This window comes from Rhinolophus sinicus, chromosome 18, assembly GCF_057876585.1.
Source record: "Rhinolophus sinicus isolate RSI-liver-muscle chromosome 18, RSI-T2T, whole genome shotgun sequence".
NCBI classification, from domain to species: domain Eukaryota; kingdom Metazoa; phylum Chordata; class Mammalia; order Chiroptera; family Rhinolophidae; genus Rhinolophus; species Rhinolophus sinicus.
In genome coordinates this window covers 91,578,326-91,722,504 of record NC_142518.1, presented here as the reverse complement: position 1 = coordinate 91,722,504, position 144,179 = coordinate 91,578,326, and the positions used below count along the sequence as shown (strand labels likewise).

Genomic DNA, 144,179 nt, shown 5'->3' with positions numbered 1-144,179 from the left:
TTTCAATGACTTAATCAGGGAGTCCTGGACCATTTGAGATCCCACTAAATAGAGCAAAACCTTGTCAAGAGCTCAATGACTCACCTTCGAGTTGTCCTGCCTGGGATCTCATCAGAACTTTGAATGCCTCCTTTTTTCCTCTGAGGGCAGTTTTACAGTCACCCCAAGGAGGGTTTGGTGGCTCGGGATTTAGGAAGTGGGGGTCTCGGTGGCACTCACAGAGTTGCATCTATCAAACTGTCATCAAGACCAGCCTGGCCCCATACTATTCTGGGTGTCTCAACTACCAAAATGTGCTCCCAGCACAACAAAACTTCACTGATTCTCCTCCTTGTGCAAGAAGGGCACTTCCTGCACCAGCTTTGATCCCCCAGAATGGCCCATGACCCTGGCTCTGCTCACCAACTCTACTGTCGTGGAGACTGCCAAAGACTTCACAGATGGAGATTTTGTGGTTAGGATGTTCTGTAGGTCAATCATTTGCTCCTTCCTTTTCTCCTTGGGGGCACCAGGCTGATTATCTGGGTTCATCTCCAACTTCTGCCCTTCTAAAGCAGTTCTGGGAAGCTCCTTATTTTGAAAGCATCCTTCTTTTCCCAGCTTTTCTAGCTCTTCCAGTATCTCTGCTCTCTCCGGCCTCTGCAGCAACAGGGGCTCCTCTTCTTCCCTGGCAGGTCCCACTCTCTGGACCGGCAGAACTGTCCTCGCTAAACTCACATTCTGCTTCCTGGACTGATGGTTTTCCTTGTTGAATTTCTGAGACAGGGCCCTCAATTCGGACAGCACCTCCTGGCTGCTAGAATCTGGAAGAAGAAATGACAGCTGTCAGAAAAGGAGGTTGGAAGTTGCCTTGTCAATGAACACTTATTGAGCCCTCTCAACAAGCATTCATTGGGTGCTAAGCACCGTGAAAAGCATTCCAATGAAGAGAAGACTCAATTCGCTGATCTCCTGGAAAGTTCACTAATCATTACCTGTCAAGCAGCAGGCAACGGAGTTGAGTAGTTAAAAGCAGCATGTTAGGAAGCAGATGTCCTGGGTCCTATTCCCAGCTTTGTCAACAATTCACTGTGGAACTGGAACTGTGGCTTAATTTCCCTGTAAACCTTGCTTAGGGAGCTGGCTCCAAGCTCCAAATTCTAAAAAGGCCTTTATACTGGGGGGGGGGGGGGGGGCAGGGGTGTTGAATATAACTTCATTGTAATTTATTATTTGTAATTTCTACTGTAATATCCTATTTGTAAAAACCACATCCAGCATTGTTCTCTTAAAACAGCATTTCATAATCTGTCGTGGCCGAGTCAAGTAGCTCACACTTTCCAGTCACCAGCAACATCTGAGCAGATACCACTAGTCTCTGAAAGCCCTGAGGGAAACGTGGCAGTGAGACACTTCTCAACTGTCCTCTGCATTGACTCAAGTTGCCTCCATTCCCAAGGTTATCCTGCTCTCTAGCTTTGGCTTCAAGCCATTGGGAAGAAGCTACTTGAGATCTGGCCTTTGGACATATGTATGTTTATTCCTCAAGAATCAAGTTTTCTTGCCCATTTTGTTTGGGGTCCATGACCTCCCACTATTTCCCCAAAGGTTTGGGAACCTTTTTTTTCTTGTTTTTACATTTATCATGCAAGGAAATCCAAATTCACCTTTCATTCCACAACCAACTGCTCTACACATTTAGCTAGATTACCAACTTTTGAGGGGGCTCAGGAGGATGCAGCTGGTGTCCTGTAGTTGTAGAGACTGCCTCACAATGTTGGTCTGCAGTGCTGCCCTCCAAAATCCTCTCAGAAGTGGCTGCTCATAACTATTAATCCCAGAACTCTGATGAAAACCCCAAGTAAAGGCTCTACAATACATTCTCAATGATAGCTCTTTTAAAGTTATTTTTTGCCAAGGAAAAAGATTATTGCTGTCATCTAAATGCATTATTCCTATAGGAAATACAATCAGATCTGAGACTGCACAGATAGCCAGGCGATTCTGAATGTAGGTAGTTCTCTAGCCCTGTCTTGTCCCTAGAACGGGAGCTCTCTGACCTGTCTCAAGGGCATTAACGTTAATGTAAAACCTCTTCAAGATAACAGGTAGAAAATATAAAATGCAAATTGAGTCTGAGCACAGGGTAACAATTCTAATTTACCATGTACCTTGTGGAGTCATTCATTCTTGTCCAGAAAGTCTCACCCCATATCACATATATCAACCAGCATTTATGAAGTGCTAAAAATGTCACTCCTACTTTACAAATAAAACAGAACACCGCAGCCTAATTTGAAGATGCTTTATAATGCCTTAGAAGATACCTATGTGCCTGTGCATGTGAATGGTTTTCAGATTTGCCATCCCGCCAGTGCACCTCTCTCTGGTTTGTGGGTACCAGTAATGTTAACTCTTGTCCTGACTCTAGGGATGGTGTAGTCCTGTCTTTCTGATGACTGTGAGCCCTCAAGAGCAGAAAGCATGTCAGAACATACAATGTACAGCCATGCATATGACCACTTATTAAATACCTTTGAAGAAAAACAGTAATTATGATCATCTATTTTCTCTTCAGGGACCCATGGCACTCTCTTGAAAGACTAGACCCTCATCACTCTGTGGCGTGTGTGGGTGGGCACAGCTTTCCTCTCAGTCAGTCTGTAGCACTTGCACCAAGCAGCTCTCCCTTCTGGTCTACTGTAACTTACCTTTTGTTTCTTGTCTGCCCACCGGCTCAGTGTCCTGGTTGAGCCCAGATATTTCCCTAAGTGATCGCCTTTCCTCAAATTCTTTCAACAAAATTTCTTCCTCTGCCCCTTTTTCTTCTCCCTCACTTTCAGAAGCCTCGTCGGCCACGGGCTCTGGAAGTTGTTTGGTGTCCTTCTGGATTTTGGCATCTTTTGTGTCACTGGAGTGATTCCTGACCATCCAGGGGTTTGGTCCATCTGCGGTCATCTGTGCTTCATTCACCGCATCAGGGACAAGGAGGTCACCCTCTTCCTCTGTACCACCCTCCTCTTCACTCCCAGAAGCCACCTGGAGTTTCTGCGTCAGTTCTTTGTTCCTGGCCAACTGTTCCTGCATAGCCTGGCGAGCCTGGAGGAAGGAGTCACAGTACGTATGCCCTGTCATTACTGACTACAATAAAAACCTTTCCCAGTCCATTTCTTAAAGCTGTCTCCTCTGAATTAAGTATTTCTTATTGGTGCCTACTGTTTAAACTGCCCATATACCACCATGGTAATAGCTATGGAATATAATGGAAGACAAATCCTTTGTCTTCAAGGAATCAACATGTGAAACATGATTTAAAAAAAAGCTCCTCTCCCTTTTAACTGGACTTGGCTTCAATACTCTTTCCCTCTCACCCCTCCTTTTCCACCTTGCTCTAGTCATTTTCCTCCCAGCCTTAGAGATTTTCTGACGCCTTTTTAGATTCCTGGTTTTCCATTTACCTTCATGGCTCTTACCCAACTGTTTCTTTCCCCCAATTCCATCTCTTTTCTCACCGATGATCTCTTACCTCCAGGTCATATTTGGCCATAATTGCCTTTGACTTTGCCCATTTCCCACTGTTCTGATGCTTAAGGCTCATTCGCTCCTGGAAAGAAAGGGCAGCGTGAGATCCTTATTGCTTTCTGGGGAAAGCTGGTTCAAGGGGTAGGGCAAGACACAGCCTTACCATCATTCTGTCTTTTTCGAGTTTTTCCAGTTCTTCCAGGGCTGCAGTAGGATTGACCTCCTGCAGCTTCTCAAACTCTTTTAAGGCTTTCTTGGCCTTTCCTTTCTTCAGAACTTTGTGATACCTATAAATGAGAGGGTTATGAGGGAAGAGATTTAGCAGGAGCACTGATGCCACACACACACACACACACACACACACACACGTGTCCCCACTCCCCAGGGGGTTTCCCTATGCAGGAGCCAGAATGGATGTCACAGAGCTAGCTGACTAGAGGGAATGAGACCAGAGCAAGCTGACAGGCCTCTCAGTCCCTGCAGCCCCCAGGGGCAGACCTCTGCAGAGCAAAGAGTCCCTCTGCTCCTACAGCACAAGGGAAGAATAGAACAAGTTCCAAAGAGGCAAAAAAGCAGGAAGAAAACCCTGCTGGCCCCAACAGCTGTAGAATTCAGAGTTCATTCTGCAGAATCACTCTAACATGCCTTGGAAAGGAGAGAAGGTAATTGAACAGTCCTTTTTAGCAAAACTAAGATGGAAAGCCAAAGCCAGAGGAAAAGGCACTACTGAAGCAAGCAAACCTGTATGAGATTGATGTGAAGGGAAAAAAGGCTAGTCATTCCTATTTGAGACCTCTTCCACATGACCCCAACTGCCACGTCAAAGGTTCTTTCCTAAGAACTTGTGATTAGCCACTTCACTTTCTTTTGTGGAACCCAAGGCCAGGTCACCAGGTTTACTTACTTTTTGCTTTTGATTTTCTTTTCTCTTCGAGCCCTGGCTTCATAGTAGGACTGCAGGGCCCGGGCCCTCTGAAGCTCTGCTCGGCGCATCTTAGCCTACAAAGAATGACATTTACAGTGACTCCTGGACTTGAGGGCAAATGCCTGGGTGTATGAAAGGGCCTATCACACTTACCTCTTCCAGGCTCATGGCTCTGAGAGAGGCCTTTTCCATGGGAGTCAGTAAAGGGTCTGTCACTGGTTGCTTGTTTTTATGGAGGAGGTTAAAAATTTCCTGCTCCAGGGGAGTTCTTGCCTTAAGGAGGTAACAGAACAGTCTGAATCTTAAGCCATGCTCCCACAGTCTCCCTCTTTTCAGCCCTATGACCGTGTATTTTGACACTATCACTGGAATCACTCACTGGATAGGATTGGCTGTTACAACAAGAGAAGGGGTTCCAAGTTTGCTGCCCAGCTGTGCAGATAAAGCCTTCTTTTATTCTGATTTAAAACAACTTCAGCAAGGGGATTCCGAGGCGACTCTCTGATATTACAGAGGGGATCACTCTGTGTTCAGTTTATCAATATATGTAAAACAGAATGCCATTCTCTTAAGAATCAAAGCAGGATCATAGCCCTTAAGGTAAATGCTGGCAGGATAGAGGAAGAGCAGTGCCAAATGTCAGTTTTGGTAGTCGCAAAACAAAATAAAGTGGTCCCTGTGTTATGTATACTGTATAGTTAGGAATCTCAGATTTATGTAAGCCTCCTTTTAAAAATATTTCTAGAGGAAAGGGGCGACTAGGTCTTAAGGTGAGCACAAAAAGACACGGCCTTTAAAAATATGACCTTCATGTAATTAGCCTGTTTCCTGACAGTTTAAATTTGACTCTAGTCATGTTTTAATTTGGGCTCCGATTCCTCAGTTTCCAGTTAACTTTGCAGGCTAGGTAGGGTCTATGTGTGTGAAACACATGGGCTGTGAATCAGTTACTTCACATGTCAACCAAAGACCTCATTTACTGCATGAGTGATATTGTGAGGATGGCTAAAATAGTCAGGCAGATCATGCTAAGATATGATCATGTTGATCATATCTTGTGTGGTAAAGTACAAAGGTAGCCCTAGGCAACAGAGCCTGTTTCAAACCTCATACACATTATATGTTGTTTTCTTCAACAGCCATATACATCATGGTCAGTATCAAACTTACAAATATCTGGACAAATGCATAAACACACATCATCATACATTACATGGTGCTATTGATTTAACCATAAACCTATTCTATTGAATAGTAAAGGTACATGTTCTTCCATTTTTAGTATTTGCAGTAGTGATCAGTCAAAGGCTACAGTGATTTATATTACAATGTTGTAATCTCCCTCCAATTCAATTCAATTTACAAACATTTATTGACTGTAGCTGCACTCCAGGTACTTGCGCAGTTGATTAAGATCATTCCTGTCTTCACAGAGCTCACAGCCTTTCAGAGGAAAAAGACATATGTACCACTAACAACATAATGGGTTAAATGTTAGTCCATAGAAGTAATTACAGAGAAAGGAACAATTAATTCTGATTAGGAGGTGGGTTAGGCTTGGGGAAGGAAGAGACTTGAGTTAAGCTTTGAGGTATAAATACAATTCTGTAAGGAGGGGGCCAGAGAGATGAATATAAGCAAAAACAGATATGTGGAAAGGAGAGGTGTGTAAGGGAACAATGTGTTGTCCAGTACAGCTAAAATGCTAGGTACTTCTGTCTTATCCTGTAAGTGGGGAGCCTTTTGAAGGATTTTAAGCAGGAGAGCAACAATTAGTTATGTTTCAGAAAGAAAATCCTGGTGCTTGTATAAGGGGATATATGTAAAGTGCCAAATGAGAGGTGAAAATGAGAAGAGGAACCAGGGATCTGAGAGTTATTACAGCGACAGAATTCACAAAGTAGCCTACTGTCTGGGCTGAGGAGAAGTGGCAGTTAACAGAAGGATAAATCAGATTGCGGAGGTTTCCAACCTAAGTGACTGGAGTATGAAGTGATGTTGAGTTACAGAATGAAGGTAGTGGTACAGGGTTTGGGAGTCTGGGGAAGGAAAACACCAGGCTTACTTTGTTTATAAAGTTTAAGGTACATTGGGGAGATACAGGTGAGGCCTGCTAATCATATGGAATCTGGGACTGGAATTCAGAAGAAGGGGTTGAGAGGGATCCGTAGCATATACAGCTGATAAAGTCAAAAGTCACAGAATTTACAGGGTAACAATAAAACAGACTAAGAAAAGTCAGATAGATAAAAATCAGCAGTATGTCACAGAAGTCAAAGGAGGAGTTTTTAACAATGTGTCAATAGTGTCACATTGGCTGAAGACAAGGGTTTGGGATGTGGCGACTGGGCAGCCCCTTTGAGAGAAGTTGCAGTAGGGCAGTAGGAAGGCGAAGGTGAGAGAACACAGATAGCAGTGGAGACCAGCTCTTCCCAAAGCATGTTCCTCATCAGCTAACAAGATTTACTTCATTTAAAAAAAGAGTTTTAAAAATTCAATTTATTTGATTTTCAATAACATCAATTTGTACACTGTGGGTTAGAGTCAGTTACTTTTTCATAGACTTTAAAAGGCTAGTGTGCATTGTGAATTGCCAATCTCCAGTGGGGGCAGGCAGCATTTTCTAGCATTGGGACCCCTCACCCCTTTGAGGGCATATTGAATAACTAAGGTTTTGAGGCGAACACTTTGGGAAATGCAAGTGTAGGCTGCTAGTGGAAGGAAGGAAAGACGGGGTGGGAAAAGTTACTGTACCATCATTTCTAGCACTTTGCAGTTTACAGATGCTTTTGTACACATTATCCCATTTAATTCTTCTCAGCTAGAGACCAGTGACATTTTAGGAAGCTGGACCAAAACTATACTGCAGACTTCGGATTCTTAACCTCCAGGAATACTAGTATATCTCTAGTCCTTGGTACTTTGCACTCTTAAATTGTAAGAAGAGAATTGCGAGCTGCTAGCCAGAAAAAATGCCCTGACCTTAGCATGTCCTTATTTCTCTGTGCCACACTGGCGTAATTTCTCCAAAAATGCATCTTAGCATGAATGGCCCAGTAGATTCAGTATACACCTTCTGGGCCACTCTGTCTTGCACAAGGAGTTCCTGGACAGTAGAAGTTGTGCCATTCTTACTTAGTGCAACCTTCTCCTCCACCATCTCACCTTTAATACCCAATTCAGCAGTTTCCTGTGATCTACAAGATTACGTCCTTTGGAAAAAGCAAGATGCAGGAGAGTGTGTAAAAGTACACTACTACTTTTCTGACAAGTAAGAGGTAAACACGGATATATCAGTAAAACCCTTAAGTTAATAATAATAATAATAATAATAAAAACTTATAGAAGTGGTTACTTCTGGGTGAATATGGGGGTAAAAATGAGCAGGTGGGGGACAGGGGTGTGGTCAGACTTTATACATCTTCTATACTTTTATTTTTGAATTCTACAAATTACATTACCTCTTAATTCTTCTCCTAAAGTCTCCCTTCCATCCTACAGCCACACTTTAAACCTGATCTCTTTTTCATGTGGAAAAGGGAGCATCCTAGAAAGAGAATGGCAGAGACAGAGCTCATCCCCACAATAAGCAACGACTTGCTCAAGTTCTAGCTATGGTGGCAAGCCATGTTTACTTGGATTACCTTTAATTACTTCAAGTCCCCAACACACAGGACATTTTTAGAAAGCAGAAGAAAGGCACAAAAAGGGCCATCTATTCACCATTTCGGCACTACTGTGTTTGCCTATTTTTCTATGTAAGACAGAACATCCCATTATAGACTCCATAACAAATGGTGTATTGGAAAAGAAAGGCTAGCTGTTCTGAAGCACTTGTTCATAGACTAAAAATAATAATAATAATAATAATAATAATAATAATAATACATTTTTAAAAAACAAGACTTTAGGGACTGACAAGGGATTACCAACTTTTAATTTTGCCAAGGGCATAACTACCATTCTACCCTCAACCCCATCCTTTGGTACCACCATCATTACATAAAAAGAAGAGCTATTTCAACACCATTGAAGTGAAAAGAATAAGCTCATACTAAAGAAGAGCTGGCAACCTTACACCCATCATATTTACAATTATCCTTTTGCTTCAGACGGATGAAAAATTTGCCAGAGATCAGTGTTTGGGAAACCCAGCTCTAAAATATCTTTTTTTAAATTTTCTGCAGCTCAGTCATAATGAATTACATGCTAAGATTCTGGTCATTATCAGCAATATGTTATATTTTAATGTGGTATTCCTTTAGAAGCAAACTTTGGATCTGTTGCTCATGTATCCTTACTAAGGCATCAGTGAACTGATTTTCCCCAGATCAGAATGTAGCTTTAAAAGCTTTTTAAAAACTGGGGTGTGAAAAAGAAAACATTATGTTCCTTTTCTACTGGCAATCGGATGTTTTAACACAAAAACACGGAAATAACCATGTATTGTATGCTACAAACCGATGAAGGGCGACCACAGAACCACTGTGAGTGGCTACTGCATGACTGACAATGAATCTTGCCACCCCCTTCTCTCCCTTTCTGACTGATAAACTACAATGACTGCAGCTGGAATTTCAATTTAACATGTCCAACCAAATCAGCTGCAGGCCTTGCAATCTCCAAATTGTGAAATCTCACCCCGCCCCCACCCCGAGGTGTGGTTTCCTCGTGCTGCACTTACCTTCCAGCCACTGAGCACATGTTCAATGGGAGCAAAGGCTGACTGCTCCTTCTTCAGGGGAAAAACCAGCTGCTCTGCTTGCCGGTTCTTCAGAACGATGGGATCCCATTTGGAGAGGGCCTGTGAGGTTTTATTGAACGCCACTTCTCTGTGGATCTGAACCAGGCAACGTACATAAAAGGAAAGAGCCATGAAAATTAGGCATCAAACTCAAAGGATTAGTGGGAAATTAGGAGGCAATGTTTCTTAGCCCAAGGAAGAATCAGAATGCTGGAGATTAGCTCTTGCTTACTTCTCAGGACTGTACTTTACACTAGATTAGTTTTCATCTTTTCCATGGTGAGGCAATCACAGCTTCCCTCCTCCCATTTTTCAGACTTCCCCCTTCCTTCTCTTCTTATCCAGTTTTTCCTTGTCAGTTCAATTTCTCCCCCTTAATGGACCACACTCTTTATAACTCACGCGCTCAACCTCTTCTTTGTTAAGGGGTAACTCCACAGTCTTCTTTGATTTGACTCTATTCAGTTGTTTTTTCACAGTGGCCAATGAGGATGAAGTTTTAACGGGCTCAAGCAGATCTGAAAGGACTAGCCTTTCTCCTGATCCTGTAGAAAGGCCAAACTTTCTGGTCAGAATGAGAAGTGAGTCAAAATCCCGGTATCACACAGGGAGATGCCTAAGTAGAAAATGCTGGCAGTCAGGCAAATGTGCAGGGAACCAGGAATAAATCTTTTACTTCGCTAGCTAGCCATAGTTACACCATCACTTTCCTACATTCTCACCTGTGCTGGAGGGTAGAAGAGAAAAGTTATTTATTTAAAAAAGTTACTTGCTTTTCTCTTGGTCTGCTTCCAATCTTGCTCGACTGTAACTCATTCTTCACATAGCAGGCAAAGTGATATTTTGAAAATGTAAATCATAGCATGTCATGATCCTGCTGAAAATCCTCCAGTGGCTCCCTATTACACTTGGAATTAGTCATATTGGTTCCAAGATCCCCTGTAGATACCACAATGTGAGGATGCTCAAGTCCCTTACGTAAAATGGTGTTATTATTTGCATGTAACCTATATTTGCATATAAGCTACAGAAGGGCAGCCTTACACATCACTTCATTTATGTGGATTCAGCATAGTGCTCAGTGTGTGGCAAATTCAAATTTTGATTTTTGGAACTTTCTGGGATTTTTTTTGATGTTGTAGAATATTTTTGATCTGTGGTTGGCTGAAGGCAAGGATGTGAATACCAACGATACGAAAGGCCGACTACATTGATCTAAAGGACATAGCATTGTAGGATCAGGACCCCATATGGGATCTTGATCTGTCTCTCCAACCTCGTGTCATCCCCACCTCCACTATGCTCTAGTCACAATGGCCTTCTTCCTGTTCTTCAAACATGCTGAGCCTGTTTCTTCCTTAGAGCCTTTGCACTAGCTGCCCCCTCGCCTGCGATGCTTTCTCCTGTTTACACAACTGACTTTTGTGTCATTCAGATCTCAGCTTAAATTTTGCCTCTTCAGAGACCTTTCATGACCAGCCAAATTAAAGCAGCCATTTAGTCACTTTACTGCACCATCCTGTTTTAATTCTCTTTGTCTCCCCCCACTAGAATGTAAACCCAATGAATTCAGTGTGTTATTCTTTACTGTAACCCAGTATCTAAACTGTTTCTGAAACTGACAGACAGTAGAAGCATAGTAGATACATAGAAGCTGATACTTAGTAGAAACTGAATAAGCTTGGAAGAATACATTGGTACTTGTTCTAGGAGGTTATGTCAGTGGTTACTAGAAGAGTATAACTCATTCAACCCGCCTAAGTTGTGAATATGTGAATATGATGAAAAAGATCTGGCATCTAGACTTGGTAATCAGATTAAAATCCCAACTCTGTCATTTACCAGGCCATGTATTCTCAATAGAGGTGATATCACTCTCCCACCCACAGGTGAAAATTGGTTTGGGCGGGAGTGAAAAAAAAATTTAGATATTACAAAGTTTTGTGTCCCCCAAAGCTCAACCCTATCCAACAATATCTCATTCCTTAGCATCTGATTTCCTGGTGGAGGGTGGGGGAGGAGAGGGACGAAGGGTGGCAATGAGGAAACAAAATGTCTAAAAAGGCTCCTCAGGGGAGCAATAAAGAGAAAAGGTTGAGAAACACTGAACTAGGAGGTGAAGTCCCTTGAGTAAGTAACTTGACTTCTTTGAGCTCCAGCTGGAGAGATTATTTGCCTGTCTGAACTCAAAGTGCTGTGAGAACTGAAATAAAAATGAAATCATGAACATGACTAAGCTAGGGAGAGGCAGCTGTCTTCACTCATGTCCCTCTATCCTAGAATTAGCTAATCAAGCTCCGTGGGAAACCTTGATCATGGCCTTCTAGGCTTTGTTCTAGAAATGGAAGAAACTCAAGGGCATTTGATTACCCTTCTTCACTCACTTACAGGTAAATATTCATGGTATGATCCATTAATCACATTAAAAACAGTTCCTGGGGTGGAGGTTGTAAAGTGACTGTTATACTTTGGGAACTCCACAAGCTATAACGCAGATAGCTTCCTTTGTTAACTTACCTTCAGAACTGACAGTAAACTCTGACACCTTCAGACTAGCCTCAGATCTCTCAGCCAATTTCCGCCTGAAATTTAGGCAAAACAGAATATAGTAGGAACGGACACATTTTGCTGGGGAACAAACACTTCCTTGTTCAAACAAGGCTTTGCTTTCATGTATTTCTCTTCAAGAGTCAGGTTTTGTCACAAAATAACCAGGAAATCTGTTCCTAACCTGGACTTGGTAGTTTAACCATCTCTTAATGTAGACTCAGCCCCTCAAAAACACAAGGCAATATAAGGTAGGCATAGTGGAAAAGGTATTGGACCTGGATTTGAATTCTGGGTAGGTACCGTCTATTCAATGCTTCAAGACTATAAGTGTGGATTAAGTAAGAATTCAAATGCACAAAGGTTTAACATAATAATAGCTAACAATTGCATAATCTTTACTATAAGCTGGACATTGGTTTAAGATCTCTACATTTATTAACTCATTTAAATGTCACAACAACCCTATGAGGTAGGTACTATTATTACTCTTATTTTCTAGTTGAAGAAATTGAGGTGCAGAAAGGACAAAATGTTTGCCCAGACAATCTGTTTCCAAAGTATGTACTTTTAATAATGATATAATAATAATAATAATGTGTGTTCATTGTCTTAGGCACTCAATAAATGTTAGTTGCAGATAAATCTCATGCAATCAGCTAGTTATAACTTGTCCATCTTGATGGGAATGTTACCTATTCTTTCCATCAAGGGAACTGATTGCTTCCAGAAGTTTTTGATGCTTTCGCTCTCCATCACTGTCTCCCTAGACACAAAAAGAAAAACCAGTGATGAGGGGCAGGAAAAGACATTGTGGAAATTGAAGCCCATGTAAAATTTCTCAAATCTTTTTGTCAGTGAAGAACTGGGGAATCAGATGAGGTCTGGTGTGCAGGTCTGAAAGGCCTGCTTCAAAAACCAAAGTCCCTCATTATAGAGCCTTAGTAACTGGGAGCTAATGCTATGCCTGTGTCTTAACTTGTTTTGGGAAGAAAAGTGGTATGGGAATAATGTTTCTGTATGGAAAATATAGTGTGATTTGACACAGAAACTTTTCCATAAGAAGGAAAAAAAACCAATCTAAGTATTTTTGTCAAGAGAATAAAGAGTTAGAATTCCTACAGCATCTGTTGGACATGCAGCTTAATTATGCATAGTTCAATTAGACACTTAAATAATTATCTACCGAAATCCAAATTTGGAAAACAGGGAAATCAAATAATGAGGACCACACGTTTTTGTCTGTATCTACTCAACTACACTTAGTCAACTTGAGGACAGTGGCTGTATCCTATACCGTCTTCAAACTCCCATAGCACTTAATACATCTTATACATGAAAGACTGAAACAACTGCCTATAATTTATTTGTGAGACCTGGACAAATATAAACAATTTTACCATCCCTTCCCTTTCCAGGAATGTGCTGTCTACCCTAATTTTGAGGCAGAAGGGAACTGGAGAAGGTAGTGTAGCAGTTGTCACCCACCTCATCTTCACTGGTGCTCAAGGGGGAGTCTTTTGGCAAATCCTCTAGTTCTTCCCGTTCACTTAAAGCCGGAAGGCTGTTAAAGGAGATAAAAGAGAAATATTATAACTTGAAGAAACTAAACAATCTCTAAAAAATAACTGCAGAAGTCAGGCATCACTTCCAAGAGGTAAGCAGTGGTTGGTGATACCCATACCCAACTGTATGAAAAAGGTATAATACTGTTCAGTGATTGGCACTGCATTTCCCACTGACCTCCAGGAGGCTGTAAAAATATCAGACCCTAGGTAAGGTGGCAGAAAGATGCTGTTCCTGGCCCTTGAGTCAAGGCAGTTTCACCGTTAATATTTTTAAGTAGCCTCCAGATGGAAGACACCTTTATAGGTGCAGCTTACTCAAAAGTGACATCTTGAGCACTTGTTCCCTGGAATGCGGAGGAAAGCAGGTGAGTAAGCCATGTTCCCTGTGGCTTGCTCGGAAAAGTAGGTGATTAACTAAGGAACACTGATACCCTGAAACATGTTATGGAGTCTATTACCTAACAGTACATATCAATCTTTGCAAGGCAAGCAGTACTAAACGAATTATATTTAGTTCCCTTATTGGGGTGGAAGGTAAAACATCTGAGAAAACATCGTGTATGACTCCAAAGGTTTCCAAGACAAGTGATTTTACAGCGCAGGCATTGCCTGCGCAGAGGGCTGAAACTCGCACGGCAGCGGCATAAAAAACGGAGTCACGTGACGAGGACAGTGCAACATATTAACTTAGCTGGAGAGCGAGAGGCCATAGGGATGAAGTCCCGACGCTGGGGTGCGGAGGGAGTGAATTAAATTATTACGTTGGTGCAGAAGTAATTGCGGTTTAAAAGGTTAAAAATTGCAAAAAACGCAGTTACTATTACACCAATCTAATAAAAGGGTTTTAAAGGATGAATCGCGGAAACAGTAACGAATGACGAGGTCTTGTGAGGGGCATAAGTGTCGTCTGTTAAAAAGCGGCTTCCGTGTCTCGAAATCCGGGGAACCTGGCCCCCAGAGACCCAGATCCCCCTACCCGCCTTTACCCCTCACCTCTCCGCAGCCGGAATCGCGCTCATCATCGCACTCATCTCAGCAGCCTGTCTCACATGGGCCAGGAGCGGAAGCCCAAAAGAAAGCAATTTCCGCGCCGGCCGCAAAGCAATTTCTGCTTCCGCCAATGATGCGCGACTAGTCGCGTCACTTCCGGCCCGCCCTAGGCGTGTGAGTAGCTGGAGACGCTTGGAGAAGGGCCTGCGGGAACCTGAGATCCTAGAGTTTAATGCTTGTCAGTGGGAGGAGCTTTACTTGCCCCACCCACCTCTCATGTAGCTCACGCCTGTGTGTGTCCTCTCGGACCCGTTTCCAAGCGGCCCAAGGTGGATGAGCTTAGAGCGAGGGTGCAGCGCTGTCCCCTCCTGATCCAAAAGAAAGGGCTCCATCGCCCGACCGTGTTGGACAGCGTCCTGTGAGCCCACCCCTGGCCAACTCGAGGCTTTAAGAACGCCAGTGTAGTACCAGCATTGTGCTAGGCCCCGGCGATTCCACTGTGAACAAAGCAAGTTTCCTCCTCTCTTGAGGAAAAATTCCCTTCAATCCTGTACCCCCTTGTCATTGCAGCCCTAGGTTCCTCCTTCCCTATGTAACAAAGTTTCACATAAGAATGGGCTGTGGGTAAATGGCATCAAATATATGGTGATGGAAGGAGAACTGACTCTGGGTAGTGAACACACAATGGGATTTATAGATAATGTAATACAGAATTGTACACCTGAAATCTGTGTAACTTTACTAACAATTGTCACCCCAATAAACTTTAATTACAAAAAAAAAAAAAAAGAATGGGCTGTCAGTGGCTGCAGCTTCCTCACCATCAACTTTTAAGAATTTTTTTTAAATTAAAGTTTATTGTGGTGACAATTGTCAGTAAAGTTACATAGATTTCAGGTGTACAATTCTGTATTACATCATCTATAAATCACATTGCACTGTTTGCAAAACTCTTTTGTTCTTTCAGTTCTTTCTCTTGTTCTTGTTTTCGATTTACATATACCACATATCAGTGAAATTATATGGTTCTCCACCTTTTCTGTCTGACTTATTTCGCTCAGCATTATACTCTCAAGATCCATCCATGTTGTCACAAATGTTCCTATATCATCTTTTCTTACCGCCGAATAGTATTCCACTGTGTATATATACCACAACTTCTTTATCCATTCATCTATCGAAGGACATTTTGGTTGTTTCCATGTCTTGGCCACCGTAAACAAAGCTGCAGTGAACATTGGAGCACACGTGTCTTTATGGATAAATGTTTTCAGATTTTTTGGGTAGATACCCAGGAGAGGGATTGCTGGGTCATATGGCAATTCTATCCGTAATTCTTTGAGGAACGTCCACACTGCCTTCCATAACGGCTGCACCAGTCTGCATTCCCACCAACAGTGTATGAGGGTTCCTTTTTCTCCACAGCCTCTCCAACATTTGTTACTATTTGTCTTGTTGATGATAGCCATTCTGACTGGGGTGAGGTGATATCTGATTGTGGTTTTCATTGGCATTTCTCTGATGATAAGTGATGTTGAGCATTTTTTCATATGTCTATTTGCCATTTGTATGTCCTCTTTGGAGAAATGTCTCTTCAAGTCCTCTGCCCATTTTTCAATTGGGTTGTTTGTTTTTTTGTTGTTGAGTTGCATGAGTTCCTTGTATATTCTGGATATTAGCCCCTTATCGGAGGCACTGTTTGCAAAAATCTTCTCCCATTCAGTTGGTGGCCTCTTTATTTTGTCAATGGTTTCTTTTGCTGTGCAGAAGCTTTTAAGTTTCATATAGTCCCTTTCGTTTATTTTAGCTTTTACTTCCATTGCCTTTGGAGTCAAATTCACAAAATGCTCTTTGAACCCAAGGTCCATAAGTTTAGTACCTATGTTTTCTTCTATGCAGTTTATTGTGTCAGGTCTTATGCTTAAGTCTTTGATCCATTTTGAATTAATTTTGGTGCATGGTGACAGATAGCAGTCCAGTTTCATTCTTTTGCACGTGGCTATCCAATTCTCCCATCACCGTTTATTGAAGAGGCTGTCTTTGCTCCATTGTATGTTTTTAGCTTCTTTGTCAAAAATTGTCTGTCCATATTTATGTGGGTTTATTTTTGGCTTATCAGTTCTATTCCATTGGTCTGTGTGTCTGTTTTTATGCCAATATTATGCTGTTTTGATTATTGTAGCCCTGTAGTACAAGCCAAAGTGAGGAAGTGTGATACCTCCATTATTGTTCTTTTTTCTTAAGATTGCTTTGGCTATTCGGGGTCTTTTGTGGTTCCAAACAAATCTGCTGATTTTTTTGTTCCATTTCTTTTAAAAATGACATTGGGATTTTGATGGGGATTGCATTGAATCTGTGTATTGCTTTGGGTAATATGGCCATTTTAACTGTGTTGATTCTTCCAATCCATGAACATGGAATGTCTTTCCATTTCTTTGTGTCTTCTTCAAATTCTTTCAAAAAAGTCTTATAATTTTCAGTATATAGGTCTTTCATATCCTTGGTTAAGTTTATTCCTAGGTATTCTTTTTGTTGCAAGGGCAAAAGGAATTGACTTTTAAATTTCTTTTTCTGATATTTCATTGTTAGTATATAGGAATGCAGTGAACTTTTGTACGTTGATTTTGTAGCCGGCAACTTTACTGTATTCGTTGATTGTTTCTAATAGCTTTTTGGTGGAGTGTTTAAGGTTTTTTATATATACTGTGTTTCCCCAAAAATAAGGCCTAGCCGGACAATCAGCTGTAATGTGCCTTTTGGAGCAAAAGACACATTAAGACCGGGCCTTTTATTAGTTTTTGCTCCAAAAGATGCATTAGAACTGATTGTCCGGCTAGGTCTTATTTTCGGTGAAGCATGGTAGCATCATGTCATCTGCAAAGAGTGATAATTTAACTTCTTCATTCCCAATTTGGATGCCTATTATTTCTTTCTCTTACCTGATCTCTCTGGCAAGGACTTCCAACACTATGTTGAAAAGCAGAGGTGATAGGGGACATCCCTGTCGTGTTCCTGAACGTACAGCAAAGGGCTTCAGTTTTTCACCATTAATTATGAGATTAGCAGAGGGCTTGTCATATGCGGCCTTTATTATGTTAAGGTGTTTTCCTTCTATACCTATTTTATTAGGTGTTTTAATCATAAATGAATATTGTATCTAGTCAAATGCTTTTTCTGCGTCTATTGATATAATCATATGATTTTTGTCCTTTATTTTGTTTATGTGATGTATCACTTTGATGGATTTGCATATGTTGAACCATCCTTGTGCCCCTGGGATGAACCCCACTTTGTCGTGATGTATAACCTCTTTAACGCTTGTTGCATTCGATTTGCTAGAATTTTGTTTAGGATTTCTTTTTTTTTTTTAAAGATTTTATTGGGGAAGGGGAACAGTGTGTATTTCCAGGACTTCATTGGGGAACAGTGTGTTTTTCCCAGGATCCATCAGCTCCAAGTCAAATTGTTATTCTTTAGTCTTAGTTGTGGAGGGTGCAGCTCAGCTCCAAGTCCAGTCACAGTTTTCAATCTAGTTGCGGTGGTGCAGCCCACCATCACATGTGGGAGTTGAACTGGAAACCTTGTTGTTAAGAGCACGCACTCCAACCAACTCAGCCATCCGGCCGCCCCTCAGCAGCTCAGCGGCAGGCAGCTCAGCTCAAGGTGCCCTGTTCAATCTCAGTTGCAGGGGGGCACAGCTCACTGGCCCATGTGGGAATCGAACCAGCATCCCTGTTGCTCAGAGCTTGCGCTCTAACCAACTGAGTGATCTGGCCGCCCCTGTTTAGGATTTTTGAATCTGTATTCATCAGAGATATTGGACTGTAATTTTCTTTTTTTGTGTTTTCCTTACCAGGTTTTGGTATCAGGGTAATGTTGGTCTCATAAAATGAGTGAGTTACGGAGTATTGCCTCTTCAGCAATTTTTTGGAAGAGTTTGAGCAGGATTGGTATTAGGTCATGTATTAGAAAATTCCCTCAGCTTCTGTATGTCTGGAAAGGTCTTTATTCCTCCTTCATATCTAAAGGATATCTTTGCTGGATATATTATTGTTGGCTCATGATTTCTCTCTTTCAATAGTTTGAATATTTGGTTCCACTCCCTCCTGGCTTGTAGAGTTTCTGAGGAAAAATATGATGATAGTCTAATGGGCTTTCCTTTGTAGGTTACCGTTTTCTTTTCCCTGGCTGCCTTGAGGATACTTTCTTTGTCGTTGATTTTAGACAGCTTCAATACAATGTACCTTGGAGAAGGCCTGTTGGGATTGAGGTAACTAGGTGTTCTATTTGCTTCTTGGATTCGAGGGTCCAGTTCTGTCCACAATTTGGGAAGTTCTCATCGACAATTTGTTTGAATATATTCTCTGTTCCCTTCTCTCTTTCTTCTCCTTCTGGTATGCCCATTATTCTTATATTGCTCTTTCTGATGGAGTCAGAAAGTTCTTGTAGAGTTCTTTCATTTCTTTTAACTCTCAGGTTTCTCTCATCTTCGATCTGTGTCATTTCCAGATTTCTATCTTCAATGTCACTGATGCTTTCCTCCATCTGGTCAACTCTACTACCTAAGTTGACTATTTCATTCTTCATTTCTTTTATTGAGTTCTTAATCTCCAGATATTCTATTTGGTTCTTTTTTAAAATTTCAGTCTCTTTGGTAAAATGTTCATTTTGTTCTTTGACTGTGTTTCTGAGTTAATTAAAGTGCCTGTCTGTGTTTTCTTACATCTCATTGAGTTTTTTCAGAACTGCAATCTTGGCTTCTGTGTCATTTAAGTCACATACTTCCATGTCTTTAAGTTCCTTTTCTGGAGACTTTTCATTTTCTTTCTGAGCTGTCTTGTTACCTCGGTTATTCATGACAATTAATGAATTATAATTTATCTTCCTAGGCATCTACAGGAATGGGTTCTGCAACAGGTTGATAGAAAGAGGTCTTTCTTTTGTTTTCCTGTAGATGTCGGTAGAATGTTTTATTTTCTCTCCGACTGCAGTCTTTTATTCTCTCTCACATGGTGGTGTTATATTTTCTCTGCACTCTGGCTTTTCACACAATGGGGGGATTCCCTGGAAGGTGGGCTTCTCCTCTGTGAACAGTTCACCTGGGTCACAGGGCACCACCTCTTTGGGGGGATGTGGAGAGCTACTGAAGTTTCAAAGCTCTTCCTTCACCAGTTTCAGAGCCTGTGTGTTTCAGTGCCTCTGTTTACTCCTGCAGGGATCCACCCAGAAAGGTGGGGACAGTGGCAGGGTTGGTTGTGAGAGGTGGCCCAGAGTAATGGCAGCGACCACCAGCACAGCCAGTCCTGCACCCAAGGCTCCCTCCCCTTTACCAGAACTAGTTGGGCTGTGAATCTGTGGCTGTGGACGACAGTTCTCAGAACTGCAAATATTCTGTTCTTTTGACCTGACAGTGCTACTGTTCTGCTTGTAGCATTGGGAGGGGGAGGGTGGGGTGAGCTCCGGGAAGGTGGGGAGGGGGCGGCTAGTCTCCGTGCCTATGCCTTCTGTTCTCTGCTTGGCAGTGAGGGCTTAAACTGCTGTTTCACCCTTCCTCCCTCAGTCTTTGCTCCGAGGTCTCTGATGTGAGTGTTGGGTTCAGTCGTGTTATATGTTGATCCCTCAGGTGGGACTGTGGGCCATAAGTGGAGCACTAGTAGTCTGAGTTCTTCCCTCTCTCCGGGCTGCGGTAATTCCAGAATGCAGCAAGCTCGGAGCTCTGAGCTCAGGTCTGCGTCCTGTGCCCACACAGCCTGCATCTCCGCACTTCTCACTTCTCTCCTACCCTGCTTGCCCAATTTGCCCACCTTTAGGTGATTTCAGTTGCACACCTCTTAGTCTTGCGTGTCTGTTGAGCAGCGAGTCCTTTGTGGAATTTTAGTTGTTCAGTTTGTTGTGAATTCCAGGGGCGATTTCAAGAGGCTCACCTCACGCAGCCATTTTTATGATATAATTAATGAACATGCTTATAACTAGTGTTTGGAACTCTGCATCTGAGAGAGATTGCTTATCTCCGTTTCACTTAGTTCTTTTCCTGGAGCTTTGTTCTCCTATTTGGGACATGTTTCTTTGTCTCCCACATTTGGCTGCCTCCCTGTGTTTGTTTTTATGTATCATGTAGGGCTCCTATGCCTCTGGTCTTAGTAGAGTGGCCTTATGTAGTAGGTGTGCTGTGGGGCTCAGTGGCACAGTCTTTCTTGTCACATGAGCCATGCGCTCCAGATGTGTCCCTTGTGTGTGTTGTGTGTGCCCTCCTCTTGTAGTTGAGCCTTGGTTGATAATTGCACAACACTGGGAGGAACTGACCCTTGGGGTCATTCTCTGTGAGGACTGGCCTTGACTACAGTGGAAGAATTGTTGTGCAGGAGCTGATCCAATGGAGCATGATCTGCCTTAGTAGGACTCTGATGCCTGCCCAATCCACCTCTTGGGTTTATTGTACTTGGTGGCAGCTGGGTGATGCTCAAGCTAATTTGAAGCGGGCCATGGGGGTCACCAGCCCTAGGAACACCTTGGAGGGGATCTGGTGTAGGTTTACTTCAGCTACTACCTGTGCCCCACCTGGGGTCACCCAGCGGGAGCCAGAAAGAAATCCGCAGATGGCTGCCACCTGTGCTGTGCCTGCAAGCACCTTGAGAGGCCAAACCACAAACAAGGCCAGCTGCCGCTAACGCTAGCTTAGGGTGCTCAGCCAGAGGTACAGGACACTCAAGCAGAGGTACAAGCAGCTCAAGCCAGATGCTGCTTGTTTGGGTTCCGTGAAACTTTGAGAGACCCTAGGAAAATCTGCAGCTTGAGCCAAGGCAGGAAGTCTACAGGAGAAAGCCACTGAAAGTGGCCTGGGTGTTCCCCAACGTTGGGCAGGGCCAGGTCTTGAATTGCCAGAGTGCGGTGAACAAACGGCAGAGACTTAGAAATGGTGGCTGTCTGTGTTTGCACGATGGGAAGGGGGAGGTCTCAACAAAGAAACAATGGCCTCCATGAGCTCCCCTGTCCAGGAGAAAGCCACTTCTCCAACTTTTCCCCTGAAGCCAAACAACCCAGTACTCCCCTTGTATGTCCCTGCCACCTTTCCAGCTGCTGCCCCAGTGCTGGAGCACCGAGTGAGAGATTCCATTGGTAAGTCTTTGTGCAGTACCTTTAAGAGGAGCACCTGGGAGTGCAGCTGCCCTTGGTCTCGCTCAGTCTCAGTCTCTGCTGGCTTTCACAATCAAAGTTTATGGGGACTTCTCTCCTGGGCACTGGAACCCTGGGCTGGGGTGGGGCTGGGATCTCTCACTCTTTTAGGGGATGGGGGACCCCCACAGCTGAAATAGCCCTCCCAATCTTTAATGGTCACACGCAAGTGTAGGACCAGCCCGTTTCACATCTCTGACCTTCCTACCAGTCTGGAGGTGGCTTCTTCTGCAAATCTTTAGTTGAAAGGCTTCAGTTCATCTTTATTTTAGGCACTTTTCAATATTGGTTGTTTTGTAGATTAGTTGTGATTTTGATGTGGTTGTGAGAGAAAGTAAACACCACGTTTACCTACTTTGGCCATCTTAGTTGTCTCTCAGATTGGTAACATCTTGCAGAACTCTAATATTACAACCAGAATATTATTATTGTACAGAAAAATCCCACCACCACAAGGATCAGTCATGTGGCCCTTTTGTAGAACACCCACCCTTCCTCCATCTTAACCCATGGCAAGCACTAATCTGTTCTCTGTTTCTATAATTTTGTCATACAGAACCTTACAGGATATAACTTCTTAGGATCGGGTTTTTTAACTGGAGATTCATTCAGATTATTGGGTATAGTCAACAGTTCCTTCTGTTTTTGTTTTGTAAATGTATAATTCAATGATTTTTAGTATATTCACACAGTTGTGCAACCACCACCACAATACATTTTAGAACAGTTTCATCACCCTCAAAACAAATTTTATACCCTTTAGCCATCACCTCCTGTGATATAATAGAAAATATATTGGTCTTTGTCCCTGGGTCCTGGCACAGAGCTCCCAACACCTTGGAATTTTCTGAGTGATAGGAGTGTTATTCACCATTTTAAGAAGTCCCTTTCAACAACACCTGTGTTTATGTTAGTGAAGTGACTTTTGGAAAGCTCCTAAGTAACCTAAGGGTGAGAGATGGTTAAAATAATGGTTGTTTAACCATTATTAATGGGTTGGAACTTGCAGCCCCCCCCACCTCTGGGAAGGGGAGGGGACTGGAGATTGAGTTAAGTCACCAATGACCAATGACTTAATCAATCATGCCTACGTAATGAAGTCTCTATAAAACCCCAAAAGGAGGGGTTTAGGAGAGCTTCAGGGTTGGTGAACACGTGGAGATCCTGGGAGAGTGGTGTGCCCTGAGAACATGGAAGCTCCACACCCTTTCCCCATACCTTTCAGTATGCATCTCTTCCATCTGTCTGTTTCTGAGTTACATCCTTCCTTAATAACTGGGTACTCTAGTAAGTAAACTGGTTTCCTGAATTCAGTGAGCCACTCTAGAAAATTAATTGAACCCAAGAAGGAGGTCATGGGAACCTCTGATTTATAGCCAGTTGGTCAGAAGCACAGGTGACAACTTGGACTTGCTATTGGTGTCTGAAGTGGGGGCAGTCTTATGGGACTGAGCCCTTAACCTGTGGGATCTGACATTATCTCCAGGTAGTCAGAATTGACTTAAATTTGTAGGACACCCAGTCAATGTCCGCTGAGAATTGGGAAATTGCTTGGTGTGTTAAACACATACTGGACCCTCTACCCCCACCCACAGAATGCTTCCCAGCTCTAGGTATCCACTAATTACTTTCTGTCTCTATAGATTTGTTTATTCTGGACATTTCATATGAATGGAATCATCCAATATGTAGTAGTTTGTGACTGGCTTCTTTCACTTAGTATAATTTTTCAAGGTTCATCCATGTTACAGCATGTATCAATACTTCCTTCATATTTCAGAGTAACATTCTGTTTTATAGATATACCACATTTGACTTATCTATTCATCAGTTGATGGATATTTAGATTGTTTCCACCTTTTGACTGTTATGATGTATTTTGATGATGTTATTTTTGATAGTATCTACATGATGAACAGATTTTTGTGTAAAGTTATGTTTTCATTTCTCTTGGGTATATACTACCTAGGAGTGAAACTCCTGGGTCACATCCTAATGAACTGCCAACCTGTTTTCTGGTGTGGCTGAACCATTTTACATTCTTACCAGCAATGTATGAGGCTTCCAGTTTTTCCACATCCTCGTCAAAACTTTGTTATTGTCTGTCTTTTTTATTACAGCTATTCTGGTGGGTGTGAATTCATATCTCAATGTAGTTTTGATTTGCATTTCCCTAATGACTAACTGTTTTGAGCATGTTTTCATGTGCTTATTGGTCACTTGCATATCTTCTTTGGAGAAGTCTATTCAGATACTTTGCCCAATTTTTAATTGGGTTGTTTTTTTTTATTATTGCATTGTAAAATTCTTTATATATTCTGGGTACAAGTTCCTTATCAGATATATGTCTTCAAATACTTTCTGCCATTCTGTGGGTTTTCTTTTCTTTTCTTTTCTTTTTTTTTAGATTTTGTTGGGGAAAGGGAACAGGACTTTATTGGGGAACAGTGTGTACTTCCAGGACTTTTTCCAAGTCAGGTTGTTGTCCCTTCAATCTTAGTTGTGGAGGGCACAGCTCAGCTCCAGGTCCAGTTGCTGTTGTTAGTTGCAGGGGGCGCAGCCGACCATCCCTTGCAGGAGTCGAACCAGCAACCTTGTGGTTGAGAGGATGTGCTTCAACCAACTGACCCACCTGGCACTGGCCCATGTGGGAATCAAACCGGCAGCCTTCGGCGTTAGAAGCACAGAGGTCCAACCACCTGAGCCACCAGGCCGGCCCCTCTTTTCATTTAAAAAAAAATTATTTATTTTAAGTGTGTTTTTCCAGGACCCATCAGCTCCAAGTCAAGTAGTTGTTTCAATCTAGTTGTGGAGCACGTAGCTCATGCCCATGTGGGGAGCGAACCGGCAATCCTAGTGTTATGAACATCGTGCTCTAACCAACTGAGCTAAGCTGCCGCCCCTCTTTTCATTTTTGGATGGTGCGCTTTGAAGCACAAGTTTTAAATTTTGATGTAATTTGTCTATTTTCTTTTCTTTTGTCGTTTGTGTTTTTGGTGTTGTAGTTAAGAAAACTTGCCTAACTCAAGGTCACAAAGATTTACTTTTCTGCTTTATTCTGAGAGTTTTATAATGCTTACATTTAGTTCTATGACCCATTTTGAGTTACATTTTTATATGCCATGAGATAGGGGTCCAAATACCTTCTTCTTCATGGGATGTCCAGTTGTCTCAGCACCATTTGTTGATTGTTTGTATTTTTTTGCATCTAATCACGAGATATATTGGTCTGTGGTATTCTTTTCTTGTAATGTCTTTGTCTGGTTTTGATATCAGGATAATAGCTACCTCATAAAATGAGTTGGGGAGGACTCCTTCCTCTTCGGTTTGTCTGGAAGAGATTGTATAGAATTGGAGTTTAGCTCTTCATTAAAACCATTTGAGTTTTCTTTGTGCGATGATTTTTAACTACAAATCAATTTTATTTAATAGGTATAGGTTTATACAGGTTATTTTTCTTTCTTGTGTGAGCTTTGGTAGTTTGTATCTTTAAGGGATTTGTCTATTTTATGTAAATTTTCATATTTACTAGCATGATGTTATCCATAAAAAGTTACTTATTCTTTTTAATATCTATAGATCTGTAAGGATGTAACTCTCTCATTGGTGATATTGTTATTTATGTCTTTTCTCCTTTTTTCCTGATAAGACTGACTAGAGTTTTATCAATTTTGTTGATTTGTATTTTATTTCCTTTCTTGTACTTGCTTTGAATTTAATTTGTTCTTATTTTCCTAGTTTCTTAAAGTTGAAGTGGAAGTCATTGATTGGAAATATTTCTTCTTTTCTAATATAGGCATTTAGTATTATAAATCCTCCTTTATGTACTGCTTTCTTAATATCTCACAAATTTTCATATACTGTTTTTTAATTTTCTTTCAGTTCAAAATCCTTTATAATTTTCTATTTAATTTCTTTTTTGATTGCATGGGTTCTTTAGCAATGTATTATTTGGTTTACAAATATTTTGGGATTTTCTAGAAATATTTCTGTTATTGACTTCTGATTTAATTCAATTGTGATTACAGAAAACACTTTTTATAACTTGAATCATTTACAATACATTGAGACTTGTTTCATGGCTCAGAATATGGTGTATATTGGTAAATATTCTATGTGTATTTGAAATATATGTGTATTCTGCTGTTATTGGTTGGAGTGTTCTATAAATGTCAATTTGGTTAAGTTGCTTGGATAGGTTGAATTGGTGTGGCCCTTAGTCATACAGCCACAGCAAATAAATCCCAAGGTCACAAAGACTTTTTTCCTATGTTTACTTCTAAAAGTTTATAGTTTTAGCTTTTACTTTAGCTCTGATCCATTTTGAGTTTATTTTTTGTGTACTGTGTGTGATACAGGTCTAAATTTATCTTTTTGCTTGTGGATATCCAATTGTCCTAATAACATTTGTTGAAAAGACTATCATTTCTACATCGAATTGCTATATAATAGCAATAAAAATGTGGAAATTAAATTAAGAAGACAATTCTGTTTACAGTAGCATCAAAAAATATATACTTTGAGGGCCGGCCCGATGGCTCAGGTGGTTGGAGCGCCATGCTCCTAACGCTGAGGTCGCTGGTTCAATTCCCACATGGGCCAGTGCACTAAGATTGTGTACAATGGCTACACAATTGTGAGCTACAGCTAAGATTGTGTACAATGGCTCTCCCTGGAACTGGGCTACCGTGTGCTGCCATGAGTGACTGGCAGCCAGCGTGAGCGGCCAGCAGCTGGCAAAGCTGCCGTGAGCGGCTGTGAGCGACCGACCAACGACCAACGACTGACTGCCTCAGCCTGGGGGAACACAAGGCTCATAATACCAGCATGGGCCAAGGGGCTGTATCCTACACAACTAGACTGAGAAACAATGGCTTGAACTGGAGTGTGGGGGGGAGGCGGAAGAAGGGAGGGAGAAAAAAATATACTTTGAAATAAATTAGCAAAAAAGTGTAAGACATACACAAAAACTATTAAAGCATTGCTAAGGGAAATTAAATATTTACATAAATGGAGAGAAATTCTATATCATGAATTGAAAGATTCAATATTGTTAAGATGGCAATTCTCACCAAATTGATCTATAAATTGAATGAAATTCCTATAAAAAATCCAGAAGGCTTTTTTTTTTTTTTTGCAGAAATTAATAAGCTGATCCTAAAATGTATATGGAAAGCAGAGAATCCAGGATAGCCAAAATAACTGTAAAAGAGTGAATGGAAGAATATTTTTTTAAAAATTACTATAAAATCACAGTTATCAAGACAGTGTGATACTGACGTAAAGATAGAAATATAGATCAGGGGTTGGCCCGGTGGCTCAGGTGGTTGGAGCTCCGTGCTCCTAATGCTGAAGGCTGCTGGTTTGATTCCCACACGGGCCAGTGAGCTCTCAACAACAAGGTTGCTGGTTCGACTCCTCGACTCCCAGCAATGGATGGTAGGCTCTGTCCCCTGCAACTAAGATTGAACACGGCACCTTAAGCTGCCACTGATCTCCCGGATGGCTCAATTGGTTGGAGTGTGGGCTCTCAGACCACAAGGTTGCCAGTTTGACTCCTGCAAGGGATGGTGGGCTGCACCCCCTGCAACTAACAACGGCAACTGGACCTGGAGCTGAGCTGCGCCCTCCACAACTAAGACTGAAAGGACAACAACTTGACTTGGAAAAAGTCCTGGAAGTACACACTGTTCCCCAATAAAGTCCTGTTCCCCTTCCCCAATAACATCTTTAAAAAAAGAAGAAGAAAAGAAATATAGATCAATAGAACTGAATAGAGAGTCCATAAATGAACCCTTACATTATGGTCAATTGATGTCTGACAATTTACAAAACCAAGAACCCTCACCCTATCCCACCCTCACCCCAGGGAAGTGAAGAGAGGCTTCCTCTGATGAGACCATGTTGGGTGTGAGTGTGATCAACTGACCCATCAGCACTGAAGTCACTCAGCTCCCTGGGCACTTGGCTCCTTGCCAGAGTCTCCCCTCCCCATAAGTGATTAACACATTGACCTGCCCTTATAGAGTGAGTCCCTGGAGAAGAATCCAGCCGTCGGTCCCTGTGAGCTATAGGGATCTGCTGGTGATGAAGCTCAGGGTGCCTTCTATATATTTTTTAAAAATTTAAAGTTTTTCTCCCATCAGTTTTACTTTTTTTTGTTTTATTAGTGTCAGGGGTGCAAAACAGTGTAATAGTTAGACATTTAAACCCCTCACAAAGTGATAACCTCCTCCCCCAATCTACTACCCCTCTGATATCATATATAGCTGTTACAATTCCATTGACTCTATTCCCTATGTTGTACTCCACATCCTGTGACTATATATATATATATATATATATATATATATATATATATATACACACACACACATATATACGAACATATATATATGTATATACATAAAATTATAGTTGACATTCATTATTATTCAGCTTCAGCTTCAGCTTCAGGTGTACACTGCAGTGGTCAGGCATATACACTGTCCATGAAGTGGACTCACTAATAAGACAAGTATTCAGGGTCCCCTCTTCATGGCAAACCAAGATACCCAAACATTAAATATTGTTTTGAAGCTAAATCTATTTATTGTTGCTTGCTTCACTGCTGTCACAATTTACCCAAACATAAAATGTTGTTTCAAAGGCAAGTCTCTTTGTTGTTGCTTGCTTTGTTGCTGTCACAATTTGTCCTCTGACCAAATGAGATGTAAGGGATCCCATATATGGAGACCTGTGGCTCGATGTTTAATACAAAAGGGGAGTGTGGAGGGGAAGGGGCACTTTAATCCCACCCCCCAAAAACACCTGAGGAAATTTTTCAGCTCATTTGAAATTACAAATCTCCAGGTCAATATACTTGGGCACACTTATGTGCTGCTGCCTACAGACATGCTAAGGGTCTCCTCTTTCAGGCCAAACTGTCACAAAACAAAAAATTTAGAAGCCAAAGCTCAAGCCACCATTACTCTCTTAGATGTGGGACCCTAACCCTTCTGAGGTTGATTGGGACACTCTAGAAAAGGAGGCCACAGCTCATAGCAGAGGCCATTGGGGACCACCAGGTGCTTATCAGGTAAACATCCAAAAGAAAAAAAAGGGGGGGTACAGTTTAGCTGCCTAGAAATACAGGTCATTCTAAAAGAAAAAAAAATGTTTCATGGGGACAGGGACAGTCCCAGAGACAGGTTGCCTAGAGGCACTGAGGTCCTTTTTTCTCTTCCTTTTTTCCCTCCTATCAGCCAGAGACAAAAATTAGACTGTGGCTTTGGCTTCAGGTGGCTACAAACTTAAAACAGAGGAAAAAGAAAAATGAAAAAGAAAAAGGAAAAAAAAAAAAGACTGCCATTTTAGGCAGCTACATGCCCAAGGGGAGGAGGGGGAGAGAAATTTAAACCTACGTACTGAGCAAATGCCAGGTCAAACAAAAATAACGTTAGTCCTAGATTACTTGTTGATTTTAATACAAACCCCTAAATACAGGGGGTGAAAACAAAGGTAAATAAATTATGTACACATATATAATATTTTAATATAAATATATAATAATAAATTGTGTGTATATACCGGGGGTGCCAAAAAATGTATACAATTGGACACTTTGGTCAACATTGCTCAAGCAGTAGTTCGCCGTAATCAGAAGTGTCTGGATGCTGATGGTAACCACTTTGAGCACCACTTGTAATTGCAGAAGTCAAACGTGACTTGTATTCATCTTTTGTTATCAGTATCTACTGAGTATTACAATTTTAATAGTTTTTTTCTTTCATAAAATGTGTATACATTATTTGGCACCCTCTGTATATAAAATGTATAACTAAATTAAAACAAAGTTCAATAATTTGATACAATTGGAAATCCAAAATTTATATACTGGAGAATTTATGTAACACAATGATGAAAAGAGTGCTCGTTGGCTTTTGTGCCTCTACAACCTTGGTTCTAAATTAATCTTAACATTTGCTAAAATATCTTGCCAATTGACAAGAACTTTATGGACTTAATCAAGATGGGGTTCAAATTACAGTTGTACCTGGGGAGCTATAAGGATCTGCTGGTGACTAAATTTAAACATTGTGTCCCCTATAATCTTAAGAAGGTAACTAAATATAAACTGAAATAAAAATGGGTATGCCTCACTTTAACTGTAGCCTTGCCTAAATTTCCAAAGTCACAACACCCATTGCCCTAAAATATTCCATATTGGACATAGATTCTCTGGCACAGGAAATGATAAATTAAAATTAAGGTAAGTCTTTGACACTTATAAATTGGCTTAATAAAATGGGGCCCCATGGACCCCCAGTTAAAATAGTTAACCTGGCCCAATATAAGTTAAAACAGGGAGATCGAGGATTAAAACCTATTATATAAAACCTAATTAATAAAGGGATGATGATCTCCACTGCTTCTCCATTGAGAGAGGGAGGGAGTAAGTGAGGGTGGGAGGGAATGAGGAAGGGAGGGAGGGAGGGAGAGAGGAAGAGAGAGAGAGAGAGAGAGAGAGAGAGAGAGAGAGAGAGAGAGAGAGAGAGAGAGAGAGAGAGAGAGAGAACAGATAATCCTTTCTTCATGATGAATTACTACTACCTTTATCATTTATGCTGTGGTCCCATCCATCAAGGCCCCCATACCAGATATCCAATATTATTAAAATTATTGATTCTGTTCAGTCAACAACTGGTGAATATATTGCTCTTAAAGATTTGGCTATCATTTTCTGTTCAGTGCCTATTTCAACAGTCCCTCAGCTGTAGCTTGCCTTTACCTCTGAAGGGACACAGTATACCTTCTCTAGGCTATCAGTGGGGCACCTCACCTCCTTTGCCATTACGCACAATCTTTACAGACAAGATCTTAATTCCAGGAGCACAGGTATGACATTACATGGATGACATCCTCCTCCAACAAGATTAATTAGACACACTTATTAAGGACACATAAATCCAACATCTTTTAGTCCTTCTTGGGTTCTAATGACAACATAGTCCTAATTTACAATTTTTTCCCCCAAATAAACATCATCAGGAACTCTTGTTAGTTCCCCAACCAAATTCCTTATTTTAGAGATTTTCACAACCTTTTTCATACTTCCCGGAGTCTCTGGACCACTTCTGCAGGCCGTATGTTGCCCAAAGACTTCTAGTGCAAAAAACTGCCCTCTTGGCCTTGTGCTATACACCATTAAAACAAACAAACAAACAAACAAACAAACAAACAAAAAATGATTGGCAACCTACAGGGATTTCTTAAGAATAGAGGCTCTTACAGACCCTGAGCCTGTGACTGTCTATACTCAGCTGCCCATTATGCTTTGAGTCATGGAAACAGCACTGCACAAATTTGGCATATAAGAGGCCTTCTTAAAACAAGATGCAACAAAACATGGGCACTCTGACTTATTTTTCTTGCAGGAAGAGTTGGGTTCCCCTGTCTTCAGTCCCTTGCCAGATACCAGGGTGCTAGAGGGAGTCATCCCTGCCCCAGACCCTTGGTTACTTGGGAAACTCCGTGGGATTAACTGAGTGAACAATGGGAGTTCATAGACTATGCGAATGGCACTGCTAAGTATCATACATGATGGAGCTCAGTGGAATGTTGTGGCTTTCCATTCCTTAGCCAGGATATCCGTAGCAAAGGAGAGGGCCCAAAAAACAACATACCTGGCTAACTTTCAGGCAGTCATCTTAGCAATGGATGTCCTAGCCAACAGATGGTACCATTTTCACATTTATTATAAACTGCTGACCATTGCCTAAAAATGGTCTTTCAGATTAAAGAACTGTAGGAATCTCTTGCCTTACAGATATCCCCAAAAGAAAATCATACATGTCTCTCTACATATTAAGGTCACAATATAAGGTCTTGCCAGGATACTCATTACCTTTGGAGAAATAAACATTAATAGTAACCAAGGCACACATTTAACTTCTCAAAATACACAATGTTGGGCTCTTGGAAAAGACACTCAACAGAACGTTCATGTCCCTAATAGATTCCAAATAGCCCATTTAACTAAGAGACATAATGGTCCCCTGAAACAATCCCTTTTCAAATGTCAATCTAAATAAACTACTAAGTGAGTGTCTATCTTGTCCCAGGACTTAACTTTTCTTTACACATTTTTTAACTTTTTAGTTATTTATTTTAATTAATTATTTTTCAGTTCCAATTGACATTCAATATTATTTTATATTAGTTTCACATGTACAGCATAGTGGCTAGACATTTATATAATTTATGCAGTGAGGCTCCTGACTAGTCTAGCACCCACCTGGCACTATACATAGTTGTTGCAACAATATTGACTATATTCTCTATGATGTACTTTATATCCCTGTGATTATTTTATAACCACCAATTGGTATTTCTTAATCCCTTCGCCTTTTTCATCCATCTCCCCAGCCCCTCTCCCTTCTGGCAACCATCAGTTTCTTTTTTGTATCTATGGGACTGTTTATGTTTTCTTTATTTGTTTATTTTGTTTTTTAGATTCCACATATAAGTGAGATCATATAGTACTTATCGTTCTTTGTCTGACTTATCACTTAGCATGATACCCTCTAGGTGCGTCCATGTTGTTACAAATGGTAAAATTCCGTTCTTTTTTAGGACTAAGTGATAGTCCATTGTATACATGTACCACCTCTTCTTTATCCAGTCATCTATTGATGGGCACTTGGGTTGAATCCATATTTTGGCTATTGTAAATAATGCTGCAATGAATATAGGCATGCATATACCTTTTCGAATTAATGTTTTGGATTTCTTCAGATAAATACCCAGAATTGGAATTGCTGGGTCATAAGGTAGTTCTATTTTTAATTTTTTGAGGAACCTCCAAAACATTTTCCATAGTGGCTGCACCAATTTGCAATCACACCAACAGTGTATGAGGGTTCCCCTTTCTCCACATCTTTGCCAACACTTGTTGTTTGTTCATTTATTGATCACAGCCATCATGACAGGTGTGAGGGGATAACTTATTGTGGTTTTAATTTGCATTTCTCTGATTATTAGTAACATTGAATGTCTTTTCATATGTCCATCTATTGGCCATCTGTGTGTCATCTTTGGAGAAATGTCTATTCAGGTACTCTGTCCGTTTTTCTAATTGGATTGTTTGTGGGGGTTTTTTGGTGTTGAGTTGTATGAATTTTTTAAAAATAAATTTTGGATATTAATCCCTTTATCAGATAAATCATTGGCAAATATCTTCTCCCAGTCAATAGGATGTCTTTTTGTTTTGTTGATGGCTTCTTTAGCTGTGCAAAAAATTTTTAGTTTGACGTAGTCCCACTTGTTTATTTTTTTCTTTTGTTTCCCTTGCCCGAGGAGAAATATCAGAAAAAATATCACTACGAGCAATGTCTGAGAGTTTACTGCCTATGTTTTCTTCAAAGAGTTTTATGGTTTCGGATCTTACATTTAAGTCTTTAATCCATTTTGAGTTTACATTTGTATATGGTGTAAGAAGGTGGTGCAGTTTCATTCTTTGTTCATGTATTTGTCCAGTTTTCCCAACACCATTTATTGAATAGACTGTCATTATTCTACTGTATGTTCTTGCCTCCTTTGTCATAGATTAAGTGACCATATAGACAAGGGTTTATTTCTGGGCTCTCTATTCTGTTCCATTGATTTATGTGTCTGTTTTTATGCCAATACCATGCTGTTTTGATTACTATAGCCTTATAGTATATTTTGATACCAGTAAGCATGATTTTTCCAATTTTGTTCTTTCTCAAGATTGCTGTGGCTATTCGAGATCTTTTGTGGTTCCATATAAATTTTAAGATTAATTGTTCTAGTTCTATAAAAAAAAGTCTTATGCATTTTGATAGACATTGCATTGAATCTATAGATTGCTTTGGGTAGTATGGACATTTTAATGATGTTAGCACTTCCTATCCATGAGCACAGTATGAGCTTCCATTTATTTGTATCTTCTTCAATTTCTTGTTCAATGTCTTATAGATTTCTGAGTACAGGTCTTTTGCCTCCTTGGTTACATTTATTCCTAGGTATTTTATTTTATTTTATGCCATTGTAAATGGGATTCTTTTCTTTATTTCTCTTTCTGACAGTTCATTATTGGTGCATAAAATGCAACCAATTTCTGAATATTAATTTTGTATCCTGCTACTTTACTGAATTCATTTATCAGTTCTAATAGTTTTTTCTTTCTTTCTTTCTTTCTTTCTTTCTTTCTTTCTTTCTTTCTTTCTTTCTTTCTTTTTTCAGAATCTTTGGTGTTCTCTCTATACAGTATCACGTCATCTGCAAATAATGACAGTTTTACTTCTTTTCCAATTTGGATGCCTTTTATTTCTTTTTTTTTTTTTTTTTGTCTGATTGCTGTGGCTAAGACTTCCTATACTATGTTGAATAAAAGTGGTAAAAGTGGGCATCCTTATCTTCTTCCTGATCTTAAGGAGAACACTTTAAGCTTTTTCCCCATTGAGTATGAGATTAGTTGAGGGTTTGTCATATATAGCCTTTATTATGTTGAGGTATGTTCCTTCTATTCCCACTTTGCTGAGTTTTTTTTTTTTTTAATCATAAATGGATGCTGAATTCTGTCAAATGCTTTTTTCTACATCTATTGATATAATCATATGATTTTTATCTTTCTTTATTTTTCATGGTGTATCATGTTAATTGACTTGTGGATATTGAACTAACCTTGCATGTCCCACCAGATCATGGTGTATGATCTTTTTAATGTATTTGGTTTGCTAATATTTTGTTGAGGATATATGCATCTATGTTCATCAGGGATATCGGCCTACAGTTTTCTTTTTCTTTTAAATATCTTTTTCTGGTTTTGGAATCAGGGTAATGGTAGCTTTATAAAGTGAGCTTTGGAGCTTTCCCTCCTGTTGAATTTTTTGGACTAGTTTGAGAAGGATAGGTGTTAATTCTTCTTTGAGTGTTTTGTAAAATTCACCTGTGAAGCCATGTAGTCCAGGAATTTTGATTTCTGGGAGTTTTTTTTTTTTTTATTACTGCTTCGATTTCTTCCATAGTAATTGTTTGGTTCATTTTGTCTGTTTCTTCTTGATTCAGTCTTGGAAGATTGTATGTTTCTAGAAATTTATCCATTTCTTCCAGATTGTCCAATTTGTTGGCATATAATTGTTCATAATGTTTTCTCATAATTCTTTGTATTTCTGTGGTGTCAGTTGTGACTTCTCATTTTTCATCTGTGAATTTGTTTATTTGGATCTTCTCTTTTTATTTCTTGATGAGTCTGGCTAAAGGTGCATCAATTTTGTTTAGCTTTTCAAAGAACCAGCTCTTGGTTTCATTGATCTTTTGTATTGTTTCTTTAGACTCAATTTCATTTATTTCCACTCTGATCTTTATTACTTTTTCCCTTCTACTCACTTTGGGCTTTATTTATTTTTTTTTTCTTGTTCCTTTAAGTGTAAGGTTAGATTGTTTACCTGAGATTTTTCTTGTTTTTTGTTTGTTTGTTGTTGTTGTGTTTTTTTTTTTTTAATGTAGGCCTGTATTGCTATGAATTTCTCTCTTAGGACTGCTTTTGCTGTGCCCCATAGATTTTGGGGTCATTATGTTTTCATTTTCATTTTTCTCAAGGTATTTTTTGATTTCTTCGTTGATCTCATTGTTGACCCATTCAGTAGCATGGTATTTAGCCTCCACATGTTTGTGTGTTTTTCAGTTTTTTTTCCTCCTTGTAATTGATTTCTAGTTTCATACCATTGTGGTCAGAGAATATACTTGATATGATTTAAATCTTCTTAAAGTTATTGAGACTTGTTTTGTGGCCTAACATGTGGTCTATTTTGGAAAATGTTCCCTGTGCACTTGAGAAGAATGTATATTCTGATGCTTTGGGGTGAAATGCTCTAAAAATATCAATTAAATCCATCTGCTCTAATGTGTCATTTAAGGGCACTGTTTCCTTGTTGATTTTCTATCTGGAAGATCTGTTGGTTTGTGTCAAAAAATTGCAGTGTTCAAGTCCCCTACTATGACTCTATGACTTTCAATCTTTCCCTTTGTATCCATCAATATTTGCTTTATATATTTAGATGCTCCTATTCTTTATAAACTTTTGGTCTTGCCCCATTCCTTAAGGGCTGGAGGCCCTTAAGGAATGGGGCAAGACCAAAAGATTGTGGGTGCATGTTTTCCTAGGACTTATTAAACCACAGATTTTCACATAGGCCAGACAGCTTGTCATCTAATATAGGACCCATTTGAACCTAAATTTCCACCAAAACCCCAAAACTTATCAAGTGCAGATGCACACAATTCTGGTGACTGTGGTCTTATCACCACTGCTCTGAATTTTTTCATTGGCTTACAATCAGAGACCCAACTCTCCAAGTAAACCGTCATTTCAGCCAAACATGACAAATACTAAGACCCACATCAACTTGAGTTGGTATCCCCTTAAAAAGATATCCCAAGTCCCACATTCTAGTTGACATTGCCCTAGCCCAGGGGCTTGCTGCTGGAGATAACATTGCCTCAGAAGACATCACCACAACTGAAGACCTCACCTTTGGAGATGACTTCACTCGCTCTGCCAGAGATGACTTCACCCCGGACTCTAAGACCTCCACCCAAACAATGCCCACAGACTTCGTCTCCTAAGGCACAAATTGGACACAGGACATTTGTGCTTTTTTTCCTTTTGTATTAGGGATCCAATTATATTTCCTCAGCTCACAATCTGCTTAGCCCATATTCCTGGTATACTCCTTGACCTCTGCTAAAATGTACACTCGTACACTCCCATGCCTAAGGGGAAATCTGGTACTATGATCTGTGTCATTCTAAAAATTAATGGAGATTATTGCTTTCCCCAGGAGACACTTGCCTTATATCAGTCAATACCTCACCCCCCTGGAGAGAGGACCACTCACTTGCCAGTGTCTTCTTCTACTAATCTCCTCCATGTTACTACTACAATCTTCCACCTTGTGTCTCCAACCATAACCATTGCAACCACTCCTTCTCTTTAATTCCACACAGATACCACTAATTTTTACATATACCTATCAGTTTATACCTTCCAAAAACATAACTGCCAGAACTGCCAACTTGACATGACTATGTTTCTTCTTTTTAAAAATTATTTATTTTTTTCAGCTACAGTTTGCATTCAATACTATTCTATATTATTTCAGGTGTATAGCATAGTGGTTAGATATTTATATAATTTATGCAGTGATCCACTTGACTAGGCTAGTACCCACCTGGCACTATACATAGTTTTTGCAACATTATTGACTATCTACTCTATGATGTACTTTACATCCCTGTGACTATTTTGTAAGTGCCAATTTGTATTTCTTAAAATCTTCACCTTTTTCACTTAGCCCCTGATCCCCCCCTCCTATCTGGCAACCATCAGTTCATTCTCTGTATCTATGAGTTTGTTTCTGTTTTGTTTGTTCATTTATTTTGTTTTTTAGATTCCACATATAAGGGAAATCATATGGTATTTATCTTTTTTTTCCCTTAAATTCCCCAGGTATTTAAGAGTGATTGGGCAACTCTTGGCCCTTTGCTTTTCTATATGCATTTTATTTTATTTATTTATTTTATTATTATTATCATCATTATTTATTTATTTATTTATTTATTTATTAAATTTATTGGGGTGACAATTGTTAGTAAAATTACATAGATTTCAGGTGTACAATTCTGCATTACATCATCTATAAATCCCATTGTGTGTTCATCACCCAGAGTCAGTTCTCCTTCCATCACCATATATTAGATCCCACTTACCATCATCTCCCACCCCCCAACCCCCACCCCCTTACCCTCTGGTAAACACTAAACTATTGTCTGTCTATGAGTTTCTGTTTCTCATTTGTTTGTCTTGTTCTTTTGTTGTTTTTGGTTTATATACCACATATCAGTGAAATCACATGTTTTTCTGTCTGACTTATTTCGCTCAGCATTACACTCTCAAGATCCATCCATGTTGTCACAAATGTTCCTATATCATCTTTTCTTACTGCCAAATAGTATTCCATTGTGTATATATACCACAACTTCTTTATCCATTCATCTATCGAAGGACATTTTGGTTGTTTCCATGTCTTGGCCACCGTAAACAAAGCTGCAATGAACATTGGAGCACACGTGTCTTTATCTCTAAATGTTTTCAGATTTTTTGGGTAGATACCCAGGAGAGGGATTGCTGGGTCATATGGCAATTCTATTCGTAATTTTTTGAGGAATATCCACTCTGCCTTCCATAAAGGCTGCACCAGTCTGCATTCCCACCAACAGTGTATGAGGGTTCCTTTTTCTCCACAGCCTCTCCAACACTTGTTACTATTTGTCTTGTTGATGATAGCCATTCTGACTGGGGTGAGGTGATATCTCATTGTGGTTTTGATTTGCATTTCTCTGATGATTAGTGATGTTGAGCATTTTTTCATATGTCTATTTGCCATTTGTATGTCCTCTTTGGAGAAATGTCTCTTCAAGTCCTCTGCCCATTTTTCAATTGGGTTGTTTGTTTTTTTGTTGTTGAGTTGCATGAGTTCCTTGTATATTCTGGATATTAGCCCCTTATCGGAGGCACTGTTTGCAAAAAACTTCTCCCATTCAGTTGGTGGCCTCTTTATTTAGTCGATGGTTTCTTTTGCTGTGCAGAAGCTTTTAAGTTTCATATAGTCCCATTCGCTTATTTTAGCTTTTACTTCCATTGCCTTTGGAGTCAAATTCATAAAATGGTCTTTGAACCCAAGGTCCATAAGTTTAGTACCTATGTTTTCTTCTATGCAGTTTATTGTGTCAGGTCTTATGCTTAAGTCTTTGATCCATTGTGAATTAACTTTGGTACATGGTGACAGATAGCAGTCCAGTTTCATTCTTTTGCACATGGCTTTCCAATTCTCCCAGCACCATTTATTGAAGAGGCTGTCTTTGCTCCATTGTATGTTTTTAGCTTCTTTGTCAAAAATTATCTGTCCATATTTATGTGGTTTTATTTCTGGGTTTTTCAATTCTATTCCATTGGTCTATGTGTCTGTTTTTCTGCCAATACCATGCTGTTTTGATTATTGTAGCCCTGTAGTACAAGCCAAAGTGAGGAAGTGTGATACCTCCATTATTGTTCTTTTTTCTTAAGATTGCTTTGGCTATTCGGGGTGTTTTGTGGTTCCAAACAAATCTGATGATTTTTTGTTCTATTTCTTTAAAATATGCCATTGGGATTTTGATGGGGATTGCATTGAATCTGTATATTGCTTTGGGTAATATGGCCATTTTAACTATGTTGATTCTTCCAATCCATGAGCACGGAATGTCTTTCCATTTCTTTGTGTCTTCTTCAATTTCTTTCAAAAGTGTCTTATAGTTTTCAGCATATAGGTCTTTCACGTCCTTGGTTAAGTTTATTCCCAGGTATTTTATCCTTTTTCCTGCAATTGCAAATGGAATTGTTTTTTGTATTTCTTTTTCTGAGATTTCGTTGTTAGTATATAGGAAAGCAATGGACTTTTGTACGTTGATTTTGTAGCCAGCAACTTTACTGTATTTGTTGATTGTTTCTAATAGCTTTTTGGTGGAGACTTTAGGGTTTTCTATATATAGCATCATGTCATTTGCAAAGAGTGATAATTTAACTTGTTCATTCCCAATTTGGATGACTTTTATTTCTTTCTCTTGCCTGATTGCTCTGGCAAGGACTTCCAACACTATGTTGAAAAGCAGAGGTGATAGGGGACATCCCTGTCGTGTTCCTGAACGTAGAGCAAAGGGCTTCAGTTTTTCATCATTAATTATGAGATTAGCAGAGGGCTTGTCATATATGGCCTTTATTATGTTTAGGTATTTTCCTTCTACACCTATTTTATTAAGTCTTTTAATCACAAATGGATATTGTATCTTGTCAAATGCTTTTTCTGCATCAATTGATATAATCATATGATTTTTGTCCTTTATTTTGTTTATGTGATGTATCACATTGATGGATTTGCCGATGTTGAACCATCCTTGTGCCCCGGGGATGAACCCCACTTGGTCGTGATGAATAATCTTTTTAATGCATTGTTGTATTCGATTTGCCAGAATTTTATTTAGGATTTTTGCATCGCTATTCATCAGAGATATTGGTCTGTTTTTTTGTTGTTGTTTGTTTTCTTTTTTCGTGCTTTCCTTGCCAGGTTTTGGTATCAGGGTAATGTTGGCCTCATAAAATGAGTTAGGGAGTACTGTCTCTTCTTCAATTTTTTGGAAGAGTTTGAGCAGGATTGGTATTAGATCCTCTTTGAAGGTTTGGTAGAATTCACTAGTGAAGCCATCTGGTCCCGGACTTTTGCTTTTGGGAAAGTTTTGGATGACTGAGTCAATTTCGTTACTGGTGATCGGTCTGTTTAGATTTTCCAGTTCTTCATGGTTCAGCCTTGGAAGGCTATATGTTTCTAAGAACTTGTCCATTTCTTCTAGGTTGTTGAATTTGGTGGCATATAGTCCTTCATAGTATTCTTGGAGGATCCTTTGTATTTCTGTGGTGTCCGTGATAACTTCCCCTTTTACATTTCTGATTTTGTTAATCAGTGTCTTCTCTCTTTTTATCTTAGTAAGTCTAGCCAAGGGTTTGTCAATTTTGTTAATCTTTTCAAAGAACCAGCTCTTTGTCACATTAATGTTTTTCTATTGTCTTTTTGTTCTCTATTTCATTTAGTTCTGCTCTAATTTTTATTATTTCCTTTCTTCTGCGGACCTTGGGTTTTACTTGTTCTTCTTTTTCTAGTTCTTTAAGGTGTAACATGAGGTTATTTATTTGGGAGTTTTCTTGTTTCTTCAGATAGGCCTGTAATGAGATACATTTCCCTCTTAAAACTGCTTTCGCTGCATCCCAGAAATTTTGGTAGGATGTATTTTCATTGTCATTTGTTTCTATGTATCTTTTGATCTCTCCTCTAACTTCTTCTTTGACCCAGTCCTTCTTTAAAAGTATGTTGTTTAATCTCCATGTATTTGTGTTTTTTCCCACTTTCTTTTTACAGTTGATATCCAATTTCAAAGCCTTGTGATCAGAGAATATGCATGGTATGATTTCAATCTTCTTAAATTTGTTGAGACTGATTTTATGTCCCAATATATGGTCTATCCTTGAGAATGTTCCATGTACACCAGAAAAGAATGTGTAGTCTGATGGTTTAGGATGAAGTGCTCTATAAATGTCAATTATGTCCATTTCATCTAATGTGTCATTTAGGGCTACTATTTCGTTATTTATTTTCTGTTTGGATGATCTATCCATAGCTGTCAACGATGTATTTAAGTCCCCTAGTATAATTGTGTTTTAGTCAATTTCTCCCTTTAGTTCTGTTGGTAGTTGCTTGGTGTATTTTGGTGCTCCCTGATTGGGGGCATAAATATTGATGACTGTTATGTCTTCTTGTTGTACAGTCCCCTTCACCATTATGAAATGTCCATCTTTGTCTCTTGTTATCTTTTTCACCTTGAAGTCTGTTTCATCTGATATCATTATGGCTACACCTGATTTTCTCTGGGTACCATTTGCTTGGAGTGTCAATTTCCACCCTTTCACTTTGAGTCTATGCTTGTCCTTGTAGCTGAGATGTGTCTGTCGGAGACAGCATATAGTTGGGTTTAGTTTTTTGATCCAATCTGCTACTCTGTGCCTTTTTATTGGTGAGTTCAGTCCATTTACATTTAGGGAGATTATTGATATGTGAGGATTTCCTGTCATTCTATCTTTAGTTTTCTGGTAAGGCTGTGTCTCCATTGTTTCTTTGCCTTTTCGTTGTTGTCTATTATTTCTGTGTGGTGGTATTCTATGATGTTTACCTCTGTTTCTTCTTTTATTACAGTATATATTTCAGTTCTGGATTTTTTTTGAGTGGTTACCCTTAAGTTTATGTAAAAGAAAGTTTGATAATTAGAGTATTCCATTTTCTTCAGTACGCTTACTTTCTCCATTCCCATATTCCAGTTCAGGCCTTTACTCTCTCCCTTTTTGAGTTTTGGTTGCCACAAATTGTCCCTGTTGATGGTGGTCGAATAGCCTCCTTTAGTATTTCTTGTAGTGCAGGTCGTGTGTTGGAAAATTCCCTCAGCTTCTGTATGTCTGGAAAGGTCTTTATTCCTCCTTCATATCTAAAGGATATCTTTGCTGGATATATTATTCTTGGCTCATGATTTCTCTCTTTCAGTAGTTTGAATATTTGGTTCCACTCCCTCCTGGCTTGTAGAGTTTCTGCTGAAAAATCTGATGATAATCTAATGGGGTTTCCTTTGTAAGTTACCGTCTTCTTTTCCCTGGCTGCCTTGAGGATTCTTTCTTTGTTGTTGATTTTAGACAGCTTCAATACAATGTGCCTTGGAGAAGGCCTGTTGGGATTGAGGTAACTAGGTGTTCTATTTGCTTCTTGGATTCGAGGGTCCAGTTCTGTCCACAAATTTGGGAAGTTCTCATCGACAATTTGTTTGAATATATTCTCTGTTCCCTTCTCTCTTTCTTCTCCTTGTGGTATGCCCATTATTCTTATATTGCTCTTTCTGATGGAGTCAGAAAGTTCTTGTAGAGTTCTTTCATTTCTTTTAAGTCTCAAGTCTCTTTCTTCTTCCATCTGTGTAATTTTCAGGTTTCTATCTTCGATGTCACTGACTCTTTCCTCCATCTGGTCAACTCTACTACCTAAGCTGGTTATTTCATTCTTAATTTCTTCTATTGAGTTCTTAATCTCCAGAAATTCTATTTGGTTCTTTTTTAAAATTTCAATCTCTTTCGTAAAATGCTCATGCTGTTCTTTGATTGTGTTTCTGAATTCATTTAACTGCCTATCTGTGTTTTCTTGCATCTTGTTGAGTTTTTTCAGAACTCCAATCTTGAATTCTCTGTCATTTAAGTCACATATTTCTGTGTCTTTAACTGCCTTTTCTGGAGATTTTTCACTTTCTTTCTGAACTATCTTGTTGCCTTGGTTATTCATGGCGATTCCTGGTTTACTATTTCTCTTCCTAGACATCTACAGGAGTGGCTTCTGCAACAGGTTGATAGGAAGCGGTCTTTCTTTTGTTTTCCAGTACTTGTTGGTAGAATGTTTTATTTTTTCTCCAACTGCAGATTATTTTTCTTCTCCCACACGGTAGTGCTATGTTTTCTCTGCACTATTCCAGTGTCTCACACAATGGGGGGATTCCCTGGGAGACGGGCTTCTCCTCTGTTAATAGTTCGTCTAGGTCACAGGGCGCAGTGTCCCAGTGGGTATGCGGAGAGCTTTTGATGTTCCAAAGCTCTTCCAGCTCCAGATTCAGAGCCCGTATGTTTCAGCAGTTCTATTTACTCCTGCAGGGATCCACCCAGATAGGTGGGGCCAGGGGCGGGGTGAGTTGTGAGAGGTGGCCCAGAGCAATGTGGCGACCACCACCACAGCCGGTCCTGCTTCCCCAGCTCCCTCCCCTTTGCCGGAACTAGTTGGGCTGCAAATTTGTGTCTGTGGTCCACAGTTCTCAGAACAGTAAATATTCTGTTCTTTTGCTCTGACACTGCTACTGTTCCGTTTCTAGCACAGGGCATGTGGGGGCGGGGCGAGCTCTGAGAGGGTAGGGAGTGGGAGGCTAGTCTCAGTGCCTATTGGGCTTCCGTTCTCTGCTCGGCAGTGAGGGCTTAAACCACCGTTTTCAACCTTCTTCCCTCAGTCTTTTCTCCGAGGTCTGTGCCGTGAGCATTGGGTTCAGCTGTGTTTTATGCTGCCCCCTCAGCCCTGTGGTCCATAATCAGAGCCCTAGCAGTCCGAGTTCTTTCCTGTCCCGCAGCTGCGGTAGTTCCGGGAAGCAGCGAGCTCGGAGCACTGAGCCGGGTCTGCGTCGCGCGCGCAGGACTCCGTCTCCGCACTTCTCCCTTCCCTCCTCCCTCCACTCGGGCGAATCCCACCTGTAGGTGATTTCGGTAGTGGGCCTCTTCGTCTTGCCTGTCTGCTGTGCAGGGAGTCCTTTGTGGAGTTTTTGTTGTTCAATTCGTTGTAAATTCCATGGGAGCTTTACAGAGGCTCACCTCATGCTGCCATTTTTCCGGAAAAAAAAATCTATTATTTATTTTTTATTGGGGAATATTGGGAAACAGTGTGTTTCCCCATGGCCCATCAGCTCCAAGTCATTGTCCTTTAATCTAGTTGTGGAGGGTGCAGCTCAGCTCCAAGTCCAGTGTCGTTTTCAATCTTAGTTGCAGGGGCCTCAGCCCACCATGCCATGTGGGAATTGAAATGGCAAGCTCATGCTCTAACCAACTGAGCCATCCGTCCGCCCCTCCGGAAGTTCAGTGGCAGCTTGTTGTCTTCAATCTAGTTGTGGAGGGCACAGCTCACTGGCCCATGTGGGAATCAAACCAGCAACCCTGTTGTTCAGAGCTCACACTCTAACCAACTGAGCCATCTGGCCGCTCTGGTGTTTATGTTTTACTGTCTAACTTATTTCACTTAACATAATACCCTCTAGGTCTATCTATGTTGTGCAGATGGCAAGATTTCATTCTTTTTTATGGCCAAGTAATATTCCATTGTATATATGTACAACTTCTTTATCTCTTTATTTATGGATGGACACTTAGGTTGCTTCCATATCTTGGCTATTGTAAAGAATGCTGCAATGAACACATGGCTACATATGTCTTTTCAAATTAGCCTTTTGGGTTTCTTTGGATAAATACCAGAAGTGGAATTGCTGGGTCCTTCTTTGTTTCTTGTTATAGCATAGCTTTTGTTTTAAAGTTTATTTCATCTGATATAACTTTTGCTACCCCAGATTTTTTTTCACTTCCATTTGCATGAAATACCTTTTTCCATCCCTTTACTTTCAGTTTATGTGTGTTTATCGATTTGAAGTGAGTCTCTTGTAGACAGCATATATATACAAGAGACTCACTTCAAATCGATAAACACACATAAACTGAAAGTAAAGGGATATATATATATATATATATATATATATATATATATATATATCTTATTTTCTTACCCATTCAGCTACTCTTTTGATTGGAGCATTTAATCCATTTACATTTAAAGTGATTATTGACAGATACATAGTTATTGCCATGTTAGTATTCATCTTTATGTTATTCCCCCCTTCTTCTTCTTAAAGAAGTCCTTTTAACATTTCTTTTTATTTTGTATTTTATTTATTTATATTTTTTTAAAGGAAGGCACAGCTCACAGTGGCCCATGTGGGGATCAAACCAGCAACCTTAGTGTTATTAGCACCACACTCTAACCAACTGAGCTAACTGTCCACCCAAAATTTCTTGGAATACCGATTTAGTGGTGATAAATTCTTTCAGCTTTTTTTTTTTGTCTGGGAAGATCTTCATCTCTCAATTTTAAAAGATAGCCTTGCTGAGTAGAATAGTCTTGGTTATAGATTCCTTGCTTTTCATCACTTTGAATATTTCATGCTAATCCTTTTTTTCCTGCAAAGTTTCTGTTGAGAAATCAGCTGTCAATCTTATGGGAGCTCCCCTGTGGGTAACTGGTTGCCATTCTCTTGCTGCGTTTAGAATTCTCTTTGTCTGTAACCTTTGTCATCTTAATTATTATGTGTCTTGGTGTGCGCCTGTTTGGGTTCATCTTGCTTGGGACTCTCTGCACTTCCTGGGCTTGTGTGTCTATTTCCTTTGCCAGGTTCAGAAAGTTTTCAGTCATTGTTTTTTAAAATAGGTTCTCAATTCCTTGCTTTCTCCCTTCTCCTTCTGGTACTCCTATGATGTGAATGTTGTTATGCTTAATATTGTCCCAGAGGTCTCTTAAACTATCCTCATTTTTCTTGATTCTTTTTTTCTCATTGTTGTTCTGATTGGGTGTTTTCTCCTACCTTGTCTTCCAAATTGCTGATTTGATCCTCTGTTTCATCTAGTCTGCTGGTGATTTCTTCTAGTGCATTATGCATTTCAGTTGTTGTGTTCTTTACTTCTGACTGGTTCTTTTTTATGGTTTCTGTGTCTTTTTTTTATGCTGGCTATCTCTTTGTTGAAGTTCTCACTGAGTTCATCTATTTTCCCCCTAAGTTTATTGATCATCCTTATAACTACTATTTTGAACACTGTATCTGGTAAAATGCTTGCTTGCACGTAGTTCTTTTTCTGGAGTTTTCTCCTATTCTTTTATTTGGGACACATTTCTTTGTTTCCTTATTTTGGCTACCTCTTTGTGTTTGTTTCTATGTATTATGTAGGTCTGTTGTGTCTCCCAGGTGCCCTGTGGGGCCTAGTGGTTCATCTCCCTGGTCACCTGTGCTGGGTGCTCAAGGAGTATCCCTTGTGTGTGCCCTCCTGTTATAATTGAGCCTTACTAGTGGGTGGGATTGACCCTCAAGCTGACTGGCTGTGGAGATTGGCCATGTCCGCAGCTTATGGGCTGCTGTAAGGGGAGGCACTTACCTCATGGAGAGGGATTTCCCCTAGCAGATTCTGGTGCCTGTTGATACCACTCTTTGGGTGTGCTGCTTTTTGGGACTAATTAGATGGTGTTCTGCTGTGGCCCAAAGCTGACTTCCAGGTATGTTGGTTCTGAGGCCTCTTGGGAGGGGCTCTGGGGCAAGTCCAGGCCAGCCACTGCCTGTGATTGGCTGGGGATGATGTAGTGGGAGCTACAAAGCAATCTGTGGTTAGTGGCTCCCTGTGCTAGACCTGGAAGCACATGGGAGAGGCCACACTGCAAACCAAAAATGGCTGCCACCAATGCCAGGCCTGTGATAGCGCTGCAAAAAGACCAGGGCACCTCGAGGACTGGTGCTGCCTGCTGGCTTCTGTAAGGCTCAACCCCTGAAAAGCCTCGTGAGGTACATGAGTTGGGTGAGGGGAGGACTCAGGGAGTCACCAGGGTGGGATAAGTAATGTTCGCTAAGTTAATGTAAATTCTGGTTTGGTGCCAGTGCTGAACCTGGAGCTTCTCGGCAAAAGTTTCAGCACACCAAGGCCAACCGCAGCATGCCTGGGGCCATGAACCCCTGAGAGTTGTCCAAGAAAGAGCACAACGCAGGTCGGGCTGGCTGCTGGCCAAGATAGTGCCTCAGGTGTTGAGCGAGTGGGGTTGGGCAGGGTCCCAGGGAGTCACCAGAGTGGAGTGCTTGTGGAGTTCAGTAAGCCAATGCAGATTCAGATTTGGCCATGTGGGGGAGGGCTCAGCACAGGAAATATGGCACCCACCTGCTGGCTGCATGGGAGGAGAATTTTACACAGGGAAAATGGCTACAGTCCCTCCAGTTCTTGCCCTGAAGCCACACAATTCAGAGTCCCCCCATATGTCTCTGGATGTGAGTGTACAAAAGGTTGGACAATTATGTTTGTGAACTTAATTGTCTGACCTTCATATTTCTAACACACACTTTACAACAACCTGAACTTGAAAGCAGATCTTTTGAACTTGGAAGCAGATTCTCTTTTTTGTTTGGAAACAGATCTTCCCCAGAGATTCTGGATAAGAGATCAGTCTGGCCAACCCCTTAATTTTGGCTTTCTGAGACCTTAAGCAGAGAACCTGCCTGGTCTTCTGACCTACAGAACTGTGAGCTAGTAAATGGGTATTGTTTTAAGCTGCTAAATTTGTGGTAATTTGTTACACAGCAATAGAAAATTAATGTATTGGGAGAGCCACTCCTGCTCTAATATGGTTACTGTCTACATGGTATATCATTTCCATCCTTTCAACCTATTTGTGTCTTGAATCTAAAGTGTATATGTTCTAGACAGGATACAGTTAGATCCATTTAAAAAAATATAGTCTGATGATCTCTTATTTTATTGTAGTGCTTATTTCATTTACACGTAATATAATTATTGATTATATTATAAATATAATTACTTATAATTGCTACTTTGCTATTTTCTATATGTATGTGTCGTACTTTTTCTCCCCTATTTCTTCTTTACTGCCTACTTCTGCATTAAATAGATATTTTCTAGTGTGCCATTTTGATTTACTCTATTTGTTGAATTATTTTCTTAGTGGTTGCTCTGGGGATTACAATATACATTTTAAAACAATATACTGCACAATAATGCTAACATTTCTGGTAGTATACAGAAATTGCTCCAATGTGGCTCCCTTTCCTCTTCCCTCCTTTGTGCTATTATTATCATAGATATTATATCTTTATATATTCTAAGCCTAACAATGGTTTAATAATTATATTTTATGCAGATGTATTTTAAATCAGTTGTTATGATAAAAATAAATATTCTTATATTTTATTCTATGTTTTCCTGTGTAATTACTTTTACTGGTGGTTGAGTTACAAATTCTCTTCAGCCTGACAAACTTTCTTTTATTTCTTATAAAGCATGTCTAATAGCAATTAGTTCATTAAGGCTTTTTTTCCTTGGCATTTTTTTTTTTAAGGGTTTTTAAGGGTTATTTTGCTAGGTGTAGAATTATTTTTTTAAATAACAGCATTATTAATATATAAATCATATAACATGATTAACCCATTTAAAACGTACAGTTCAATGGTTTTTAATATATTTGCAGAGTGGTGCAATCATCACTACAACCAATTTTAGAATATTTTCATTATCCCAAAAAGAAACCTTGTATCCTTTACAGTAACTCCCCATCATTTACCCTCTTCCTGGTCCTGCTAGCTCCAGGCAACTACTAATTTACTCTGTCTCTGTAGATTTGCCTGTTCTGGACATTTTATATAAATGAAATTATGCAATATATGGTATTTTGTGACTGACTTCTTTTACTTAGGGTATTATTTTCAAGGTTCATCTATGTTGTAGCATGTATCAGTACTTCATTTTTTTCTATTGCTTAATAATATTCCATTGTTTGGATATACTACATTTTGTTTATTCCTTCATCAGTTGATGGACATTTGGGTTGTTTCCACTTTTTGGCTATTATGGGTAATGGTGGTACAAGTACAAGTTTTTATGTGGAAATACGTTTTCATTTATCTTGACTACACATATACTGGTGGAATCGCTGGGTCATATGGTAACTCTATGTTTAACTTTTTGAGGAACTGACAGACTGTTTTCCAAAATGGCTGCACCATTTTACATCTCCACCAGCAGTGTATGAGGGTTCCAATTTCTCCATATCCTCTCCAACCCTCATTATCTGTCTTTTTGATTATAGCAACATTTGTTTTTATGAATTATATTTCTTGATATTTTGTAATATATTTAGACATTTTAAAATGTGAAATACATTAAATATTGTTTTACTGATTATTTTGCTTTATGAATTCTGAACTTAAAAATACTGATATTGAGACACATTTCAGTATTTTTTTATTAAGATTTTATTGGGGAAGAGGAACAGGACTTTGTTGGGGAAAAAGTACTTCCAGGACTTTTTCCAAGTCAAGTTGTTGTCCTTTCAATCTTAGTTGTGGAGGGCGCCGTTCAGCTCCAGTTGCCGAAGTTAGTTGCAGAGGGTGCAGACCCACTATCCCTTGTGGGAGTCGAACCGGTAACCTTGTGGTTGAGAGCCCACTGGCCCATGTGGGAATCAAACTGGCAGCCTTTGGCATTAGGAGCACGGAGCTCCAACAGCCTGAGCCACCCTGCCGGCCCCCATATATCAGTATTAAACACAAAAGATCCCAAGCTATCTTTTTTGGCTCTGATTATTGCAACAATAATTTCATTTTTCTTATGAAACCTCACTTGACAAATTATCTTCAGAGCTGAGGACTAGGTAAAACTTTTTCTCTACTTTTACATTCCTTCTATAAAAAATGAGAGCTGTGTAACTCATTCCTTCTTTGAACTGGCTGCCAGAAAGCTTAAAGCTAGAGTTTTTCTTAGTCGCAAATTTTTTCAAAACTATTTAATGGTTATTTTCATCTTTTATCTTGTGGGTATTGTTTTTATATCTCTAAATGTAGTAAAAGAGAATTCACACCCTTTTCAGTGGGAAATAAAGTATAGAGAAGGAAATAAATAAATAAATATTTGGTAAGTATTCTTGATTGGCACAGCAATCTCAAGGTAGTAGTTAGGGTAAATATCCTTCACTCTATAAGTGATGACAGTGGCACAATGAAAAGTGATTTACTCAAAGTCAGAAGCTTAGAACTGGCAAAACTGATATCAGTGTCTCCCATTTGAATTCTTTTTTTTTTTTTTTTAAGATTTTATTGGGGAAGGGGAACAGGACTTTATTGGGGAACAGTGTGTACTTCCAGGACTTTTTTCCAAGTCAAGTTGTTGTCCTTTTAATGTTAGTTGTGGAGGGTGCTGTTCAGCTTCAAATTGTCCTTTCAGTCTCAGTTGTGGAGGGCACAGCTCAGCTCCAGGTCCAGTTGCTGTTGCTAGTTTCAGGGGGCGTAGCCCACCATCCCTTGTGAGACTCGAGGAGTTGAACCGGCAACCTTGTGGTTGAGAGCCCACTGGCCCACGTGGGAATTGAACCGGCAGACTTTGGAGTTAGGAGCATGGAGCTTCAACGACCTGAGCCACAGGGCCGCCCCCCCCCATTTGAATTCTTTATACTACCCCACCAACATTCCATCACTTTAAGGTGGAATTTTTCTAGTATCTGGAAAGTATTCCAAAGTAATTCCTGTAGAACTAACACTTAAACATGATAGCGTCCCCATGATAAGATGTTCAATTAATATACCACGCAATGATTGACATAGTTTTAAATGTTCGTCACTCCAATCCCTACAATAGCTTACCCCTGTATGATAGGAACAAACTTGTTTATTCTTCCGTGATGATCTGTGATGATTATATTTATTACTAATATTAAAATCATCAGTTTGCTGCTAATGCTAAGAAAGCTGGTATAAAACAAAAATTTAGTATTTGTTTAGTAATATGGGTCATGGTGTCTGATATCTGTAGTTAACTTGATTAAGAACAGGAGAAATATTTCCAAATAGCTCCAAATGTAGATAGAGTAATTTATAGGAAGTTTATTTCACTGCATTACATTTTAAAGTCATATAAAATAATTATTTGGCTACGTAAAAATTTATGCATTCTTCCTACAAGAAAGAAAGTAAACGTCTATAGAGATAGTTATAGAAACGCATTTAGTATTAATTACTGGTAATACTGAATCAAATTTAGACTTTAGTGCCAGATATAAGGTGAGAACACGATTAGCTAGAAACTATACTTACCATTTGGTAATTTCTGGAATTTAAAGTGCAATAATTTCTCTAATTAAGTTGGGTAAATAAATTATATGTATGCTCCAGACCTATGTGATAGTTACAAAAACAGTCTAAACATGAATAGGAGAATTCAATACATTTTCTAAATGCCTTAAAAAAAACTCTTCTCCTGTCATTCTATCTCCACTTCTAGACTGGAATATTGTGGACACTTGCAAAGTTTGGTCCAAAAAACAAGACCATCACTATGAATTAATAAACATCACAACATGACTTAAATCACAATGTGCTAAGTTGGCAGGACCTTGTAGTTGAATAAATATTGGTGTTCTAGAATGGTAAGAAACCTTAGAAGTTACATAGCTTGCCTCAGTTATTTTATAGGTATGGGAAATAAAGATTAGGTGAAGACTGAGCTGTTGTCATATGCTGTAAATACCATGAATTTTAATTCATCATGTTTTTAAAACCCCACAAGACATTTAAAAAATAATCTTGAAACAAACTCAAACCTACAGAAAGTTTTAAGTACAGTATAAAAAACTTTTTCCCTGAACCTTTTATAAGTAAGTCACTGACGTGGTGCTCTATCATTTTAAAACATTTCCATGTGTATTTCCTTTAAAAAAAGGCATTCTCTTACAAAACTACAGTATAACCATCAAACAGAAAATTAACATTGATAAATCACTATTATCCAATACTCAGATGCCATTCAAGTTTTGTCAGTTTTGCCGATAATGTCCTTTATAGCCAAATAATTCAATTTAGAACCAAGTATTTCATTTGGTTTCATGTCTATTTAGTGTCCTTCAAAGAGTTCCTCTGTCTTTCCTTCACTTCCATGACTTTGACACTTGAAAATTACAGCCGTTATTTTGCAAAATGTCTCACAACTTAGGTTTATCTGACATTTCCTCATGGTTATATTCAGTTTATAAGTTTTTGGCAGGAATACCACAGAAGTGATTCTTTGTTCTTTCATTGCATTAAGGCTTCTGCACTTTTTTCGCTTTGCAATTAATAAGTATTTTGTGGGGAGGTATATAAATGAGTATTTTGTGGAGAAGCATATTTCAAACTATATCTCTATCTCTGTCCTCTCTCTCCAGATATAGCTATAGATATGGCTATCCCCAGTTCCTCATCAAACTTCTCATTCATTCATTCATTCATTCATTCATACCAGTATGGACTCATAACTTTCTACTTCATTCAATGAGTTTTAATCTATTACTATCATTTACTGTGAGGCTCAAATTTAGCCAGTGGGAGTCCTCTTTGGCTGGCTTCCGTGTTCTTTTGACATTTTCCTATTACTCTTTGAGCAATTTCTTCACTTTTAGGGACAAAAAGAAGTTTCAAGCTCATCTTATAATTTGTGTGCCCCAGCCCTAAAATCAGCCTTTTCTCCAAGGAACCCCAGTTCCTTTTAGCAGAGATTAGTATTTAGAAAGCAAGATCTGAGTCCTAGGTGTTCTATTGTAATTAGGATTATTATGGACTAAATGTTTGTGTCCCCACAAAATTCAAATTTTGAATCCCTAATCTCCAATGCAGTGGTATTTGGATATGGGGCCTTTGGGAGATAATTAGATTTAGACAAGGTCATGAGGATGGGCCCTCTATGGTGGGATTAGTGCCCTTACAAGAAGATGAAAAGACTAGAGCTCTTCACCATATGAGGATACAGTGAGAAGGTGGCTGTCTGCAAACCAGAAGGAGACCTCTCACCAGAACGCAACCATGCTGGCACCCTGACTTCAGATTCCCAGTTTTCAGATCTGTGAGAAATAAATTTATGTTGTTTTAGCCACCCAGTCTGTGGCATTTTGTTGTAGCAGCCTGAATTGACTAAGACAAAAGTATTGCTGCCCCCAGGCCCTCTCAGTGGATAAACAGTTTTCTTTTTTAAAGATTTTATTGGGGAAGGGAAACAGGACTTTATTGGGGAACAGTGTGTACTTCCAGGACTTTTTTCCAAGTTATGTTGTTGTCCTTTCAGTCTTAGTTGTGGAGGACACAGCTCAGCTCCAGGTCCAGTTGCCGTTGTTAGTTGCAGGGGGCACAGCCCACCATCCCTTGCGGGAGTCAAACCGGCAACCTTGTGGTTGAGAGGACATGCTCCAACCAACTGAGCCATCTGGGAGCTCAGCAGCAGCTCAGCTCAAGGTGCCCTGCTCAAATTTAGTTGCAGGGGGCACAGCCCACCATCCCTTATGGGAGTCAAACCAGTAACCTTCAGAGTTAGGAGCACAGAGTTCCAATTGCCTGAGCCACCGGGCCGACCCAACAGTTTTCTTAATATAGGATTATTCCTGTAGGAGGATTATTCCTCCTACTTGTAACCAATCTTCTCCATTATATCATTCAATTACATGAATATATTAATTATAATTATTTTAAAGTCTGTGTCTGAGAATTCTAATATCTATATCTTCTTTTTTTTTTTAAATTAAATTTATTGGGGTGACAATTGTTAGTAAAATTACATAGATTTCAGGTGTACAATTCTGTATTACATCATCTATAAATCCCATTGTATGTTCATCACCCAGAGTCAGTTCTTCCATCACCATATATTCGATCCCCCTTACCCTCACCTCCCCCCCCACCCCCCTTACCCTCTGGCAACCACTAAACTATTGTCCGTGTCTATGAGTTTCTGTTTCTCATTTGTTTGTCTTGTTCTTTTGTTGTTTTTGGTTTATATACCACATATCAGTGAAATCACATGGTTCTCTGCTTTTTCTGTCTGACTTGTTTCGCTCAGCATTACTCTCTCAAGATCCATCCATGTTGTCACAAATGATCCTATATCATCTTTTCTCACTGCCGAATAGTATTCCATTGTGTATATGTACCACAACTTCTTTATCCATTCATCTATCGAAGGACATTTTGGTTGTTTCCATGTCTTGGCCACCGTAAACAAAGCTGCAATGAACATTGGAGCACACGTGTCTTTATCTCTAAATGTTTTCAGATTTTTTGGGTAGATACCCAGGAGAGGGATTGCTGGGTCATACGGCAATTCTATTCGTAATTCTTTGAGGAACCTCCACACTGCCTTCCATAACGGCTGCACCAGTCTGCATTCCCACCAACAGTGTATGAGGGTTCCTTTTTCTCCACAGCCTCTCCAACATTTGTTATTATTTGTCTTGTTGATGATAGCCATTCTGACTGGGGTGAGGTGATATCTCATTGTGGTTTTGATTTGCATTTCTCTGATGATTAGTGATGTTGAGCATTTTTTCATATGTTTATTTGCCATTTGTATGTCCTCTTTGGAGAAATGTCTCTTCAAGTCCTCTGCCCATTTTTCAATTGGGTTGTTTGTTTTTTTGTTGTTGAGTTGCATGAGTTCCTTGTATATTCTGGATACTAGCCCCTTATCGGAGGCACTGTTAGCAAAAATCTTCTCCCATTCAGTTGGTGGCCTCTTTATTTTGTCAATGGTTTCTTTTGCTGTGCAGAAGCTTTTAAGTTTCATATAGTCCCATTCGTTTATTTTAGCTTTTACTTCCATTGCCTTTGGAGTCAAGTTCATAAAATGCTCTTTGAACCCAAGGTCCATAAGTTTAGTACCTATGTTTTCTTCTATGCAGTTTATTGTGTCAAGTCTTATGCTTAAGTCTTTGATCCATTTTGAATTAACTTTGGTACATGGTGACAAATAGCAGTCCAGTTTCATTCTTTTGCACGTGGCTATCCAATTCTCCCAGCACCATTTATTGAAGAGGCTGTCTTTGCTCCATTGTATGTTTTTAGCTTCTTTGTCAAAAATTATCTGTCCATATTTATGTGGTTTTATTTCTGGGTTCTCAATTCTATTCCATTGGTCTATGTGTCTGTTTTTCTGCCAATACCATGCTGTTTTGATTATTGTGGCCCTGTAGTACAAGCCAAAGTCAGGAAGTGTGATACCTCCATTATAGTTCTTTTTTCTTAAGATTGCTTTGGCTATTCGGGGTCTTTTGTGGTTCCAAACAAATCTGATGATTTTTTGTTCTATTTCTTTAAAATATGCCATTGGGATTTTGATGGGGATTGCATTGAATCTGTATATTGCTTTGGGTAATATGGCCATTTTAACTATGTTGATTCTTCCAATCCATGAGCACGGAATGTCTTTCCATTTCTTTGTGTCTTCTTCAATTTCTTTCAAAAATGTCTTATAGTTTTCAGCATATAGGTCTTTCACATCCTTGGTTAAGTTTATTCCTAGGTATTTTATTCTTTTTGCTGCAATTGCAAAAGGAATTGTTTTTTGTATTTCTTTTTCTGAGATTTCATTGTTAGTATATAGGAAGGCAATGGACTTTTGTGCGTTGATTTTGTAGCCGGCAACTTTACTGTATTCGTTGATTGTTTCTAATAGCTTTTTGGTGGAGTCTTTAGGGTTTTCTATATATAGCATCATGTCATCTGCAAAGAGTGATAATTTAACTTCTTCATTCCCAATTTGGATGCCTTTTATTTCTTTCTCTTGCCTGATTGCTCTGGCAAGGACTTCCAACACTTTGTTGAAAAGCAGAGGTGATAGGGGACATCCCTGTCGTGTTCCTGAACGTAGAGCAAAGGGCTTCAGCTTTTCTCCATTAATTATGAGATTAGCAGAGGGCTTGTCATATATGGCCTTTATTATGTTAAGGTATTTTCCTTCTATACCCATTTTATTAAGTGTTTTAATCATAAATGGATGTTGTATCTTGTCAAATGCTTTTTCTGCATCAATTGATATAATCATATGATTTTTGTCCTTTATTTTGTTTATGTGATGTATCACATTGATGGATTTGCGGATGTTGAACCATCCTTGTGCCCTGGGGATGAACCCCACTTGGTCGTGATGAATAATCTTTTTAATGCATTGTTGTATTCGATTTGCTAGAATTTTATTTAGGATTTTTGCATCGGTATTCATTAGATATATTGGTCTGTAGGTTTCTTTATTTGTGCTATCCTTACCAGGTTTTGGTATCAGGGTAATGTTGGCCTCATAGAATGAGTTAGGGAGTACTGTCTCTTCTTCAAATTTTGGTAGAGTTTGTGCAGAATTGGTATTAGATCCTCTTTGAAGGTTTGGTAGAATTCACTAGTGAAGCCATCTGGTCCCGGACTTTTGCTTTTGGGAAGGTTTTGGATGACTGATTCAATTTCGTTACTGGTGATCGGTCTGTTTAGATTTTCCAGTTCTTCATGGTTCAGCCTTGGAAGGCTATATGTTTCTAAGAACTTGTCCATTTCTTCTAGGTTGTTGAATTTGGTGGCGTATAGTCCTTCATAGTATTCTTGGATGATCCTTTGTATTTCTGTGGTGTCCGTGATAACTTCCCCTTTTACGTTTCTGATTTTGTTAATCAGTGTCTTCTCTCTTTTTATCTTAGTAAGTCTAGCCAAGGGTTTGTCAATTTTGTTAATCTTTTCAAAGAACCAGCTCTTTGTCACATTAATTTTTTCTATTGTCTTTTTGTTCTCTATTTCATTTATTTCTGCTCTAATTTTTATTATTTCCTTTCTTCTGCTGACCTTGGGTTTTACTTGTTCTTCTTTTTCTAGTTCTTTAAGGTGTAACATGAGGTTATTTATTTGGGAGTTTTCTTGTTTCTTGAGATAGGCCTGTAATGAGATAAATTTCCCTCTTAGAACTGCTTTCGCTGCATCCCTGAAATTTTGGTAGGATGTATTTTCATTGTCATTTGTTTCTATGTATCTTTTGATCTCTCCTCTAAATTCTTCTTTGACCCAGTCCTTCTTTAAAAGTATGTTGTTTAATCTCCATGTATTTGTGTTTTTTCCCACTTTCTTTTTACAGTTGATATCCAATTTCAAAGCCTTGTGATCAGAGAATATGCATGGTATGATTTCAATCTTCTTAAATTTGTTGAGACTGATTTTATGTCCCAATATATGGTCTATCCTTGAGAATGTTCCGTGTACACCAGAAAAGAATGTATAGTCTGATGTTTTAGGATGAAGTGCTCTATAAATGTCAATTATGTCCATTTCATCTAATGTGTCATTTAGGGCTACTATTTCATTATTTATTTTCTCTTTGGATGATCTATCCATGGCTGTCAATGATGTATTTAAGTCCCCTAGTATAATTGTGTTTTGGTCAATTTCTCCCTTTAGTTCTGTTAGTAGTTGCTTGGTGTATTTCGGTGCTCCCTGATTGGGGGCATAAATATTGATGACTGTAAGGTCTTCTTGTTGTACAGTCCCCTTCACCATTATGAAATGTCCATCTTTATCTCTTGTTATCTTTTTCACCTTGAAGTCTGTTTCATCTGATATCATTATGGCTACACCTGATTTTCTCTGGGTACCATTTGCTTGGAGTGTCAATTTCCACCCTTTCACTTTGAGTCTATGCTTGTCCTTGTAGCTGAGATGTGTCTCTTGGAGACAGCATATGGTTGGGTTTAGTTTTTTGATCCAATCTGCTACTCTGTGCCTTTTTATTGGTGAGTTCAGTCCATTTACATTTAGGGAGATTATTGATATGTGAGGATTTCCTGTCATTCTATCTTTAGTTTTCTGGTAAGGCTGTGTCTCCATTGTTTCTTTGCCTTTTTGTTGTTGTCTATTATTTCTGTGTGGTGGTATTCTATGATGTTTCCCTCTGTTTCTTCTTTTATTTCAGTATATATTTCAATTCTGGATTTATTTTGAGTGGTTACCCTTAAGTTTATGTAAAAGAAAGTTTGATATTTAGAGTATTCCATTATCTTCAGCACGCTTACTTTCTCCATTCCCATATTCCAGTTCAGGCCTTTACTCTCCCCCTTTTTGAGTTTTGGTTGCCACAAATTGTCCCTGTTGATGGTGGTCGAATAGCCTCCTTTAGTATTTCTTGTAGTGTAGGTCGTGTATTAGAAAATTCCCTCAGCTTCTGTATGTCTGGAAATGTCTTTATTCCTCCTTCATATCTAAAGGATATCTTTGCTGGATATATTATTCTTGGCTCATGATTTCTCTCTTTTAATAGTTTGAATATTTGGTTCCACTCCCTCCTGGCTTGTAGAGTTTCTGCTGAAAAATCTGATGATAATCTAATGGGCTTTCCATTGTATGTTATCGTCTTCTTTTCCCTGGCTGCCTTGAGGATTCTTTCTTTGTCGTTGATTTTAGACAGCTTCAATACAATGTGCCTTGGAGAAGGCCTGTTGGGATTGAGGTAACTAGGTGTTCTATTTGCTTCTTGGATTCGAGGGTCCAGTTCTGTCCACAAATTTGGGAAGTTCTCATCGACAATTTGTTTGAATATATTCTCTGTTCCCTTCTCTCTTTCTTCTCCTTGTGGTATGCCCATTATTCTTATATTGCTCTTTCTGATGGAGTCAGAAAGTTCTTGTAGAGTTCTTTCATTTCTTTTAAGTCTCAAGTCTCTTTCTTCTTCTCTCTGTGTCATTTCCAGGTTTCTATCTTCGATGTCACTGACTCTTTCCTCCATCTGGTCAACTCTACTACCTAAGCTGGTTATTGCATTCTTAATTTCTTCTATTGAGTTCTTAATCTCCAGAAATTCTATTTGGTTCTTTTTTAAGATTTCAATCTCTTTCGTAAAATGCTCATGCTGTTCTTTGATTGAGTTTCTGAGTTCCTTTAACTGCCTATCTGTGTTTTCTTGTATCTCGTTGAGTTTTTTCAGAACTGCAATCTTGAATTCTCTGTCATTTAAGTCACATATTTCTGTATCTTTAAGTGCCTTCTCTGGAGATTTTTCACTTTCTTTCTGAGTTATCTTGTTGCCTTTGTTATTCATGGCGATTCCTGGTTTACTATTTCTCTTCCTAGACATCTACAGGAGTGGCTTCTGCAACAGGCTGATAGAAAGCGGTCTTTCTTTTGTTTGCCAGTACTTGTTGGTAGAATGTTTTATTATTTCTCCAACTGCAACTTATTTTCCTTCTCCCACACAGTAGTGCTATGTTTTCTCTGCACTATTCCAGCTTCTCACACAATGGGGGGATTCCCTGGGAGATGGGCTTCTCCTCTGTTAATAGTTCATCTAAGTCACAGGGCGCAGTGTCCCGGTGGGTATGCGGAGAGCTTTTGATGTTCCAAAGCTCTTCCAGCTCCTGATTCAGAGCCCGTAGGTTTCAGCAGTTCTGTTTACTCCTGCAGGGATCCGCCCAGATAGGTGGGGTCAGAGGCGGGGTGAGTTGTGAGAGGTGGCCCAGAGCAATGGCGGCAACCACCACCACAGCCGGTCCTGCTTCCACAGCTCTCTCCCCTTTGCTGGAACTAGTTGGGCTGTGAAATTGTGTTTGCAGTCCACAGTTCTCAAAACAGCAAATTTTCTGTTGTTTTGATCTGACACTGCTACTGTTTCGCTTTTAGCCCCGGGCAGGTGGGGGCGGGGCGAGCTCTGGGAGGGGAGGGAGGGGGCGGCTAGTCTCAGTGCCTAAGGCTCCGTTCTCTGCTCGGCAGTGCGGGCTTAAACCACCGTTTTCAGCCTTTTTCCCTCAGTCTTTTCTCCGAGGTCTCTTCCGTGAGCGTTGGGTTCAGCCGTGTTATATGCTGTCCCCTCAGCCCTGTGGAGCCCTGGCGGAGCCCTAGCAGTCCGAGTTCTTCCCTCTCCCGCAGCTGCGGTAGTTCCGGGAAGCAGCGAGCTCGGCGCACTGAGCTAGGTCTGCGTCCTCCGCCCGCGTCTCCGTCTCCGCGCACTTCTCCCTTTCCTCCTCCCTCCACTCGTGCGAATCTCCCACCTGTAGGTGATTTCAGTCGGTAGTGGGCCTCTTCGTGTTGCCTGTGTGCTGTGCAGGGAGTCCTTTGTGGAGTTTTTGTTGTTCGATTCGTTGTAAATTCCAGGGGAGCTTTACAGAGGCTCACCTCACGCCGCCATTTTTCTGGAAGTCCAATATCTATATCTTCTGAGAGTTTGTGTCTGTTGTCCATTTTTCTCTTGATTTTCAGTTAGTGGTTGTACTTTTGCATACTTCATTATTAGTTATTGAATGTTGGACACCATATACAAAATTAAAGAGATAATCTGAGGTGCTTGCTGATGCTCTTCCTCCAGAGAGAATTTATTTTTTACTCTGGCAAGCACTCAAAGTAGGGATAAATCACATTAATCTGATCAGTGATTGAGACTGGGCTTCAGTGTTTATGAGGGATGATGTGTTTCCTATTCTCTCTTACTCTTAGGTTATGGCCCTTTGGGAGACTCAGGTGAGATTCAGGGGTGTTAACCACGGTTCCTTCTCCTTCATGGGCACTCAACTCCATTTCCTTCCCTCTTAGTTCCATGAGATTTCTGAAAGCTCTGCTCATCTTCTTAGACTCTCAGCCACTGTTTTCTGCTCAGGTTATTAGCTTCTCAATCCGCAGTTTTCAAACTGGCAAATGTGTTAAAAACAAAACAGTAGCCAGATCTCATCTCTCTCTAAATTCATCTCTCTCTAAATTCTCCACAATCTTGGCCTATCAATTCCTTGCTGCCTTGGTGGCCTTCCAATGTAAGCAAAAATGTTTTTAAATATGTTGAACAGCTTTTACAGTTGTTCTCAATGGATGGTTAGTTTGAAACAATTTAGTCTGCCATTGATGGAAGCAGAAATTTATTTATATTCATAAAAGGTCACTTTTACTGTTGTGCAGAGTGTTAAGAGGGGACAAGACTTTAAATAGGGAGATCAGTTAGAGGCTTGAAAAGATGATGGTTTGGACAAGTGTGAAAATAGAGACGTGGAAAATGGGTATAGGTTAGGAGGTATGGGTGAGAAGAGGTAGAGGGAAATACAGGACACTAATGTCTTCATCTTACAAGGTGGGCAGTTAGGAGAAACTGCCTATGTTTGATCAAACAAGAAATGTAAGTTTATGCATATTATTTAAAGGGAAAAAGGTAACCATTAGAGAAAGTAAGAATCATGTTAAAACTATACTGGAAGGGATGGATGAGAGGTGGGAGTGAGTGCTTGAAGTGAACTTAATCCTCAACTCTCATGGCGTGATTTAATAGATAATGTCAAAAAAGAAATATAGAGGAGGGAACACATTGGAAGAATTTTTAGGAGGTAAAGTTTGCAGGGCTTGGTGATTGATTTAATTTAGTGAATAAGGGAGAGGAAGGAGGCAAAGGTGATTTCCAGATTTCTAGCTTGAATGATTGGGTGGATGTGGTATTACAACTGAGGTAAAGAATACGGAGGAGTATCTAGTTCAAGAGAGAAGACAGTAAATTCAGTTTTAATTGTATGTGGTACATTGGGTTGAGCTGTATAGTAGGTACACATACATGTGGGCAAAGATTCTTACACAATTAAATTAAAAAATGATAAATTACCAATAGAACCATAGGGAAAAAATATGGCCACTTGGAAATTTAAAATGACTTGTCTGAAAATCTTGGGTTAAAGTAGTAATGAAACAAATTACAAATTGTTTATAAATAAATAATTACAGCAAAAGAAGAAAAGTACTTACGCTGATGTTGTTATAGATAAATATCTTGACTTAGTAGACCTCTGCTATAGACTGAAAGTTTGTGTTCCCCACAAATTTGTATGTTGAAATTTAACCCCCAAGGTGATGATAACAGATGGCGCTTTGGGAGGTACTTAGATTATGAGGGTAGAGCCCTCATGAATAAGATTAGTGCCTTATAAAAGAGACCCCAGAGAGTTCTCTTGTCCCTTATGTCATGAGAGGACACATTGAAAAGATGTCGGCTGTCATGGGATCAGTTTTTCTCCAGACACCAAATATGCTGGCACCATTGTCTTGGACTTCCCAGCCTCCAGAACTGTAAGAAATAAATGTTTGCCATTTATAAGCCCCCCAGTTTATGGCATTTTGTTATAGCAGTATGAACAGGTTCAGACAACCTCACTGATAACTATAGTCAAGATTCTGGTACGTGAAGTGGGCAAATGAGATGTGCCTAGCCCCCTCTGTGGTGCCAAGTGAGGCCTGTGTTTTTCTAACAGTGCCATATATTTCATTTTGCCTTGCATTAATTTATAACCCTCAGCAACAACTCCCTTCCCAATACCTTGACATAAATTAGCTTCATAGTCTAATAGAACTTGGGAATGTTGATATGCTCAAACTACTGTTTCCCGATGTTTCCATAGTAACTAATGCACACCCAGGGGAAAAATGGAGAATGAGAATAGCATTTTAACAAAATAAGTGAGGGGTGAAGAGGCTTTAGACCTCTTGTTTAGGAATATGAAGATATTCATCTCCTTAATAATGGGGTTATAAAAGTTGTTCTGATGAAACTTGTCAGTACGTATTTATATTCCATTTCCTCTATAATCATCACCATCAAAAGCATTTAAATGCTTCTTTGCCCATCAATACTGTAGAGAGTGAGTTAACGAGACACAGTTGCCGTGCTCCTGCAAGCCTGCAATCAAGATGGGACAGGTTATGCCAATGTTCATACTCCAGCCTGCCAGGCAGGGCAAATCATTTTGTCCCAGTGATTATTGGGAGGAGTGGCGATTCAAAGCAGCCTGTTCAATCCTGTGGAATTTGTTTGCTTTGATGCAAGACTTTACTAGCAACTCAACACTCTCCAGGTTAAAGACTGCCAGTAAGGGTACTGCTGCTGTTCCTTTCCTATTCCAAATGCTGATTTTTCGCATACCTCCCTAACTTTCTATTCCTCCTTCCCCAAATACATTCTGTGCATCATCCCCACCAATTCCAAAACAACCTGTTCACTTCACCTCTTGGCTATTTCTAAAGGTTTGTATATATGTAAGTAGATACATGCTCCTCACATACATCTCCGATAAACTGCTAACTTACTAAAATAGAAAACAGTCTGTTTTAATGTTAAACCAGTTGTTATGGACTGAATTATGTTCCCTTCCCCCCAAATTCATATGTTGAAGCCCTGACCCCCAATGTGACTGTATTTGGAGGTAGGGTCTATAAGGAGGTAATTAGGTTTAGTGAGGTCATAAGGGTGGGGCCCTAATCTAATAAGACTGGTGTCCTTAGAAGAAGAGAAAGAGACTCCAGAGATCTGACCTCTTTCTGTATGCCATGTGAGGATGCAGCCAGAAGGTTGCCATCTGCAAGCCAGCAAGAGAGCTTGTACCAGGAACCAAATTGGCCAGCACCTTGATTTGGGACTCCAAAATTGTGAGAAAATACATTTTTGTTATTTAATCCACCCAGTCGATGGTATTTTGTTATGGCAGCCAGAATAGATGAATATATCAGTGTACACGCATAATCAATAAAGCTGTTACCAGATAGGAACCAACTTTGTAAGGGTGAAGAGATGACTTTTTCTTTTAGAATAACAGAGTTTAAGTTTCTACGGATAAATATAATAACTGATGGGATATTATTTAATCCAGAACAGAAGCACAGAGAGTAGAGGCTCAGAGGTATAGTGAATAGCTCCAGGTCAGTAGATATCTTGGTTTAGCTGGTTCAGTTTATCCTGATTCCTTCCCTATTTAGAAAAGGGCTTACTCTGTATCACCCAATTTAGCATTTAATTATATACTGTCTAGTGTTGTTTAAAAAAAGGGGGGTTAAGAAGCACATTCCTCCTCCTCTTCTTTCTTCTTCTTCTTCTTCTTCTTCTTCTTCTTCTTCTTCTTCTTCTTCTTCTTCTTCTTCTTCTTCTTCCTCTTCCTCTTCTCCTTCTCCTTCTCCTCCTTCTCCTTCCTCTCCTTCTTTTCTTTAACATACTCACATCACCTTTTGAAAATTAGTCTGCAGCTTACTTTCTGTGCAAGTGATTTCAGAGATTGGAAGCAAGATGTGATGGGAGGTGCCAGTAGTGTGAGGTTCATCAATAGGAATGGAAGTCAATTTCCTGGAGTTGCCAGGGGAAGACACATTATAATGATGACTATTTGCCTTGGATGGCTAGCGGTCTGGTAGGCATTCTCAGGTTCAGAAGGGTCTTAGAGGTCATATGAAAAAAGGAGTATGTCTTCATACTTAGAGACTCAGTTTGCACAAGGGACATTTCCATATTTTGTTTTGTTTTAACTTGTGACATTTGGTATTACAGTCACTGGGATAATAGGGAAATTTTGAGTGAATGGAGTTTTCAATGAAGTACTCTTTCATTCCAAGACATTAGGTCTCTATCATTATTACATCCAAATTAAAACAAAGCAGGGAACCATTTATTCCTGGATAGAATGGTCTTCTCTTGTTATCTATAACACAGACAGCTTAAAATTCCTGGTAAATCAATAATACATCATATTAAAACGTAATTAAAATGTTGTCACTGCATGTTTTCAGACGTCCAATTATCCTTAAAATTGTTGCTTTATTGAAGTATTTGGACATTATAGTTTAGATCAGTTTTCTTTTGCTTATTTCTGTGCATTTAAAGAAAATCATATCAACAAGGAATGTGCCATTGCATACATTAATTTCTTTTTTAGTTTTTACTCAGTGTGGGGTTCAGAGTCTAACAAATTTCCAGAATACATAGTATTTAATACCTCAGCTTTGAATATAAGAAACATAATAATTTTATATCCATTTGTAGCTGGGTAGATGTTTGGCTTGAGATCCAAGTACTATGGTTTTGCACAGTAGATTGATATAAAAATTAATTAATATTTTGTATAGCTAATATATGTACATGGAGCAAAATTCCAGTTATCAAACGGTATACACTGAAAATTAGGTTTCTCTCCCTCCCTTATCTCGAGTTCTCCGGTTTCCACCCCTGTTACCAGTCTCTTGTGTTTCTTTCTAGAGATATTCCACAGTGCATTGATTCTGGAAGAGGATTTTTCCCCTTCCCTTCCCTAGCAGGCTCTCAGTATCTGGCAGCATGAAAATGTTGCTCTTTGAGGCAAAAACAAATGCTCTAAGTAGTAGTATGGGACAGTGACTGACTTTACTCCTTTCTCACATCCCTCCTTGGAAACCATACTCCCAAAATAGGTCACCAGACATTTGTACAAATCATTTCTAACTGGACATAACATTAACTTAGACATATTTATCATGAATACACAGCAACTGAAACACCTACCAGATCCATACATTAAATATTTACTTAATTGTGTATGTGAAAAAGTAGATGCTTTTGGTAAGTTGTTGAGCAAGGAGGGGGTTCTGTTTTTATGCAAGATGGAATCAGTGAGAAATTGTTTACTCTTTTCCAAGGAGTTGGAGAAGATTTCATCAGAGAGTTGCTATGCAAATGACATAAGGGAGAAACCTTGGGTTGAAGGTGTAGAAAAGACATTCTAGGCCTCTCTCCTTGGCTTGCAGATGACCAGCCTGTTGCTATCTTTTCACATGGTTATCCCTCTGTGCATACACACCCTTGGCATCTCTTCCTCTTATAAGGAAACTAGTTGCACTGGATTAGGACCCCATCCCAACGGCCTCATTTTAACTTAATCACAACTTTAAAAGCCTTATCTCCAAATATGGTTACATTCTGAGGTACTGGGGGTTGGGATCAGCATATGAATTTTGGGGGAAAGCAATTCACACCTAACTATCACCTACTGTGTGACAGTCACTCTTCTCAACAGGGGGATACAGCAGTGAACAAAACATGAAAATCCCTGCTCTTATTGAGTTTACATTCTAATGGGGAGAGCAACAATAAACAATTAAATCATTAATTTAAACAACTAAATATTTAAAATACGTAGTATGTTAAAACACGGTAAACACGGTAAAAAAAAAAGCTTTCTTTTACATAAACTTAAGGGTAACCACTCAAAAAAAAATCCACAACTGAAATATATACTGAAATAAAAGAAGAAACAGAGGGAAACATCATAGAATACCACCACCCAGAAATAATATCGAGAAAAAAAAAGCAGAGCAAGGATATAGGAACATCTGGTAAGGAGGGGGCTGCAATTTCAAATAGTGTAGCCAGAGCAAACTACTCTGAGAAAGACATTTGAATAAAGACCTTACACGTCATAGAAATGGTGGCCTGCGGTGAGCCTCTTGAAATCTCCCCTGGAATTTACAACAAATTAAATAACTATAATTCCACAAAGGACTCCCTGCGCAGCAGACAGGCACAACTAAGAGATATGCAACTGAAATCATCTATAGGTGGGCAAATTGGGCAAGTGGGGGAGGAGCGAAGGGGAAGTGTGGAGACACGGCCCGCGGGGGCACAGGACACAGACCAAGCTTGGAGCTCCTGCATTCCGGAACTACTGCAGCCAGGGGAGAGGAGAGAATTCAGACTGCTAGTGCTCCCCTTACGGCCCACAGTCCCGCCTGAGGGATCAGCATATAACATGGCAGAACCCAACGCTCACAGAGAGACTTCAGAGCAAAGACTGAGGGAAGAAGGGTGAAAACAGCGGTTTAAGTCCTCACTGCCAAGCAGAGGACAGAAGGCTTAGGCACGGAGACTAGCTGCCCCCTCCCCACTCTTGCAGAGATCACCTCACCCCGACCTTCCCAGTGCTAGAAGCAGAACGGTAGCAGTGTCAGTTCTGAGAACTGCTGCCCGCAGACACGGACCCGCAGCCCAGCTACTTCTGGAGAAGGGGAGGGAGCCCTGGGTGCAGGATGGGTTGTTCTGGTGGTCGCCGGCGTTGCTCACAGCCACCTCTCACAAACAGCCCCACCCCTGCCCCCACCAATCTGGGCAGATCCATGCAGGTGTAAACAGAGCTGCTGAAACACACAGGCTCTGAATCTGGTGCAGGAAGAGCTTCGGAACTTCAGAAGCTTTCCACATCCCCACACGGAGGCGGTGCACTGAGACCCAGGCAATCTGCTCACAAGGGAGAAGCCCACATTCCAGGGAATCCCCCCATTGTGTGAGAAAATCTAACACTACAGCCTGAGAGAGAATTAAAGGCTGCAGTTGGAAAGAATACAAAGCATTCTACTGACACCTACTGGAAACCAAAGGAAAGACCTCTTCCTACCAACCTGTTGCTGAACCCACTCCTGTAGATACCTAGGAAGAGAAATAATAATTCACTAATTGCCATGAATAACCAAGGCAACAAGGCGGCTAAGAAAGAAAATGAGAAGTCTCCAGAAAATGAACTTAAAGACATGAAAATATGTGAGTTAAATGACAGAGAATTCAAGATTGCAGTTTGGAAAAAACTCAACAAAATGCAAGAAAACACAGACAGGCATTTTAATGAACTCAGAAACACAATCAAAGAACAACATGAACATTTTACCAAAGAGATTGAAATTTCAAAAAAGAACCAAATAGAATTTCTGGAGATTAAGAACTCAATAAAAGAAATGAAGAATGAAATAGCCAGCTTAGGTAATAGAGCTGACCAGATGGAGGAAAGCATCAATGATACCGAAGATAGAAATCTGGAAATGATACGGATCGAAGAAGGGAGAAACTTGAGAGTTTAAAGAAATCAAATAACTCTACAAGAACATTCTGACTCCATCAGAAAGAGCAATATAAGAATAATGGGCATACCAGAAGGAGAAGAAAGAGAGAAGGGAACAGAGAATATATTCAAACAAATTGTCGATGAGAACTTCCCAAACTTGTGGACAGAACTGGATCCTCGAATCCAAGAAGCAAATAGAATACCTAATTACCTCAATCCCAACAGGCCTTCTCCAAGGTACATTGTATTGAAGCTGTCTAAAATCAACGACAAAGAAAGAATCCTCAAGGCAGCCAGGGAAAAGAAGACGGTAACCCACAAAGTCCATTAGATTATCAGCAAATTTTTCAGTATAAACTCTACAAGCCAGGAGGGAGTGGAACCAAATATTCAAACTATTGAAAGAGAGAAATTATGAGCCAAGAATAATATATCCAGCAAAGATATCCTTTAGATATGAAGGAGGAATAAAGACCTTTCCAGACATACAGAAGCTGAGGGAATTTTCTAATGCATGACCTGCACTACAAGAAATACTAAAGGAGGCTATTCGACCACCATCAACAGGGACAATTTGTGGCAACCAAAACATAAAAAGGGGGAGAGTAAAGGTCTGAACCGGAATATGAGAAGAAAATGGAATACTCTAAATATCAAGCTTTCTTTTACATAAACTTAAGGGTAACCACTCAAAAAAAATCCACAACTGAAATATATACTGAAATAAAAGAAGAAACAGAGGGAAACATCATAGAATACCACCACCCAGAAATAATAGACAGCAACAAAAAGGCAAAGAAACATAGGAGACACATCCTTACCAGAAAACTAAAGATAGAATGACAGGAAATCCTCACATACCAATAATCACCCTAAATGTAAATGGACTGAACTCAGTAATTAAAAGGCACAGAGTAGCAGATTGGATCAAAAACTAAACTGAACCATGTGCTGTCTCCAAGAGACACATCTCAGCTCCAAGGACAAGCATAGACTCAAAGTGAAAGGGTGGAAATTGACACTCCAAGCAAATGGTATCCAGAGAAAAGTTCGTGTAGTCATACTGATATCAGATGAAATAGACTTCAGGATAAAAAAGGTAACAAGAGACAAAGGTGGACATTTCATAATGATAAAGGGGACTATATAACAAGAAGACATAACAGTCATCAATATTTATGCCCCCAATCAGGGAGCACCAAAATATACCAAGCAACTGCTAGCAGAACTAAAGGGAGAAATTGACCAAAACACAATCATAGTAAGGGACATAAATACATCATTGACAGCTATGGATAGATCATCCAAACAAAAAATAAATAAATAAATACCAGCCCTAAATGACACATTAGATGAAATAGGCACAATTGACATTTATAGAGCACTTCATCCTGGAACATGTGACTATTCAATCTTTTCTAGTGTACATGGAACATTATCAAGGATAGACCATATATTGGGCCATAAAATGAGCCTCAGTAAATTTAAGAAGACTGAAATCATCCTAACCATATTCTCTGATCACAAGGCTTTGAAATTGGATATCAACAGCAAAAAGAAAGGAAGAAAAATCACAAATATATGGAGATTAAGTAACATGCTTTTAGAGAACGACCGGGTCAAAGAAGAAACAAGAGGAGAGATCAAAAGATGCATAGAAACAAATGACGATGAAAATACATCCTACCAAAATTTTTGGGATGCAGCAAAAGCAGTTTTAAGAGGGTAATTTATATCATTACAGGCCTATCTCAAGAAACAAGAAAAATCCCAGATAAATAACCTCACATTACAACTTAAAGAACTAGAAAAAGAACCAATGAAACCCAAACAGCAGAAGGAAGGAAATAATAAAAATCAGAGCAGAACTCTGATAGAGAACAAATAGACAATAGAAAAAATTAATGCAACAAAGAGCTGGTTCTTTGAAAAGATAAATAAAATTGACAAACGCTTGGGTAGACTCACTAAGATTAAAAAGAGAAAAGACACAAATAAAATCAGAAATGAAAGAGGGGAGGTTATCACGGACACCACAGAAATACAAAGGATCATCCAAGAATACTATGAAGGACTATATGCCACCAAACGCAATAACCTAGAAGAAATGGACAAGTTCTTAGAAACATATAACCTTCCCCGGCTGAATCACAAAGAACTGGAAAATCTAAATAGACCAATCACCAGTAAGGAAATTAAATCAATCATCTGAAACCTGCCCCAAAGCATCAGATGGCTTAACTAGTGAATTCTACCAAATATTCAAAGAGGATCTAATACCTGTCCTTCTCAAACTCTTCCAAAAAATTGTAGAAGAGACAGTACTCCCTAACTCATTTTATGAGGCCAACATTACTGTGATACCAAAACCTGGTAAGGATAACACAAAAATAGAAAATTACAGATCAATATCTCTGATGAACACAGACGCAAAAATCCTAAACAAAATTCTAGCAAATCAAATACAAGAATGCATTAAAAAGATTATTCATCATGACCAAGTGGGGTTCATCCCCGGGGCACAAGGATGGTTCAACATCCGCAAATCCATCAATGTGATACATCACATAAACAAAATAAAGGACAAAAATCATAGGATTATATCAATAGATGCAGAAAAAGCATTTGACAAGACACAGCATCCATTTATGATTAAAACACTTAATAAAATAGGTATAAGAGGAAAATACCTAATATAATAAAGGCCATGTATGACAAACCTTCAGCTAATACCATAATTAACGGTGATAAACTGAAGCCCTTTGCTTTACCTTCAGGAACAAGACAGGGCTGTCCCCTGTCACCTCTGCTTTTCGACATAGTATTGGAAGTCCTTAGCAGAGCAATCAGGCAAGAGAAAGAAATAAAAGGCGTCCAAATTAGGAATGAAGAAGTTAATTTAGGGGCTGGCCCGGTAGCTCAGGTGGTTGGAGTGCCCTGCTCCTAACACTGAGGTCGCGACTGTTCAATTCCCACATGGGCCAGTGAGCTGCGCCCTCTACAGCTAAGATTGTGAACAACGGCTCTCCCTGGAGCTGGGCTGCTAAGAGCAGCTGGAGGTTGGTGTGAGCTGCTGTGGGCTGCTGTGCTGCCGTGGGCTACCCTGTGCTGCCAGGAGGGGCCTGTGGCCAGCATGAGTGGCTGGCAGTCATCGTGCGTGGCCGGCAGCCTGCAAGAGCTGCCGTGAGCTGCTGTGAGCGGCCAACTGATGACTGGCGCCCCACTGCCTCAGCTGGGGGGACCACAAGTCTCATAATATGAGCATGGGCCAGGGAGCTGTGTCCTACACAACTAGACTGAGAAACAACGGCTTGAACTGGAGTATGGGGGTGCAGGCGGAAGAAAGGGAAAAAAAGAAGTTAAATTGTCACTTTTTGCAGATGACATGATGCTATATATAGAAAACCCTAAAGACTCCACCAAAAAGCTATTAAAAACAATAAATGAATACAGTAAAGCTGCCAGCTACAAAATCAACGTACAAAAGTCCATTGCAGGGGCCGGCCCAGTGGCTCAGGCGATTAAAGCTCCATGCTCCTAACTCCGAAGGCTGCCGGTTCGATTCCCACATGGGCCAGTGGGCTCTCAACCACAAAGTTGCCAGTTCAATTCCTTGAGTCCCACAAGGGATGGTGGGCTCTGCCCCCTAAAATTGAACTAAAATTGAACATGGCACCTTGAGCTGAGCTGCCGCTGAGCTCCCGGATGGCTCAGTTGGTTGGAGCACGTCCTTTCAACCACAAGGATGCCGGTTCAACTCCCACAAGGGATGGTGGGCTGCGTCCCCTGCAACTAGCAAAGGCAACTGGACCTGGAGCTGAGCTGCGCCCTCCACAACTAAGACTGAAAGGACAACAACTTGAAGCTGAACGGCACCCTCCACAACTAAGATTGAAAGGACAACAACTTGACTTGGAAAAAAGTCCTGGAAGTACACAGTGTTCCCCAATAAAGTCCTGTACCCCTTCCCCAATAGAAAAAAAATTTTTTTAAAAAAGAAAAAACAGTCCATTGCATTCCTATATACTAACAATGAAATATCAGAAAAAGAGATTTAAAAAACCAATTCCTTTTGCCACTGCAACAAAAAGAATAAAATACCTACGAATAAACTTAATGTGAAAGACCTACATACTGAAAACTATAAGACATTTTTAAAAGAAATTGGAGGGACAGAAAGAAATTGAAAGACATTTCATGTTCATGGATTGGAAGAATCCACATAGTTAAAATGGCCATATTACCCAAAGCAACATACAGATTTAATGCAATCCCCATCAAAATCCCAATGGCATTTTTAAAAGAAATAGAACAAAAAAAAATCATTAGATTTGTATAGAACAACAAAAGACCCCGAAGCCATAGCACTCTTAAGAAAAAAGATTGATACTGGAGGTATCACACTCCCTGACGTCAGCTTGTACTACAGGGCAACAATAATCAAAACAGCATGGTATTGGCAGAAAACAGAGACAAAGACCAATGGAATAGAATTGAGAACACAGAAATAAACCCACATAAATATAGACAGATAAGTTTTGACAGAGAAGCCAAAAACTTACAATGGAGAAAAGACAGCCTCTTCAATAAATGGTCATGGGAGAATTGGAAAGCCACGTGCAAAAGAATAAAACTCGATTGTTGTCCGTCACCATGTACAAAAATTAACTCAAAATGGATCAAAGACCTAAACATGAGACCTGAAACAATAAACTGCATAGAAGAAAACATAGGTGGTAAACCTATGCACTTCAGGTTCAAAGAGCATTTTATGAATTTGACTCCAAAGGCAATGGAAGTAAAAGCTTAAATAAATGAATGGGACTATATGAAACTTAAAAGCTTCTGCACAGCAAAAGAAACCATCGACAAAATAAAGAGGCCACCAACTGAATGGGAGAAGATTTTAGCAAACAGTGCCTCTGATAAGGGGTTAATATCCAAAATGTATAAGGAACTCATACAACTCAACAACAAACATACTAACCAATTGAAAAATGGGCAGAGGACCTGAAGAGACATTTCTCCAAAGAGGATATACAAATGGCCAATAGACATATGAAAAAATGCTCAACATCACTAATCATCAGAGAAATGCAAATCAAAACCACAATGAGATATCACTTCACCCCAGTCAGAATGGCTATCATCAACAAGACAAATAATAACAAGTGTTGGAGAGGCTGTGGAGAAAAAGGAACCCTCATGCACTGTTGGTGGGAATGCAGACTGGTGCAGCCGCTATGGAAGGCAGTGTGGAGGTTTCTTAAAAAATTATGAATAGAATTACCATATGACCCAGCAATCCCTCTCCTGGGTTTCTTCCCAAATAGTCTGAAAACATTTATCCATAAAGACATATGTGCTCCAATGTTCATTGCAACTTTATTTATGGTGGCCAAGACATGGAAACAATAAAAGTGCCCTTTGATAGATGAATGGATAAAGAACTTGTGGTGTATATACACAATGGAATAGTATTCAGCCATAAGAAAAGATGAAATAGTACCATTTGCGGCAATATGATATATCATGTGATTATAATGTTAAGCGAAGTAAGTCAGACAGAAAAAGTCAAGGACCATATGATTTCACTGATATGTGGTATATAAAAATGAAAACAACGAACAAGACAAACAAATGAAGAAACAAAAACTCACAGTCACAGACAATAGTTTAGTGGTTACCAGAGTTTAAGTGGGGGTGGGGGGTGGTAGATGAGGGTAAAGGGGATCAAATATATGGTGATGGAAAGATAACTGACTCTGTGTGATGAACACAGAATGTGATGTATAGATGATGTATTACAGAATTGTATATCTGAAATCTATGCAACTTTATTAACAATTGTCACCCCAATAAACTTTAATTAAAAAAAGACAAAGAAAAAAAAGAATAAGGACCTTAAAGAAGTGATAGAGCAAGCCGTGCAAAATATGGGGAGAGATCATTCTAGGCAGAAATAACAGCTGGTACAAAGGGCCTGTGGGAGAACATGTCCAGTTTGTTCAAGGAACAGCAAGGAGGCCACTGGTGCAGAGTAAGCAAGAGGGAGTAGCAGGGACTGGGGGATGATGGGATGGATGATTGTGTAAGGTCCAGTAAGTCATTAAGATGACTGGCTTTTGCTCTGAAAGAGATAATGTATTAGAACAACCTCATTCTTCCTTCTTGTGTTTCTCCTTTATTCTCACACTGCTACCACATTCACAACACTTCTGACACCAGATATGTGGAGGTTTTTCCCTACAACAAGCAGTTCTCTGCAACACCAGCTGAGTGTCCTACACATTAACTCAGTTCTGACACTGTTTACCTGGAGATACTGTCAGATCCCATAGGTTAAGAGCTCAATCTCATGAGATTGTTGATACCCCACTTCAGATGCCAATGACAAGTCCAGGTTGTCACCTATGCTTCTGACTGATTGATTGACTATAAATCTGAGGTTCCCACAACACCTTCCTCGGGTTTAATTTTCTAGAGTGGCTCACCGAATTCAGGGAAACACTTACTTAGGTTTACCAGTTTAATAAAGGATGTGATAAATTATACAAATAAACAGCCAGATGAAGAAATACATATACATAAGGTGAGGTCTGGGAAGGTCATCAGTGTGGGAGTTTCTGTCCATGTGGAGTTGGGATATGTCACCCTTCAGGTAAGCAGATACTCACTGAACCTCATACTTTGGGGATTTTTACAGAAGCTTCATCACGTAGGCATGAATAACTATTAACCCTATTTTTAGCCTTTTTCCCTTCTCAAGAGAATAGGGGTGGGGCTCAAAATTCCAAGATTGTAACCCCATGGCTTGTCTTTTTGGGTGACCAGCCCTCATCTAGGAGCCACCCCGTCACCTCATTAGAACAAAAGATACTCCTATCACCCAGGAAATTATAAGGGTTTCAGGAGCCCTGTGTCAGGAACTGTGGTCAAAGAGCAAGTATTAGAAGAAAAGATGCTCCTGGTGCTTTTATCACTTATGAATTTACAAGGGTTTTAGGAGCTCTGTTCCAGGAACTGGGGGCAGATATATATGTATGTGTGTGTGTGTGTGTGTGTGTGTGTGTGTGTGTGTGTATATATATATATATATGAAATTTATATATATATTTCATATATCTATATCTATATAGATATAGATATATGAAATTTCACAGATGGGAAGCCATTGGACAAGCCATGGGTGACAAGGTCTGAGTTAACATTTTTTTCTTTTTTCCCTTTCTTCCACCTCCCCACGCCACTCCAGTTCAAGCTGTTGTTTCTCAGTCTAGTTGTGTAGGACACAGCTCCCTGGCTCATGCTGGTATTATGTGCCTTGTGCTCCCCCACTCCCCAGGTAGTTGGTCACCTGTCGTTGGTCGGCCGCTCAGAGCAGCTCTCGCCGGCTGCCAGCCGCTCACAATGGCTGCCGGCTACTCACGCTGGCTGCCGGTCACTCATGCTGGCCACTGGCTGCTCCTGGCAGCACACTGTAGCCTGCAGCAGCACACGGTAGCCCTTGGCAGCATAGCAGCCCGGCAGCACACAGCAGCTCACTCCGACCTCCGGCTGCTCATGGCAGCCCCATTCCAGGCAGAGCCATTGTTCATAATCTTAGCTGTAGAGGGCACAGCTCACTGGTCCATGTGGGAATCGAACCGGAGACCTCGTTGTTAGGAGCTTGGCACTCCAACCATCTGAGCCACCAGGCCGGCCCTCTGAGTTAACTTTTAAAAGAATCTTGCTAGCTGCTGTATTAATAGTAGACGGAAAGGGGGCAAGGGTGGAAGCAAGGAGACCAGTAAGTGGAATACTGTAATAATTAGTTTTCTCTAAATGATATGCATATACTGCCCTTCCTCGTTGTACCAGCACTAGACATCATCTAGTGACTTCCAGCTGTAATAGATGGGGATTTAACTCACTTACATTGCAGCACACTCTTTTAAGTTCCCCTATTTAGTTCTCGTCCCCATAGACAACCATTCTAACATGTATCTTTGTGTGCCTGGATATAACACAAACAAATCTCTATCTCTTGTTCCATTATCTATAGATAGTATCTCCTGATTCTACACTTTCTAAAATTAGAATATTAGTGCCTCCACATATCCTTCTACCTCCCCTTTGTCTACTTTCCAATTTCTGTACACTATGCTTTTACATTAAGTTTGTTAAAATTTATTTTGCACTTTGTAGTCATAATTAAATTTTCTGTGATTTGTCTCTAGGTTGGATTCCTAAAATTGAAAATAATTAAAGTTAGTGTTTACATTATTATGATTATATAAGTATTTTTCAGTGTGAAGCCCAGGGATGTGCCGTGATTAGGTTTTCTTTATAGGCCCAATGTTACAACCTCCATTAATTGCTCTGTCTCATTCCAAGTTCTAGTTATTTTCATTATTGGAAAATGGTGGGGTTTTTTTTATAACTATTTTGTAACTACCAATTTGTATTTCTTTTTTCTTTTTAATTAAATTTATTGGGGTGACAATTGTTAGTAAAATTACATAGATTTCAGGTGTACAATTCTGTATTACATCATCTATAAATCCCATTGTGTGTTCATCACCCAGAGTCAGTTCTCCTTCCATCACCATATATTCGATCCCCCTTACCCTCATCTCCCACCCCCCACCCCCGCCACCCTTACCCTCTGGCAACCACTAAACTATTGTCTGTGTCTATGAGTCTTTGTTTTTCATTTGTTTGTCTTGTTCTTTTGTTGTTTTTGGTTTATATACCACATATCAGTGAAATCACATGGTTCTCTGCTTTTTCTGTCTGACTTGTTTCGCTCAGCATTACTCTCTCAAGATCCATCCATGTTGTCACAAATGTTCCTATATCATCTTTTCTTACCGCCGAATAGTATTCCATTGTGTATATATACCACAACTTCTTTATCCATTCATCTATCGAAGGACATTTTGGTTGTTTCCATGTCTTGGCCACCGTAAACAAAGCTGCAATGAACATTGGAGCACACGTGTCTTTATCTCTAAATGTTTTCAGATTTTTTTGGTAGATACCCAGGAGAGGGATTGCTGGGTCATATGGCAATTCTATTCGTAATTCTTTGAGGAACCTCCACACTGCCTTCCATAACGGCTGTACCAGTCTGTATTCCCACCAACAGTGTATGAGGGTTCCTTTTTCTCCACAGCCTCTCCAACATTTGTTATTATTTGTCTTGTTGATGATAGCCATTCTGACTGGGGTGAGGTGATATCTCATTGTGGTTTTGATTTGCATTTCTCTGATGATTAGTGATGTTGAGCATTTTTTATTTTTTTATTTATTTTATTTTATTTTATTAAATTTATTGGGGTGACAATTGTTAGTAAGATTACATAGATTTCAGGTGTACAATTCTGTATTACATCATCTATAAATCCCATTGTGTGTTCATCACCCAGAGTCAGTTCTCCTTCCATCACCATATATTCGATCCCCCTTACCCTCATCTCCCACCCCCCACCCCCCTTACACTCTGGCAACCACTAAACTATTATCTGTGTCTATAAGTTTCTGTTTCTCATTTGTTTGTCTTGTTCTTTTGTTGTTTTTGGTTTATATACCACATATCAGTGAAATCACATGGTTCTCTGCTTTTTCTGTCTGACTTATTTCGCTCAGCATTATACTCTCAAGATCCATCCATGTTGTCACAAATGGTCCTATTTCATCTTTTCTTACCGCCGAATAGTATTCCATTGTGTATATATACCACAACTTCTTTATCCATTCATCTATCGAAGGACATTTTGGTTGTTTCCATGTCTTGGCCACCGTAAACAAAGCTGCAGTGAACATTGGAGCACACGTGTCTTTATCTCTAAATGTTTTCAGATTTTTTTGGTAGATACCCAGGAGAGGGATTGCTGGGTCATATGGCAATTCTATTCGTAATTTTTTGAGGTACCTCCACACTGTCTTCCATAACGGCTGCACCAGTCTGCATTCCCACCAACAGTGTATGAGGGTTCCTTTTTCTCCACAGCCTCTCCAACATTTGTTACTATTTGTCTTGTTGATGATAGCCATTCTGACTGGGGTGAGGTGATATCTCATTGTGGTTTTGATTTGCATTTCTCTGATGATTAGTGATGTTGAGCATTTCTTCATATGTCTATTTGCCATTTGTATGTCCTCTTTGGAGAAATGTCTCTTCAAGTCCTCTGCCCATTTTTCAATTGGGTTGTTGGTTTTTTTGTTGTTGAGTTGCATGAGTTCCTTGTATATTCTGGATACTAGCCCCTTATCAGAGGCACTGTTTGCAAAAATCTTCTCCAATTCAGTTGGTGGCCTCTTTATTTTGTCAATGGTTTCTTTTTCTGTGCAGAAGCTTTTAAGTTTCATATAGTCCCATTCGTTTATTTTAGCTTTTACTTCCATTGCTTTTGGAGTCAAGTTCATAAAATGCTCTTTGAACCCAAGGTCCATAAGTTTAGTACCTATGTTTTCTTCTATGCAGTTTATTGTGTCAGGTCTTATGCTTAAGTCTTTGATCCATTGTGAATTAACTTTGGTACATGGTGACAAATAGCAGTCCAGTTTCATTCTTTTGCACGTGGCTATCCAATTCTCCCAGCACCATTTATTGAAGAGGCTGTCTTTGCTCCATTGTATGTTTTTAGCTTCTTTGTCAAAAATTATCTGTCCATATTTATGTGGTTTTATTTCTGGGTTCTCAATTCTATTCCATTGGTCTATGTGTCTGTTTTTCTGCCAATACCATGCTGTTTTGATTATTGTAGCCCTGTAGTACAAGCCAAAGTCAGGAAGTGTGATACCTCCATTATTGTTCTTTTTTCTTAAGATTGCTTTGGCTATTCGGGGTCTTTTGTGGCTCCAAACAAATCTGATGATTTTTTGTTCTATTTCTTTAAAATATGCCATTGGGATTTTGATGGGGATTGCATTGAATCTGTATATTGCTTTGGGTAATATGGCCATTTTAACTATGTTGATTCTTCCAATCCATGAACACGGAATGTCTTTCCATTTCTTTGTGTCTTCTTCAATTTCTTTCAAAAATGTCTTATAGTTTTCAACATACAGGTCCTTCACATCCTTGGTTAAGTTTATTCCTAGGTATTTTATTCTTTTTGCTGCAATTGCAAAAGGAATTGTTTTTTGTATTTCTTTTTCTGAGATTTCTATGTTAGTATATAGGAAGGCAATGGACTTTTGTGCGTTGATTTTGTAGCCGGCAACTTTACTGTATTCGTTGATTGTTTCTAATAGCTTTTTGGTGGAGTCTTTAGGGTTTTCTATATATAGCATCATGTCATCTGCAAAGAGTGATAATTTAACTTCTTCATTCCCAATTTGGATGCCTTTTATTTCTTTCTCTTGCCTGATTGCTCTGGCAAGGACTTCCAACACTATGTTGAAAAGCAGAGGTGATAGGGGACATCCCTGTCGTGTTCCTGAACATAGAGCAAAGGGCTTCAGTTTTTCTCCATTAATTATGAGATTAGCAGAGGGCTTGTCGTATATGGCCTTTATTATGTTAAGGTATTTTCCTTCTATACCTTTTTATTAAGTGTTTTAATCATAAATGGATGTTGTATCTTGTCAAATGCTTTTTCTCCATCATTTGATATAATCATATGATTTTTGTCCTTTATTTTGTTTATGTGATGTATCACATTGATGGATTTTCGTATGTTGAACCATCCTTGTGCCCCGGGGATGAACCCCACTTGGTCATGTTGAATAATCTTTTTAATGCATTGTTGTATTCGATTTGCTAGAATTTTATTTAGGATTTTTGCATCGGTATTCATTAGAGATATTGGTCTGTAGTTTTCTTTTTTTGTGCTGTCCTTACCAGGTTTTGGTATCAGGGTAATGTTGGCCTCATAAAATGACTTAGGGAGTATTGTCTCTTCTTCAATTTTTTGGAAGAGTTTGTGCAGAATTGGTATTAGATCCTCTTTGAAGGTTTGGTAGAATTCACTAGTGAAGCCATCTGGTCCCGGACTTTTGCTTTTGGGAAGGTTTTGGATGACTGAGTCAATTTCGTTACTGGTGATCGGTCTGTTTAGATTTTCCAGTTCTTCATGGTTCAGCCTTGGAAGGCTATATGTTTCTAAGAACTTGTCCATTTCTTCTAGGTTGTTGAATTTGGTGGCGTATAGTCCTTCATAGTATTCTTGGATGATCCTTTGTATTTCTGTGGTGTCCGTGATAACTTCCCCTTTTACATTTCTGATTTTGTTAATCAGTGTCTTCTCTCTTTTTATCTTAGTAAGTCTAGCCAAGGGTTTGTCGATTTTGTTAATCTTTTCAAAGAACCAGCTCTTTGTCACATTAATGTTTTTCTATTGTCTTTTTGTTCTCTATTTCATTTAGTTCTGCTCTAATTTTTATTATTTCCTTTCTTCTGCGGACCTTGGGTTTTACTTGTTCTTCTTTTTCTAGTTCTTTAAGGTGTAACATGAGGTTATTTATTTGGGAGTTTTCTTGTTTCTTGAGATAGGCCTGTAATGAGATACATTTCCCTCTTAAAACTGCTTTCGCTGCATCCCAGAAATTTTGGTAGGATGTATTTTCATTGTCATTTGTTTCTATGTATCTTTTGATCTCTCCTCTAACTTCTTCTTTGACCCAGTCCTTCTTTAAAAGTATGTTGTTTAATCTCCATGTATTTGTGTTTTTTCCCCGCTTTCTTTTTACAGTTGATATCCAATTTCAAAGCCTTGTGATCAGAGAATATGCATGGTATGATTTCAATCTTCTTAAATTTGTTGAGACTGATTTTATGTCCCAATATATGGTCTATCCTTGAGAATGTTCCATGTACACCAGAAAAGAATGTGTAGTCTGATGGTTTAGGATGAAATGCTCTATAAATGTCAATTATGTCCATTTCATCTAATGTGTCATTTAGGGCTACTATTTCGTTATTTATTTTCTGTTTGGATGATCTATCCATAGCTGTCAACGATGTATTTAAGTCCCCTAGTATAATTGTGTTTTGGTCAATTTCTCCCTTTAGTTCTGTTAGTAGTTGCTTGGTGTATTTCGGTGCTCCCTGATTGGGGGCATAAATATTGATGACTGTTATGTCTTCTTGTTGTACAGTCCCCTTCACCATTATGAAATGTCCATCTTTGTCTCTTGTTATCTTTTTCACCTTGAAGTCTGTTTCATCTGATATCATTATGGCTACACCTGATTTTCTCTGGGTACCATTTGCTTGGAGTGTCAATTTCCACCCTTTCACTTTGAGTCTATTCTTGTCCTTGTAGCTGAGATGTGTCTGTTGGAGACAGCATATGGTTGGGTTTAGTTTTTTGATCCAATCTGCTACTCTGTGCCTTTTTATTGGTGAGTTCAGTCCATTTACATTTAGGGAGATTATTGATATGTGAGGATTTCCTGTCATTCTATCTTTAGTTTTCTGGTAAGGCTGTGTCTCCATTGTTTCTTTGCCTTTCCGTTATCTATTATTTCTGTGTGGTGGTATTCTATGATGTTTACCTCTGTTTCTTCTTTTATTTCAGTATATATTTCAGTTCTGGATTTTTTTTGAGTGGTTACCCTTAAGTTTATGTAAAAGAAAGTTTGATAATTAGAGTATTCCATTTTCTTCAGCACGCTTACTTTCTCCATTCCCATATTCCAGTTCAGGCCTTTACTCTCCCCCTTTTTGAGTTTTGGTTGCCACAAATTGTCCCTGTTGATGGTGGTCGAATAGCCTCCTTTAGTATTTCTTGTAGTGCAGGTCGTGTATTGGAAAATTCCCTCAGCTTCTGTATGTCTGGAAAGGTCTTTATTCCTCCTTCATATCTAAAGGATATCTTTGCTGGATATATTATTCTTGGCTCATGATTTCTCTCTTTCAGTAGTTTGAATATTTGGTTCCACTCCCTCCTGGCTTGCAGAGTTTCTGCTGAAAAATCTGATGATAATCTAATGGGATTTCCTTTGTAAGTTACCGTCTTCTTTTCCCTGGCTGCCTTGAGGATTCTTTCTTTGTCATTGATTTTAGACAGCTTCAATACAATGTGCCTTGGAGAAGGCCTGTTGGGATTGAGGTAACTAGGTGTTCTATTTGCTTCTTGGATTCGAGGGTCCAGTTCTGTCCACAAATTTGGGAAGTTCTCATCGACAATTTGTTTGAATATATTCTCTGTTCCCTTCTCTCTTTCTTCTCCTTCTGGTATGCCCATTATTCTTATATTGCTCTTTCTGATGGAGTCAGAAAGTTCTTGTAGAGTTCTTTCATATCTTTTAAGTCTCAAGTCTCTTTCTTCTTCCATCTGTGTAATTTCCAGGTTTCTATCTTCGATGTCACTGATTCTTTCCTCCATCTGGTCAACTCTACTACCTAAGCTGGTTATTTCATTCTTAATTTCTTCTACTGCGTTCTTCATCTCCAGAAATTCTATTTGGTTCTTTTTTAAGATTTCAATCTCTTTCGTAAAATGCTCATGCTGTTCTTTGATTGAGTTTCTGAGTTCCTTTAACTGCCTATCTGTGTTTTCTTGTATCTCGTTGAGTTTTTTCAGAACTGCAATCTTGAATTCTCTGTCATTTAAGTCACATATTTCTGTATCTTTAAGTGCCTTCTCTGGAGATTTTTCACTTTCTTTTTGAGCAAATTTTCTGTTGTTTTGATCTGACACTGCTACTGTTTCGCTTCTAGCACCGGGCAGGTGGGGGCGGGGCGAGCTCTGGGAGGGGAGGGAGGGGGCGGCTAGTCTCAATGCCTAAGGCTCCATTCTCTGCTCGGTAGTGCGGGCTTAAACCACCGTTTTCAGCCTTTTTCCCTCAGTCTTTTCTCCGAGGTCTCTGCCGTGAGCGTTGGGTTCAGCCGTGTTATATGCTGTCCCCTCAGTCCTGTGGAGCCCTGGCAGAGCCCTAGAAGTCCAAGTTCTTCCCTCACTCGCAGCTGCGGCAGTTTCGGGAAGCAGCGAGCTCGGTGCACTGAGCTGAGTCTGAGTCCTGCGCCCGCGCGGCTCCGTCCCCGCGCACTTCTCCCTTTCCTCCTCCTCCCTCCACGCGCGAATCTCCCACCTGTAGGTGATTTCAGTCGGTAGTGGGCCTCTTCGTCTTGCCTGTGTGCTGTGCAGGGAGTCCTTTGTGGAGTTTTTGTTGTTCGATTCTTTGTAAATTCCAGGGGAGCTTTACAGAGGCTCACCTCACTCCGCCATTTTTCGATCTTTTCTCTTTTAGAATATTTTAAGTTCCTTAGAGGCTGGGATCATGTCAAATACTTCTTTGGTATTTCCCATAATGCCTAGTACAGGGTGAACAAACTGTGGGTGTTCAATACATACTTAATGATTGACTGATAAACCAGTTTATATTCTGAGGCAACACAATCCCTTGAGATCAACTCCTGGAATGAGAGGGCTGGGCAGAATCAGAGACTAGGGCTGTGATGGGTCAGTATCAGATGCTTTCACTTGGACATTAAGTTTAGATCATAATCTTGGAACCAGATTTATATAAGGCATCTGGTACAATCCCTGGCCCGGAGGAGGTCCTCAAAAATGGTGTTATGATGACTCTTGTTTAGTTAGAGGGTAGTCTTAGGGCTAGTGTTGAGGGCTCAAGCATAGCACCTAAAACCATTCCAGGTAGAGACAGGAATCCACAGGCTAGAGACAAAACAAAATTGAGAACCAGTAGGGGCAGATAGTCATCAGAGGCAGAAACAGAGGCTCGGTTTGAACAGTTCAGTTGCACTGTGATATCATCTTCCACGCCACTGTAGGCATTTTATATTGGGCTTTCTGTATGTTTGGCATTCACTCGGTGGCATCTGAAAGGTACTTCTCAGTCTCTGACAGGAGCCAACCATCCCACACAGTGCTGTGAACATAGGAGGTTTGTAATGAAAGAGATCCCATCCATCTCTTGCCTGTTGGAACAGAATGTGGTGGCGATGGTTGAGGATTCACTTGAGAGGATGGTGTGAGAGAACAGCCAGCCATTTGACTAGAACAGGATTACTGCCCAGGCTTTTCCCAGTAAGGGAGTGGGGTGCCTCAGGATTAAGAAGCCAAATGGTCTGTCAGTTAGAGAAGGGTTAACTTCAATGATGAATTTAAGGTCAATGAAAACATGATGGCACATGGATGACACATGTTCAAGAAAGTGAAGAATGGGTCTCCTTCTTACTGCTCTCCTCCCAGTTGACACTATAGACAAAAGAGGGAGGTGAGAGAGGACAGTTAACACATAAGCACCATCCTAACATACTTCATTGATTGTATCTCTCCTCTATGCCAGACATTTAGCACACATTATTTCTGATCCCCTTCATAACTCTGTGAAGTAGATATCAGATCTCTTTTACAGATGAGGAAATAGGCTCAGAAAGGATCAATTGCTTGAGGAAGTTTACACAAACTATCAAGTAGCAGAGCCAGGATTTGAATCTAGGTCTCTCTGGCTATAAAGCTTTTGTGCTTTCTGCTATGGATACCATCCTGCCTCCTCTAAGTCAGTAATAGCGGTCCAATCATCAAGGGAAACAGCTGTTAGTTAAGAATACTAGTTGGTCATGTGTGGGCAGGGTGTCCTGTGGTTATTTTGCTTATCAATTCATTCTACAAATATATATTTATTTATAGCTAGGGAGAGGAGTGCAGGTCAGGTAGGTAAGGTGGGACAAGACACATGTATAGAGGGTAGGGCAAGGGGACATAGGAGGGTTGAGGCTAGATAAATTGAAGGGGAAAGAAAGGGCCATCATGAGCTTGCATGCAGGATGGGGGCTGATTTCATGGGTCTGTTCTTGCATGCAGTATTGAATGGGTCTCTGGGTTTTTGTAGAAGAGATATCTGGAGCAACACAAACTGGGAAGTGGCAACCCCATGGTGGTACTCAGGATCTGCGGCCATTCAAACAGCTCTTTACATCCACACACCAACAAACACACTCATATAGGAACCCTAAATATGGACACAGGCATTTTTAAATAAGCACATCAGAATGTATGCCACCACACAATGGAAGCCTGTACCTTTATTCCAGTGGTATGTCTAGTACTCACCGTGTGACTGCAACTCCCCTTCAAAGGAGCCAACACGAAGCATGAAGTCTGGGAGGTCTATTGAAAAGAGAAGAGAAAGAAAAGAACAGAAAAGAGAAGAAAAGAAACAATCTCAGTTTATAGTCACAATTTAGTTGTGTGCATATTAAGACTTGAGGATTGTGTAAAACGATGTAATTACATAGAAGGAAGTGCTATGGCATGTTTGTCCATATAAACTTTCCTTTTAGTGGTGAACACAAATAATTACAGGTTGTATTAAAACAGCCTGACCTAAAAGAAGCCTGACCTACACAGCCACTTAATCCCAGCGGGAATGTGACCCAGAGCAGGGAGGGGGCAGCGCTCAGGAATGTGTTGCCGTGACACATCGATTTCAGGACTCCCTGGGCTTCATCTGCACCTGAGATATGGACAAAGTATGTTTGGATGTGCAGAAGTTTATTTTTGACTGCTTCACTGTCAGGAAAATGGCAGCTGGGGTGACCTTGCTATTACTAAGGGCATCTGGTGTACACAGGCTCAGGAATCCAGGGGTCTGATGGGGCTAAGGGAAGTTCCTCTCCCTTTCATTCCAAGTGTGTGCAATACCAACACCTTCCAAGAATCAAAGGGGGGGGAGAATTGGAGGAAATGATATTGATCATATGGTTTATCAGGAATAAACTGATGATTATAATCAGCATGAGTGCTAAGGAACAATAGAAGCTTTATAAAAAATATGCTTTCCACTACAAATTATTTATAACACATTATTCATAAGAAAATTATCTAGTGATTTTTAAATTATTTTAAATTTTTGGTTGAAGGGTGTTATGAAAGTGTCAAATGTGATTATTAGGTACCTTTTTGCTTCATATCATGTAGGACCCAAACAGTGTAAAAGAGAAATAGTTCTTGACCATGAACATGGTTCTTTAACACAAAAAACTGCCTTGGGAAGACCTTTGTCAGTTTCTTCTGTATTAATTAAAATATGCTCACCCCAGAGAAACTTTATTCAAGCTCAGGAAAATAAGTGGCAACCTAGACACTCTCTCCAACAGTGTGACAGGTAAGGAAATGCCACGTTCAGCCCTTTCTCATATTCCCCTTTATATTTGGAAGCCTAGAGTCATACCAGTGAAAAAAGACCCAGTGCTTCTTAAAGTCCACTATATAATATTAATGCCATAGTTCTGAACTGTTTTCCCCACTCGAATCTTGAATTTCTCAAGGATGCAACTCACTGGGATCAGTAGCAGTGGCTCATTGTGGCAGTAACTTCAGAGAGGGGTGGCATAAAAAAAGAGTCAATGTGGTTGGTGGGTGGGGATTCTGCCTTGGATCCCAGCTCCCCACTCCCCAATTATCTTAAGCTCTCCAAAGCTAATAGGAATTTCTAATCTTTTTGGAAATCTTTACTTCGTTACCAACCTGGAAGAATTTATGTCCCGTCAGTAGATTTTCTAACTTCCTCACTGTCAATTATTTGTTCTCAGTACTGCAAAATGATTCTATATTCTTGGGGACAGCTATTCCTTTCCAGTTCCTTTTGATATTTGTTTTGTTCTGAAAGGCTTAGAGATGCAGGCCAGGGTGACTGGGACAGAGATGGGGTCTCTAACTAGTGAATGGTACTTGGGAGGTAGAGGACTTGTTTTTATGCCATTAAAGAGTAAAATCCTGAGTCGCGGTTGCTTTCGTGCAAGTAGGGCAGCAGGCCCAAGGGCGGACCCAGTTTGGGTTGAGCACCCGGATCTGTGAGCCAGTGCTGCTTCAGCATCTCGCCGTGTGTGTGTGTGTGTGTGTGTGGGGGGGGGGGGGGGGGGTGGGGGGGTGGGGGGGTGGGGGGGGTGGGGGGGTGGGGGGGTGGGGAGGGGTGGGGGGGTGGGGAGGGGTGGGGGGGTGGGGGGATGGGGAGGGGGGGTGGGGGAGGCTGGTCCCGGTCCTTCCTTGTCCCATAGGCCCTACCCTTCACCTCTGTCTCTGTGTAGCTATATTAATAGAAGGCGACACTTCACGTACTGGCGCTCGGAAGCCAAAGGGAGGCTGGTAGTGGCTTGGCAGGTGGGCACGAAGCCTGGAGATGGGTGGTGGAGTGGGGTGGAGGCATCGTTGACTGGCGGTTGGAGTAGCCAATGGTAGTTCGGGGCAGGGGTGGCAGAGGCTGAAACGCGGAGGCCGATCAGCCAATGGAAGGCGAGCAACTACTGGAACGACTTGGTGACGTGAGGAGCGTTCCATTCTGCCAGCGGTGGGCTGTCGCCACAGCTGTTTTAGGGCCCCGACTGTAGGGGCCCCTTGTCAGGAGGAGGTAGCCTCCGGGCTGGGGAGGAGACGTCGCTGCCACCTCGGGCGGCAGACGCGGTCCCCTAGGACAGTCCACTCCTGCCCTCAGTGCCCCGCGGAGTTCGGGCTCCCGGGTTCAGGTAACAAGGGGGGGGAGTGGGGGTGGGGGCCCCGGGGCTTGGCCGCGTGGTGGGCTGCCAACCCCTTTGCTGCGTCGGGACGCGCGAACCTTGGCACTGCTCTGTTCAAGTCGCCAGCAGCCTAGCCCCCCAGCCGTGGGTGACTACACGTGGCGGGGCGTGTGTGAGTGTGTACGAGCTTGTGGAGGTGGCGCACGTCCCAAGCTGCCTGGGGCGGTGGTCCGCTGCGTGGCGGAGGCAGGGCTGGCCTCTTGAGGCCGCGCCCGCTGCCAGTCGCAGACTCAGGCCTCGATCCCCGGCGGGTGGGTGGGTCGCTGGTTTTGGACGGATTTTGATCTTTGTTCTCTCAGGCCCGGTTCCCCTTCCTGGTCTCTCCTCCCGCTGGGCCAGGTTATCAGGAAATTGTTTTCCAGGTTAGTTTTACACAAAGGAAGTGTTCTCTGCACCTTGGTGTCTCCTCCCCTTTCCTAAGCCCTCCACCGTCTCCTTCCTCGGCTGATCGTCTAGTCTCTATTTGGAACCTTGCCCTCTCTGACCCAGGAATGATTTCAAGTTGTTTTTTTCTCATCAGTCAGTCGGGCTGCAGGCTTCCGCTTCAGTCTTGCCAGCGTGGGGGCATGTAGTGTCAGTAAATAGAGAGCCACAGCACCACACTTGAGGGGAGGAGAAAGGGTGGCAGTGGCTGAGAAAGACTGGCCTGGGGATTCAGGATGCTAAGTAGATGAAACGTCCCAGAAAGCACCTTTATGACTGTTGTTAACTGCTGCCGTCTCCCTCTGCACCTCCCCTCCAACCCTTCCAGAACCTTTCCTGCTTAAGTCAGCCTTCCACCTACAGGTCTTTGATGTGGTTTCATTAAGATTCCTACAAATGTTAGGCTAGACCAGCAAGATTGGTTTATTTCCCAGATTCAGGGATTTACCTAGGGTTTGATTAGGGGAAATCTGTTTTGAGTAAACACAACCTGAGTATGTATCCGAAGTGTCCAGAACCTCTTAGCCCTGCCAGAGGAGGACTTGTTCCCTGATGTGATTCATATTTGAGTGGCTTATTGAAGAAAAAAGGTGAAGATGCAGAGAGGAGGGAATGGCTCCTAGGACAGAAACTACTATTATTTTTAGAATCCTCTTAATGATGATTATAAAACAATGTGGTATAGTGCAAAGTGCCCTGGACTGAAAGTCTGCACACGCATTTTCTTAGCTTAGCTTTGTGGCTGTGTGACCCTGGCTAAGTTATTTCCTCTTGCTGGTCTTCACTTTACTCATTTCCAACACAAAATAATTGGGGCTATCACCAATAAAAACCCTTCTAACTCCAAGGATCTATGATGAACAAATCATCAGTATTGAATTGGAAGCATAGGGGTTTCTTTAAGAAGATATACTAGCCCCCTTCTTTTTTTTTGAGAATCTTTAACGTTTTCTCCTTTAGAGGACAAACATAGATTGGAAATATACTTTTCCCGCTTCCTTACCCCCGCCCTTTCAGGTAGTGCTTATCTTCTGCCTCCGGGAAAGGAGGATTGAACTGCATTTTCATGTTCCTGCCTCATTTTCATGTGTGTGTGTGTGCTTTTTCTTAGGGCTAAAAATTGGACTTTTGATGATGCTTGACCCAGTGGAAGCAATAGCAGGCAACGTGATTTCAAAGCTGGGCTCAGCTTCTGTTTCTTCCCTCTTATAATCACAAAGCCCATTTGGACCCGGAATTCCAATCATGTCTGTGATCGTGGTGAGAAAGAAGGTGACACGGAAATGGGAGAAACTCCCAGGCAGGAATACCTTCTGCTGCGATGGCCGCGTCATGATGGCCCGGCAAAAGGGCATCTTCTACTTGACCCTCTTCCTCATCCTGGGGACATGTACACTCTTCTTCGCCTTCGAGTGAGTTTCCATTGAGCGGAATTGCCTGATAATGGTTGCTCTGGGTCTAGGGGAAGAACCTTCTTTCTGGGGAGTTTGTGGATGGTCCTTGGATGGTTGTCACTGTCCTCCTGAGCAGTGTCTATAGATCATGCCAAGTTAATTCATTGTTTTCTGCTTATAGCAGAGTACGTGCTGCCTAAAAAGACCAAGACTTTTGATCAATTTTATAGCATAGATTTGGGGCTATCCCAGGCACACTTGGGAAATAAAGGAGTTTGTCTTTGTTTCTCAACTCCCCTTTTCAGTGGTCTCCTTAGGTGCTTAGTGACAGACTGCCTCTGGAGCCCAGAGGCACCCTTTGTGGTCATAAGTCCACCCACTATACTCACCTATTCTGTTATTCTGGGTCCTATTTCCTTAGGGCTCAGCTCTCAGCTAACTATTAAATTGAAAAGCCAACTGAACTGGGAACATGCAGATTGGTCCCAGCCTCAGCTGTGCCACAAACTAGCTGTGTGTGTGGTACATATGTGCTTATTAAGTGTGAGTTGCTCTTTCACTCAAAATCACTCAACGTAAACAACACTATTTTGTGTGTGCTTGAAACCAACCTTGGAGTTACTTGTGTGTGTGTGTGTGTGTGTGTGTGTGTGTGTGTGTGTGTATGTGTATGCGTGTGTGTGATATAATGTAATAGCCAGTACTAGAGCCACCGTTTGAAGTCTGTGTAGGCCACCGTGCTAGGGAGGTGGCCAGGTGGATTCTAGGGTACTGTGACTTGACTTCTGGGTATGCTGAGAATGCTGTACACTCTAGGGATGGGAGCAATGCTAATTGGTTTGGGGTTATTATGAAGAGAGCCTTGAGGAGCCAAGAGATGTGTTAGACTGTGAGCCTGCTGTAATTGTTGTATGCTGATGACCTGGAACTAGAGCTCCCATGCTGCAGCGTGGCCATAGCAGGGAGGAGGAGGCTCCTTGGCTAGCCTTCGTGGGTAGTTAAAATGAGCTCTGGTCTCTGGGCTCATTTCTGTCCTTCTTCTGTAAGGGACTCAGGATTTCCCAGTACATCAAGAGCATTTTTTTTGGCTTATTTGCCAGACTTCTTGATGGTTGCAGCTGGCTTGAGTAACAGTAGGGAGAGGAGGGAGACCCAGTTTATGACAAGGTTAGGAAAAGTGCATTGTCAAATGAAATGCACTTTGGTTGCTGCTGCTGCCGACTTTGTGAAGTATTTGGTGAAGTCAACCAGTTTGATTATGGCTTCTTAGTTGCATCCCAGTCTGAGTTTCATGGCTGAGTGTGTGTGTGTGTGTGTGTGTGTGTGTGTGTGTGTGTGTGTGTACTTTTGTGTAGTACAAGTGATTATGTTCAGTTAGGCATGCATATGTATAACGTTGAAAATTTCCCCCTTTTCCTGACCCTTCTCTCCAAGTTTTCTTTGTTTTATTCCTGCCTTGCTTCTTTTTGGAAGTTCAGAGTTGAACTCTGCTGTCTATCATCCCCCCTCTCTTTTCACTCCATGCCCCACCAAATCACTAGCTCTTTTTGCCCCCCACCCCTCTGCCTTCTGGTTATTTATTTATTTAAATTGAAGTTTATTGGGGTGACAATTGTTAGTAAAGTTACATAGATTTCAGGTGTACAATTCTGTATTACATCATCTATAAATCCCACTGTGTGTTCACCACCCAGAGTCAGTTCTCCTTCCATCACCATATATTTGATCCCCTTTACCCTCATCTATCACTCCCCTCCCCCCTTACCCTCTGGTAACCACTAAACTATTGTCTGTGTTATGAGTTTTTGTTTCTCATTTGTTTGTCTTGTTCTTTTGTTGTTTTTGGTTTATATACCACATATCAGTGAAATCATATGGTTCTCTGCTTTTTCTGTCTGACTTATTTCACTTAGCATTATAATCTCAAGATCCATCCATGTTGTCACAAATGGACCTATTTCATCTTTTCTTACCACCGAATAGTATTCCATGGTTATTTTTGTGTGTGATTGGAACCATTCAAAACAGAAATATTTGTTTCTAGGCCCTGAGGGAGCTGGTAATTCTGGACCCAGGAAACCTCTGGTTTGACTGGCCAAGGGAACTTGAAATTGGGAGGTATTTGTGCCTGGCCCTTTTTGTATCTGAGAGCCAGGCAGAGTCTGATTTTCATCTGTTCCTCTTAGGCCCCGAAGGCCTCTGAAGAAAACTGCCTGTGGGATAAAGCTTATAATTAGCCAAGTTACTATTTGACAGAGGCAGGTTGAGTTCTCTACCAAGATGACTTTCCCCCCAAGTTATTTCTCATGCTTTGCCCCCAGATATGAAGGGTAAGGTTGCTTGTAAACTGCCTCGAGTTTCAGCAATAGAATGAATATTTTTTGGGGGGTAGGCCTGGGGGAGGGAGAAGGCAAGGGGGAGAAGGAAGTAAATGTATTAGCTGAAGAGTGGAATGGGGAAGTATAACTCTGACCAAAGGGGAGAAGACACTGGTGATGAATCTTTTTTACTGAGAATGGTGGAATATGTTTGTGAATGTGTGTGTGTGTGTGTGTGTGTGTGTGTGTGTGTGTGTGAGAGAGAGAGAGAGAGAGAGAGACAGAGAGACAGAGAGACAGAGAGACAGAGAGAGAGAGAGAGAGACTTTAGGTGCTGGCTGCCTTGTGCCTATCCAATGACAGGCTGTACGAGGGAATCCAGCATACCTCTGAAGAATGAAGTCACTTAATGGTCAACCTTTTTCTCTGGAGTCTGTAATTTACTCCCAACCACCAGCTGAGGATAGTTTCTGGGAGGCAGAATATGGGCTCCTTCATTAGTATTAGAACTTAGCGAGACCTCAGGAAGTTAGCTGATCTAGCCCCCTTCTTCAGGCAGGTAAGGGTGTCTGAAAGATCAGTGACAAAGAGCTGTCTATTTTCATCCTCAGATGGTCCAGGAGCATAGACGTCACCTGCTCTGGCTGCTGCATTTTTGCCCTGGGGAAGAGAGTCCAGATCCTGAGGCATATCTAGACTTGCATTTTAGTAACAGGGTCCTGCTTGCAGCAAGTGCTTAGGAACCAGTGTGAGTTGATGTACAGCTGTATGTGGTATAGCCCTGGGTCAGCCAGATGGCTTGGGAAATCTGGTCAGGAGTGTGGGCGCCCCTTGATTGAAAACATGCAGTGTTAGTAGTGCCAATGGACATCTTTTTATTTTTAGATCTTGCCTTTACATGTTTAGACGTCTCAAAGGAGGGACTAGTAATTTTCAGTGGACAGACAGTAGGTTGAATACATAGAATGAAAAAAGATTGTCCATCCATGTGATAGTTATCTCTGTATTCTTACAAGTGCTTCTAAAGAAGGTGGGTGGCCATCTCTCAGGATTTCTGTTACAGAGTAGATTCCTGCCCAGGATGGGAAATTGGACTAGATTATCACTAAGCCTCTTGCAACTCGCAGAGTCCAAAATTCTGTATAATTCTTGTGTCTATCTCAAAGAGTCAAATACACACATACAAAAGGAGAGAAGATTGCCAGTAGGTAGCTGTATTTAAATATATTTATGCATTTAAATGTAATTGTATCTATGGTGAATGTATTTGAATTTAAAAACAGAGTCAAAATTATACAGTGCTTAAAAAATTTCCTAATTTATTCTTAGGTATTTTGGCAATGTGAGTGTATCTGCCAGTTTCAGCTGTGAGCACATGAACCCTTCTCAGTCCTTTCTGCCTAAACCCTGTCAGCTTATGTGATGAACACATAGCCACCAGCTTGGCCGGAAATGTCAGGACACTGTAGTAGAATAACGGTGGCAACCTGTGAACTATCCAGCTACTGAAAGGCAAATGTGCTATTTAGCAAACTCCACTTCCTGATAAAGCTTGGGGAAAGGACCAAGGGCACTGTTTTCTGGAGTTGGCTCCCTAGTTGCTGCTTTTAACTTTGTGACCAGATTGCTAGTGGAGTCAAAGTCCTCAGACTTCTCTTGTGACAAGAATGACTATGTGATTCTTGACCCCTGAAGTAGAAGCTATTTGCTGCTATGATCAGTGCTTATGCCTCACTGTGCTGTATATAGAGGAAATCTTATCAAGGCACTATCAAACCCTGCTGCACTGACCCTCATGGGTGCTTGTGAGGTACAGAGGAGTAATTGAATTGAATGAACTGAAAAAAGCTTTGTAGTGCTACTTAGTCAGTGTCTCAGTCCTAGCCTATCCAAATTCTACCTCTTTCAAGCCCTTTCTTGAGTCTTCATGAAAACTTTCCAGTAATTTCTGCATCCGTAGGACTAAATGTACATACAACTCATTTAACATATAATCATTTGACATTTCTTATATTTCTGAATTCTATGGTTATTATACTTTGAGCTAGTTCAATGTCAGGGACTATCTCCTATGTCTATGTGGCCTCCACAGTGCCCTCCACCAGGCCTTATATAGAGTAGGTAGTCAATAAATGTTGCAGAATTAATACATTCTGGATGCACTTAAAATATAACAGTCTTTACTCACAGAATCATAGAATACTAGAGCTGGAAGGGGCCTTGGAGACTATCCCCACCCTTTTGCAGGTGAAGAAACCAGGCCCAGAAAGTGAAGTTACTTTAAGATTGGTTGGCCAGCCCGATGCCTCTATATGACACTATCTTTCATCTCATTGTTAGCTTTTGAATATGGAGTCCTGAAGATATTCAGATTACTAAAGATGCACATAGTGCCCAATGCTAGACCAGTATCTTATATGTCCTTTCTAGCTAGTGTTTGTTACATATGTTACATAGTGGCATCTAGGTTATTTGGGCCTCCCAGCTCATGCTTGTAGAAAATGAAGGCATGTTTGTGGAACACTGACAGCATTCTGGAATGAACAGGGAATCCCATCTGAAAGTAAGGTTTGTGAGTTATGAGGGACCATCACCTCTTTGGCCACTGCTAATCTCTGCTGCCAGAGTCAGGATGGTTCAGAGGAAAAGTAAGTCATGTGTGCTCCCTGCCTTGTTACTCTGTGGATAATCCTGATGAAAGGGCACCATGTCCCTGAGAGCAGATGGAAGAGAAAAGGCAATCTGACAACACAGAGTTACCAGGTTTGAGAAGACATATGCAGACCAAAGCCAAACTCTGATGTCGCAGAATATCTGTGCTTATAATGATGAGGTCTAGGTTCCTGAAGTTCCTAAGGTGAGTTTGGGAAGAGGAAAAAGGGACTTTATCATGATCTCTAACCCAGAGATAATTCTCTGGAGAATTGCTTTGTGGGGGTTCAGTCTTATGCTTCATTTAGCCCAAGATTCTGTCTGTGACTTGGCCAACCAAATCACGGTTTTAGAAAGGCGTAGTTGCTTCTTTGATATCAATCTGTTACAGTACTTAGCTAAGTTGAACTTCGTGATAAAGCATGTTCCTGGAGAAAGGTTGAGTTGTATGTCTCCTGAAGAGTGTGCTTTCCTTTAACAATTCTTTGTGGTTCTGTCATTCAGAATTTATCTGTATATTTCAGCTTTTACTACCTTTTATGGTAACAAGTTTCACACTGTCAGTCTCCACTGAATACATCTCTCATCTTTTCAGAATCTCTTAATTGAGTATAGTGGTCTTCTATTTTGAGAAAGTGAGCACAAAGAACAGGGATGTCCCCCAGCTTGCTGATAACAGTTGAGATGTTTATTGAGGGAGAGAAGAGAACTAAATCTTTCTCCTCAGAGAATATTGTGTTTAAGAACAAAGGAGGCACCTTACGCTTCTTGCAACAGCAAGAAGCTAGTAAATACAGGGTAATTGGGGGGATGCGTCTGGATCTGAGCAATGAGAAGACATGAACCTTATGATGATGATTAGATAAGGTCATTTACTAAAGAACCTCAGAATACTGTCCTGTGGAGTTTGGGTCTTAATATTATAGGCAGCAGGAACTTGTTCTAAGTTCTCGAGCAGGAGTATATTAAAAATGAAATTTGTTATTTGTTATATTTGAAATTTGTTATATTTGTTATAATTGAAATGTAAAATTTGTTATTATAACTGAAATTTGGCAACTACCCTGTTTCCCCGAAAATAAGACCTAGCCGGACAGTCAGCTCTAATGTGTCTTTTGGAGCAAAAATTAATATAAGACCCGATAATTTATATTATATTATATTATATTATATTATATTATATTACATTATATTATATTATATTATATTATATTATATTATATTATATAAGACCCGGTCTTATATCATAGTAAAATAAGACAGGGTCTTATATTAATTTTTGCTCCAAAAGACGCATTTGAGCTGATTGTCCAGCTACGTCTTATTTTCGGGGAAACACGGTACTTAGCAGGTTTGCCTGAATAGAGACTTTGGCCCTCCTTAGTGAGAGGATGGCTCATCATACCAGGATTGAAAATGTCCACTTGGTTAATTTTCCCCATTGCTACTGGTGCAAAACAGTTATACATTTTCCTCTAACCTTCCCATATCAGTAAATCTAGAGACTGGTTTTAAATTATGTTTTTAGGAAAATTTTTCCCTCTCAGAAAACTCTGAATGTTATCAGAAGAACCTTGAACCACTCTTATGGGTGGTTCTACATGTTTACTATGCTCTAGATGTAGGTACTATGTAAGAGGGAGACAGATAGCCGTCCATATCAGGGAGGACTTATAGCAAAGGTTTATTTCTATTATATGGTACCAAGGGCTATTGTGTGTCTCTAATCCTTGGGTGCTTCCTGTTGTACCAAGCACAGCTCTTCCTTAAAGCGATCCTTAACAGCTGCTATGGGAGCAGTTTCAAGCAGCCACCAGCTTCCCAAGGGAGCTCTTCTCTGACCACTTAAATACTCCTTAGAATCTGAATCACCATCTTAACACTTGATTATTGGTCTTACCTTATTCTTTAGCTGTTTCATATGTTAGTTATGTTTTTCCCAACAACATTAACTCCTATTTCTCTGTTCTTCATTCGTTAGACCCACAAACACTTGTTGGCTGATTGATTGTACTGATCAAAGAGCAACAATGAAAAACATAGCAAGAAAGCTGCGAGAAAGATTTAGAAGAAGAGCATTGTATAGATAACCAGTGCATATTGCCAGTCTGTGAGGCAGAGGCCTGCCATGGAATCTGTCTGGTTCTTACCAGCTCCACTCAGGAATCTCTTTTGAGATTTTTCGTGTGAATTGAAGTCTGTGGCATTATCATTGTCCCTCCAATGAACTAGCATGATGGGGTGGGGGATGGGACATGACACACCAGCTCAGCCTGGCAGTGCTAGTTACCGCTGGTCAGTACCACCATGTGGATCATGGGACATACGGGAGTCCAGTCATCTAACCCAGCTATGGAAGCCTGAGGCCAGTCAAGAAGTTGGTAGAGGATGACTTCAAATGACAGTGCCTCTTGAGATGGCAGAAATGAAGACTAAATGGGGACATGGTTGCATTTATAAAATTCATAAGGGAGAAACTTCTAACCCCCTGTAAAAGGGAAGGCTTCTTGATACTTTGAAGACAAAGGAGAGTTGTGTTTCTAGAAATGTATGGATATCATTATTCTAAGAAGTGATATTGATAGAAAGCAGTAGGGAGTTTCAAAAACAGCTTATATTTGTGGATGATAGATCCAATTTTTCTTTAAGAAAAACTAATGATGTTTGACAATACTCCTGACTTTTGAGGTCGATATTGGGAATTACCACTAAATCTTCACATAGCTTATTCCTGTCAAAGACAGATCTCTAGCTTACTGCAATGATGGGACTAACCTGGGGGGGTATTTTTGATCATAACTATTAAAGATAGGCATGATGGGTTGTAGTTCACAACAGTTTTAGCTGCTGGCTCTCTAAGTTTCCTCTTACTTGGAGTAGAAAGGCCCTGTTGGTCCCACATCTGCCTTTCCAGCCACGCCCACTCACTTGCAACAACTGGCTGCCTCATCTCTGGAGAACAATACAATGGGCCTGTTGTGTACTTGTTGACATACAGAGTGGATTGTTTTAGCAGGTGCAGAATATAGTCTGTGTGGAGATTACAGAGATCTTTATCTGTGATGGCATAGTGTAATTCAAATCTAAGTTGTCCTTTGTCCGATTGACAAGCAGGTGCTGGAACAGGCCTTAGTTAAGCTCGGGCAGACCCTTCTGTGCATGGGGGCAACATTAAATTGTGTGTGTGCGTGTGTGTGGTTGTTCAACTCTCTCTGTATCTTTTCCCCATAATAAAACAATTTAAACTCCCTTTGGTGTCTAGTCAGATGGCTCTAATTTTTCTAAGGCTTTTGATTGGAGACTACACATCGGTGCAGTTTGAGTCCTGGAGACATCACTTCTTTGTTCTGTTTTCTGTTAGTGTGGTAACTTCACTTGTTTATGAAATGGAGCCTCGTGTTTCTCCTGTGGCCTTTGGGTCCCTGATAAGTGAAGGTGACTTTCGTTTCTGAATTCACTTCTTGATTATGTGTACCAGTGAAGGGGAACAATGGAAAAGAGGGTAATCCACACAAGGACCTTAATTACCGTAAACTCAGCCAGATCTTTAGTTCTCCAAATGGTTTCCCTGCCCTTGGTGTTTAGGAGAAGGAAGTAAATCATACAAAAGCAGGCTAAGACCAAGGGTTTTGTTAAAACATACAAGCAGACAAGCAAAAAAAAAAAGCCACAAAAATCATTTTGCAAGTTCACTACATATGTTCACGTTCATGACAGATGGTTCAGCCTAATATTACAGTTGATTTGCATCGCCATCAGTTGTGTGTGGGGTGGGGACTCAGGGGAGGATCTCATAGGGATTGTTCTAAAACTGCAGCGAGGGGGCGGCCGGTTAGCTCAGTTGGTTAGAGCGTGGTGCTCTTAACAAGGTTGCCGGTTCGATCCCCTCATGGGCCACTGTGAGCTGCGCCCTCCACAACTAGACTGAAACAACTACTTGACTTGGAGCTGATGGGTCCTGGAAAAACACACTTAAATAAATAAAAGTTAAAAATAAAAATAAAACTGCAGTGAATGTAGAACCCAGGTTAAAGGTTTGCTTGATCCCCATGCCCATGAGGTAAGCCTTTTTCTTCCTTAGCTTACTTTTTTCTGCTCTCCTTCTGGCCCTTGCTCATCCACTTATAGTCTGAATGCAAGAAAAGATCTCTGTGTTGAAGGAGAAAATGTGCCTCAGGAAGAGGAGAATAAAAATAGGTCAGTGATAATTCTCATCACATATTCCTATTTGGTTTGAAATTCAGTTAGACTCAACAAGTATTTGTTGATAGCTTCTTTATCCCCATTGTCTTAAGCTCTGGGAGATAGAAAACCATGAAGATAATGTTAATAGCTGACATTTATTTAACATTTGCTGTGTGTCAAGTGCAGTTCTAAGCACATTATTTATATCCATGCATTTGATCCATACAATGATCCCATGAAATACTATTATTCTCATTTCACAGATAAAGAGACCAAAGTTAACTAAGTTTTCCAACAAAGAACCAGTAGAGCCAGAATTCAAATACAAGCATTCCTGCTCCAAAAAGACAAGTTTCTTGCTCTTATGAAGTCCAGTTGGGGGGAGATGAGGTTAACATAGTGAAAAACAACTAGGAAACAATACAAGGCTCTAGCAGTGAGGATGACAGGGGCAGAGAAGGGAGAGATTAATGCAGTTTAGGATAGGCATTTTGGAGGAGGCAAGACCTCTCTCAATCCCAGATTTTCATCTATCAAGTGGGTATAGTAGACTCTGCCTCATAGATTTAGTGTGAGAGTTGGATGAGATGAAGCATGAGAAGAGCTTAGTGCAGTGCTTGGCATATGGTGAGTGCTCAATAAATTATGGTTGTGATGATGACAATGATGGCATTGATGTCTCTGGGACCTGAAAGATGAGTAGGACTGGGGCTATCCAAACAGGAAGAGGAATGGCCTTCCAGGTGAATTATGAGGAGAGAGAGAAGCAAACATGATGTTGGAAAGGGGTACTTAGGAGATACAATTTTCTTATTTCCTTATAGTCACTAGTCACCTACTAGCTGAGCTAATTGAGAGCAGAGGAATGGATGTTGCAAAGTCAATTGGCAGCCTTGAAGATTTTCATTGGCCTAGAAGCACACTGGACATACTTTCTGTCTGACACTGGGACCCTACTTCATGACTAGTCCTCATCTTTTCTTCCTCCTCCTGTAGCTCAGGCCTAATGCCAGATCCAGATGAATGGGTATGAAAAGCTCCTGACATTCCCAGTGGATACGAAAAGCTGTAGACATTACTAGAATGAAAGCAGCTTGTGGTACTTGCAAGTTCTGGCTCAGTTGCTTCCCTGACCGTTCCTGAGGCACAGGGGAAATGCGGCTCCTGGCAGGCTGACAAGAGGGACTGGGCTTGGGGGTAAGAGATCCCTTGAAACTGTCTTCTGTATGTTATAGGTGGTATCAATCATTTATTTGTTGAGTCCCTACTATGTACAGAACCGTGTGTTAGGAGTTTTGGGTTATTCAACCGAAGTAAAATGCGTGGTCCTTGCCCCCAGTGTACTGATGATTTTGTCGTGGAGATCAGATTGACATACTGGTAATGATTCAAGGTCAGCATAGGGTAGGTATAACTAAATATTCAATTGCCTGCTTTTTTCAGATGCCGCTACCTGGCTGTCCAGCTGTCTCCTGCCATCCCTGTGTTTGCTGCCATGCTCTTCCTTTTCTCCATGGCTACACTGTTGAGGACCAGCTTTAGTGACCCTGGAGTGATTCCTCGTGCCCTACCAGATGAAGCAGCTTTCATAGAAATGGAGATAGGTGAGTTTAATAACTGGCAAGACACTGCAGTGGGTAGTTTTAATCAGCAAGGGAAAGGAATCATAATAATAGTTGCAGATTAACAATCACTTCTAGGCTTTTCCCTCTAAGATCCTGAATCTAAGATCATGACCACCCTATGAATTTGGTTAGGCAGGTGTAGCAAGATTTGAAAGTCATATGCTTCCTTTTTCCCTGTGTTGGGTTGCATTTCAGAAGGCATTTGTTACCAAGGTCTGATGCACTGTTTCTGAAAGGATTTCTTTTTGAAAGCTATAAACCTTATCTTCATAAAAATATTTTTATATGTGTGCACATATATACAATTTTGGATACAATTCCAGAGATTCATAGATCTTTTGAAGCACATTCATGGGCCCCTGACCAAGAAATCCTGATTTAGGTGAACACATAAGGTGAGAGGAGACAGCTATGGTGCCAGGAAACATTGAGAGGTCTACGTATGGTATGAGAGCAGTTGCAGGCTCATGACAGAGCAGTCTGCAGCTCAGGGTAGAACTTCTTTGGGTCAGAGATAAAGTACTACCATTATCCAGGAGCAAGGTGGCTTCGAGAACTGAAGTAGAACTTCCCAGGAGTAGAGGAGGGGATGTCCTGGGAGCTCACATTGGGAAAGAAGGCTATGATGTCAGTGCTAGTAGGGACTGGGAGCCCAACAGACCCAACAGCAGTACCTGCCTAAATTGTTCTCAAGTCCGGTACCCCAGTAGCTTGAGTCAGCATTCTCAGGACTTGTAAGACTAAAAGCTATGCCAATGGAGCATCAGTCTGTGGTTAGCCTTTGGTTCTTTTTTAAAAATTATTTTTTTTCAGTTACAGTTGACATTCACTATTATTTATATTAGTTTCAGATGTACAGCATTGTGGTTGCACATTTATGTAATTTACACAATGAACCTCCGATTGGTGTAGTACACCCTTGGCATGGCATGATATATTTTTGTTTAGACATTATTGACTATATTCTCTATGCTGTACTTTACATCTCCATGACTATTTTGTAATTACCAATTGGTATTTCTAAATCCTTCCACCTTTTTCATCTAGCTTCCCTCTGGCAACCGTCAGTTTGTTCTTTGTATCTATGAATCTGTTTCTATTTTGTTTGTTTGTTTATTTTGTTCTTTATATTCCACATATAAGTGAGATCATATAGTATTTGTCTTTCTCTGTCGGACTTATTTTACTTAGCATGATACCCTCTAGGTGCGTCCATGTTGTTGCAAATGATAAGATTTCATTCTTTTTTGTGGCTCAGTAGTATTCCTTTGTATACACGTACCACCTCTTCTTTTTCCAAACATACATTGATGGGCACTTGGGTTGATTCCATATCTTGGCTATTATAAATAGTGCTTCAATGAACATAGGGGTGCATGTATCTTTTTGAATTAATGTTTTGGATTTCTTCAGATAAATACCCAGAACTGGATTTGCTCGGTCATAAAGCAGTTTTACTTTTTTAAAATTTATTGGGTGACAATTGTTAGTGACATTACATAGATTTCAGGTGTACAATTCTGTATTACATCATCTATAAATCCCATTGTGTGTTCACCACCCAGAGTCAGTTCTCCTTCCATCACCATATATTTGATCCCCCTTACCCTCATCTCCCACCCTCCACCCCCCTTACCCTCTGGTAACCACTAAACTATTGTCTGTGTCTATGAGTTTATGTTTCTCATGTGTTTGTCTTGTTCTTTTGTTGTTTTTGGTTTATATACCACATATCAGTGAAATGACATGGTTCTTTGCTTTTTCTGTCTGATTTATTTCGCTCAGCATTACACTCTCAAGATCCATCCATGTTGTCACAAATGTTCCTATATCATCTTTTCTTACCGCCGAATAGTATTCCACTGTGTATATATACCACAACTTCTTTATCCATTCATCTATCGAAGGACATTTTGGTTGTTTCCATGTCTTGGCCACCGTAAACAAAGCTGCAATGAACATTGGAGCACACGTGTCTTTATCTATAAATGTTTTCAGATTTTTTGGGTAGATACCCAGGAGAGGGATTGCTGGGTCACAGGGTAATTCTATTCGTAATTTTTTGAGGAACCTCCACACTGCCTTCCATAATGGCTGCACCAGTCTGCATTCCCACCAACAGTGTATGAGGGTTCCTTTTTCTCCACAGCCTCTCCAACACTTGTTACTATTTGTCTTGTTGATGATAGCCATTCTGACTGGGGTGAGGTGATATCTCATTGTGGTTTTGATTTGCATTTCTCTGATGATTAGTGATGTTGAGCATTTTTTCATAAGTCTATTTGCCATTTTTATGTCCTCTTTGGAGAAATGTCTCTGCAGGTCCTCTGCCCACTTTTCAATTGGGTTGTTTGTTTTTTGTTGTTGAGATTCATGAGTTCCTTGTATATTTTGGATATTAGCCCCTATTGGAGGCACTGTTTGCAAAAATCTTCTCCCATTCAGTTGGTTGCCTCTTTATTTTGTTGATGGTTTCTTTTGCTGTGCAGAAGCTTTTAAGTTTCATATAGTCCCATTCATTTATTATCGCTTTTACTTCCATTCCTTTAGAGTCAAATTCATAAAATGCTCTTTGAACCCAAGGTCCATAAGTTTAGTACCTATGTTTTCTTCTATGCAGTTTATTGTGTCAGGTCTTATGCTTAAGTCTTTGATCCATTTTGAATTAACTTTGGTACATGGTGACAATAGCAGTCCAGTTTCATTCTTTTGCACGTGGCTATCCAATTCTCCCAGCACCACTTATTGAAGAGGCTGTCTTTGCTCCATTGTATGTTTTTAGCTTCTTTGTCAAAAATTATCTGTCCATATTTATGTGGTTTTATTTCTGGGTGCTCAATTCTATTCCATTGGTCTATGTGTCTGTTTTTCTGCCAAAACCATGCTGTTTTGATTATTGTAGCCCTGTAGTACAAGCTAAAGTCAGGGAGTGTGATACCTCCAGTATTGTTCTTTTTCTTAAGATTGCTTTGGCTATTCGGGGTCTTTTGTGGTTGCAAACAAATTGATGATTTTTTTGTCCTATTTCTTTAAAAAATGCCATTGGGATTTTGATGGGGATTGCATTGAATCTGTATATTGCTTTGGGTAATATGGCCATTTTGACTATGTTGATTCTTCCAATCCATGAGCACGGAATGTCTTTCCATTTCTTTGTATCTTCTTCAATTTCTTTCAAAAAAGTCTTATAGTTTTCAGCATATAGGTCCTTCACATCCTTGGTTAAGTTTATTCCTAGGTATTTTATTCTTTTTGCTGCAATTGCAAATGGAATTGTTTTTTGTATTTCTTTTTCTGAGATTTCATTGTTAGTATATAGGAAAGCAATGGACTTTTGTACGTTGAATTTGTAGCCAGCAACTTTACTGTATTCGTTGATTGTTTCTAATAGCTTTTTGGTGTAGTCTTTAGGATTTACTATATATAGCATCATGTCGTCTGCAAAGAGTGATAATTTAACTTCTTCATTCCCAACTTGGATGCCTTTTATTTCTTTCTCTTGCCTGATTGTTCTGGCAAGGACTTCCAACACTATGTTGAAAAGCAGAGGTGATAGAGGACAGCCCTGTCGTGTTCCTGAACGTAGAGCAAAGGGCTTCAGTTTTTCACCATTAATTATGAGATTAGCTGAGGGCTTGTCATATATGGCCTTTATTATGTTAAGGTATTTTCCTTCTATACCTATTTTATTAAGTGTTTTAATCATAAATGGATGTTGCATGTTGTCAAATACTTTTTCTGCATCAATTGATGTACTCATATGATTTTTGTCCTTTATTTTGTTTATGTGATTTATCACATTGATGGATTTGCGGATGTTGAACCATCGTTACTGGTGATCTGTCTGTTTAGATTTTCCAGTTCTTCATGGTTCAGCCTTGGAAGGCTATATTTTTCTAAGAACTTTTCCATTTCTTCTAGGTTATTGAATTTGGTGGCATATAGTCCTGCATAGTATTCTTGAATGATCCTTTGTATTTCTGTGGTGTCCGTGATAACTTCCTCTTTTTCATTTCTGATTTTGTTAATTAGTGTCTTCTCTCTTTTAATCTTAGTGAGTCTAGCCAGGGGTTTGTCAATTTTGTTAATCTTTCCAAAGAACCAGCTCTTTGTCACATTAATTTTTTCTATTGTCTTTTTATTCTCTATTTCATTTAGTTATGCTCTGATTTTTGTTATTTCCATACTTCTGCTGACCTTGGGTTTCGCTTGTTCTTCTTTTTCTAGTTCTTTACGGTGTAACTTGATGTTATTTATTTGGGATTTTTCTTGTTTCTTGAGATAGGCCTGTAATGATATAAATTTCCCTCTTAAAACTGCTTTCACTGCATCCCAAAAATTTTGGTAGGATATATTTTCATTGTCATTTGTTTCTATGTATCTTTTTATCTCTCCTCTAATTTCTTCTTTGACCCATTCGTTCTTTAAAAGCATGTTGTTTAATCTCCATATATTTGTGTTTTTTCCTGCTTTCTTTTTGCAGTTGATATCCAATTTCAAAACCTTGTGATCAGAGAATATGCTTGGTATGATTTCAATCTTCTTAAATTTGCTGAGGCTGATTTTATGGTCTATCCTTGAGAATGTTCCATGTACACTAGAAAAGAATATGCAGTCTGATGTTTTAGGATGAAGTGCTCTATATATGTCAGTTATGTTCATTTCATCTAATGTGTCATTTAGGGCTGCCATTTCGTTATTTATTTTCTGTTTGGATGATCTATCCATAGCTGTCAATGATGTATTTAAGTCCCCTAGTACAATTGTGTTTTGGTCAATTTCTCCCTTTAGTTCTGTTAGTAGTTGCTTGGTGTATTTCGGTGCTCCCTGATTGGGGGCATAAATATTGATGACTGTTATGTCTTCTTGTTGTACAGTCCCCTTCACCATTATGAAATGTCCATCTTTGTCTCTTGTTATTTTTTTCACCCCGAAGTCTGTTTCATCTGATATCATTATGGCTACACCTGATTTTCTCTGGGTACCATTTGCTTGGAGTGTCAATTTCCACCCTTTCACTTTGAGTCTATGCTTGTCCTTGTAGCTGAGATGTGTCTCTTGGAGACAGCATATGGTTGGGTTTATTTTTTTGATCCAATCTGCTACTCTGTGCCTTTTTATTGGTGAGTTCAGTCCATTTACATTTAGGGTGATTATTGATAGGTGACGATTTCCTGTCATTCTATCTTTAGTTTTCTGGTAAGGCTGTGTCTCCATTGTTTCTTTGTCTTTTTGTTCTTGTCTATTATTTCTGTGTGGTGGTATTCTATGATGTTTCCCTGTTTCTTCTTGTATTTAGTATATATTTCAGTTCTGGATTTTTTTTTTTAGTGGTTACCCTTAAGTTTATGTAAAAGAAAGTTTGATATTTATAGTATTTCATTTTCTTCAGCACGCTTACTTTCTCCATTCCCATATTCCGGTTCAGGCCTTTACTCTCACCCTTTTTATGTTTTGGTTGCCAGAAAGTATCCCTGTTGATGGTGGTCGAATAGCCTCCTTTAGTATTTCTTGTAGTGCAGGTCGTGTATTAGAAAATTCCCTCAGCTTCTGTATGTCTGGAAAGGTCTTTATTCCTCCTTCATATCTAAAGGATATCTTTGCTGGATATATTATTCTTTGCTCATAATTTCTCTCTTTCAATAGTTGAATATTTGGTTCCACTCCCTCCTGGCTTGTAGAGTTTCTGCTGAAAAATCTGGTGATAATCTAATGGGCTTTCCTTTGTAGGTTACCGTCTTCTTTTCCCTGGCTGCCTTGAGGATTCTTTCTTTGTCGTTGATTTTAGACAGCTTCAATACAATGTGCCTTGGAGAAGGCCTGTTGGGATTGAGGTATTTAGGTGTTCTATTTGCTTCTTGGATTCAAGGATCCAGTTCTGTCCCCAAGTTTGGGAAGTTCTCATCAACAATTTGTTTGAATATATTCTCTGTTCCCTTCTCTCTTTCTTCTCCTTCTGGTATGCCCATTATTCTTATATGGCTCTTTCTGATGGAGTCAGAAAGTTCTTGTAGAGTTCTTTCGTTTACGTCTCAAGTCTCTTTCTTCTTCCATCTGTGTAATTTGCAGGTTTCTATCTTCGATGTCACTGATTCTTTCCTCCATTTGGTCAACTCTACTACGTAAGCTGGTTGTTTCATTTTTAGTTTCTTGTATTGAGTTCTTAATGTCCAGAAATTCTATTTGGTTCTTTTTTAAAATTTCAATCTCTTTCATAAAATGCTCATGTTGTTCTTTGATTGTGTTTCTGAGTTCATTAAACTGCCTTTCTGTGTTTTCTTGCATCTCGTTGAGTTTTTTCAGAACTGCAATCTTGAATTCTCTGTCATTTAAGTCACATATTTCCATATCTTTAATTTCCTTTTCTGGAGACTTTTCACTTTCTTTCTGAGCTGTCTTGTTGCCTTGGTTATTCATGGCAATTACTGATTTATTATTTCTCTTCCTAGACATCTACAGGAGTGACTTCTGCAACAGGTTGATAGGAAGAGGTCTTTCTTTTGTTTTCCAGTAATTGTTGGTAGAATGTTTTATTTTCTCTCCGACTGCAGCCTTTTTTTTCTCTCTCACACGGTACTGCTATATTTTCTCTGCACTATTCCAGCTTCTCACACAATGGGGGGATTCCGTGGGAGATAGGCTTCTCCTCTGTTAATAGTTCGCCTGGGTCACAGGGCGCAGTGTCCGTGTGGGTATGCGGAGAGCTTTTGAAGTTCCAAAGCTCTTCCTGCACCCGATAGAGAGCCCGTATGTTTCAGCACTTCTGTTTACTCCTGCAGGGATCCACCCAGATAGGTGGGGCCAGGGGCTGAGTGACTTGTGAGAGGTGGTCCAGAGCAATGGCAGCGAGCACCACCACAGCTGATCCTGCTTCCACAGCTCCCTCCGCTTTGCCCGAACTAGTTGGGCTGCGAACCTGTGTCTGCGGTCCACAGTTCTCAGAACAGCAAATATTCTGTTCTTTTTATCTGACACTGCTAGAGTTCCGCTTCTAGCACCAGGCAGGTGGGGGTGGGTCGAGCTCTGGGAGGGTAGGGAGTGGGCGGCCAGTCTCAGTGCCTAAGGTTTCCATTCTCTTCTTTGCAGTGAGGGCTTATACCACCGTTTTCAGCCTTCTTCCCTCAGTCTTTTCTCCGAGGTCTCTGCTGTGTATGTTGGGTTCAGCCGGGTTATATGCTGCCCCCTCAGCCCTATGGGCCATAAGTGGAGCCTAGCAGTCTGAGTTCTTCCCTCTCCCGCAGCTGCGGTAGTTCCGGGAAGCACCGAGCTAGGAGCACTGAGCTAGGTCTGCATCCTTTGCCCGCGCAGCTCCGTCTCCGCACTTCTCCCTTCCCACCTCCCCCTCTCGCGCGATTCCCCCACCTTTAGGTGAATTCAGTAGTGGGCCTCTGCGTCTTGCCTGTCTGCTGTGCAGGGAGTCCTTTGTGGAGTTATTGTTGTTCGATTATTTGTAAATTCCACCGGAGCTTTACAGAGGCTCACGTCATGCTGGCATTTTGGTTTGGATCCCAAGTAGTTCTATTTTTAATGTTTTAAGGAACCTCCAAAACGTTTTATGTAGTGGCTGCACCAATTTGCAATCACACCAACCGTGTATGAGGGTTCCTTTTTCACCACATCTTTGCCAACACTTGTTTGTTCACTTTTTGATCACAGTGATCCTGACAGGTGTGAGGTGATATCTCATTGTGGTTTTTGGTTTGCATTTCTCTGATGATTAGTGATGTTGAGCATCTTTTCATATGTCTATCGGCCATCTGTATGTCTTCCATAGGGAAATGTCTGTTCAGATTTTTTGCCCGTTTTTTAATTAGATTTTTTGTTTTCTTGGTGTTGAGTTGTATGCGTTTTTAATTTATTATGGATATTAACCCCTTATCAGATGTATCATTGGCAAATATCTTCTACCATTCAGTAGAATGTCTTTTCATTTTGTTGATAGTTTCCTTTGCTGTGCAAAAACTTTTTAGTTTGATGTAGTCCCATTTGTTTATTTTTTCTTTTGTTTCCCTTTCACAAGAATATACACCAGAAAAAATACCACTAAGGGCAATATCAGAGTTTACTGCCTATGTTTTCTTCAAGGAGTTTTATGGTTTCGGGTCTTACATTTAAGTCTTTAATTCATTTTGAGTTTACATTTGTATATTGTGTAAGAAGGTGGTCCAGTTTTATTTTTTTGCATGTATCTGTCCAGTTTTCCCAACACCATTTATTGAATAGACTGTCATTACCCCATGTATGTTCTTGTCTCCTTTGTCATAGATTAAATTACCATATAGGTGTGGGTTTATTTCTGGGCTTTTCGTTCTGTTCTATTGAAGTGTGTGTCTGTTTTTATGCCAGTACCATGCTGTTTTGATTACTAGCCTTGAAGTGTAGTTTGATATCAGGCAGCGTGATATCTCCAATTTTGTTGTTCTTTCTCAAGATTGCTGTGGCTGTTCAGAATCTTTTGTGGTTCCATGTAAATTTTAAGATTATTTATTCTAGTTTGGTGAAAAATGCCATTGGTATTTTGACAGACATTGCATTGAATCTATAGATTGCTTTGGGTAGTATGGGCATTTTAATCATGTTAATTCTTCCAATCCATGAGCACAGTATATGCTTCCATTTATTTGTATGCTCTTCAATTTCTTGTTCAGTGTCTTATAGTTTTCTGAGTACAAGTCTTTTACCTCCTGTGTCAAATTTATTCCTATGTATTTAATTATTTTTTTGATGTCATTATAAGTGGGATTGTTTCTTAATTTTTCTTTCTGACAGTTCATTATTGGTGTATAAAAATGCAAATGATTTCTGATTATTAATTTTGTATCCTGCCACGTTACTGAATTCATTTTTCAGTTCTAATAGTTTTTTGGTGGAATTTTTGAGGTTCTCTCTATATAGTATCATGCCATCTGCAAATAATGACAGTTCTATTTCTTTTCCAATTTGGATGCCTTTTATTTCTTTTTCTTGTCTGATTGCTGCGGCTAGGACTTCCAATACTATGTTGAACAAAAGTGGTGAAAGTGGGCATCTTGTCTTGTTCCTGATCTTAAGGAGAATGCTTTTAGCTTTTTCCCATTGAGTATGAGCTTAGCTGTGTGTTTGTCATATATGGCCTTTATTATGTTGATGTATGTTCCGTCTATCACATTTTGCTGAGAATTTTTATCATAAATGGATGCTGGATTCTATCAAATGCTTTTTCTGCATCTATTGATATGATCATATGATTTTTATTTTTCATGGTCTATCACATTAATTGATTTGTGAATATTAAACCAACCTTGCATCCCAGGAATAAATCCCACTTGATCACGGTATATGATTTTTTGTTTTTGTTTTTGTTTTTTGGAGGTGGGAAGGGGTACAGGACTTTATTGGGGAACAGTGTGTACTTCCAGGACTTTTTTCCAAGTCAAGTTGTTGTCCTTTCAATCTTAGTTGTGGAGGGCGCAGCTCAGCTCCAGGTCCAGTTGCCGTTGGTAGTTGCAGGGGGCGCAGCCCACCATCCGTTGTGGGAGTTGAACTGGCAACCTTGTGGTTGAGAGGATGCGCTCCAACCAACTGAGCCATCCGGGAGCTCAGCGGCAGCTCAGCTCAAGGTGCCGTGTTCAATCTTAGTTGCAGGGGGTGCTGCCCACCATCCCTCGCGGGACTTGAGAAATTGAACTGGAAACCTTGTGGTTGAGAGCCCACTGGCCCATATGGGAATTGAACCGGCAGCCTTCGGAGGTAGGAGCATGGAGCTCTAACCGCCTGAGCCACCCGGCTGGCCCCTATATGACCTTTTTATGTATTGCTGTATTCGATTCGCTAATATTTTGTTGAGGATTTTTACATCTATGTTCATCAGGGATGTCAGCTTATAATTTTATGTTTTTGTAATGTCTGTCTGTTTTTAGGATCAGGGTAATGATAGCTTTGTAAAATGAGCTTGGGAGCTTTCTCTCCTCCTGAATTTTTTGGACTAGTTTCAGAAGGATAGGTGTTAAGTCTTCTTTGAATGTTTTGTAAAATTCACCTGTGAAGCCATCTGGTCTAGGACTTTTGTTTGTTAGGAGTTTTTTGATTACTGATTTGATTTTGTTCATAATAATTGGTCAGTTCAGATTTTCTGTTTCTTCTTGATTCAGTCTTGGAAGATTATATGATTCTATTAATTTACCCATTTCTTCCAGATTGTCCAATTTGTTAGCATATAATTGTTCATAATATTTTCTCATAATTCTTTGTATTTCTGTGGTGTCAGTTGTGACTTCTCCTTTTTCATATCTGATTTTATATATGTGTGTCCTCTCTGTTTTTCTTGATGTGTCTGGCTAAAGGTGTATCAGTTTTGCTTATCTTTTCAAAGAACCTGCTGTTGCTTTCATTGATCTTTTGTGTTGTTTGTTTAGATTCCATTTCATTTATTTCCACTCTGATCTTTATTATTTTTTTCCCTTTTACTCAGGGCTTTGTTTGCTGTTCTTTTTCTAGTTCCTTTAAGTGTAAAGTTAGATTGTTTATTTGAGATTTTTCTTGTTTCTTACTCTAGGCCTGTATTGCTATGAATTTTCCTCATAGGACTGCTTTTGCTGTATCCCATAGATTTTGGGTCGTTGTGTTTTCATTTTCATTTGTCTCAAGGTATCTTTTGATTTTTTTTACTTGATCTAATTCTTGACCCATTCATTGTTTAATAGCATGGTATTTAGTCTCCATGTGTTTGTTTGTTTTTCAGTTTTTTCTTGTGATTGATTTCCAGTTTCATACCATTGTTGTCATAGAAGACGCCTGATATGATTTCAGTCTTTTAAACTTTATTGAGACTTGTTTTGAGGACTAACATGTGGTTTATCTTGGAAAATGTTCCCTGTGCACTTGAGAAGAATGTATATTCTGATGCTTTGGGGTGAAATGTTCTAAAAATATCAATTAAATCCATCTGGTCTAGTGTGTCATTTAAGACTGCTGTTTCCTTGTTGATTTTCTATCTGAAAGATTTTTCTGTTGGTGTCAATGGGTGTTAAAGTGCCCCTAGTATGATTGAATTACTATTGATCTCTCCCTTTATGTCAGTCAATATGTGCTTTATATATTTAGGTGCTCCTATATTGGGTGCTTAAATGTTTAGAAAGGTTATATCCCCTTGTTGGATTGATCCTTTTATCATTATGTCATGTCCCTTTTTGTCTCTTATTATAGCCTTTGTTTTAAAGTCTATTTTGTCTGATGTAAGTGTTGGTACTACCCTAGCTGTTTGGTTTCTATTCACATGAAATATCTTTTTCCATCCCTTTACTTTCAGTGTGTGTGTGTCTCCATCTGAAGTGGGTGTGTGGAAACAGTATATATGGATCTTGTTTCTTATCCATTCAGCTACCCTGTGAGTTTTGATAGTAGCATTTAAGCCATTTACATTTAAAGTGATAATTGATAGATACATAATTAATGCCATGTCATTGTTCATCTTTATGTTGTTTATCCCCATTCTTCTTAAAGAAGTCCCTTTAACGTTTCTTGTAATACTGGTCTGGTGATGAACAGCTTCAGATATTTCCTGTCTGAGAAGCTCTTTATCTCTCCTTCAATATTAAATAATAGCTTTCCTGTGTAGAGTAGTCTTGGTATATATAACTTTGGATATTTCATGTCAATCCCTTTTTTCTTGCAAAGTTTCTGCTGAGAAATCATCTGACAATCTTATGGGAGCTCCCTTGTAAGTAACTAGTTGCCTTTCTCTTGCTGTTTTTAGGAGTCTCTCTTTGTTGATAACATTTTCCATTTTAATTATGATGTGTCTTGGTGTGGGCCTCTTTCAATTCATTTTGTTTGAGACTCTTTGTGCTCCCTGGGCTTGTATGTCTATTTCCTTTGCCAGGTTAGGAAAGTTTCCATTTATTATTTCTTCTTATACTTTCTCAATCCCTTGCTTTCTCTCTTCACCTTCTGTTACTCCTATGAGGCGAATGTTCTTACACTTGTTGTTGTCCCAGAGGTCTCTTAAACTAGCCTCATTTTTCTTGATTTTTTTTTTCTTTTTGCTGTTCCAATTGGGTGTTTTCTGCTACCTTGTTTTCCAAATTGCTTATTTGATTCTCTTCTTCTAGTCCACTGGTGATTTCTTCTAGTGCATTCTTCATTTCAGTTATTGTATTCTTCACTTCTGACTGGTTCTTTTTTATGGTTTTTATATCCTTATTTATGTTTCCTATCTCTTTGTTGGAGTTCTCACTGTGTTCCTTGAGATTCCTTACAAGCACCATTTTGAACTCTTTATCTGGTAGGTTATTGCCTCCATTTTGTTTAGTTCTTGTTTTAAATTTATTTTTATTTATTTATTTAGTTTTTATTAGTTTCAGGTGTGCAAAACAATGTAATAGTTAGACATTTATCATTTATATCCCTCACACAGTGATAACCCTCCTCCCCCAATCTACTACCCTTCTGACATTGCACACAGCCATTACGTTTCCACTGTCGCTATTCCTAATGCTGTACTCCACTTCTAGTAAATATATGTATATGTATATATATATGTATGTGTGTGTATATATATATATATATATATATATATATATATATATATATGTATGTGTGTGTGTATATATATATATATATATATATATATATATATATATATATATAATTAGAGTTGACATTCATTATTTTTCAGCTTCAGGTTTACAGTGCAGTGATCAGGCATCTACATCATCCCTGAGGTTGTCTCCCTAATAAGACAAGTGTCCATCAGATACCCTACAAAATCTTTACAACATTATTGATTACATTCTCCAAATTGACATTTGCATCCACATGGCAATATTGTGGTTAACAATTGTGCTTTCTAATCCCCTCACCTTTCCCTTATCCCCACCGCCCCCCATCTAGCAACCCTCAGTTTTTCCTCTATGTCTCTGAGACTGTTTCTGATTAGTTCGTTCATTTATTCTTTTCTTTAGATTCCACATGTAAGTGAGATCATATGGTATTTGTCTTTCTCTGTCTGACTTATTTCACTTAACATAATGTTCTCTAGGTCCATCCATGTTGTTGCAAATGGTAAGATTTCTTTCTTCTTTATGGCTGCATAATACTCCATTGTATAAATGTACCACAGTTTCTTAATTCAGTTGTCTACCGATGGGCATTTCGGTTGTTTCCATGTCTTAGCTATTGTGTACAGTGCTGCAGTAAACATAGGGGTGCATAAATTTTTTCGAATTAAAGTTTTGGATTTCTCCGGATAGATACCTAGGAATGGAATTGCTGGGTCATAAGGTAGTTCCATTTTCAGTTTTTTGAGATACCTCCATACTGTTTTCCATAGTGGCTGCACCAATCTACAATCCCACCAGCAGTGCACAAGGGTTCCCTTTTCTCCACATCCTTGCCAGCACTTGTTTGTTGATTTATTGATGATAGCCATTTTGACTGGGGTGAGGTGACATCTTATTGTGGTTTTTATTTGCATTTCTCTAATGATTAGTGAGGTTGACCATTTCTTCATATGTCTGTTTGCCATCTGTGTGTCCTCTTTAGAAAAATGTCTCTTCATATCCTCTGCCCATTTTTAATTGCGTTGTTTGTTTTTTTTGGAGTTGAGTGAATTTTTTGTAAGTTTTGGATATTACCCCTTATCGGATATGTCATATGCAAATACCTTCTCCCATTCGGTGGGATCCCTTTTTGTTTTATTGATGGTTTCCTTTGCTGTGAAAAACCTTTTTAGTTTGATGTAATTCCACATGTTTATTTTTTCTCTTACTTCCCCTGCCCGAGGAGATACATCAGTAAAAATCTTACTCCGGGTAATGTCTGTAAAGTTTCTTCCTATATTTTCTTCTAGGAGTTTTATGGTTTCAGGTCTTACATTTAAGTCTTTAATCCACTTTGAATTTATTCTTGTATGTGGTGTAAGGAGGTGGTCCAGCTTCATTTTTTTCCATGTGTCTGTCCAGATTTCCCAGCACCATTTATTGAATAGACTGTCTTTACCACACCTTAAATTTTTGTTTCCATTGTCGTAGATTAAATGACCATATGCGCATGGATTTATTCTGGGCTCTCTATTCTGTTCCATTGATCTATGGGTCTGTTTTTATGCCAGTACCATGCTGTTTGATTACTGTAGCCTTGTAGTATAATTTGATGTCAGGTATCGTTATACCTCCCACTTTGTTCTTATTTCTCAAGATTGTTGAGGCTATCCGGGGTCTTTTATGGCTCCATATAAATTTTAAGATTATATGTTCTATTTCTGTGAAAAACATCCTTGGTAGTTTGATAGGAATTGCATTGAATGAGTGTATTGCCTTAGGCAGTATGGACATTTTAACTATATTAATTCTTCCTATCCATGAGCATGGTGTGTGTTTCCATCTATTTGTATCTTCTTTCATTTCTTTCTTCAGTGTCTTATAAATTTCTGAGTACACATCTTTTACTTCTTTGGTTAAATTTATTCCTAGGTATTTTATAGTCTTTGAAGCAATTGTAAAAGGGATTGTTTCCTTAATTTCTCCTTCTAATATTTTATTATTGGTATATAGAAATGCAACTGATTTCTGAATATTAACTTTGTGTCCTGCTACTTTACTAAATTCATCTATGAGCTCTAATGGTTTTTTGGTGAAGTCTTTAGGGTTCTCTATATGTAGTATCATGTCATCTGCATATAATGACAATTTTACTTCCTTCTTACTGATTTGGATGCCTTTTATTTCTTTTTCTTGTCTGATTGCTGTGGATAGAACTTCCAGCACTATGTTGAATAGAAGTGGAGAAAGTGGGCAACCTTGCCTTGTTCCTGATCTTAAGGGGAATGGTTTTAGCTTTCCCCATTGAGTATGATGTTAACTGTGGATTTATCATATATGGCCTTTATTTTTTTTCATTTTTTTTTTTCCCTTACCCTCATCTCCCATCCCCCACCCCCCACCCCCCTTACCCTCTGGCAACCACTAAACTATTATCTGTGTCTATAAGTTTCTGTTTCTCATTTGTTTGTCTTGTTCTTTTGTTGTTTTTGGTTTATATACCACATATCAGTGAAATCACATGGTCCTCTGCTTTTTCTGTCTGACTTATTTCGCTCAGCATTACTCTCTCAAGATCCATCCATGTTGTCACAAATGTTCCTATATCATCTTTTCTTACCGCCGAATAGTATTCCATTGTGTATATATACCACAACTTCTTTATCCATTCATCTATCGAAGGACATTTTGGTTGTTTCCATGTCTTGGCCACCGTAAACAAAGCTGCAATGAACATTGGAGCACACGTGTCTTTATCTATAAATGTTTTCAGATTTTTTGGGTAGATACCCAGGAGAGGGATTGCTGGGTCATATGGCAATTCTATTCGTAATTCTTTGAGGAACCTCCACACTGCCTTCCATAAAGGCTGCACCAGTCTGCATTCCCACCAACAGTGTATGAGGGTTCCTTTTTCTCCACAGCCTCTCCAACATTTGTTACTATTTGTCTTGTTGATGATAGCCATTCTGACTGGGGTGAGGTGATATCTCATTGTGGTTTTGATTTGCATTTCTCTGATGATTAGTGATGTTGAGCATTTTTTCATATGTCTATTTGCCATTTGTATGTCCTCTTTGGAGAAATGTCTCTTCAAGTCCTCTGCCCATTTTTCAATTGGGTTGTTTGTTTTTTTGTTGTTGAGTTGCATGAGTTCCTTGTATATTCTGGATACTAGCCCCTTATTGGAGGCACTGTTTGCAAAAATCTTCTCCAATTCAGTTGTTGGCCTCTTTATTTTGTCAATGGTTTCTTTTGCTGTGCAGAAGCTTTTAAGTTTCATATAGTCCCATTCATTTATTTTAGCTTTTACTTCCATTGCCTTTGGAGTCAAGTTCATAAAATGCTCTTTGAACCCAAGGTCCATAAGTTTAGTACCTATGTTTTCTTCTATGCAGTTTATTGTGTCAGGTCTTATGCTTAAGTCTTTGATCCATTTTGAATTAACTTTGGTACATGGTGACAAATAGCAGTCCAGTTTCATTCTTTTGCACGTGGCTATCTAATTCTCCCAGCACCATTTATTGAAGAGGCTGTCTTTGCTCCATTGTATGTTTTTAGCTTCTTTGTCAAAAATTATCTGTCCATATTTATGTGGTTTTATTTCTGGGTTCTCAATTCTATTCCATTGGTCTATGTGTCTGTTTTTCTGCCAATACCATGCTGTTTTGATTATTGTAGCCCTGTAGTACAAGCCAAAGTCAGGAACTGTGATACCTCCATTATAGTTCTTTTTCCTTAAGATTGCTTTGGCTATTCGGGGTCTTTTGTGGTTCCAAACAAATCTGATGATTTTTTGTTCTATTTCTTTAAAATATGCCATTGGGATTTTGATGGGGATTTCATTGAATCTGTATATTGCTTTGGGTAATATGGCCATTTTGACTATGTTGATTCTTCCAATCCATGAGCACGGAATGTCTTTCCATTTCTTTGTGTCTTCTTCAATTTCTTTCAAAAATGTCTTATAGTTTTCAGCATATAGGTCTTTCACATCCTTGGTTAAGTTTATTCCTAGGTATTTTATTCTTTTTGCTGCAATTGCAAAAGGAATTGTTTTTTGTATTTCTTTTTCTGAGATTTCATTGTTAGTATATAGGAAGGCAATGGACTTTTGTGCGTTGATTTTGTAGCCGGCAACTTTACTGTATTCGTTGATTGTTTCTAATAGCTTTTTGGTGCAGTCTTTAGGGTTTTCTATATATAGCATCATGTCGTCTGCAAAGAGTGATAATTTAACTTCTTCATTCCCAATTTGGATGCCTTTTATTTCTTTCTCTTGCCTGATTGCTCTGGCAAGGACTTCCAACACTATGTTGAAAAGCAGAGGTGATAGGGGACATCTCTGTCGTGTTCCTGAACGTAGAGCAAAGGGCTTCAGTTTTTCTCCATTAATTATGAGATTAGCAGAGGGCTTGTCATATATGGCCTTTATTATGTTAAGGTATTTTCCTTCTATACCCATTTTATTAAGTGTTTTGATCATAAATGGATGTTGTATCTTGTCAAATGCTTTTTCTGCATCAATTGATATAGTCATATGATTTTTGTCCTTTATTTTGTTTATGTGATGTATCACATTGATAGATTTTCGTATGTTGAACCATCCTTGTGCCCCGGGGATGAACCCCACTTGGTCCTGATGAATAATCTTTTTAATGCATTGTTGTATTCAATTTGCTAGAATTTTATTTAGGATTTTTGCATTGGTATTCATTAGAGATATTGGTCTGTAGTTTTCTTTTTTTGTGCTGTCCTTACCAGGTTTTGGTATCAGGGTAATGTTGGCCTCATAAAATGAGTTAGGGAGTACTGTCTCTTCTTCAATTTTTTGGAAGAGTTTGTGCAGAATTGGTATTAGATCCTCTTTGAAGGTTTGGTAGAATTCACTAGTGAAGCCATCTGGTCCCGGACTTTTGCTTTTGGGAAGGTTTTGGATGACTGATTCAATTTCGTTACTGGTGATCGGTCTGTTTAGATTTTCCAGTTCTTCATGGTTCAGCCTTGGAAGGCTATATGTTTCTAAGAACTTGTCCATTTCTTCTAGGTTGTTGAATTTGGTGGCGTATAGTCCTTCATAGTATTCTTGGATGATCCTTTGTATTTCTGTGGTGTCCGTGATAACTTCCCCTTTTACGTTTCTGATTTTGTTAATCAGTGTCTTCTCTCTTTTTATCTTAGTAAGTCTAGCCAAGGGTTTGTCAATTTTGTTAATCTTTTCAAAGAACCAGCTCTTTGTCACATTAATTTTTTCTATTGTCTTTTTGTTCTCTGTTTCATTTAGTTCTGCTCTAATTTTTATTATTTCCTTTCTTCTGCTGACCTTGGGTTTTACTTGTTCTTCTTTTTCTAGTTCTTTAAGGTGTAACATGAGGTTATTTATTTGGGAGTTTTCTTGTTTCTTGAGATAGGCCTGTAATGAGATACATTTCCCTCTTAAAACTGCTTTCGCTGCATCCCAGAAATTTTGGTAGGATGTATTTTCATTGTCATTTGTTTCTATGTATCTTTTGATCTCTCCTCTAACTTCTTCTTTGACCCAGTCCTTCTTTAAAAGTATGTTATTTAATCTCCATGTATTTGTGTTTTTCCCCGCTTTCTTTTTACAGTGATATCCAATTTCAAAGCCTTGTGATCAGAGAATATGTATGGTATGATTTCAATCTTCTTAAATTTGTTGAGACTGATTTTATGTCCCAATATATGGTCTATCCTTGAGAATGTTCCATGTACACTAGAAAAGAATGTATAGTCTGATGTTTTAGGATGAAGTGCTCTATAAATGTCAATTATGTCCATTTCATCTAATGTGTCATTTAGGGCTACTATTTCGTTATTTATTTTCTGTTTGGATGATCTATCCATAGCTGTCAATGATGTATTTAAGTCCCCTAGTATAATTGTGTTTTGGTCAATTTCTCCCTTTAGTTCTGTTAGTAGTTGCTTGGTGTATTTCGGTGCTCCCTGATATATGGCCTTTATTATGTTGAGATATGGTCTCTCTATTCCTACTTTCTTAAGAGCTTTTATCATAAATGGCTGCTGGATTTTGTCAAATGCTTTTTCCGCATCTATTGATATAATCATATGATTTTTATTTTTCATTTTGTTAATGTGGTGTATCACATTAATTGATTAGTGGATATTGTGCCACTCTTGCATACCAGGGATGAATCCCACTTGCTCATGGTGTATGATCTTTTTGATGTATTGCTTAATTCTGTTTGCTAATATTTTCTTGAGGATTTCTGTATCTATGTTCATTAGGGATATTGGCCTGTAGTTTTCTTTTTTGTTATGTCTTTCTCTGATTTTGGGATCAGGGTAATAGTGGCCTTGTAAAAGGAGTTTGGGAACCTTCCCTCCTTCTGGATTTTTTGGAATAGTTTGAGGAGAATAGGTGATAATTCTTTTTTGAATGTTTTGTAAAATTCACCTGTAAAACTATCTGGTCCAGAGCTTTTGTTTGTTGGGAGCTTGTTGATTACTGATTCAATTTCCCTGGTAGTAATCAGTCTATTCAGGTTTTCCGTTTCTTCTTGAGTTAGCCTTGGAAGGTTGTATGCTTCTAGAAATTATCCATTTCTTCCAGATCGTCTAATTTGTTTGGCGTATAGTTGCTCATAGTAATTTTTAAATATTTTTGGTATTTTTGTGGTGTCGTCACTTCTCCTCTTTCATTTCTGATTTCATTAATTTGGATCCTTTCTCTCTTTTTTCTTTTGGTGTGTTGGGGTAAATGTTTGTTGATTTTGTTTATCTTCTTGAAAAACCAGCTCTTGGATTCACTGATCTTTTGTACTGCATTTTTGGTATCTATTTCATGTATTTCTGCTCTGATCTTTATTATTTCCTTCCTTGTATTCCCTTTGGGCTTATTTTGCTGTGATTTTTCCCGATTCCTTAAGTGTAAGGATAACCCATTGATTTGTGATTTTTCTTGTTTCTTTAGGAAGGCCTGCATTGCTATGAATTTCCCTCTAAGGACTACATCCCACAGATTTTGGGTCATTGCGTTTTCATTTTTGTTTGTCTCAAGATACCTTTTGATTTCTTCCTTGATTTCATTGTTGACCCATACATTATTTAGTAACATGTTATTCAGCCTCCATGTATATCTGTGTCTTCCAATTTTTTTCCCTGTAGTTGATTTCTAATTTCATAGCACTGTGGTCAGAGAAGACACTTGGCATGATTTCAATTTTCTTAAATTTATTGAGACTTGTTTTGTGGCCTAACATGTGTTCTATTTTGGAAAATGTTCCATGTGCACTTGAGAAGAATGTGTATTCTGCAACTTTGGGGTGAAATGCTCTGAAAATATCGATTAAATCCTACTGGTCCAATGTGTCATTTAAGCCTACTCTTTCCATATTTATTTTCTGTCTGGAAGACCTGTCCCTTGTCCGTGGTGTGTTGATGTCCCCTGCTATGATAGTGTTACTGTTGATCTCTGTCTTTATGTCTGTCAATATCTGTTTTATGTATTTAGGTGCTCGTATGTTGGGTGCATAGATGTTTACTAGGGTTATGAGCTTTAATTGCTTTTGGCTTGTCAGTAGGTGAGATTGACTCCTAGGCTGACTGGTTGTGAGACTTGGCTCTCCCCACAGTGGATGATCTGCTACATGAGGGTTGACAGCTCAAATGAGGCTTTGCCCCTACAGGCTCTTGTGCCTTGAGAGAATTCCCTCTGGGTGTGTCACTTGTAGGTCAAATGCGGTAGTACTCTGGTTTGGTCTGGAGTTGACCTCTGGGTGTATTGAATCTTGTGCCTCTTAGGCTGGGCCCTTGTGTAGGGCAATTTCAGAACAAAGCAAATAACCAAGCACAACAACAACAACAAAGAAGAAACCAAGTACAGTCACATGTAGAAACAACCGATAACCCACACTCAACACAGGGAAAAATATCAAAAATGCAAAAAACACAACAAAACAAAAATAGCAGCACCAGTCTTGGCTTAAGCCCACCAAGTAATCTCCAGGTTGTTCTCTGCTGTACCAAAGAGTCCTCTGCATCTTGTGCAGGCAGAGCCAGCCACCTGGTGCCCAGAGTGACACTGGCACTGCAGTTCTAGATGAGTGGGGCTATGGGGTCTGGATGGTAGTTTTTACAAAGTCAGTGCAGTTTCTGCTCTTGCCTGCACATATGCGCACTGAGAGTAACACAGCCAGCCCTGTGTCCAGGTCTCCTGAGTCTTAGGGCACTTCTTCTGTGTATGAATGTGTGTGTGTGTGTGTGTGTGTGTGTGTGTGTAGGATGTGAGATTTCTGAGCTACTGAAAGCCTAGAGCTGCCTCTGCCACCTGCTGCTGACCCCTAGGTGTGTCTCTGCAGTTGTAATTGCCCTGCCCTAGGCAGGCCAGAAAGGGTGGAGGCTGGGGATGGAGTAGTCTTTTCTCTCCCAGCCCAGCAGTGTCACACTCTTCCCAGCCTCTTCCCTGGGTGACAGCAGCTGCAAACCAGGTCTTCCCAGATCCTGAGTGCTACTGCTCCTCTGTAATCTGACACTATTCCTCAGTTCAGGGGACAGCTTGAGTCTCTGGAAGGGCGGGGGTAGGGTTGGGAGAGTGGGGGGAGAGGCCCAGGTATGGTATTTACTTCCTTTGTCCTATCTAGGGTCCAGCAGGAGGTCTCAGCTGAGGTTACTGCCTGAAAAGTTGGATATGGGGCTCTCTCAGCTGGGGAGATCAGCTGTGAGAAGCAGGGAAAGAGTCTATTTCCTGGCTCTTGTGGTCTCTGTTCTGTCCCGGGACCCCCTGCATCTCTGCAGCTTTGGATGCTGGCTGCATCTCCACACTGCTCCCTTCCCTCTTCCCCTGCTCGCCCAGTTTGCCCACCTTAAAGTAATCCTCGTATGAGTCTCTTAGCTATTCTGTGTGATGAGCAGAGAGTCCTTTGATGGGTTATAGATGTTCAAGTTGTGGTAATTTCCGGAGAAGAACTCAAGAAGACCACCTCGCTGCTGCCATTCCTATGACGTCACTTGCCTCTCTCGTTTCATTCTTTTTCAGGATTTTTCTCCTGTTCTTTCATTTGGGACACATCTCTTTGTTTCCCCATTTTGGCTGACTCTTTGTGTTTGTTTCCATGTATTATGTAGATCTCCTATGTCTCCCAGGCTTGGCTGGGTGGCCTTATGTAGTTGGTGCACTGTGGAACCCAGTGGCACAGTCTCTGTAGTCACCTGCGCTGGGTGTTCCAGGAGTGTCCCTTGTATGGGTTTTATATGGCCTCCTAGTATAGTTGAGCCTTGATTGCTATTGGCACATCAGTGGGTGGGATTGACCCTTAGGCTGGCTGGCTGTGGCATTTGGCCACACCCACAGTTTACAGTCTGCTATGTGTGTGGGCTTACCACACAGAGCAGAATTTGCCCCAGTGGGCCCTGGTGCTTGTTGAGGCCACCCTTTGGTCATGCCACTTGTGGGTCTAATTGGGTGGTACTCTGCTGTGGTCTGATGCTGTCCTCCAGGTATGTTGGTTCAAGAGCCTCTTGGGAGGGGCTCCAGTACAGGCCCAGCTAACCCACTGTCTTTGACCAACTGGGGAATAGTGGCTACAAAGTGATCCATGATTGGTTGCTGCTTGTGCTGGACCTGGAGGTATGTTTTAGAGGCAACGCTTCAAACCAAGGATGGCTGCCACCATTTCTGGGCCTGGAGTAGCTCCACACAAAGCCCAGGACATGTGGAGTCCTGCTGCTGCTTGCCAGCTCCCATTAGTCTCAGCTGCTGTTAGAGTCTTTTGTGTTATGCGAGTTGGATGCCATGGGGAGTTAGAGTCACCAGGGAGGGACACGTTTCCACCACATTAATGTAGATTCTTGTTTGGTGCCAATGATGGGCCTGGGGCTACTCAGCAAAATTCTCAGAGCACCCTGAGGGCAGATGCTGCCAGCCTGGTTCCCACGGACTCCTGAGAGTTTCCCAAGAAAGAGTGTAGGGTGGGCACTGCAGTGGGCTTGCTGCTCACTGAGAAAGTGCCGCAGGTGTTAAGCGAATTTGTTGGGGCTGGGTCCCAGGGAGTCACCAAGGTGGAGTGAGTGGGTAGAGCAAGCGGAGTTCACCAGGCCAATGCAGATTTAAAATTGGGCGCTCGCATGTGTGTGTGTGTGTGTGTGTGTGTAACACAGGAAAGATGGCGCCCGCCTGCCCATTGCATGGGAGGAGCATTCTACACAGAGAAAATGGTGACTGCCCCTCCAGTTCTTGCTCTGAAGCCACACAACTCAGTGTCTCTCTCTCCTGAGTCTCTGATGCCTCCTGAGTCACTGTCCCTCTGCCAGAGACCAGGGTGAGTGTCTGTGAGCAAGTGAGCTTGTGCATGAGCCCTTTAAGAGGATGTCTGTGTCTCCCACAGTCTTATTTCCCAGCGGAAAGATCAGAATCCCCACTGTTTTTCACAGCCAGATTTGGGGGCTCCTCTTCCTAGCCTTGTACTCAGGCCTGGGGAGCTTGGTGTGGGGCTAGAGTCCCTCATTCCTCTGGGGGTGACCTTTGTGCCTGAGATATCCATTCCGATTCTCAACTGCCACACACAAGTGTGGGACCGTTTGTTCCATGTCTTTGCCCCTCCTGCCAGTCTGGATGTGGCTTCTTTATGTCCTTAGTTATAAAACTTCTATTCAGCTAGACTTCAGATGTATCTCCAGGTTGATTGTTCCATAATTTATTTGTAATTTTATTTATTTTATTTCATTTTTAAAAAATTTTATTGGGGAATATTGGGGAACAGTGTGTTTCTCCAGGGCCCATCAGCTCCAAGTAGTTGTCCTTCAATCTATTTGTGGAGGGCGAAGCTCACTGGCCCATGTGGGAATCGAACCGGCAACCCTGTCATTCAGAGCTTGCGCTCTAACCAACTGAACCATCAGAACGCCCCTATTTGTAATTTTAATGTGGTCACGGGAGGAGGCAAGCACAGCATTTATCTACTCCACCATCTTGGATCGCCTTTAATACTTTTAGGGTGTGTGTTTTTTTGTGTGTTTTTGGGGGGGATTTTAATATTATTTAATTAAAAACACAATCTATTTGGATTCTAATAGGTATTGCATTACATTTACATGTTATTTTATACTATTATCTACTTATCCAAGAAGATAGTATGTCTTTCTATATTTTCACATTGAATTTTATGCCCATTAATAAAAATTTTATAGTTTTCTTTATCTAGTTTCTGTACTTCTCATATTTTTATTCCTAATGTTTATATGCATAGTATTGTCAGTGAAATATTGCCTCCCATTTCCACTTGATTTCTTTTTCCCCCTCCAGCTTTGTTGAGATATAATGGACATATAACACTGTGTAATTTTAAGGTGTACAATGTGTTGATTTGATACTCTTTTAGGGTGCTTTGAAAGTGTCCAAACTTTTGTATTTTTTTTCTTTTATTTTAGCTGTGTTTCCTTTTAGCTTCTTAGTGAATTTCTTTTTGAAAAATTCTGGCCTGTTTTAGTTGGTCTATAGGGGCATAGATTTGTGCACATCTGAGCTTGAACTGCTTAGGGATGAGGTGAGGATGGAAATGGTGGGAAAAAAAGCAGAAGTAAGGTGTGTTGGCACAGCTGGAGTGCCTTGACTTGTGTCTTGCACCTCACAGCAGATTGTTAACAAGGTTGGCTCTGTTTTGCCATATCCTTGGGCCTGGGGTCCAGGATTGAGCCGTCATGTTGTGATCTCTGCATTTAGCATGTTTCTCTTGATAGAAGAGTATGTTCTTGAGTTCATACATATGTTTATTTTTATTCTGGCAAGTTTTTGTCAACCTACACTTAGCATTCAGCCCTGTACAGCAAGTTCTCAGATAACATCATTTTGTTCAACATAGTTTTGTTATAATGTGGATGACATGCTGTAAGAACTTAACTCTTATTTATATTAATTAGCCTATGGTAAACTTGGTTTCATTATACATCATTCTGCTTAACGTTGCAGAATCTATTGATGACAATAAGTGAGGACTTATTGTATTGCGTATGCTGTGTGTGTGTGGGGGGGGAACAGAGAGAAGAAGATGGATGATTCCCTTGTGTCATAGCACTTCACGAGGAGGATGAACCATGAACTCTCTCTCCCAGGTGCCCTCATATAATGCACACGGAAAAAAATATAAAGGTGACATGCTGGTGCTCATGTCATTCTCTAATGAATAGCCATCCCCCATCCTTTTAAGACTTTTGACACACTGCTATTGTTTGATTTCACAGCATTCACCATACTCTGCAAAAAAAAAGGAAAAACATTCCATAAGGCAGGTAGTCTAAAAATCAAAGTGAATTGAAAAGAATATTCTGTTTTTAGAATTATTCTGTACAGCGAATGTGCAATAACACAGGCACTCACATATGCTGCAGATGGGCGGGCATGCAAATTTATACAATCTCTCTGGGAAGCAATTTGGCAGTAATGTTATGGGCTTTTGGTTCATACTCTTTGACCCAGTAATTCCAATTCTCTCAGGGTTTAGCTAATGGAAATAAACAGATTTAAATGAATTACTATAGAAGGATTTTTAGTGCATCTTCTTTTTTTCTTTTTCTTTTCTTTTTAATATAGGCCTAGCTATTTTAATGTTGGCAACTTCAAATATTACTGCTCAGATTTCAACATAGTTTTCTTTTTTATGTTTTAAAAATTAATTTTAACACGTGGATATATTCTTGAAGAAAGGAGGAGGAGATTGGGATTGAGGTGGTGATCAAAGGGGATTTAGCTTTAACAGTAATATTTTAAGTTTTCGCATGCAGCATAATTTAAATAGTAAAAATCCAGAGCCAACTTAAATGCCTAACTATATGGAATGGTTAAATAAATAATAGTACATGCATATTATGGAATATTATATTGTCAATAATAATGTTTTGAGAAAAAAATTAACAACCATGGGAAAAATGTTACTATATAATCTTAAGTGAAAAACACAGGATACAATGTGGTATTTATAATATCTCAAGGGGGCGGGGGGTGGGGGGTGGGAGATGAGGGTAAGGGGGATCGAATATATGGTGATGGAAGGAGAACTGACTCTGGGTGATGAACACACAATGGGATTTATAGATGATGTAATACAGAATTGTACACCTGAAATCTATGTAATTTTACTAACAATTGTCACCCCAATAAATTTAATAATAAAAAAAGAATGTTTATGTGTTAAGAGAAGATAAAAGAAAATACACCAAAATGCATGAATACCCTTGAGTTGAGAGACTGTCAGTGATTTTTGTTTTTTTTATTTATATTTTCTGCTTTTTCCAAAATTTTTACAATAAGCATGTATTAGTCTTATTTTAAAATAATTGTTTTTCTGATTCTAAGCATTAGTAGTCTTTTTTTCATGCATATATTTTATTTTTGCAAGGTAATATCCTTTTATATGTGTTGCTTTTTGGAATTCATTTTCATTTTTCAGTATATTGTGAAAATTTCCCTGTCATCGTTTGCTTGTCTAAAACATTTTAAATGGCTGCGTAATATTCCATCCTATGCATGTATCATAATTTACTTAACCAACCTCCTACTGTGACATTGAAGTTATTTTCAGTTTTTCACCATTAAAAGGGCCTCTGTGCAAATATCCTTGTGTCAACATGTTTTGCACATCTCTTTGAAATTTTGATAAGTTCCTAAAAACAGAATTTCTGGGTCAAAAAATAAACTCATTTAAAATTTTGGTAACCATTGCCACATTGCTTACTGGCAATGTATAAAAATACCTTCTCCCCATCCTTGTGAGCACTGAGTATTTTTATTCTTTTTAATATTTGTTAATGTAGGTGGAAATGTTATGTTTGTGTTAATTTTTATTTCTTCGATTATGACTGAAGTTGGATGTTTTCATTTCATGTTTTTTGGCCATTTTTATTTCTTCTTTTAAGACTGTTTTTCTTTGTAATCATCTAAAAAAACATGAAGAAGCACTTTTTCATATGTACACAGAAGAATTGCATGGCACTTAGTGGAATTTTGGGGGCACACTGATGTTGAGAGTCTAGTCTGGAAATGCTAGTCTGGAGAAGACAGTGGGCCTAGGAAATCTTTGATTACTCCCATTGGTTTTGGAGAGGTGGTGAGACTTTTGGCTTCAAATGATGGGAAGCAGTGATGTTAACGGTCTTTACTGATCTACAGAAGCTACCAATGGTACCGTGCCTCAGGGCCAGCGACCACCCCCTCGTATCAAGAATTTTCAGATAAACAACCAGATTGTGAAGCTGAAATACTGTTATACATGCAAGATCTTCCGACCTCCCCGCGCCTCCCACTGCAGCATCTGTGACAACTGTGTGGGTGAGTAAAACCACTATGACTTTGTCTGGGGGGAAAGGCTGAGTCGAAGAAGAGGGTCAGGGTGATTTTTCTCAGGAAAACTCAGTAGGAGTGGGAAGATAGATTTAGATAGGAAGTAAGCGTTTGAATAACTGTAAATCAACTGTACTTCTGTAGATTAAATTGGAATTTAAATGTCTTCCAGTCTAAAATTAAACACACACACACACACACACACACACACACACACACACACACAAACACCTCTTTGGTAAATGAGGAAATAATTGACTTGTTTTTCAAATCTAGATTTTCCTCTACTAGACTTGTTTCAAGTAGAATCCTCCTTACATAGTGGGAGGAGAACCCTAGTCCACTGGAGGGCAGCATCGGGGAAGGAAGGGCTATGTAAGACGTAGTGGTCCAAAGAAAGTTGCTAGCATTTGTTGAGTTCCTACTATATACTAGGCACTGTGCAAAGTACTTTCCCTTTCTCTCATTTAAGACTTGTAAGAACCCTATGAGATAGGCATTACCCCATTTTACAGATGAAGACTCAAGTGAAGCACCTTTGTGTAGGTTCATAAAATTAGTAAGAGATGAAGCTGAAACAGGTCTGATTCCAAAACCCTCATTTCTTCTTTCTCCGCTGCTGCTGCAAGGATGGAGGGCATATGTGTGCATAATGCACGGGTCTGTGCTTCTATTTGCATGTATGTGGCTTAATTGTAATCACTTCCTAGTGTGTGCTGAACCATGGGAAAGATCAGAAACAGGGAGTAAATATGTCTATTGGTAGGCATATATGCAATTCCTTATAGTATCAATAGGCATACTCCCAGCATTCTTTATGTTTGCCATGGAACAGGCCTGAGTACATTGCTTTCTTCTTATTAGCCAATACTTTAGGCAAAGGTTGAGATGTATCTTATTTTATATGGTAAAAGGCTGTATGTAGATAGGATTTTTATAAATTGAAACTGATGTGAAATGAACCAGGAAACTTGATATTTCAAGAAGGTGTGATGTGAAGGTTTTCATAAGGAATTCCCTCTCCTTATTAACACGTTGCGTACGGATCACGAGAATCTTTGTTTTTTTCTGAGCCATGCGTTAAGGACGGATAACGAGAATTTCAAAAGATTGGGCAGAGAGCAGTGAGAGGCCAAGACAGGGAGGTGAGATGAGTGGCGATAGGGAACCAGCTGTGAAAGTGCCTACGCAGCGGGCCCCCAAGGAAGACAATCCGGCCAGGCTCTCGGGAGGTTTGGCTATGCATCATCTGGAGCCCATAGTGGGAAGAGAAAAAAAAAATCACACACGGGTGTGTAAAGTGTGCGCATCAAAAAAGTGAGAAGTGAAACTCGGTACATATGCAATTTTTGCCGTGTCCCACTGCACAAAGGAAGCTGCTTTCTGCAGTATCACACCAGGAGGGATTACTAATATCATAGGTGAGTAAATCCTAAAAAATTCCATAGAAAAATAATAAATGACATAGAAGCATTTACGCTTTAAAGAGAAGAGTGCATTTTAAAGTAGTTTCTTTTAAAAACCTGCCGGAACAGAGGGGTATGAGGGATTTAAACCCCACCGTATGCAACGTGTTAATATTCTTAAATATAAAGAACTAATACAAATTCATTTTTTAAAAAAGAAGCACTAACATTTCAGTAGAAATGACACTTCAGACAGTTCATAAAACAGGAAATACAATTTGCTAGTTAACATGAAAAAAGTTTATCCCGGGACAGCCCGGTGGCTCAGGCGATTAAAGCTCCATGCTCCTAACTCCGAAGGCTGCCGGTTCGATTCCCATATGGGCCAGTGGGCTCTCAACCACAAGGCTGCCAGTTCAACTCCTCAAGTCCCGCAAGGGATGGTGGGCAGCGCCACCTGCAGCTAAGATTGAACATGGCACCTTGAGCTGAGTTGCCGCTGAGCTCCTGGATGGCTCAGTTGGTTGGAGCGCATCCTCTCAACCACAAGGATGCCAGTTCGACTCCCGCAAGGGATGGTGGGCTGTGCCCCCTGCAACTAGAAAACGGCAACTGGACCTGGAGCTGAGCTGCGCCCTCCACAACTAAGACTGAAAGGACAACAACTTGAAGCTGAACGGCACCCTCCACAACTAAGATTGAAAGGACAACAACTTGACTTGGAAAAAAGACCTGGAAGTACACACTGTTCCCCAATAAAGTCCTGTTCCCCTTCCCTAATAAAATTTTTTTTAAAAAGTTTATCCCTATTAAAAATCAACGAAATGAAAATTAAAACAGGATCTTTTAAATCTAGAAAATAAGCAAGGAGAACCTGATAATGCTTAGTCTTACATGGGTAGGAGGGCAAATTGGAAAACAAAAAATTGGGAAGCAACCTACTAAGATTCATAAAAGCGTTAAAACATGCATACCCTTTGATGCCAGTGATTCCCTTTCTAGGGATTTATCCTAAGAAAATAATTAGGAATGTGGTAAAAGATTTAGGTATGGAAATATTTACCTCAGGATTATAATAATAATAATAATAATAATAATAATAATAAAAATTTATAAACCTAATTGTCCACCAGTAGATAAATGGTCGAATAAATTGTGGGATGATAGACTTTTATGGAAAAACCTCACACCAGAAAGCAAAATGAAATAAAACAGAAGATACGCTACATGTATAGTGTGACTTCAGTTACACATTTTAAAAATGTAAGTTTGTATAAAGAGATATGCAAGAAAATACTCCAGAATGCTTATAGTTTGTTATTTATAGGTTGTGGGATTTTGAGTGATTTTGTTTCCTTCATTTAAAAAAAATATTTTTCGGCCGGTCCGGTGGCTCAGGCGGTTAGAGCTCCATGCTCCTCACTCCGAAGGCTGCTGGTTCGATTCCCACATGGGCCAGTAGGCTCTCAACCACAAGATTGCCAGTTCAATTCCTTGACTCCCGCAAGGGATGGTGGGCAGCGCCCCCTGCAACTAAAATTGAACACGGCACCTTGAGCTGAGCTGCCGCTGAGTTCCTGGATGGCTCAGTTGGTTGGAGCGCATCCTCTCAACCACAAGGATGCCGGTTCGATTCCTCGACTCCCACATGGGATGGTGGGCTGCGCCCCCTGCAACTAGCAACAGCAACTGAACCTGGAGCTGAGCTGCACCCTCCACAACTAAGACTGAAAGGACAACAACTTGAAGCTGAACGACACCCTCCACAACTAAGATTGAAAGGACAACAACTTGACTTGGAAAAAAGTCCTGGAAGTACACACTGTTCCCCAATAAAGTCCTGTTCCCCTTCCCCAATAAAATCTTTTAAAAAATATTTTTCAAGTTTTCTATAATGAGCATTTATTGCTTGTATTATCAGAAAAAAAAGTGTGATTTAAAATACAGTAAACTATATTTCTATAAATCTGCATTTCCAATGTTTTTATATGGCAGGTTTTCTTAGAGTAAGACTCGAACATGTCATTTTTATCTACATCTTTCCTTTTTCTGAAAAGATAAATTGTAGCCCTTTAACTGGGAGATGTACCATTCTTACAGCCTTATTTTTTGATCACTACACAGCTCATTGTTCTTTAGAAATTATATATTTTATTCTTTGTACTTTTTTTGTTCATTAAAATAATGTATGTTCATTGTAAAAAACATGGGAAGTACAGAAAGTGTAAATAAATAAAACTTAATCCCTAACTCACTCTCCATTTTGCTGTATTTCCTTCCAGTCTTACTCTTGTTTGCAAAATTAGATCACACATGATTTTTCAATCCTGCCTTTTTCACTTAACATTATATCCTGAGCATTTTTAATACATCTTTAATACATGTTTTTTGAATATATTATTTTAATGACTGCATAATCCATCATCTGGCTATACTCTAGTTTATTTAGGCAGTCTCCTATCAGATCTTATTCACAATTACATTTTATTCATTATTATAATGCTGCAATCAAAATTATTAAATTTATGGATGTGGTTAAATTAGAACCTTTATACATTTCTGGTGGGGATGTAAAATGGTTACACTGTGGAAAACAGTTTGGCAGTTCCTCAAAAAGTTAGGCACAGAATTATCATATGACTCAGCAGTTCCACTCCTGGGTATATATATACCTGTATTATCCTGCTTGGGCTGCCATAACAAAATACCACAGACTAGGTGGCTTAAATAACAGAAGTTAATTTTCTCACAGTTCTGGAGTTTAGAAGTCCAAGATCAAGGTGTTGACAGGGTTGATTTCTGGTGAGGCCTCTCTCTCTGGCTTGCAAGAGGCCACCTTCTTGCGGTGTCCTCCCTGGCCTTTTTTTCTGTGCTTGTGCACTCCTGGTGTCTCATCCTCTTCTTATGAGGACACCAGTCTTATAGGATTAGGGCCCCACCCTTATGGCCTCATTTAACCTTAGTTATCTCCTTAGAAGCTCTATCTCCAAGTATAGTCATGTTCGGGGTTAGGGCTTCAACATATAAATTTTGGGGTGAAAATTCTGTTCATAATAATACCAAAGAGAATTGAAAACAGAGAGACATTCAGACATTTTTGTACATCAGTGTCCATAACATTGTTCACAACCCAAGTGTCCATCACTAGATGAATGGATACACAAAATGTGGTATATGCATACAATGGAACATTATTCAGCCTTGAGGAGGAATTAAGTATTGATACATGCTGCAACATAGATGAACTTTGAAAACATAATGCTAACTGAAAGAAGCCAGATACAAAAGGTCACATATTGTATGATTCCTCTTATATGAAATACCTAAAGTAGGTGAATTCATAAAGATAGAAAGAAAATTAGAGGTTACCAAGGGCTGGGAGAAGGGGAAAATGGAGAGTTACTGTTTAATAGGTAAAGTTTCTCTTTGGGGGTGATGAAAGTTTTTGGAAATAGATAGTGGTGATGGTTGCACAACATTGTGAATGTATTTAATGCCACTTAATTGTACACTTAAAATATGGTTAAAATAGCAAATTGTATGTTACATATATTTTACCACAACAAAAATATAATAAAAATTATTGCTTAAATTTCTGTGCATATCTCTATTTCCTTATGAGAAATTACTGAAATGGATTTATTCTGCTAAAGGGGCATGAGCATTATTAAGGCGCTTGCTACATACTGCTAAATTGCTTTCCAGACTGGTTCTCTCAGTTTATACTCCCACAAACAGTATATTAGCGTGTCCATTTTACCCTCTTCACTGGCATTGGATATTACTTTTCATGTTCTTATTTTGATAGGCAAAGTGTCTTATTGTTGTACTAGTGTTGCACAGAATTATTACTGAATATGAGAACATTTAAATATATATTTATCTGGTATTTATTAACTGTTTTTGGCCTTTTGACTATTTTCTTGAAGAAGTATTTTGTTATTGATTTGTAAGGACTTTCCATTTACTAAGGTACAAAATTTACACACATTCCTGTTGTGTTTTTTTTTTCTTTTTAATTTTCTTTATAGTATTTTTAACATGTAAAATATTTTTAAAGTTTATGGAATCAAATCTATTTTTGTCATCTGTGTGTTTTTTTTAAAGATTTTTTATTGGGGAAGGGGAACAGGACTTTATTGGGGAACAGTGTGTACTTCCGGGACTTTTTCCAAGTCAAGTTGTTGTCCTTTCAATCTTAGTTGTGGAGGGCGCAGCTCAGCTCCAGGTCCATTGCCGTTGTTAGACAACCTTGTGGTTGAGAGGACGTACTCCAACCAACTGAGCCATCTGGAAGCTCAGCAGCAGCTCAGCTCAAGGTGCCGTGTTCAATCTTAGTTGCGGGGGGCGGAGCCCACCATCGCTTGTGGGAGTCCAGGAGTCAAGGAGTTGAACTGGCAACCTTGTGCTTCAGAGCCTGCGCTCCAATCAACTGAGCCATCTGGCCACCCGGGAGCTGCGCGGCTGCTCATTGACTTCATTCTAGTTGTGGAGGGTGCAGCTCACTGGCCCATGTGGGACTCCAACCAGCAGCCTCATTGCCCAGAGCTTGTGCTCTTACCAACGGAGCCACCCATCTGCCCCCGATCAGTGTTCCCCCACCTCATTACTTTTATGTTCATAAAGTCCTTCTCTATATGGGGGATAAGTGTCCATCTATTATTTATGGTTATTTTATGGTTTCACTTTGGTTTTCCATTTAACTCTATAATTCATCTGGAGTTAATTTTGATAGTGTGAGGGGAAAAAAATCTAACTTTATTTTCTTTAACCAAATAGCCAATCTAACTTTAACCAAATAATCTGACTTTAACCAAATAGCCAATTGTCTCAGAGTTGTTTATGGACAAATACTTCCTTTCCGTACTGGTTTTGTAATGCTGCCTTTATTAGACAGTAAGTTTTTATAATATATTGTAGTCTGTTTCTGGGCACTTTCCATTCCATGAAGCTGTGCCACACCATTTTAAGTATTGTAGTTTTATAGTCTTTTACTAACTGGAGGTTAAGAAAACCACATTTTACTCATGGTTGAAAATTTCCTTGGCAATTTTCATCTATTCATTCTTTCTCAACTTCGTAGGCCCACCTACTAAGATTTTTCTTTGGAAAAGCAAGGTCTCTGCTGTTAACTGGCAGTGAAACAGATCACTCAACCCCTCAGTGCCTTATCTGTAAAATGGGGAAAAGAATATCTTCTTTTGCTCAACTTCCAGGGTGATTGTGGGGATCAAATGAGATGGCTATGAAAACATTCTGAAAGACAGAAACCAGTTTTTTACAATTGAAATAGGCAATGATCCTGGGGTCTTTGAATTAGTTATTATGTGGATGGTGGGGTTGCACTGTGTTTTGGAGGCTTTGGCACTAGACTCTGTCTTTCTTCCACAGAGCGCTTCGACCATCACTGCCCCTGGGTGGGGAATTGTGTTGGAAAGAGGAACTACCGCTACTTCTACCTCTTCATCCTTTCTCTCTCCCTCCTCACCATCTATGTCTTCGCCTTCAACATCGTCTATGTGGCCCTCAGTGAGTATGCAGGGCAGTGCCTGTTTTTGGAGTTGTGGGTGGGGGGCAGGTTGGGAGAGGACTTGAGGACAACTTAGGGGAATAGTTGGGTTTCCTGGTGGGACTTTACCATTGCGAAGGCACCTTAGGACCAGTTAGAAATGAGCACTACTGTCTGATCTTGAGCAGGGCGCCAAACCTCAGCTCACATCAATCAGTATTTACTAAGTGTGTTGGCCTTTTCACTTGGCCTTCTGTTGGGGACTGTGGCCATAATAACTGGTTTGTACCCAGAGTACTGGGCATTTCTGAGGTGATCCCAAAAGTTGGGGATGTATTTTGGCTGTCTGTATCCTCCCTTCTTCTGCCTTGTAAGACCTACCCTGTGCCAGGTGGTAGAAGGGGTTATACTAGAGAAATGCCTTTTAGTAGCTCATGGTTTACTTTGGGAGATAGAAAATACACACCCATGTGTATGTGCGTGCGTGCGCGCGCACGCGCGCGCACGCACACACACACATCAGCAGATAACAAATAAGGGAGGATGGGATGTGGAGTTACAGGAGTGGTCTTAATCAAGACAGCTTTCTGGGAAGAGATAAGGTCTCAGGATTTTGAACAAGAGAGGGCATGGATTGATGAGGAGAGGATTTTTCTTAGATATTTCTGATTTCTTTCATCTGTGAATGAGAATCCCTCTCCATGCCCATAGTTGGGGGCTAGGGAAGGGGGAGGGGAGGCAAATGCTTGGCTTCTGCCTGACTCTCTAGTCCAGTGCTGCTGGGTCCCGCACTGGAGATGTGAACCCTTTGTTCAGGAAACTTACTGGCTTGGAGGTGAGAGTCCCTTGTCTGAGTGAGGGCTTATTTCTTGCCAGCTCATAACAAGGGATAGGGAAGAAAGGAAGTGAGTAAGTACTAGGATAAGTGTGCATTTTTTACTAAAGTCACTAATTTTTCTCTTTACTCCCCCTCACAATTTCACAGAATCTTTGAAAATTGGCTTCCTAGAGACGTTGAAAGAAACTCCTGGAACATATCCTCCCCTGGCAGTATGTCCCTATGAATCCCTCTTAAATTATTTTCCAGCATGCTTTTTCTCTGCAGTTTTTCCATCATCTCATTTTTCAGATGTCAGAGAGTGCCAAAGTCTAAAATAAGAAAGAAAAAAAAAGAAAAAATAAGAAAATCTAGTTTTAGTGTTAGCAACCAGAATGGAAGGTGGCCAGTATGTAAAGGGAGGTCTTTCCTATACCCTATTCTCTACTGTCTCCCTCCTACATCATTCTGATCCTATGCTCAGCCCTGCCTTTTTTAGTGGGCTATCTTTGCCTCAATACATCTCTTAAGTCATTTGCTGGAAGTCCCACTTTCCTGTTAAGGCTAAGGCTTATTTTGAACAGCAGGTGCATTTCTGAAAAGGAGATTCAGATGGGATTTATATAAACCACATCCTGTTTTTCCCACCAATTTTTCATTTGTAAAGTTTATTTTTTGATGGATTTCCCATTGACAGTGATGGCCCCCTCCTAAATGTCCTCTTCAAAGAACTAGTGATGAATAAACAGATAATTAGATACACTAGCGATATTAGAGAGCTCCTAATAGTGAATAAACAGGAGTCCTTTACCTTTCATAAGGGATATGCTCAGCGAGTTTAGAATTCATCTGTTGTTATATGTGGATACTTGGCCATTTGTGATATATGTTCCAAGAGGTAAAGATGATGTGACTGGTGCCATGAGTATGAGCTGAGGCATCAAGCCCCCTGGTGTGGCATCTTCAACATTCCTTAACATCACTTCACTGTTCTAGAAGTACTCATTTGCTTCTTCACTCTCTGGTCCGTCGTGGGACTGACTGGATTTCATACTTTCCTCGTGGCTCTCAACCAGACAACCAATGAAGACGTGAGTCAACTTTCCCTTCTCCTGATCACATAGTCTTCGCCCAAAAGCCTGCTCTCTCATTACCTGCTAGAGAACTGAGTGTCCAGGGCCTGGGAGGTCGAGGGAGGCAGAAACCTGGTGTGGGAGATTGCTAAATCTGATGCGCGAAAGAGAAAGCAGACTGCTTTGTTTGGAGCTGAATGCCTGTAGAGAATTAGGAAGAGGTTGAATGGTTGGGTGGGTACAAGGTCTTTAGCTGTTCATAAGTGTTTAAAGGCTAGTTGGTGCCTCTGGATTTTGAATGGACAGGGACAGGTGCACTGAATAAATTCTTGCTTTTTAAAAGTTATCACTTAATCCACGTTCATTGTAGAAAATCAGAAAATACAGATGAACAAAAAATAGTAAATAAGTCCCTGTAACTTTACCTCCTAAACATCATCATTGTTAATGGTATGATATATATTCTCTTCTAGACTTTAGACTTGTTCCCATGTTTGTTTATGTGACTATATATTTTGTATTTTTTAAGTGAAAATAATACATATCATTCAGTTATCGGCCTTTTTCACTCTACTATGAACATTTTTCCATGGCTCTATGCATGTATTTTGTTTTCCTATTGTGGTAAGATACATATTATATAAAATGTACTGTGTTAACCATTTTTTAAGTATAATTCAATGGCATTAAGTACATTCATGTTGTTCTGCAACCATCATCACCATCCATCTCCAGAATTTTTTCATCTTCAACATAATCTTTAAAGTAAGCCTTAGATTTTATTTTGCAGATCAAAGGCTCATGGACAGGCAAGAATCGTGTCCAGAATCCCTACAGCCATGGCAACATTGTGAAGAACTGCTGTGAAGTGCTTTGTGGCCCCTTGCCTCCCAGGTACTCAGGGGACTAGAAGGTGCCTGGGATTCTTGGGATGAGCAACTCAACCTGATCCCTGTTACCTAGTCTGATGCCTTCTTCTGAATGTGGCCTCTTGGTGTCAAATAGATCTCCCCAGGGATTGTCTCTTGGTGCTGCATGGACCATAGACCACAGACTTGTTGAAGGGATGACCTTTCATTCTTATTTCATTTGTTTGTTCCCTGGTTAATGAAGTATTCCCTGGTTTGTGGAAGACAAAGTGAATGGAAGACAGGAGGCATGTGCTAGGATCAGGCTAGACTGCCAAAGGACAGGTTTATGTTTTCCAGTACACACAGCAAGATTCAGTGAGTGGGTGGGTGCGTGGAGGGGTGAATGTAAAGTGCTTTATTAACTGTCTTATCTTCAGTGTCCTGGATCGAAGGGGTATTTTGCCACTGGAGGAAAGTGGAAGTCGACCTCCCAGTACTCAAGAGACCAGTAGCAGCCTCTTGCCACAGAGCCCAGTAAGTGTTCCTAACTTTAAGACTTGAAGGCTGAGTTGATGATAGAGGATGTAGGCTAAATTTATGCCTTAGAGATAAAATTATGCAATTTCATGTCCAATCGCTCCAGCTTCCCTGTCTCTGCTTCTGCCCTGACATGGCCACAGATCTTTGTGTCCTTGAGGTAGATTAAGATCTAGTCATTTCTTTGACATTTTGTGCCAGCCACTGTACTAGGTGTGGGATATGCCAATGAACAAGGCAAATGATGTCCCTGCTCTCAAGGAGCTCATTGTCTGATAGGGACAAGAGACCAGAAAACAGGCTATAGCTTGATGTCGTGCAAAGTACCTTGATGAGGGAAGCATAAAATGCTATGGGAGCAAAGATAGGGGTTGGGGAGTGGGTTGGAGTTAGTGGTGTGGTTACCTTGGTAGAAAGAGGCTTCCTCACTGGAATATGTAGATGTAGGAACTCGCCCAGCTGTCCTGCTCACGATATACTTTACAAAGTATGTTCTTAAAATTTTATTATCTGAAATTACTTTTTTTTGTAATAGCTTTATTGAAATATAATTCACATACCATAAAATCCCTGTTTAAAATGTATGATTCACTAGATTGTAGTGTATTCACAGAGTTGTTCAATCATCCCAATAATCAATTTTAAATCATTGCATTTTCCCCTGCAAAAAAGTCTGTACCTTTTAGCAGTTACTCACCCTTTCCCATCAGTTCCCCCAGCCCCATCCCTTGGCAACTAGTAATTTACTTTTTTCGTTATAGATTTGCCTCATCTATACACATCATATAAATGGAATCATACAATATGTGGTCTTTTGTGACTAGCTTCTTTCATTTAGCATAGTATTTTCAAGGTTCATCCATGTTGTGGCATGTAACAGTACTTCATTCTTTTATATGGCCAAATAATATTCCATTATATGAATAGACCACATTTTATTTATCCATTCATCAATCAGTGGATATTTGGGTTGTTTCCACCTTTTGGTTATTATGAATAATGCTGCTATAAATATTCATGTACAAGTTTTTGCATGGACTTATATGCCTTTTGAGGAACTGCTGGATTGTTTTCCAAAGTGGTGCAACTGCACCATTTTTCTTCCCCACCAGTAGTGTATGAAGGTTCAAATTTCACCATATCCTTGGCATCACTTATTATCTGACATTTTGATTTTAGTCATTCTAGTGTGTGTGAAGTGGTTTCTCATTGTGTTTTTTAAATATATATATTTTTAATTTTTCAATTACAGTTGACATACAATAATATATTAGTTTCAGGTGTACAACATAGTGATTAGACATTTATGTAATTTAGGAAGTGATTTCCCCTGTCCCCCACCCCACCGATTAACCTGGTACCCACCTGGCACTATACATAGTTATTACAATATTATTGACTATATTCCCTATGCTGTATTTTACATCCCTGTGAGTATTTTGTAACTATCAATTGGTACTTCTTACCTCCTTCACCATTTTCACCCATCCCCCCAACCTCCTACCCATCCCGCAACCATCAGTTTGTTTTCTTTATCTATGGTTTTTTCTGTTTTTTTTTCTTTCTGTTTTGTTCTTTATATTCAACAATAAGTGAAATCATATGGCATTTGTCTTTCTTTGTCTGACTTGCTCCACTCAGCATAATACCCTCTAGGTCCATCCATGTTGCAGATGGCAAGATTTCATTTTTTTTTTTTAATTTTATTTTATTAAATTTATTGGGGTGACGATGGTTAGTAAAATTACATAGGTTTCAAAGATTTCATTACTTTTTTATGGCTGAATAATATTCTGTATTCCATTGTATATACGTACCACCTCTTTATCCATTCATCCACTGACGGACACCCAGGTTGCCTCCATATCTTGGCTATTGTAAATAATGTTGCAGTGAACATATGGATGCACGTGTTCCTTTGAATTAGTGTTTTGGGTGTCTCTGGATAAATACCTAGAAGTGGAATTGCTGGTTCCTTCTTTGTCTCTTGTTATAGCCTTTGTTTTAAAATTTGTTTTGTCTGGTATAAGTGTTACTAACCCAACCTTATTTTTTCATTTCCATTTTCATGAAATATCTCTTTCCATCCCTTTACTTTTAGTCTCTGTGTGTCTTTTGATCTGAAGTGAGTCTCTTGTAGACAGTATATGTAAGGGTCTTGTTTTCTTATCCATTCAGCCATTCTATGTCTGTTGATTTGAACATTTAATCCATTTACATTTAAAATAAATGCTGATAGATACGTAGTTATTGCAATTTTATTATTGATATTTCTGATCTCTTCCCCCCCTCCCCATCTTCTTAAAGGAGTTCGTTAACATTTCTTGTAATATTGGTTTGGTGGTGATGAACTCTTTTAGCATTTTCTTGTCTTGGAGGCTTTTATCTGTCCTTTGATTCTAAATGATAGCTTTGCTGGCTAGAATAATCTTGGTTATAGGTCCTTGCTTGTCATCATTTGGAATATTTCATGCCAGTCTCTTCTGGCCTGCATAGTTTCTGTTGAGAAATCAGCTGACAGTCTTAAGGGAGCTCCCTTGTAGGTAACTGTTTTTCTCTTGCTGCTTTTAAGATTCTCTCTTTGTCTTTAACCTTTGGCATTTTAATTATGATGTGTCTTGGTGTGGGCCTCTTTGGGTTGATCTTGTTTGGGACTATCTATGCTTCCTGGGCTTTTATGTCTATTTTCTTTGCCAAGTTAGGGAAGTTTTCCGTCATTATTTCTTCAAATAGGTTTTCAATTCCTTGCTCTCTCTCTTTTCTGTCTGGCACCCCAATGATGTGAATGTTGGTATGCTTGATATTATCCCAGAGGCCCCTTAAACTATTCTGATTTTTTTGGATTCTTTTTTCTTTTTTGCTATTCTGATTGGGTGTTTTCTGCTACCTTATCTTCTAACTTGCTGATTTGAACCTCTGCTTCGTCTAATCTACTATTGGTTCCCTCTAATCTATTCTTCATTTCAGTTATTTTAGTCTTCATTTCTGACTTTTTTTGTCATGTTTTCTATATCCGTTTTGTTGTTTCCTATCTTGTTGAAGTTCTCATTGAGATCATTGAGCATCCTTATAACCAGTGTTGTGAACTCTGCATCTGGTAGATTGCTGGTCTCCATATTATTTAGTTCTTTCTCTGGAACTTTTTCTGTTATTTCATTTGGGGCATGTTTCTTTGTCTCCCCATTTTGGCTACCTCCTTGTGTTTGTTTCTATCTATTAGGAAGAGCTGCTGTATCACCCAGTCGTAGGAGAGTGGCCTTATGTAATAGGTATCCTGTGGGGCCTAGTGGTACAGTCTCCTTTGTCACCTGGGTGGGTGCTCCAGGTGTGTCCCTTTTGTGGGTTGTGTGTACTCTACTGTTGTGATTGAGCCTTGGTTACTTTTTGTTTGTCAATGGGAGGGGCTGACCCTCAGGCAAATTGGTTGTGAGGACTGGCCATGACTACAGTGGAGGAGCTGTTATGCAGGGGCTGACCCTACAGAGCGGGATTCACTTTAGCAGGGCTCTGGTGTGCCCAATCTGCTGTTTGGGTGTGTCCTGTAGAGGGAGCCAGGTGGTGCTCCAGCACAGTTGGAAGCCGGTCACTGGGTGTGCTGTCCTTAGCCCTGGGGCCTCCTGGGAGGGGCCCTACCCTAGGCCAAGTTCAGTTGCTGCCTGTGCCCTTCCTGGGGCAGATTGCAGATGTCTTCCACCCACACTATGCTTGGAGGTGCCTGGGAAAGGCTAAGCTGCAAACTGAGGCTAGCTGCCACTGGTGCCAGACTTGGGGATGTTCAGCAAGAGGTAGGGGGCATGCCGAGGCCAGATGCTGCTTATTTGGGGGTTGTGAATCTTTGAGAGATTTTTGGAAAGTCCACAGCATGAGCCAAAGCAGGTTATTTGTATGGAAAATCAACTAGAAGTGGCTTGGGTGGGCCAGAAAGTTGTGTGGGGTGGGGTCTCAGGGAATCACCCGGGTGGGGCCAACAGTTTTAGGCAGGTTGATGAAGACTCGGATGTGGTGGCTGCCTTTGTCTGCATGCTGGGAGAGGGGAGGGCTCACCAAAGAAACAATGGCATCTGCTAGCACTTCTGTCTGGGAGAAAGCTGCCTTTCCAGCCCTCACCCTGAAGCCAGATGATTCAGTTCCTCCCCATATGTCCCTGGTGCCTTTCAAGGTGCTGCCCCAGAGTTGGAGCTCAGAGTGAGTGAGTCCAGCACTGAGTAAGTCCGTGTGCAGGCCCTTTAAGAGGAATGCCTGAGACTCTAGCAGCCCTCTGTCTCACTCTGTCACAATTTCCTCTGGTTTTCACAGCTACAAGTTGTGGGGACTTCTCTTCCTGGCAGTGGAACCCTGGGCTGGGGAACCTGGTGTGGGACTGGGACCCCCTCACTCCTCAGGGGGGACCTCTGCAGCCGAGATATACCTCCTGATTTTTAACAGCCATAAGTGGGTGGGGGGACCAGCCCGTTTCACATCTCCATCCTTCCTGCCAGGCTCAACGTGGATTCTTCTATATATCCTTAGTTATAGGACTTCCGTTCAGCTAGACTTCAAGTGATTCTTAATGATGGTTGTTCTGTAGTTTAGTTGTAATCATTGTGGGTTTTTTAAGTCATTGTGGTTTTAACTTGCATTTCTCTGATGACTACTTATGATGTTGAACATCTTTTCATAAGCATATTGGTCATATATATATCTTCTTTGGAGAAGTGTCGGTTAAGATCCTTTGTCAATTTTTTATTGTTGAGTTGTAAGAATTCTTTATATATTTTATATACAAGACCCTTACCAGATATATGATTTGCAAATATTTTCTCCCATTCTGTGAGTCGTCTTTTCACTTTTTTTATGGTGCCCTTTAAAAGGTTTAAATTTTGATGTAGTCCAATTTGTCTTTTTTATTGTTGTGGCTGTGCTTTTGTGGTGAGATCTAAGAGACCATTGCCTAACCCAAGGTTGTAAAAATTTATGCCTCTTGTTTTCTTCTAAAAGTTTTATAGTTTTAGCTCTTACATTTAGGTCTTCAATCCATTTTAAGTTAATTTTTATATATGGTGTAGTAGGGGGTCCAAATTCTTTCTTTTGCATGTAGCTATCCAGTTGTCTCAGCACCATTTTTTAAAAGACTCTTCTTTCTTCTTTGAATTGTCTTGGTACCCTTCTCAAAAATCAATTGACCATAAATGTGAGAGTTTGTTTCTATTCTATTGATCAATAGGTCTATTCTTATGCCAGTGCTGTACTGTCTTTGTAACTATGGTGTTATAGTAAGTTTTGAAATTTGGAAGTGTGAGTCCTCCAACTTTCTTATTTATTTATTTAATTGTTATGGATATTCTGGGTCCCTTGAATTTCCACATGAAACTTAGAATCAGCTTCTCAATTTTTGCAAAGAAGTCAGCTTTAATTTTGGTGGGGAACACATTGGATTGATGGATCAACTTGTGGAGTATAGCCATCATAAGAAAGTTAAGTCTTCCAAGCCATTAACATAGGCTGTCTTTTCATTTATTTAGGTCTTATTTAATTTCTTTCAACAATGGTTTTAATTTCCAGAGGATAAGTTTTACACTTCTTTTGTTACATTTATTCATAACTATTTTGTTCTTTTTGAAGTTATTGTAAATGAATCCTACCTTTAAGTGAATGCTTTTTGTAAGGTAGATAATTGCTCTTTTCTTTGCATTTCCTAAATTTTGAATTTTCTTTTTTGAAGTACAGCAAAACTATTTTTATATATTATTATCATTTTGAATATCATTTTTCTGATGAATCTGGTCTTAAATCATAACAATTTAGGTTATTGATTCTCAGTTGAATGTGGGGAAGGGTGGTATTTTAGAATTATTTTGGAGACATTTTCAAACTACATATATCACCCCGAAATTTTGCCACCCCACCCTCTTTGGTTTAGAATCACTATTCTAGTGAGCTGTGTGTTAGAGCAGAAACAAGACTGAGTACCACTGGATCAGACCTTGTTAGACAAGTATGTTATAACATTCTGTTGTAAATGAGAGGGGCCTGTGTAATTATTTGTTGTCCTATTATTATTATCATGAATAATAATGGAAGCATATCTCCACAGCAGTTAAGACGAGAACTCAAATAAATGCCAGTTACATTCTGCTGAGAAGATGATGATAGGCTGGTCTTGGTTCTGAGTTTAGTGTCGGTGGTTGCATAGATGTGGTGATGGGTTCAGAGGAAGAGCTCAGTGTCTACTGATTATCTCCATGTGGATTTTGAGTGTGAGCTTTGTATTGAGTTTGATATGTTTTCCTCTCAGGCCCTAACAGAACATCTGAGCACAAACAAGATGCCAGAGGATACCAGCACTCCTGCAAAGATGCCACCCCCGGAACCCCCAGAGCCACCACAGGAGGTGGCTGAAGCTGACAAGTAGTCCATCTATGGAAGAGACTTTTGTTTGTGTTTAATTAGGGCTATAAGAGATTTAAGGGGAGAAGAGAAACCTGAGACAGAGAGCAAGTAAGCTGTCCACTCTACTGGTTTTTCTTTGGTCTTTGTTCACCAAATTGCACATTGGCATTTTCATGCTGCAAGTTTTTTTTTTCCTTCCTGGTCTCAAGGCAGTCACAGAAGATGTCAGTGACCTATGGTAACTACAACTATGGGTTTCTTGGGCCCTGGCACTGGTTTTTCACGGCCTCAGCCATGGAGTCTCCTTGGACTCTCCTTTCTTCTCTCCGGATCCCAGCTCTTCTGCTTGGGGTGATTGGTCCAATTCTGGGGTTAAAGTTTCTTGAGACTGGCTCAAATCCTTTCCACCTGCTGCATGGCATTAGTCCAGAGGCAGTCACAGAGACCTCTGGCCAGGGAATCCTATCTGGATTCTTGGGGCCTTCTGAATTGAAGAGGATGGAGAATGAGGTTGGAGGATTGTCCTGGCTACAAAGTGCCAACATTGCCAGCAAATCCTTTTAGGAATGGGTCAGGTAGCTTCCACTTGTTGTATTTATTCATGTAGCTTCTCCTTTGTCCCCCATCCACTATCTAAACCCCAAGCCCCACTCTTTTCTAATTAGATATATGTAAGTAGTTGTAGTATAGATAGTAATTTACATTTCTCATAGACTACCGAGAAACTTTTTAATATCTATGCCATTCTCAATAAGAATTTATGAGATACCAATGTCACAGTCCCTTGCACTCTGTCTCATCTCTACTCCTTTCTCATTTGCCCCTTTTAATTTGTTTTCTTCTGACTCTTGCTCCCATTAAGAGCAGGAATAGCAGTAATAAAAGTCTGCACTTTGGTGGTTCCTTTTCATCAGAGGAAGCCTGAGTGCTCACTTAAACACTACCCCCTCAGACTCCCTGTGTGAGGCCTACAAAGGCCTTGAATGCACAAATGGGGAAACCAAGGCACAGAGAGGCTCTCCTCTCCTCTCCCCCTATGTCCCCTCAAAAAAGAAAAAAAGAAAAAAGAAACAAAAACGACCACTAGTACTTCCATTAGGCCTCAGCTGAGTGAGAAGTGAAGCCCAGTACTGCTGCCCTCCCAGGTAACCCACTCCAAGGCCTTGGCCCACCTTGGGCTTGGTAACCACACCAGGGGGCTTCCTCCAAGCCTCACTCTTCCAGTACTTCCACCGGCAAAGTCCCAGAGTCACTTCACCCTGTGGGTGGGCTGTGTCCCTCAGTCAACTCTGCTCAGGACCTGCTCTATTTCAGGGAAGAAGATTTATGTATTATATGTGGCTATATTTCCTAGAGCACCTGTGTTTTTCTCTTTCTAAGCCAGGGTCCTGTCTGGATGACTTAATGGGGAGGGGGGAAGTGTAAACCAGAACTTTTAATCTATTTGAAGGTGATTAAACTGTGTCTAATGCAAATTGCCTGCCTCCTCCTTCCCCCTTCCATTTCAAGGATCACCATGTGGGTGTGAGTGTCTGTGTGGGGATGTGTGGGGTTGGGGTTGGGGTTGAATGTATTGCTTGTTACTACCCATAGTTCCATTTTCCATGGGACACTTGGGTTGGAGAGATAGCTCCTAAACTCTCCACTGAGCTCTACTGCATTCTGGGCTGAAGTTTACCTTATTCTGGACTATGAAGCAAGGGCTTTCAAGGCAATATACAGTGTCAGCAAGATGAGGAGGGTTGGGGTAGTGGTATATTAACTTAAGAGAAAAGTTCTTTATTAGGATATTGTGTTTATGCAGTTGGAGGCTGTTAATTGTAAATGAGTCTTGGTTATTAAAG

The 144,179-nt window shown here is 40.0% G+C and overlaps 2 protein-coding genes across 3 annotated transcripts in view; one reads left to right on the top strand and one right to left on the bottom strand.

Moving 5' to 3' along the window:
* Positions 1-14,419, bottom strand: part of UTP14A (UTP14A small subunit processome component) — an 18,068-nt gene extending 3,649 nt beyond the window's left edge. Inside the window, exons 1-12 of the mRNA XM_019717010.3 lie at positions 14,279-14,419; positions 13,206-13,281; positions 12,413-12,483; positions 11,688-11,752; positions 9,573-9,715; positions 9,111-9,266; positions 4,580-4,699; positions 4,406-4,500; positions 3,665-3,788; positions 3,506-3,583; positions 2,691-3,078; positions 403-803 (exon numbers count right to left, since the gene is read on the bottom strand). Coding sequence (XP_019572569.2) covers positions 403-803; positions 2,691-3,078; positions 3,506-3,583; positions 3,665-3,788; positions 4,406-4,500; positions 4,580-4,699; positions 9,111-9,266; positions 9,573-9,715; positions 11,688-11,752; positions 12,413-12,483; positions 13,206-13,281; positions 14,279-14,316 — 1,755 coding nt within the window. The 5' untranslated portion in view covers positions 14,317-14,419. The remainder of the gene's footprint in view (positions 1-402; positions 804-2,690; positions 3,079-3,505; positions 3,584-3,664; positions 3,789-4,405; positions 4,501-4,579; positions 4,700-9,110; positions 9,267-9,572; positions 9,716-11,687; positions 11,753-12,412; positions 12,484-13,205; positions 13,282-14,278) is intronic.
* A 71,690-nt stretch (positions 14,420-86,109) lies between these two features.
* ZDHHC9 (zDHHC palmitoyltransferase 9) lies at positions 86,110-143,810 on the top strand. Of its 2 annotated transcripts, XM_074323204.1 has the most exons (11): positions 86,110-86,296; positions 86,647-86,709; positions 87,882-88,182; positions 98,763-98,923; positions 125,603-125,761; positions 132,571-132,708; positions 133,674-133,722; positions 134,494-134,596; positions 135,369-135,472; positions 135,867-135,963; positions 142,241-143,412. In XM_074323204.1, exons 3-11 carry the CDS (start codon positions 88,016-88,018, stop codon positions 142,355-142,357), a joined length of 1,095 nt encoding a protein of 364 aa, XP_074179305.1. In that variant the 5' UTR covers positions 86,110-86,296; positions 86,647-86,709; positions 87,882-88,015; the 3' UTR covers positions 142,358-143,412. The 2 variants fall into 2 exon arrangements, with proteins under 2 accessions (XP_074179305.1, XP_019572571.1); XM_019717012.2 differs by lacking the exon at positions 86,647-86,709 and having other exon boundaries at positions 142,241-143,810.
* The last annotated feature ends 369 nt before the right edge of the window (positions 143,811-144,179 follow it).

What these genes read in the sequence shown, in the direction of transcription:
- ZDHHC9 (XM_019717012.2), top strand. Translation starts at nt 88,016, where the DNA reads ATGTCTGTGATCGTGGTGAGAAAGAAGGTGACACGGAAATGGGAGAAA. An exon ending in TTGAAAGAAACTCCTGGAAC is followed by an intron (nt 133,723 to 134,493) that starts ATATCCTCCCCT and finishes ACATCACTTCAC; the next exon opens with TGTTCTAGAAGTACTCATTT. An exon ending in ACCAGACAACCAATGAAGAC is followed by an intron (nt 134,597 to 135,368) that starts GTGAGTCAACTT and finishes TTTATTTTGCAG; the next exon opens with ATCAAAGGCTCATGGACAGG.